General features: G+C 44.7%; 2 protein-coding genes and 3 pseudogenes across 2 annotated transcripts in view; 1 reads left to right on the top strand and 4 right to left on the bottom strand.

The window, feature by feature from the left end:
* LOC148509017 (uncharacterized) overlaps positions 1 to 2553 on the top strand; it is a 9233-nt gene extending 6680 nt beyond the window's left edge. The window contains exons 6-7 of the mRNA XM_088443723.1: positions 1489 to 1704; positions 2515 to 2553. Of these exons, the coding sequence (XP_088299849.1) occupies positions 1489 to 1704; positions 2515 to 2553 (255 nt within the window). The remainder of the gene's footprint in view (positions 1 to 1488; positions 1705 to 2514) is intronic.
* Positions 2554 to 49583: 47030 nt separating this feature from the next.
* ZNF366 (zinc finger protein 366) lies at positions 49584 to 107948 on the bottom strand. The gene is given in 6 exon segments (XM_088443695.1): positions 49584 to 49604; positions 49606 to 50012; positions 53419 to 53593; positions 60893 to 61084; positions 62693 to 64010; positions 107861 to 107948. Coding segments are annotated over 5 exon segments (2106 nt in total). The 5' UTR covers positions 64004 to 64010; positions 107861 to 107948.
* A 7749-nt stretch (positions 107949 to 115697) lies between these two features.
* Positions 115698 to 117568, bottom strand: LOC148509015 (uncharacterized; annotated as a pseudogene).
* Positions 117569 to 119503: 1935 nt separating this feature from the next.
* On the bottom strand, positions 119504 to 121374 carry LOC148509014 (uncharacterized; annotated as a pseudogene).
* Positions 121375 to 123309: 1935 nt separating this feature from the next.
* LOC148509013 (uncharacterized) lies at positions 123310 to 125180 on the bottom strand (annotated as a pseudogene).
* Between the last annotated feature and the right edge of the window lie 18999 nt (positions 125181 to 144179).

Here is a 144179-nt window from a genome sequence, read left to right as displayed (position 1 = left end):
TTGTCCAATAACACCATCGGCCACCTATTAAATAACATCTTACCAATTAAATAAACATCATTGGTGATATTAGTGGTTTCAATTCATTGCATTTCACAATTGAATTTTATTGTAACCTTATTTTATGGTATTCTTGTTACATAACATTATTCTTAGATCTCATAAGGTTTATATTAGGGTAGTACCAGTAGAGAGATGATAAGACCGTTAGAACTTGAGGTCTTCACCCTTAGCAAGCTTCCTTTCCCTTACAGCAAGACGTGCTTAAGCCCTGGGTATCGTACCGTCTACATTTCCCATCCCACAAACACACTAATATATAGTAGGTTTTTGGACTGTGGGAGGAAGACGAGGCACCTGGAGGAAATCACACACACATGGGGAGAACATATAAACCACACACATATAGAGACCTTGTCAAAATATAACCCATGACCCCAGCGCTGTGAGGCAGTTGTGCTAACCACTGAATATTCATGAGAAGGTAATTGCTAATTTACCAGTAACAAGTAACATCACAGAGACATACAGTAAGGCACTGTTTCCTGGTGACTACACAGACTGTATTAGCATTAATATGGACTGTGTACAGGCCCGGCACTGCCATTAAGCAGCTTTAGGCAGCTGCCTAGGGCGCCAGCACCTGAGGGGATGGCACTGAGGCTGCCAGCACAATAATAAGGATGTCTCTGATGTAATTTTACTGAACACTGGTGACAACCACAATTAGCAAAAGCCATGTCTGGTGCAGCCAGCAGCAGCAGTGCCCATCACCTCCCTCTTCCCTCAGTCTCTGGGACCAGTCATTTTCTCCCTTCTCCGCCCCCTCCCTCTCAGACTCCACCCAGTTCAGCTCCTGTGCCTAAGTGAACCCAGGAATACGAAGAGACCACAACCTCCTGCAATTAAAAGATGCTCCAAACAGCACTGCATTTACCGGTGCTGGTGGCCCCACCCCCTCCACGTGACCGTAATGTTACAAGAAGAACACAAATCGGAAAAAGAGTTGATGTCCATCCCAAATCGGGATATGTAAATCGTCCCGACACAGGGTGATCATACACCCTGTTATATTGCTTATTTACATATCCCGATTTGGGATGGACATTAACGCTTTTTCCGATTTGTGTTCCTCTTGTAACATTACTGATTTTGGGTCTTGCCTTTTGGGTTGTCGACATCTCTTTGGTTGTTCACCAAGGTAATGTCAGTAATGGCGGCCACTCTGCAACTTCAGGGGATTCGGATAATATCTAGACAAACTTCGCATTGCAGCCCCGTCAGTGGATACTCTGCTGGAGCACCTCAACCTGACAATTCAGATCCCTCAGTCCCACAGGTGGCTCCTCAATTAGCGCAAAACCAGCCTAGTGCCTTCTCAGCAATGTTTCAGGAGGTCTTCTTTGAATTCTAGTCCTGAGGGTTTTTCTCCCAGAGTATAACACTGTTTCCCTTTTCAATGTGCTACAATCTCTTCGCCATTTATAGGGAATGTTAGTACATTTCTGCATGAGGGTTATAGGCAAAATGATCTCTACATTCAAAGTGGTGGAGTTTGCCCAGTTCCATTCTAGGAGCTTCCAATCGGAAATTCTGACCAAGTGGAACAGATTTCACATTCAGATCAAGTCCCAGTTGAGGTTATTGTCTCCAGAGACTCGTCACTTGCTCCTCTGGTGGCTTCAGACCTCTCACTTGGACAAGGTATGTCTATTTCTTATTTGGGAGTGGACTCTACTCACTACGAATGCCAGCCTCCAGGGTTAGGGAGCAGTCACTCTGGAGATAACCTTCCAGGGCCATTGGATAAACCAGGAATCCCAACTTTCCATCAATATCTTGGAACTGCGGGCAATTTTCAGGGCCTTGTGTTAAACAAGAAATCTTTTCCAAGGCCTTCCGGTCAAACTCCGCTCAGACAAAGCCAGGGCCATCACCTACATAAATCATCAAGGAGACACAAGGAGCCTTCGAGTCATACAAGATGTAAGCAGAATCCTCTGATGGGCAGAACCATTCTCCCAACTCTGTCTACATTCTGGCGGTCAAAGATTGGGAGGCAGACTATCTCAACCATAAAGATGTACAACAGCTCATGAACTGTTGGGTTCACCCCTCCATAGACATGTGTGCATCCCATCTGAATCCCAAGCTGCCCCGCTACTGTTCCAGGATTTGAGACCAGAGTGCTTTTCTACTGGATGCACTGTCAGTCCCCTGGACCTTACCATTAATTTATCTCTTTACTCCAATGTCCCTACTGCCTTGGGTCATCTGCGAGCTGAAACTAGAGGACAAGATCATCGTCCTGGTTTCATATTGGCTATTGAGGGCATAGTATGCCGTTCTCAGACGCCTGTTGGTGGCTTTCCCCAAGGTTGGATCTTCTCTCGCAAGGCACTTTTCTACACCAGGATCTTCATTGACTGGCTTTGATGAGATGGCTGTTGAGATAGCCCTCCTGAAGGCCATGGGTTTCTCGAATGCTGTGGTCTGTTTTATGCTTTGTACTAGGAAACCCAGGGCATGACTAAGATGGAGGCCGTGGGATAGAGCGGGATGCCCTGGGGGTGGAATCTGCTATGCTCACCAGCCACTACAATTGGGGAATGAGGAGGAACACCCAGTGCCCATCTCCAGCACTCCATGGACAGGCAGACTGCTGGCTGCTACAGACTCTATTCACCATACAGTCTCCCTGCGTCTCTCCATCCCCAGGACCCCTTGTGCCTCTCCATATCCAGGTCCCCCTGCATCTCTCTAGGCACTGTGTCTCTCCAACCCCAGCCACCGTGTGTCTCAAACTCACTCTCCCCAGCTTGCATCTGTCAGCTCGACACCCCCAGACCCAGTGTGCTTCTCTTAGCCCCACTCCCCCAGACCCAGTGTGCGTTTCTCAGTCCCACTTTCCCAGACCCAGTGTGCATCTCTCAGTCCCATTCCCCCAGACCCAGTGTGCATCTCAGCCCCATTCCCCCCAGACCAAGTGTGCGTTGCTCAGCCCCATTCCTCCAGACCCAGTGTGCGTCTTCCAGTCCCATTCCCCCAGACCCAGTGTGCACCTCAGCCCCATTGCTCCAGACACAGTGTGTGTCTCTCAGTCCCATTCCCCCAGACCCATTGTGTGTCTCGAGCCTCATTGCGCAAGGATGCAGTGTGCATCTCTCTACCTCATTCAACCCTGATCCAGTGCGCGTTTCTCAGTCCCAGTGCATCTCTCTGCCACATGCCCCAGAGCAGGGCCAAAACTAGGATTTTTGTTACCTGGGGCAAGATAGTAATTTGTGCCCCCCTGGTAATTCCCCCATAGCAATGCCGCCTTCAGCAGTGCACCTATAGTAATGCCCATATAGTTATGCCACTATAGTAGTGCCCCTGTAGAAGTGCCCATATGGTAATACCCCTGTAGAAGTGCCCATATAGTAATGCCCCTGTAGTGTCCATATGGTAATGCCTCCATAGTAATGCCCCTAGCCTGTAGTAGTGCCCATATAGTAATGAACCTGTAGTAGTGCCCATATGGTAATGCCCCATAGTAATACCCCTGTAATAGTGCCCATATGGTAATGCCCCTGTAGTGCCACTTACACAAACAAAAAAAAAAGCAATACTTACCTTAAACCCTGCTCCTACGTCCACAGCCATCCGATCCACCCGGCTGCTCCTTGGAACTATGGGAGAGACGTCAGGTATGTGTTGTTTTTTTTGTGTGTCTTTGTTCAATATATGTCAGGGGCACTGGCACTGCATTGGAGGGGAGGGCACTACTGGGGGCACTGCATAGGGGGGACTACTACTAGGGGCACTGTATAAGAGGCACTACTGGGGGTACTGCAGAGGGGGCAGTTATGGGACATAATTGATTGAGGATGGGGGCAACTATCTGACATAATTAATGGAGAAGGAGGGACAGTTATGGGGCATAATATAATTGTAGGAGGATGGGGGCCATTCTGGACCTCATTAATATTGTAGGAGGGGCAGTTATGGGACATAATTGTGGGAGGAGGGGGCAGAGTCTAAATATTGCAGTATAGCTTAGTGGCCCCCAGGCTTCGTTGAATATTTTATGTGGCCCACCCTGTCTTAAAGGTTGAAGACCCCTGGGCTAGTGTATAATTAATGTCTCTGCATTGTTTGTCTCTGGAATGCTCCCTGTACCGCATATTGGTCCCTGAAATGTTCTCTACATGAGCGTAACCACCATAGGTGCAAGGGGTGCAGCTGCTATTGGGCCCAGAGGTTAGGGGGCCCCATTTTCCTTGTCAACATTACATGTGTTATATAAATTTTTCACCATTCGGCCCTAACAAACTTTTGTCATGGGGCCCTTAAATACCTTGTTACGCTTTTGATATCTGTTAGTGCAACAACTAATCTAACACTTGCTGCATACAGAGAGGGAGGGGGCAGATCATAGGCATAACTGTGGTGGGTGCAGGGGATGCCATTGCAATGGGGCCCAGAGGCTCAGGGTGCCCATTATACAGGTCATATAGTTGTCTATCAAGTTCCTGGAATTGCCCGCCAAGCAATTGGTCCATTGCCCAGCCTGGTGGTGTAACAAGTGCCCTGGCCACTGTGACAGAGGAGGCTCCAGGCAGATCATTCATTATATGGGTCCCCGCCAACCGCACCAACCCCAGATGACCACCATGTGGGGGCCTACATTGTTTAACAATTGCCCTGTGGTATCTGTATCTGCAATTACTTCATAGTGGTTAGTACCACGTGCGGGATCAACCACCAATGCCTTGAATTAATGTTGTCAGTGTATGTATGAGTACATATGTTGGGGCTGCATTTCATTATTTAGTTTGCAGAAGCCAGTGACCAGGCTCAAGTAATTGCAGCTTATTGGATGAGCACATTTACACAGACCAATTACTTTTTAATTGGACTTGTACTAAGTATGCGGGTGGTGTTAGGATCACATATGCTATACTATCTAGTGTGCGGCTAGCACACATCACAGTTAATAAACATCTGCAGATGTTACTGGCTGGGTATACAAGGATTCTGCCAGCATCGCAGTTTCGAGTGCTGCATCAGAAGACGCAACATTGGATCACCATTGCAGTCATCAGTCGTGATGGCCGCAGTCATCACCCATCTGAGTAAGCCTAGGCTTATCAGAATGGTTGACAGAACTCCTCTGCCGGGGCCAGGAATCCCACAAAACAGAGGCAGCACGCCTCTATTGAAAGGAAGCCCATCGCCGCCACCCCTCCCTGCCCCAAACAGCTGCAGACTGTCACTTACCTGGACTACTGTGACTGTTGGTGCACATTGAGGCCCTTTATATAGGTTTGTTTAGAAATGGAAACATTTCTCCTTAAATATAATGTTACAGCGCTGTTAAGTAGAATGAACACTGGGCCTGATCCAGTACGCTATGCCAAGGTTTTCGCAATTGAGCAATAATCAACAATCTGCACTTGCATCTGAGTCACATGGAGCACGCATCAAGGTACATCACCGTCATCGCTCGCAGCAGCTATTTATTAGCAGTGTGATTGACAGATTGGGGGGTGGTATTGGGGAATGGCGGCAAAGAACAAAGGCGTGCTACAACCATTTTGGGGGGGTGTCACACCCTGTGTCTGCAATCCTGTTCGCAAGAAAATTGTCTCCAGCTTCTCAGTTCTGGTACCCTTTCTGCGCGACTGTTGGGTTATTCAGAAGACCGAAAATCGAATAATCTATGACCTTCGTACACAGATCTACGTCTTTGTATGCAGATGTTTGTATTTGCAAAGCCACCGGTGGGTTTCTCAATACAATCCTCAGCTTCTACGACATTTGCATACATTTGCACAGCAACTGCGTAAACAGATGCAGCAGCTGCGGCATTAGTATCCGGCCCATAGTCCCTTTAATAACTTTTTCCAAGTATTGTGCAGCCCGTGAAGATGCTTATGGGTTGTACTATAATGCTGCTTGATGTCAAGTAGAATCATTGCCCATAACACATATACTAAGTGTGTGTATAAGTAATAACTGGAATTCTCTTATAAAATTTTACAATCTTTGTGACAACTTTCCCTCTGAATTCAGGTAATCTACTTTGCTAAGTAGCTTCTCGGCTTGATCTCTCAAATGAGATTGATTCTGGTGAACTACATGTACCAGCCTCTGTCTCTCTCTGCAACACTTGTCTTTAAGATATCTCTCTACTGTCTTTCAAGGTGTCTATTGTGCGCCTTTGCTGCACTTTCTATGTTACTTTGCCTGTGCCAGTGTGGCTTCTCCGCTCTATAGAGGCTCAGCTCCAATCTGCCATTGTCTGGGCAAAATGCCCTGATTTGTGGGTCCGTGGAGAAGGGGTGGGGCTAAATTACGCATTTTTACATCATTTTAGCCCTGTTCTTTCCATAGGACCGGCGATTCTCATTTTTATCTCCCCCATTCTGCCCACTTCACTAGGAAGAGGGAGCGGGATGCTGGAGATCTGGCCACTCTTTCGGGAGTGTGGGGGGATACCCGTAAAATCGGGAGCCGTATGCATGATCACTTTAGCAAAGGACCGCTCTTCTGATGAGAGCTGTCCTCTGTGGTGTTGGGACTTTCGGGTTTATGAGCCGGGAGTCCCTCTGCGCATGAGTAAGCTGCAGGGGACCCTGGATCCCTCTCAGGATAATTTCCAGGTAAAAAACCCATAGGCTGCTATTAGGCAATGACATCTATAGATGCACCTATTTCCTTTGAAAAAAAATCAGTTTTATTGGAAGAAACACATCAGGAGGTTTTGCTTGGGACATTTACAGCCTATTCAACTTTATACTATGTTGCAGAGAACCCGTGGATACTGCTTTTCTAAAGCTGCTGTTGGGAGACACAAATCAGTGTATTGCTGCCGCAAATCCAGGAGGACGCTGGTCTTTTATTTGTCAGTGCAAGCGGAGTGTGATCTTGGCCCCGTTGGTGCGGGAGTGATGGCCGGAGGCGAGTGGTGACTCCTTGCACCGGAGCTTATATAGCATGTTGCAAGCCAGCTCTGCTAGCACCTACATTGAATAACAGCACCTGGAAAAACTAGTGGTGAGTGACCACTTTGGAGTATACAGCAGGCTACCAGCCAACTCCGTGGGTCCTGACTTTTATATCCGGGATATGGATGAACTACTTCTGTAAGAGCTAATATTACAAAAGGATGATTTTTATTGCTATAAAATTATATTTTTAATTGATGCAGTTGCATTTCAATACATTATTATTGATTATAAATTGTGTTTTTACACCACTATAACGCTGTGTAGTTGTTGACATCTATAGATGGCGTTGCCTATCAGGTCCAATGTTCGGAAAGCTTTACTTTCCGGAGCCTGGTGCATATGGAAAATGCAGTCAAACGGGGGTTTGACCGCATTTTTAGTTTTGATGCATCACGCCGACAGTGAAAAGAATCAAGAACAGAGCTACCTCTTTAGGATAACTTTGGACTCTCGACTGAGAAAATGATCATTCTCAAAGGCAAAAGCTTTGATGTTATTGATATCTGGGAAGATATGTTACACTGCCAGTGATTGGGGCCTGATTTACTACCGAACGCAACTGCGATTATGCACGCAATTGGCCGATTGTTTTGCCTTATGCGATCGCAATGGATTAGCATACTATTGCAGTGAGCCTGCATGTGTAATCGCTATTGCAATCGCAGTTGCGATCCATCCATCATGCCCTTGGAACACCGCAAAATAAAACTTCTGCATTTGAGGCAACACTGCCACCTGGTGGCTGTAAGTGAGAAATACACAGGTCAACATTTATCTAGCACCTTCTAAAACATAATAGCTAGAATAGGATTGCTTGCTATGGGCAACATCTCCACTTCTAAAAACCTACAGTTTAGTAAATATACCCATTATACTCAAACTGTGATTTGTCAGGTAAGTGGCAGATTTTACATAGGGGCTGCAAGGCTATAGCCCCCCAGTAAAACCCACCACTACTCCCCTAGTAAGTCTCTAGTCCAGATTCAATGCACTGGCAGCAGCAGGCTTCACATTGGTAGTGCTTTCTGCTAGTTGCACACTGGACTGTCAGTCCCAAGGGGGGGGGGGGAGTTTTCTCCCCGGCACTGCCAGTCTGTACTGCCACCCTTTGTTTGGAAAATAGAAATAGGATAAGTTTCTTCACATGAAAATGCCAGCGCTCCCTTTAGGAGATATGGGGATATGGTTACCGTAGCAAAAAAACACTTTAGATAGAAAGTCACATAGATATCATATAAATGTAAATTTCCCAAAACAGTGAAAACTGGTTTCTTTAAAGTTCCTTCTATCAATTGTTTACAATATCTTCTCCTTCCTTGGACATTTGGTACAACAAATCATGACATTCTGCCATGTGAGGATATGACAACCTACTATCAGGTGCTGTTATATGCTGAAGGAATTTTTTAAGAAGTGATCCTGATAACTAGGAAAAGTTCAAACTGAAGGATCTAAGAAACCAGTTTACACTGTTTACAAAGGAATTTTAAAGAAACCAGTTATTACTGTATTGGGAAATTGACATTTATATGATATCTATGTGACTATCTATCTAAAGTGTTTTTTTGCTACGGTAACCATATCCCCATATCTCCTAAAGGGAGCGCTGGCATTTTCATTTGCTTTCTATATTGTATACCGGGTGACGTGTGTAGGTCACCAGATTTATACCAGCTGCATTTTTTAGTGTTTGGATCGCAGGAGGTTATTTATTTATCTTTTAAGTTTCTTCACATAACTGTATTGCCTTTATTCAGTTGTCATGTTTTTATACTTTAACCCAGGGTTGCCAACTGCTAGCTCCCTCCTTCCGGGAGGGAGCTGTTGAGCTTCATCAGCGGAGGGGGCATGGCTGGGTAAATGATGCAAAAAATGGGGACGGGGCATGGGCGTGACAGTGCAATCACGCCATCGCGGCCCCGCCCCCTCTTCACAATGCGGAGAATAATGACATTGTGAAGCAGAGTGCGGGGCCACTATGATGCGATTCAGTGCGAATCACATCACCGGCCCCTCCGCTGCTAGGGTTTATATGGTAATAACGGGGGGGACTAGATGGGTCGTCGGGGACTGGGTGGCTTTCCTGTCTTTCCGGGATCGGGAGGGTAGGCAAGTATGCTTTAACCTCAGAAAATACAGTAGGGAGGATGCACAAGAGAGGCCCCTTTCTCGGAGAGTACCCATATTAAATGGAAGAAACAAGCACACGTTATTAAATATATAAATGGGTCATCATCTTTTTTCAGGACAATAACACAGAACATTTAGAGAAGGCTTGAAGGCAGTAATAAGAGGGACTATAATTAAATACGGATGTGGTATTTCGACATCAGAATGTCAACCAGCTCTGAATGTCGCCATGAACGTAAGATCAACAACCTATAGGTCGACATACAATTAGGTCAACATGGTTAAAATGATGATACATTTAGAATTACAACATTTAACATGCTAAAACTAGATTGTTGATGTGGGGTTTTTTTTACCTTTGCACAACTACAGCTACTTATTCAAATGCAGAAAATCTGGTGCCTGTGCCCACTTTACTACCCTATTTCATGCCCAAAACCTTGTTGGGCAAGGGCAATTGCAAGTGGGTCACATGTAAGTGACCACCTGGTGTGGATTCCAAGTGTCAAATTTGTTGCCCAAGGCTATTTAACCCTTGCACAACTACAGCTACTTAGTCAAATATATAAATTGGTGCTTGTTACCACTTTACAACCCTATTTCATGCCCAAAATCTTGATGGGCAAGGCCAACTGCAAGTGGGTCATATGTATTTGACCCCCCTCTGTGGATTCCAAGTGTCAAATTTGTTACCTAAGGCTATTTAACCCTTGCTCAACTAAACTACTTATTCAATTGTATAAATTGGTGCCTGTGCCCACTTTACCAACTTATTCAATGCCCAAAATCTTGTTGGGCAAGGCCAATTGTGTGGATTTTAGTTGTCAAATTTATGGCCCAGGGCTACATAACCCTTGCACAACTACAGCTACTTATTCAAATGTAGAAAATCTGGTCCCTCTGCCCACTTTACACCGTATTTCATGCCCAAAATCTTTGTGGGCCAAGCAAAATACAATTGAATTTTGTGTAATAGACATTCTATTTTGTTTATACAATGTAATCCTAAGGATACAATTTGATTTAATTGTTTTAATATAACATGTTCTAAATAAGAAGCTGGAAAATGAATAAGAAGTGACTAAGAAGCTACGGTAACTTCCGCCTCGTCTCCTAAGGGCTATTTCAGACACGGTTTTGTATGGACGGAAAGGAGAGTCAGGATGTTTTCTGTGGATCAGTCACTTTCACAAGTAACAGTTCTGTGCTGTGTGTAATGTTCTTTAAAACTGAAGACTGGAGGGGTAGAAGGACAACGCGCACGCCTACTCTCCCGGAAGTTGCGGGAGGGTCCCGATTTTCTGGTAGCTCCCGGAAGAGTAGGCAGATCTCCCGCATCCAGTCCACTTCCCAGTGATGTGGGCAGGATGGGGAGATTTTATGGGGGATTTGAGGGGGTGAGACTAAAATGACAGGAGTTGCATTGTTTAGCCCCGCCCCTCCTCGCAGACCCACAAATTACCGTTTTCTGTAGGGACGGGTCTTAATGACGTCTACAGTCCGGTGCCGACCCCCGAAGCTGTCATCCGCATCTCCTCTCCCGGCTTCTCCCAGGGAAGAGTGTTGAAAAGTCAGTAAGTACAACTAAATACTGTATGCATAAAATCATGTACTTCACTATCTTACATTGACGGCACAGCAGCTGTCCTTGTCACTGGTTATTCGCGGCTGTAATACGACGACCGTCCCTTATTCGTCTTGTCTGAAAGCATGTACTGTATGTATTTCTCTGTTAGACTACGAATACTCTACAAAAAAAAATCTGATGGACAAAACTGTTGTGCCTGAAATAGCCCTAACTGCCAAGTAAAAGGTCATGTTTGAAAAATGTTAGGAGCTGGTTGGCTGGCACTTTATCTCCATCCAAGGCTTAGTAAATAGACCCCTAAGATTTTATTTTAACATTGGTGTGCAGTAGGCCAGCGGTAACTATTGTTATGTTTCACTGCCTGATGCTGCAGATGAAAGGTTAAAGTGATATGCAGGTGTTGAAGCTGGATAATTGGCTGAGACAGAATCAGTTTAAAAATTAGATTGGAACAATGCCATCTTGCGAATGGACACAAGACACCATTTTAGAAAATGAGATCTGCACGACACCATCTTGCGAATGGCCGCCCAGCGCCATTTTAGAGAAACTCACACTTAAGTACATACGGCGATGCTATTATTAGCATCATGCAATTGCATATTTCACCATACCCCATACACACATTAAAAAAATACGCACATTAGCGAATGCATAATACCCCGCGTACGGACGCTGTTTATTAGCTTCATGCGTACGCATCTTCCCTGAGTTAAAAGCCCTCACTACATAAATCTAACTAGCGTCTTTTCCCAAACCCCAAATACTTACACATTGCACACTCACATAAAAGGTTCCATAGTTTCAAAGTGTAATATTCAAGGTTTATTCATTTCTTACTAATGTTGTGAAATAAAAGACTATTTTCATATCTAAGGTTTAGTACATGATAAGCAAACCGTGTTTGGTGTTGTACTGATCTACTCTGTCTCAACAGCTTTCCGGTATCAACGGTGAGAAGATCGCAACATGCGTCCGCAACTTATGGACTGTAGAGAGTTAAAACACTAAAATGTACTTTGTAATGTTAGCAGTTTAGATTTGCATGCGGCGGGAAAATGGAGACAAAAGGCTGTCAGAGGCTGACCTGTGTCCATTTGAATCAACCTGTTAAATGTCCTGTAACAGAAGCACCGTGACTGGGAACCAATGGAATCATGCCAAACTTGCCTATTGTGTTGCTTATCCCTGTAAGGGTATAAATGTGTATACAGACTCCAATCTGGAGTCTTCTTGCTTATGCTGTTGACGTAGGTTTCTTGCTGATGCCTGTATCTGGTCCCAGAGCGCGTGCGTATGTATAACTGTACCTTGGGTTTGTATGATTTCTTTGTGCTAAATTGTCTTTAGATCACAGAGTGTAACCTACTGTTTTTATGTTGAATAATAACCTTTGTGCATTGGAAACACATTTAAAAGTCTGAAGGCATTTATTTACTGTATGACTGCGTACGCAAATAACGACAATTCTAGAAGGTATAGGCAGGATTTAGAAGGTATAGGCAGGAGCGTATAGAGGTTTAAATCCAGTATCCTTATAGGTGTGTGACCAATGTACACATACTGTATGTGCATAGCAATTCAACCCATCGGGGAAAGCAATCCTGTTCTGCTTCACTGGACCCTATAGATGGGTATCGCGAGCGCTGTCCTGGGCTGGCATAGCTTTTTCGCTATTGATGGCCATCAACCATTGATGATTAAACACTGATGGTCTTGCCATTGATAGCATAGAGCCACTGAATGTTTGTTTTTTCCTCCTATGTGCCAGGAGACAGAGCCTAACTCTGCCACCTGACATGACCCACAAAACCCTGTCCCCACAATCTTGATTGGCTCACTGCCCGTCAGGTGCAAGGATAACCTTTGTTCGATGAAAGCATCAATGGTTCCCAGCCGATGATTTCATTGTCACACCATCGAGATCAACCACCAATGATACCATCAATGGTTAATCCACTGATGGCCATTCCTATTTTTCGCTGCTTGTTAATTTGCTTTATACTGCCATCCCCATAAAGTTCTGTTTGGAGGGTGGTGAGCTGTGTAAAACAGGGAGGGATTCCAATCCTGGACCTATTTTGAAATCTCGGAATCCAATACCGAGATTCTTAAGAAAGAAGATAAGGAAGGTATCAGTGCTGCACCTCACTGCATAATTAATAGTCCTATACAGCACAGTTAGTGTAATAGTAAGAATTACTGCCTCGCATCACTGAGGTCCTTGTATTCCATTCCCACCATGGCCCTAACTGTGTTAGGTACAGTACTGTCTGCTGAGAGTAAGCCTGGGTACACATTAGACAATATATCGTCTGATAGTATGCAGTCAGGAAGCCGACGGTTGAAAAGCCGATCACCGGCTTCCCGACTGTGCAATCCCGATAGGGGACAAATGATAGGCGTCAAAATCCCAACGCCTATCATTATCCCTACGCTGGGAGCCCGACGCCTGGCATACCGAATGAAGGCAAGCCGGGCAGAGGGCGCGGACAGCCGCCTGGGTGAGGGTTAGGTTAGGGGCTCCCGAGGTTACTTAGGGATAGGCACACCCCCGGGAGGGTTAGGCTAGTTGAATGGGGGATTAGGGTTAGGCACCGCCCCTGGGAGGGTTAGGTTTAGGCTGTGGGTACGGGGGGGGTTAGGTTTAGGCCCTTACAGGTGGGTTAGGGTAATGGCACTGGGGGGGAGGTTAGGGTTAAGCAGCCCTAAGGGAGGGTTAGGGTTAGGGGGGAAGAGGGTTAGGTATAGTTAGTGTACTTCGGGATCGGGATTTTCATTGATGCCGGTCTTCCGTTGTCAGGATTTGAACTGCCGGCCATAGGTCCAGCAGTCATTCATACCGATTCCCTTCTGATATATCGTTCGGCACAGATCAGAAAGATGTATCGGGCACATCATCTAAAGCAGGGGTGGGCAATAAGCGACCCTCCAGTTGTTGTCATCTGGGGGGCCGCTTATTTCCCACTCCTAGTCTAATGTATACCCATGATTGCACACGCCCGCGGGTCGTCAGTGACAATGTCACATCTGATGTTCAGCACATTAGATGTGACCACCCGATGGCATGCATTCTAAATGCGGCCATAAACGATATATAATTAAGTGTGTATGGATAACCAACATATCATTACATTGGTCGTCCCATCGGCCGGGAACCACATTGTTTTGATGTGTACCCAGCCTAACTGTGACGCTGCACCTATCCAGCAGGCTAGGTTGTGCACAGGTCACATGCACATGTAACCCTGGTTAGGGTTACGAAGATATATATAATTCATCTGGTAATTCATATATTGCAACCAAAGGAAATATGTTATTTAAAGTTAGTAAATAATATATATATTTTATTGCAATTCATGTATATTCAATGAAATGTGTGATGTAGGTGGACATTGAATTTTGTGTTATGTATAGTAGTGCTTGTGTACACTTTTCAGAGATGGCAACACAGGCTGCTGATGGAATGTGCCAGAAATGGCACGAGCCTACACTGAGGAAACCCTGCTACCATAGGCAGATATGTAGGGGTTAGCGCGAGCGCTAGGCGGGAAGGACAGGAATTGCGGCCAGAGTAGAGGTCGCGTGCCTCTGAGTCCAGCAGGATATAAGGACAGCCGGCAGTAGCTGCTGGCCAGTCTGCTGATCCCTCCCTCCAATGCCTGCTCTCCTGTGACCCGGGCAGCCAGTGAGCGGCGATGAGCTGCCAGGCGCAGGGGGGCAGAGGCGGAGAGGGAGCTGCCGCAGTAGGAGACCAGTGTGCAGGGGTACTCTCCCTATCTGAGAGGCAGTGGCCAGAGTGGCAGAGCAGAGCTACTCATATATCGCTGTCGGTCCGTGTTCAGGGAGAGGGGGAGTGGCCGGTGACCATGCGAGGCGGAGCAGCACAGGGAGAGCCGAAGTGATGAAGAAGCTGTCTGGTTGCTGTGTGGTGAGCAGAGGCTGTAAGGGGGCAGAGTCGCGGCACATCCCGGCAGCTGAAAGGCAGGATTGGGGGCGTGCCAACCGTGTAATAAGTAGAGATGAGCGGTTCGGATTCTGTGGAATCCGAACCGCTCCGAACATTGGGGATCCGAGTCCACCCGAACCCTGTTCGGGTGTTCACCGCCTGACTCGGATCCCCGTTCGGGGCCGAACGGTGGCCGCCTGATGTCGGATTCTCACTAGAGAATCCGACATCAGGTCTCCTCGCGTGTAGGGCAGAGCGCAGTGATAGCGCTCTGCCCTACACAGACACAGACACACAGCCGCCAGCGGCAGCTGTGTGTTTGTTACAGCAGCCAATGAGAGTCACACAGACTCTCATTGGCTGCTGCACGGAGGGAGCCGGCTGGAGCTCACACATGAGCTCCGTCTTCCGGCTCCCTCCTCAGCGTGTGACAGAGCGGACGGCGCGGGAGCGGGGAATCAGGTGTGTTATTTTTTTTATTTTTTTACTTGTCAAAGGTCCGGGGGCGCTACTGGGGGGGGTCTGCACTACTGGGGGGGTCTGCTACTGGGGGGGGCTATACTACTGGGGGGGCCATACTACAGAGGGGCCTGCTACTGGGGGGGGGCTATACTACTGGGGGGGTCTGCACTACTGGGGGGGGTCTGCTACTGGGGGGGGGCAATACTACTGGGGGGGCCATACTACAGAGGGGCCTGCTACTGGGGGGGGCTATACTACTGGGGGGGGTCTGCTACTGGGGGGGCCATACTACTGGGGGGGATCTGCACTATTGGGGGGCCATACTACAGAGGGGCCTGCTACTGGGGGGGGGGCTATACTACTGGGGGGGTCTGCACTACTGGGGGGGTCTGCTACTAGGCGGGGCTATACTACTGGGGGGGCTATACTACAGAGGGGCCTGCTACTGGGGGGGGCTATACTACTGGGGGGGTCTGCTACTGGGGGGGCCATACTACTGAGGGGCCTGCTACTGGGGGGGCTTACTACTACTGGGGGGGCTGCTACTGGGGCAGCCTACTACAGGGGGGGCCATACTACAGGGGGGGCCCATACTACAGGGGGGCTACTACTGGGGCAGCCTACTACTGGGGGGGCCTGCTACTGGGGCAGCCTACTACTGGGGGAGCCATACTACTGGGGGGGCATACTACTGGGTGGCATGCTAATGGGGGGCATACTACTGGGGGGGGCTGCTAATGGGGGGCATACTACTGGGGGGGGCCTGCTAATGGGGGGCATACTACTGGGGGGCATTCTACTGGGGGCACTGCATAGTGGACCCTACTACTAAGGGGACTGCATAGGGGGCACCACTGCTGGGGGACATTGTGTAAGGGACACCGCTACTGTGGGCATTGTGTAAAAGGGTCACGACTGTGGGCATTGTGTAAAAGGGGCACTACTGTGTGTCGTAACATAAATAAGAGACACTACTTTATGGTGTAATGTGAATCAGGCCCTATGTGCGGTGTAATGCTAATAAGATTGTGCACTGTGACTCCTAGGGCCGTAGCCCACTTTGTAAACAAGTACTGTGACTCTGCTGGCCGTACCCCACTGGGTGTGTGCACTACTTTTCATTTCTGCCACTGCTGTGTGGCAATGTGTCATAGATGTGCTTTATACTGTGGTGTCGTTGTGCCGCTGCTTTGTCGCTTAGTAACCAGTCAGCTCACTGCAACCTTTGGCCAATAATGTTGAAAACAATATTATAAGCTGTGATATGGTCTAAATTGACTGGAAATTAATGTTATTGAGGTTAATAATACTCTAGGAAGAAAAAAAAGACCAATTTATGTGATTTTAGCTTTTTTTGTAAATTTTTGTAAAAAAATCCAAATCCAAATCCAAAGCCAGTCACCGCAGTTTGGCAAATCCAAATCCAAATCCAAAGCCGGACGACGAATTAGAACCAAATCCAAATCCGGCAAAAATGGTCCGGCGCACATCCCTAGTAATAAGCAGTACAGTCAGCGGCAGTTCACTACAGGACAGCCCAGCAGCAGCAGTCATACAGAGGGCATGATAGGAAGCTGAGAGAGAGCGAGGTACCTGGTGGACAAGCTAGCAATGGCAGCAGCACCCTGCTAACAGTGAGTATCATGCAAAACACTCACATAGCCATGACCACAGTATCGGGCATAGTTGCCTGCCTACCGACAGCTCCGGTGTAATGAGCTGGGGAAGGGGAGTGACAGTAGGAGTGCCCGAACGGCAGCCAATCAGAGGGGACTGATAGTCGGTAGAGTGAAGAGATCTCCTAAAATTCAGTGCAATCAATACTAACTGCCATAAGAAGCACTGTAATATAGTACTTGCTCTCCGTATGTGTACAAACTACTGGTCAGTTATTAAAATTACCAAAGGCTTCGTCCAGAGAGACATCTTCATTATATTTCTTGCTGACAAACTCTATAAGACATGCAACACCCTTATCTAGTGGCCAGTTGGAGTAATTGCTACCTTTTAACACAGCCCAGTCGGAACCATCAGGATCCATACTTAATATATAGCTATATATTGATTGGAGATACAGGACTTGTGAACGTTCAACTAGAACACCGATTTAAAGTTAGTAAAACTATATATGCATATATAAATACAGCTGTAGTAGTTATGTGTTCTTCTGGTTCCAGTGCTTTGAACTCTATAAATTGTAATATGTTCATATTTGACATAATATAGTTACAGGTGTAAGGAATAATTTAGTAAAACGGAGAATAATCATCATATTAGTATAGGTATATCTAAAGTAGCTGTAATTCTCGGTTATTAGTAACTATATATTAACAATAAATGTTAATTCGTTATTACACTAAAGGCTCTATTTACTACAATCCGCATTTGTAATGCAGATTGTAGTGTGATATTAACGACTGAATCTGCTTAACATTTAACTAGCATCTTCTAGAAGATAGTAGCTAGAATCTGATTGGTTGCTATGGGCAACATCACTTTTAAAACTCACTCCTAAAAACTCTCACTTTAGTAAATTTACCCCTAGCAGTTGAGCTGGGCTATTGCTCACTTAGGTAGGGTTGGCCATCGGTACCACACCCACTGATGGTTGCCATCGATAGGTGTTTTAGCAGGAACCATCGATGTTATAAACTATGCTATCATCTACCATCGATGGTTCCCGCTATGAATTAGCCGAGCATGCACAGAAGAGTGCCAGCAAAAGTTTCCTTTGCGCATGTGCGGAGTGGCTCCCCCTGCGGCTGTCTCTGGCTGTTGCTGTGTGTGCCAGTGATGGTGCGGCTGTGCAATGCTGAGGAGAGGAGGACGGTCACTCATAGGTGACAAAAGGACGGCCGGCCTTTGGCTCAGATTGGCTGCTGGAAAAAACCTATCCCATCTGTAGCCACTGCATGGGCCCCTGCCCGGAGCTGCTCTGCTGCAGCATCAACAGAACATGACATCAGCGACTGTGTATTAAAGGGGCAATTCCCTTCTCCTCCCCCTTCCCCGGATCCTCCACTGACCTGGTTGCTTCTGGCACACTGGCAGCAAGCCAGGCATGGAAAGACAGTGACGGCATTATGAATATAGTGCCAGCCTCAAGCCAATCACAGCTTGCAGACCGGCAGCCAGTCAGGAGCGGCCGCTCCTGATTGGCTGCCATTCCTCAAGCTCCTGTTGGCTCGCGGCCGGCACCATATTCATAATGCCACTGCTGTCATTCCATGCCTGGCTGCCGATGCTCCATCTGGCGGCCGGGCCCCCCTCTCTGTACGGGCCCATGATTCATGTCCCTGTGGTTCCCCCTGATGGCGGCCCTGGTCCTACATAAACAGAATAGGAGAAATCTTTTAATGTTCCTTTGCATGGTGGAAGCTTTGGATATTCGGCAGGAGACCATAGAAAGGGACATAATTCTACAGTTTAGTAGAGAGAGTGATAGAGATTTCCAGAATGCTTTCCTTTCCATCTCCAAATATCTAACAGAGGATTATGGTTTTATTGGAAAGACCTACTGTACCAGTGTTCTGTCATGTTATTTTGCCCCGCAAACACACCTTATACATTCTCCATTGGAAGGAAAGTAGCACCTCAGCACTGCACCTCCAGGTAGTCCAGCGAGTGGCATACATGGATAAATTGCTAATAGCAAAGTTTGCAACTACAGGAGCTCATGTATGTGTAATACTGAAAGCAGATTCCTGATTATCAGCTCACTCTGCTCATTAGTCATCAATGCATCATTTCTATAGCATTATTGGAGACTTATGATACAGAAAAGATCAGGTTTCTCATAGCAACCAAAAGGAGTGTGGTAGTCTGCCCACCAGCTGTTGCTAGGTGGCAATCTCCTGAAGAACAAACTGTGCTTTACAGAAATCTATGATCGGCAAACTTTGGGCCTGATTCAGAGATTTAAGCAATGCTGATATTTATGCAGATCGAGCGATTGTTTGCCATTGTGCATGCGTAGCGATCGCATTGCGATTATACACGGAGTAATTAATCGCAAGGTGAGTGACAGGTTGAGATCTTTAGATGGCGAGAGCATTGCGTTCCCCATTGTTGGCAACAGGGACCTGGCAGTAGCCCTTCCGGCTTCAGCAAAGCTTTCCCGGCACTGTCGGGTCCCTGCCGGCTTAATCAGTCATGCACATGCACAGACTGACCGCCGCATATGCGCATGACAGAGTAGACTGCCAGCAGGTGAGCGGAGGATCCTGCAATGAGGATGTCGCTGTACCTTGCTGGAGGGGTAAGTAATGATGAATACCATATGTATCATTGCAATACTAAACGAAATATGCCGCTGGTATTAAGGTTCCTTAATAAATGGAGCCCTGAATCTGCTTCCAGTCTCATTTTCCTGTCCTGTTGCTCAGCTACCTCAGCTTCCCCATTCTGCCTTAGGCTCCACTGGCTCCCTATCCAATTCAGAATTATTATTATTATCCTTTATTTCTATGGCACCCCAAGCGGTCCGCAGCAACTTGCAAAGTACATAAAACAGAAACAGCATGAAAAAAAACAATAAAAAGTGACTTGCAGTACAAAACATTACAGAACATGGGCACGTTTTCTGTTGTGCTGTTGTTGACAGTGGGGAGGTTATGATCATATCATTGATGGAATGAAAATGAGGAAAGAGGGCCCTGCTCGTGAGAGCTTACAGTCTAAAGGGGAGTGGCAGCCAGACAGGGGTGACATGGAGGGGAGAGACAGGGAGCCAGAAGCATGGAGCAGTGGGTTAGGATGAGAGCTGCAAGGCTTTGATAAATAAGTGGGTCTAGAGAGCCCATTTGAAGTTTTATCGAGAGATGGAGAGTCTGATAGGATTAGGAAGAGGGAGAGAGTTCAGTGGTAGGGAGCAGCATGGGGAACACCTTGGAGGTGGGAGGGGAAGAAAGTAATCAGTTGGCAAAAGAGGCAGCATTAATTTGTGGAACAAAGTGGGCGGACAGGAGTGTGAAAGGAGATGACGTCAGAGATGTAAATAGACGATTGGGTGAGGACTTTGTCAGTGTGAGTAGTTTAAATTGGGTTCTGAAGGGGAAGGGCAGTCAGTGTAGGGTTTGTAGGATAGGGGAGGCAGACGTAGTGTATTTGGAGAGGAGGATGAGTCAGGTAGCAGCATTGAGGACAGATTGGAGTGGAGAGCGTTGGAAGTGCAGCATTATAAAAAGCAGTGTCCCTGTGGTACCAAATCAGCAACTTTGCAATGACCCTAAATTATAATTATAAAATAAAAGGAATCGACCACTGTATTTTTTATTTATGGACTTAACAGTGTATTTTGATAATAGAATTGTCTGCTTAGCTTAAAATATTAGATCAGTGCCGTAGCAGGATGCCTCGGCTCCCACCCTGGGCGCACATGAAGTCATGACACAACATTGGGGATTAGAAAGATAGATGCAGGGGCGCTTCCTGCGCCTTTCTATGCAGCTGGCACCTCTCCAGGCACCTGCAAGGTAGAAAAGGGCGGCGGGCTTCATCTCCAGGGTGTCATTGGGGCAGCAACCGTCCTGTCTCCTGGCCTTCACCTGTCACACACAACTCGTTATGGCCCTGCATTAGATACACTCTAGTAGTGTGTGTTAAATAGTTATCTATGTATTACCGATCTGTGTTCTCATGGAAAGTACAGAACTCTGGGTCTTTTACATCTAATTAAACAGAAAACTGACCACAAAGGTGGACATGTCCTTAAAGGAGTAGCCTACATTTGTACAACCCCATTTAATATAGAGTTTAGGGTAGTAAATAATAGGGTCCTTTTATAGGTGTGCACTAAAGACCACCATTTTACATAGTACGTATGTCACGCTTGACTCCGGGGAATCCCACTACTAAGGGGATGAAAGCTGAGGTCCCGGGTTGAGGAAGGAAGCGAAGGCGAGGGGCCTGAATGTAAGTTCTCCTCATCCACAAGTATCGGATGTTGACGAGACCTGACCAAAGGCGCGGAGTCTAACCAGCCGGAAGGTGTTCACCAGTGCAGGGCCGTAGCTAGGGTAGTGCGGCCGGCGCCATCGCACAGGGCACAAAAGGTCAGGGGGCGCTGTTTGGGTCTGTCAAATTTCTGTTTATTTTCATTCTTGCTTGTAGCTTCCTCTCATTTCATCCCCAGCATCTCCTGGCCTCTCCTATCTCTTCCCTGGCCCTTCCCCATGAAGCCATGGCCCTTTTTTGGGTGCATTATGTCCCTTTGTAAAATGGGGAGCGCCAATGCTATTTCTGGCACAGGGCACCAAAATGTCTAATTACGGCTCTGCACCAGTGACCCCTCCAATCAGGATATGGGTTTAGCTGCTCCCGGCAAGCAGGTCGCGTCCCTTTGGTCAGGTATCCGATACGAGTGGGAAATGGAGAGAGGTATACCGCTATGGCCCAGAGGAAGTACTTTGGAGAAGTACTAATATGTATTCTATACCTTTCGGTACAGAGTTGGCACAACGGGGATTGCTTCCAGTAGTGGCACAGAATGACAGGCGGGAAGGTCCACTGAGGAGTAGTATACTCTGCTGGCACTGGAGGAGGGTGGTGGTTGCGCTGATTGCACAGAGTGTGGATACTGGTGCACCGTTGGTACAGAAGGTGATTCAGTGGTTGTACTCGGTTGGTATATACAGAGTACATTATGTGCGAATCCAGATGCATCGGAGAGTGGTTCCGAAGTTGTACCCAGTTGTGTGTACTGAGGGCCTGATTTAAAGCCGCCCGCTAGATGCGATCGCTCGCACGATGTGTATGCAAATTGCGTAGGTAGTGCTACCACACAGCAATGCATTAGCGCGCCCACATAGTGTATGCAGACACCCACCAGCCTGTTTTAAGACGCCCACTTGGATACGTCATGTCCAGGAAGTGTATGCAACCATCGGTACATCGTGAAACATCGGATGCTATCGCAGAGCTTGTGGCTGACCACTGCGAGCACTTCAGTGTAAAAACAAGCCAGGTGACGTGTACTATGATGCTGTCTTTTAATTATGCACACCTCTAAAACGCTGTTGAGATGCTCAGGCATGCCTGCGTTTGTACCTCCACTCCCCCATTTTTAATGGGCAACCCCTGTTAGCACTTACAAACGGCTCCTGAGTATACAACGTGCAAATTTAGACGCACCGGAGCATGGTTCGGTAATTGTACTCAGTTGTGTGTATTGAGTACACAACGTGCAAATCCAGACGCACCGGAGGATGGTTCGGTAGTTGTACTCAGTTGTGTGTACTGAGTACACAATGTGCGAATCCAGACGCACCTTAGGATGGTTCAGTAGTTGTACTCAGTTGTGTGTACCGAGTACACAACGTGCAAATCCAGATGCACCGGAGGATGGTATCGAGATGATATTTGGAAATAACTCGAGAGTGAGGAACAGGAACCTGGAATGGAATGATAACAAGCATACACCAGTAGTGATGACGTTGCACAGGCAACTTCCTGGTGTCCAGAGCCCAATTATATACCCTAAGGTAGCAGTTCATTGGAGATCAGCGTCAGCTGGCCGAGACTACGCTATGATTGGTTGAAGGAACAGTCAGAAGAGAAAGACTAACATGGCGGTGCCCATGACGGCAACCTCGGAAACCAAGACACGGAGCCAAACATGCAAGTCCAAGAGCACCTAAGGCACAATCCTCAGCACGTCACCCGCCGCAGCACCTGACATCTGACCGCACGAGAAGTCAGGGGAAGCCGGTGCTGGGGTGAATAATGGCCGATCCTAGGCCGGACCCTGACAGCATATAATACTTAATGTATAGAACTTATACATTACACAAAATTGGTGTTCTTTACCGCACTCCTACAAAAGAACACATTGTGCCTTGTCTTCTTTCCTGCAATTCAACATATTAAACCTATCTTATATTAAGCAATAGGACATTTATCAAGCATGGAATTCCAGTCCTGTGCAGAATGTAAAGAAAAATAAAAAGGCATATTTTGTTGGCTTGTTTAAGGTTACAATATAGGGCATATTAGGTTACAACATAGGGCATATTCATCAATATGCCCCTAACAATCCCTTTATTTAGGTATGCGACTCACCTCATTGCTGTGTTGGACACTAAATTACCGGAGCAATTCAAGACTGTTCTGAATAGTAGCTGTCCCATGATCCCTAATACCTACAGTTACATTACTAATTAGTAGCAGCATAAGTTTACACTGCCTGGTCTGACCATAGGTGCGCATAGGTGACCTGATTTCAGGCACACACACAATGAGAGCGCCAGTATGAGTGGAAGGATGGCATGGGTTCCCCATGTTAAATTCTGAAAACGTTCACTTTTCTTAGATAGATTGATGAATGATGTGTATGGGAACTGCTGAAAGTATCGGGCTACCAGGTAAGCAGGAGATATCCATGCATTACCTGTGTAATGAATTACATATTACAAATTAAAAATGTAAATGAGTATTTTCAATGACATTAAGGGATGATGATTGGGCCTCAAAAGCATAACCAGAGCATTGTCTGAAGTGACTGCCCGCATATAGCAAAGCGTTGCAGAATTACAAGGTAAAGCCTTGCTAATTAGATCATTGGTGAAGAACATGGTTGATTGCCAGGATGTTGGTGGATGTGAATGGAAATGTTGTTACTATATAAGAGAAAGAACTTAGTAGCAGAGAAACACCATTTTTTTCCCATTACTGGGCGTATATTACACACTTGATTCCTTTTAATTTCACCTTAAACATTGAGCAGCAAGCAGCTGGTGTGGTGTGTATTGTCTATTATGAACAGTTTATGAACACTAACCTCTACGTACACTCTCTCGCTCTTCCTGTTTTCTTCTTCATTATCTGCAAACAATTGTTATCAATTCCAGTGAGAAGTTCTACTTTCCCCATTTCAGTTCCTCCTTCGCCTTTTGTTTTTTTTCACTCCTAGCTGAATTTCTTCTTTCTCTGTGCTGTGCGGTTAGCTTAGCAGTGGTCTGGAGATATTCTCTAATGTTTTCACATGCATTTTATCACTCTATAACTATTGTGGTAAACTTCTGCTGATTATAAACTACAACCTTCAATCTAAATTATAACAATGCATTATAGGGCCTGATTCACAGATGGCTGCAGTAGCACAGCCCCTGCGTCTTTGTACGGGCTTGATGGAGGGGCCCGGGTCCGTGCCCCCCCTCCTTAACTGTCAGCGGCAGCCTGTATCTACTCAGCCCAGCATATGCTTCTGTGTGCTGAGCGGGGGTGGAAGAAGGGAGGGTATTGCCATGGACCAGCAGCAGCAATCTCTTCTGACTGAGCAGGGAGGGAGGGATTGGGGAGTGATCACACTGAGGGGCCTATTCATCAACACTAAAATAGCAGTTTTAAGGATATTTTCCTTAATTACCGTTATTTTAGTATTTATGAAGACACTTAACACAGGAGATATCACTCATATCTCCTGGTTTAGTCAGCCTGTGTTAATTTCTATTCATAGGCTATTCATCAAATTCAAATTCCGAAAAATTATGTATTTTCAGAATTTGATGGTGTTACTATACGCCGCTGTCAGGTGGCGTATAGCGGGTTACACTTACCTGCTTTCAGTTGGGCAGGTCCTCCACCGGCTCCCTCCGTCGCTCTGGTCCCCTCCTAGGCTCCGCCTGCTGCTCTGTGTTCTGCCAGCATTGTGGCTGTGAAAACAAAATAAAGTTAAAAAAATAAATAAAAAATCTTCAGCTTCCTCTGCCTGGCCGTGCTGTCTGCTGCAGACCAGGGCCAGGCGGGAGGTCTGGATCCGCAGCTACAGCCGGCTAGGTAAGTGAAGGGGGGTAGAGGGAGTGGTGGACACAGATTTATCGCAGGTGTAATCTGTGCTGTGCATACGCCGCTTCTGTGAACGGAACGGCGCATGCGCAGTACTGATTACAGCTGCATGTACAGTATAGGCAGGGAAAGTATCTATTTCCCAAAAAGCTGTCATCGCAGAAATGACAGCTTTTCGGAATAGATACTTATGGGGAGGAGGTAATTAGGTAGAACTCCATGCGAGTTCTAAACTTAATTACGTTCAGATAATTTTTAGTTATAATGAATAGGCCCTTGAGACTGATGTACAATAGTACAAAAATAGTTAAATTACTTTAAAACAACACACATTTCATTAAATAATGTTTCAGCCAATATGTTCCTAAAAAGACCTCTTCTGTTTTTGCATCGATCATTATAAGATTACTAGGAACATTAACACACATCTCCATTTTCCAAAAGAAGAGGACCAGAAACATTTTTACTAGGACTGATATAAAAATGTCATCATTGCTCCTGTAGTATGGAAATATATTCACAATTAATGCAGGGGAAAAGAGGGTGAAATAAGTAAATGTGTAAATGGTAATAAGTGGTTCACAAAACCACAGCTCAGACCCAGGAGTGGTGCACCATAATACATATGGTTTCAGGGTGCCAGTAGGATGCCATTATTATGTTTATGTATACCACTTTATCACTTGCCAAGGTAATACTTGCATTATTGGACTGGTCAGTAACGGACGGTTATTGGTGGCAGGGCCATAACTAGGGTAGTGAGACCAGTGCCATGGCACAGGGCACAGCAGGGCAGGGGGCGCTGTTTGGGCCTGTCACTTTTCCTGTTTATTATTACTCTCACTTGTAGCTTCCTCTTCTTTTATCCCCAGCATCTCCTGGCCCTTCCCCATGAAGACATGGCCCTTTGTCAGGTGCACTCTCTTATATCCCTATTTAAAAAATGGGGAGGGGGGGCCCAATGCTCTCTCTGGCACAGGGCATCAAAAAATCTAGTTATGGTTCTGATTGGTGGTAACAGAACCTCAAGACAAAATGGTGAAACCAAGTTGGGAGATTAAGCCCAACCTGTCACAGCGGAGGAGTAATGGGATACAAAGAACAGGTTACTTGTCGGGAAGTTATATTCCTCTCCCTTTAGTGTATTGGATAGTACTGGAAAGTAGGAAAGAGAAGAGGTAAGGTGGGGATTCTTTATCCAATATGAATTTATTCTAAAGCTTCCATTGATATTGTAGATGTACGTAAATATTCTATGATTATGGACAAGCAAAGGGGTGATAGATGTTTTTGAATTTACATTTAATCTTGATCAAATTTAAAACTGTATAGGAAAGTTTGGCAGCTTAAAACCTGCAAAGCAAAAGGGGGTGGGTTGGGGGGATTCAAACATAAATATCCATGTAAAGGTGGTCTGTGTAATATGGTATTTGTAGTGCTGCTATGTGTGCAGGGGAGTCTGCTAGTAAAGCAGCTTTGTTTACGGCCATGTAGCTGACCCATCATGTTTACTTTCTAGGACCCCATTTGGTCAGACAATCACTGTTTCAAATGCAAAAATAACTTACGTTCAGTTTATTTAATGCATTTTGCCAAAACATACAAATTTATTGGTACCCAGGGGCAGGGTCATAGCTAGGGTAGTGCGGCCGGTGCCATCGCACAGGGAACCACAAGTCAAGGGGCACTGTTTGGGCCTGTCAAATTTCTGTTTATTATCATTCTCACTTGTAGTTTCCTCTTATTTCATCCTCAGCATCTCCTGGTCTCTCCTATCTCTTCCCTGGGCCTTCCCCGTGAGGCCATTCCCCTTTTTTGGGTGCATTATGTCCCTTTGAAAAATGAGGGGGCGCCAATGCTCTTTCTGGCACAGCGCACCAAAAAGTCTAGTTACGGCTCTGCCCAGGGGGTGGCACTATGATTAGGCAGCTGCCTTAGGCGCCCAGAACTTGGGAGGCACCATAGAGGCATTCTACTGAAAGAGACATTCTCATTCTACTTTATGTTTCTGCAGAGTTTATAAGCCACCGACATCGCACAGCGTATTGCTCACGTGGGCCTGGCCATTCAGTCAGTCTAGTCTGATGTCTAATGCAGTCCTGGCAGCCGGTAGATGCTATATCCAAGTGGACTAAGTGGGACATGGTCGTGTGACCAAGTGGGCTCCTTTAGCATTTAAAATAAAGTCCCTGGTCTGTCTGTCTATCTGTCTGTCTGTTCGGGCTAATCTCTTAACGGATTTTGAGGGGGTTTTCACTGTTCTATACAGCATTGGTCGAAGGTTTAGATGTATCAACCGTTTATCTGTGAAAAAAGGGAGCTGAGCAGTGACAATTTTAGTGAAGCAAATCACAGGAAAAAAATCTTGCACCAAGCTACTGTATAGGAGCTGGCCATGGAACTGAAACAGCAAGAGAGCATCTGAAACTAAAGCAAGTTACAGAAATAAACTATTGTGCTGTGTGAGTGACTGACTGCTGCCGATGGCTGTGCCCTGATTGTCTCTCTGAGAAGCAGGGGGTTGTGGTGAGATGCAGGGGACTGTTGTGACATGGCGTAGGTTGTTATGAGATGCAAGGGTCTTTGGTGAGATGAAATTGCTCTCGTGCAAAAGCGGGACGGGTCGCTGGTTACAGCATATGCAAAGCGGGAGATGCATCAAACCTTCTAAAGAGGACTAGTGAAGAAGTTGACCATGGGAACTAATCAGCTTGTAGCTAACATTTACCTAGTACATTCTATAAAATGATAGTTACAATCTGATTGGTTGCTATAGGTGTATTCACTTGTCTTCTTTAGAAGGTGTGATACATTTCCCCCTTTGCATGTAGAGGGGAAACAAAATCTCCCATTAGATAGATGGTAATTTTGCTCTGTATGCTAACTCCATGTCTGTCCTTCCCCCACCAGCTCTTTGCTGTGCACTAACACTTCTCACTGGTCCAGCATGCTAATTACCAAAGCCAATTAGCATGCTGTACTAGCCAATTGGTGGTTTGGACAAGTGGACATATTTTTTTTTCTATAACAATGAATAGAACAATGAATAGAGGTTAAATGTTCTCTTTAGAAAGCACAAAGGGATCTATGCATAAAGATAGTGAAGTGGATCACGGTATATTTCAAGACAGTTCGTTGCGATATATTTTGTAGTTACAGAGTGATTCAATAATACTGGATGCTGCAGAAGGACTGCACTCTATAAATAGTCACATGGCCACGAGACCATAGCCGCGGATAGTGCAGGCAGTGTCCAAGATACAACATCTTTTGAGGCAGCTGCAATGGGCTCACATGTGATTGGACGCAGCATAGTGAAGGAGGCAGAGAGGAAGTAAAGGAGATTCTTCTCTCCCAACGAGCCTGATTAGGCCTTCCTGAGATTACAATTTCTTTTTGCGAAATGAAACAGAAATCAGAGCTTTCCGTCCATCTATGAATCGCTCTCCCTATATGGGGTAGCAGGGCTGGATCGAGGCACGTTCGACCAGTACGGTCGAACAGGGGCGCCACCCCTCCCAACCATCCCAATTTCAGCGAGACAGTCCCGTTTTTCAGGCAATGCCCCGCTGTTCCAAGCACATGCCGAAGTGTGCTGCTGGTGGTCGGGAGGTTGGGCACCCACCCAGAGAAGAACTCTTGGCATCCATTCTGTGCAGGGAGAGGGCTGGGGACAGCCCAGCTACTGAAGGAGTGCTGGGCTTGCTCCCAGCCTGATGTTAAATGGGAGGCATGCAATACAGAAACACCCCAAATAGTGTCATTTAGGGGCATGGCCCATGGTAATTAGGCCACACTCCCTTTTCATACACACGCGGCAAATGTGGTGTCGGAGTCCTTGTCTGCACAGGGTGCGGCTCCTCCTCGAGCCGGCCCTGTGGGGAAGCGATTGTAAGACTAATCAGGAGCACCGCTGGAGAAGAAATTTTAGACTTCCCCACAGTAACCCCTTCTCTGGATAGGACGAAGAGGTGAAATGCCCTGTTATCAAAGGTGGACCGTGAAGAGGGCTTTTTTTTTTTTACTTTTTTATGAATAGAGCCCAAAGAGTCTTCAAACATGTTAGAAGTATTACACAAATCATTTACCTCTACACATGATACAAGTAAACCCACAGTGTTTGGTTCAGTGTCTTTCACTCAAATGCAACTCTCTATGTCATATGAGCCACAGGACCCACTTCTTCTGAAACTGTGCCCTGACACAAGCTAGTAAACGAGAAGTGTTCCTGGCATGTGATATTCTCTGTGTGGATTCTCAGCAGCTACCATCTGAAAACAAAATATGGTTGTATAATCAATTGTTGCTTAATTAACAATTAATAAGAAGGCAAAGAGAATGCACAACTTGTCACAGCATACACAGGGGCATTTAAGAAGTTCCTTCCATGCAGCCACTTGCGTCACTCACCAGCAGTAGAAATATGTCACCTCGCCAGCCAAATAATTCCCCTCACCCCAAAATTAATATGGTTGGTATAGATAGAGGTTGATAGAAGGGAGAGTTGGGGGGTACAGATGCCCCAAATCCTCTTTAGACCAGAAAAGTTATGAAGTTGCATTGGCATATCTAACACTGCACAAGCATTACTATGTCCTGGTATCAGGCAAATGTGCAGGATGCCTGTATGATTTTTTTTTATGTTGCTTTATATAATAATAACAATAATAATAATAATAATAATTGTATTTATATAGCACTTTTTTCCCACAGGACTCAAAGTCGCTTTACAGACATCAGAAAACATGGTACATTGATCAAGGATTAGGTATTGCAGAAAATAGAAAACCACACGGAGATAATTAAAAACAACCAGAACCTAAAGAGCACAATAAGCATATTGCAGGGTTGGTGCAGAAATTTAGCGAAATAACTTCCATGGGTTATATATTTCACCAACAAAAGGTACCAGATAAGGGAGCCATCTTGGGCGCACTACGTAGGATTACCCTGGGTGGAATAGGTTATGCCTAGAAGAGATGACACAAAATGAGTGGTTGCAGCGTCCTAATGTTAGGAGTAGGGTCCCACTATAATAATATAAATAAATACATGGCCTACAATATTAGTACATGAGCGGAAAGTAAAAATAAATTCCTCTCTGCAAAACTCAGATTTGAATGCAATTTAAATCTAAGCACAAACCTAAAATGTATTTTGCTACCTACCTATACAGAGTTTGCCCCAAATGTTAGATACAAGTGACTCTGCAAAGGTAGCTAAATGCGTTTTACAGGAACACATTTGGCATTAGACACAATTTATGTCCAACTAAATAGCTCCCCGTCCGTGCAGCAATGTTCTATTTAGAAGAAAAATAATTAAAAAAATTAGTGTTCCAGTGACCAGCGCGACAGACACAAAGTGTAAGGTCACAAATTCTATTCATTGGAATGACTTGGACCCAGTAACCAGAGGAGCAGTCCTCAATGGATATACTAATGGCTCAGCCGCCATCTTGTGCACACAGACGCCCACTGCCGGCGTCTTACAACTGCTGCTCATGTACATAAGTGAAAACTTAGAGAATATTGGGCACACATAATACTTGCCTACTCTCCCCAAATGGTCAGGAGCCTTCCGAAAATTGGGTGTCACTCCCGGCCCCCCAGAAGAGTGGGCAAGTCTGCCGGCCGGCGCCAGTGCTGACCGTTCTCACCTTGCATAGGTGGCCAGTCCGGGGAGAAATGATGATGCAATTCGCTCTGAATCGCGTCATGGTGACCCCACCCCTGGCTACACAGGAGAGGCAGCCAGATTGTCGGCAAGCCTGGCATACAGTCGGACCATCGGACCTCTGAGCAATCCTATGCTGTCTCAGAGTGGATCTCCTAAGACACCGGGTCTCTCTAGCTGAGAACGAATTTGCAGTGGCTGACTAGGGAACTCCCAGAAGACAATCCCGACACTCCTGCTTTTTTCTAGCCGCCCCGTTTACTTCCCCAAACACTGACTACCTGTCACTAACTTTGCAGATAAATGCTCTCTGCGTCCACAATCCCTAATCATTTGCTGTGCGTGCGCAGTACAGTTTGGGCGTATGTGCAGTGCCAAAATTACTCTACTGCGTCCAACATCGAAATTGTGGCATCTCTGAATCAGGCCCAGTGTTATTCTGGATGGATACTGAGTTAACAGATAAACGCTGATTTTATTGCTTCTTGTTAGTGTTGTTCTATGTTGTTTTAATAAAAGGATCCAATTGTTATAGGGGTAATACACCAGGGGATTATTCTATTTCAGATCCCTCACTGGATATAACTGTGACAAGTACAGAGATAATAAGGTTTATATCCTGGGATATTTTAAATATCATAAAGAACTCTAGATAAGCTTTCACTGATGAAAGTATGTGCAAATTTGCCGTTCTGACATGTATGGCTTACATGGGTATAACCCCTGGCTGTGACATTACACTCTGGCTAGTTTGAGCCCGATGCTGGTTTTAAAAATAATGGGAACCTCACGTAATTTTTTCACCATATTTTTAAAACCAAGACCAGCTCACAGAGCCCAGTGCTGGTTCATAAAATTTGGGGGACCCCTACAAATTTTGCCATATGTGTTCTTAGAACCATGACTGGCTCATGGAGTACGGGGCTGGTTATGCTTTTGGGGGGAACCCCACGTCATTTTTTTTCTTATTTTTAAACTTTATTTTATTAATTAGTGGGAGAAACATACACGGATCACACTGATCTGTGTATGTTTCTGCAAGACACGTTGCTCAGGAGGGGGTCTATTTAAAACTTCTATTTTTTAACCGAGTTAGCTTTGATTACACCGGTGATTGGCAAATTCCTGTGTTGTATTCCTATCTATGGAAAGTACTGCCATGTTTAGACGATGGTGTAATCTTTTCTATTTGTGCTTATGGGTGCATTTTAACTTCCCATTCGACCATGTTCACCTTTGAAAATACAGAAAATATACCCATTTTTGGCATAGTAAATTTCTGTGATTGAAAAAATTACTGCAATCTCGGACCAACATGGAGCTTATTAAATTTACACCCTAGCCTCAATACGCCATGTGGTCCCGTGCAACTCGGCATGCTCTGAGTGTCATTTTCGTCTGGCAATTGGATGAAACAATAAAACAAACCACTTCAGAAGAGTGGACCTGATTCAGACCCACTCGCAAGCGGCCACTCGCTCGTTCACGACCGATATTTCCAATCTGCGCATGCGTATGCATCCTAAGGCACGTGCGTGAACTACTGTGAGTGGTCTGGAAGGGCTCGCTCGCCCAGCATAGACAGCCCATCTGGATGAGTGACAGGAGAGGCCCTTTGTGGGTGGTAACAGGGGCAGGGCACTACTAATGGGGGAGTGGAGGTGCGAACACAGGGGTGCCTGAGTGTTGCAACGGCGTTTCAGAGGCGTGCATAATTAAAAAGCAGCATCAAAGTTCACGTCACTTGGTGGAATTTCACACTGAAGTGCTCGCAGTGCTTGCGGCAGGGTATAGTCAACCTCAAGCGCTGCGATCACATTCGATGGTGCTCGATGTATCATTGTTTTTAGGAACTTCCAAGAGATGATGTACGCAGGTGGACGTCTTAAGAATGGCTGGTGGGCGTCTGCATACACAAAGACTTACATATTCGCCATTCAATTGGGTTCCCTTCTGCCCATGTGTGACCCAGCATTGTTCGTTCACACAGGCGCACCTATAGAAATCCTATATAACCTCTAACATACTTAATAATTTACATTAGGGAGTTCTTTATTCATTATAATTAGGGGTGTGCACCGGCCACTTTTCGTGTTTTGGTTTTGGATCTGGATTTTTTTTTCGTGTTTGGATCTGGATTGGTTTTGCCAAAACCACCCTTCCGTGTTTTGGGTTCTGGGTTCTGTGCTTTGGATCTGTATTTTTTGGGAAAAAAGCATAAAAATTGCTAAAATCACAGAATTTTTTATTTTTTTTGTTCCTACGCTATTATTAACCTCAATAACATTCCTTTCCATTAATTTCCAGTCTCTTCTGAACACCTCACACCTCACAATATTTTTTTAGGCAAAAAGGTTGCACCGAGGTAGCTGGATGACTATGCTAAGCGACACAAGTGGGCGGCACAAACACGTGGCCCATCTAGGAGTGACACTGCAGTGGCAGACAGCATGGTAGTTTGAAAATATAGGCCCCAAACAGTACATACTGCAAAGAAAAAAAAGAGATGCAAGATGGAATTGTCCTTGGGCCCTCGCACCCACCCTTATGTTGAATAAACAGGACATGCACACTTTAACAAACCAATCATTTCAGTGCCAGGGTCTGCCACACGTCTGTGGCTGAAATGATTGGTTCGTTTGGGCCCCCACAAAACAAGCTGGCAATTAATCTGTCCCTGCACAAACTGGCTCTACAAAGGCAAGATGCCATCCTCATCCTCCTCATCCACCGATTCCTCACCCTCTTCAGTGTTGTCCTCATCCTCACAGAGTATTAATTTGTCTCTGCTGGAATCCACCACCACAGGTCAATCTATACTTTCTGGAGACTGGTCTTCATGGAAGAATTGATAATTCATTTTGTTGAACATCATCTCCTCCACATTTTATGGAAGCAACCTCCTACACCTTTCGCTGACAAGGTTCCCGGCTGCACGGAGTACACACTGGAGGAAGGGCAACTCCAAATTGCCTCTTTTTCCTGCCAGAACTGGTACGTACTGTCTGACATGCTTATTTGGATGCTGTCACCGATGTAATCCTCAATCATTCTGTCGATGGTGACAGTAGACATGTCAAAAATTGTTGCCAGGTCCTTCAGTCCGGACCAGATGTCCAAACTTGGTCCTGTCTGCCCTGCATCACCACCAGCGGGTTGCTTACGATACCTAAGTTGTTTCCTGGCAGCCCCAGTTGCAGGAGAAAATGAAGAAGGAGCTGTTGATGTGTCACGTTCCGCTTCAGCTGACTGTGTTTTCACCAGCAGGTCTTTGCACCTCTGCAGACTTGTGTCCGCCGGAAAGAGAGATACCACGTAGGCTTTAAACCTAGTATCGAGAATGGTGGCCAAACTGTAGTGGTCTGATTTCAACAAATTGACCACCCTTGAATCCTGGCAAACCAAATGAAGGGCTTCATCCACAAGTCCCACATAAAGAGCGGAATCGCTCCCTCTTAGCTCCTCCTTCACTTTCTCCAGCTGCTTTTGCAAAAGCCTGATGAGGGAATGACCTGGCAGTGTCTGAACTGACTTCACATGTGGCAAGTTCGAAGGGCTGGAGAACCTTGCACAAAACGGAAATCATTCTCCACTGCGCTTGAGTCAGGTGCATACCCCTTCCTTTGCTTATGTCATAGGTGGATGTATAGGCTTGAATGGCCTTTTGCTGCTCCTTCATCCTCTGAAGCATATAGAGGGTTGAGTTCCACCACTTCACAACCTCTTGCTTTAGGTGATGGCAGGGCAGGTTCAAGAGTGTTTGCTGGCACTCCAGTCTTCAGCACGCAGTCGCTGAATGGCAAAAGTGTTTAGAAATTTTTCGGGCCACCCACGCCCTTGTCGTTTTTCAGAAAATTCTGCACCACCAAATGTATTGTGTGAGCAAAACATGGGACGTGCTGGAATTTGCCCAGATGTAATGCCCGCACAATATTGGTGGCGTTGTCAGATATCACAAATCCCCAGGAGAGTTTAAGTGGGGTAAGCCATTGGGCGATGATTTCCCTCAGTTTCTCTAAGAGGTTGTCGGCGGTGTACCTCTTACTGAAACTGGTGATACACAGCGTAGCCTGCTTTGGAACTAGCTGGCGTTTCTGAGATGCTGCTACTGGTGACGCTGCTGTCGTTGCTGCGTAAGGTGATACATCTACCCATTGGGCTGCCACAGTCATATAGTCCATAGTCTGCCCTGTTCCACTTGTCCACATGTCCGTGGTTAAGTGGACATTGGGTACAACCGCATTTTTTAAGACACTGAGGACACTTTTTCTGACGTCTCTGCACATTCTCGGTATCGCCTGCCTAGTGAAGTGGAATCTAGACGGGATTTTGTACCTGGGACACACTACCTCCATCAATTGTCTAAGTCCCACTGCACTAATGGCGGATTCCGGCCGCACGTCTAACACCAACATAACTGTCAAGGCCTCAGTTATTCGCTTTGCAACAGGATGACCGCTGTCGTACTTCATCCTCCTCACTAAGGACTGTTGGAGGGTCAATTGCTTAGTAAAAGTAGTAGTGGTGTTCCTACTTCCTCTCTGGGATAATGAACAACTCCCGGGAGCAACAGCAGCAGCGGCAGCAGTAGGCGTAGCAATGAAGGATCCTCCAGAAAAATCCCAGATAGGAGAGTCAGTCATGCCAGTGACATGGTCTGCAGGACTAGTTCCGATCCTGACTGAGGAGAAAATTGACGAGGAGGGAGTTGACGGTGTGGTTTGCAGGCGCTTGGATACAGCAGGACAAAAGGATTTAGGTATCTTTGGGCTGCTTCCGGTCTTCTGAACTCGACAGTAACTTTTTCTGAACACGCTGCAGGTGACGTATAAGGGAGGAGGTTCCTAGGTGGTTAACATCCCTACCCCTACTTATTCCACCTTTACAGACGGTACATATGGCAAGACAGTTGTTGTCCAGATTTGGATAGAAATCTTTCCAGACCAAAGAGGAGGAATGTTTGGTCTTCTGCCCAGGCATGACTGTGATGGGCTTTTTCATCACACGGACAACTGTCTCCCCGGTGCCTGATTAAACAAACCACCTCACCATCAGAATCCTCCTCGTCAACTTCCTCCTCAACGTCAGCTACACCAATATCCTCATCCTGTTGTACTTCAACAGTAACGTCTTCAATTTGAATATCAGCAACTGGACTGTGGGTGCTCCTACCAGCACTTGCAGAGGGTGTGCAAATGGTGGAAGGAGTCACCTCTTCCCGTCCAGTGTTGGGAAGGTCAGGCATCGCAACCGTCGCCACACTTGGACTCTCCATGGGGATTTGTGATATCTTCTTAGAATTAAGCTGTGCTTTTGCCAGCTTAACGCATTTCATTTTTCTAGCGGGAGGAGGAGGGCTTCCATCATCATGTGAAGCTGAACCACTAGTCATGAACATAGGGAAGGACCTTAGCCGTACCTTGCCACTCCGTGTCGTAAATGGTATATTGATAAGTTTACGTTTCTCCTCAGGCGATTTAAATTTATTTTTTAAGGTAATTTTCTTGAACTTTGGCAATTGGGATTTTATATGCCCTCTACTCTGACATTGGGCATCGGCCTTGGCAGATGACGTTGATGGCATTTCATTGTCTATATCATGACTAGTGGCAGCAGCTTCAGCACTAGGAGGAAGTGGTTCTTGGTCTTTCCCTATTTTATCCTCAAAATTTTTGTCCTCCATTTATGTGACATTGATACGTGCTGCTAACGCGCACACAAACACAGAAAAAGAAAAAAAAGAAAATGTTTTCATTTTTTGGGGCACTTTGGGGGTTTACACCACCCTTCAACAGACCAGTCGGCCCTTGACTTTTGACACAGGCGCACTCTTGGCCCTGCTACTTTGTTGATGCACGTCGGCTAAGGCGCACACAAACACAGAAAAGAGAAACCGAAAGATTACATAAGAAAAGAGGTGCTTTAAACCTCTAGGATGGGGGCCGGCATGTATGCAAATTACTAGTTGGAGTTAGCCTATGGCAAGCAGGGGTGGGTTTTTAATAGGGACATTATATAAGGGGCTAGAAGTGTGGGCCAAAGCCTCTTTGTTTCCTGATTTCACCAGGACAGGGAAGTGCATTTTGTCAGTTGTCATTTTTCCTTAATAAAACTCTCTTACTGATATCCTTCTCATTCTCCTTCTCTCCTCCTGTTCTTTATTGTTTTTAGTCATTCTTTTTATTTACTTACTTCATATCATTGCTTTTTCCTTTCCTTTTTGTCCTGAATCACTGTCCCATCACCGGTTTATTGTTCTGCTGGGGGGTGGGGTGGCTATGCCCTGTCTAGTAATCAGCCTCCCCAGACCCTGGTCCCTGACTCCACAGTGCCCCCATGTTATTAGGGGCTGCAGGAGTGGTTCCCCTATTGATAGTTCTATCCCCCCTCAGGCTGCAGCTTTGTGGAAGGTGTGCCAGTGCGTAGGAGGGGTGCTCCCCCTTAGGCCTTAATGCCCCTGGTCAATGTCATCTTTGTGGCTGCAGTGGCCAGCACCATAGGCAAACTCAGAAGTCTATGGTTGCCTTTCCTGAACCCCCCCCCCCAGCCCACACCGTGATGACCACAATAGAAAAAGCATATAATACTAAAGTTGCATGTTTTTTAGGATCCCCTTAATGTCACAATGAAATAACTAGCACTACAGTCCCTGTTGATCTTTTAAAATGTGTCAGCCAGTAGTAAGAAATGAAAAAGCCAGTAATGAATATAGTTGTGCACCAAGTAGGAAATCTGGAAAACATGCACTATTCGGGGTGCACTGATATAGACCATCTATAGAATAAATTATTAATACTAAATAATACACCATCCAGTACATAAGGAGACCAATCTGTATGTCTATGTCCAGGGCAGTGCACGGTTTCTTTTTCTGCCCTCCCCCAGATTCCCCAACTTGCTCAGATGATGGAATGGAGCCCACATATTAAATAAAAAGATTCAGCTCAGATAGGATGGCTCTACTTCTACATATAATTGCTTACTGTGTTTGCTGGACCTGTATATGCCAGAATTATTTAATTCAGTACATTCGTATGATGTATATTATTTATAGCCATACATGCCTACCCTCCCGATTCTCGCGGGAGACTCATGATTTTTCGGGTAACCCCACGCACCCCTGGAAGGGTAGGCATTTCTCCCGCATTCTGCCCACTTCCTAGTGAAGTGGGCAGAATGAGGAGAATACCCACGGCGATTGCAGGTCTCCGTGTAGGGGGCGGGGCTTAAAGCGTGATTCTACATGGATCACGTCATTTGGCTCCGCCACCTATGCAAATTCTAGCCAATTGCGAAAAATTTTCCCACGAGGGGGCGGGGCTTAATTACACAAATCGTCCCCCTCCTGCTTCTCTTACCCGGGCTTCTCCCGGGAAGAGATTTACAAAGGTAGGCAACTCTGATTATAGCTGGTATAAGTGCTAATTATGCCCTCTTACTGGTAGAAAACAGGTGCAGCAAACACTGGCAGTTTTATGCTGGGCATTGAGGTCCCATTGGGGGAATAGAATGCTTTAGTGATGCGCTATCTGACAGTAAGGGGTAGCTGCTTTGACACTGCCTTATTTATGTATAGCACCTAGGAGCTTTTATCTCCTTTGAATCATTATCCGTCAATAGAGGAGATTGTATTATATACTGTATTCTGAGCATTTAACGTAAAAATTGACAGAATACATGTGCTACTGTGAATTTCTAAAGGGTGCACAGCTTGTTATTGCAATCACTGCCCCAAGCAGCTGTCACTGGAGTGGGAACACCTATGGGAAGCTCCCTTCTCAGCTATGCTCCTACTTTGCAAATATACATTGCACCTATATTAATGTGAGTATTACTAACCATGTTCTGTCTGCCACCATTATTATTATTCCAGGTCTCCTAATAATTAAAAAATATATATATATATCCGTAACTTATTTAGGGTATAGTGTAAACTAACCGAGATAAAATTAACAGGCGGCCATCATATTATGTAGCACCCCCATGAATTCCAGAACTCTGGATGGTGCCCTCTGTCCATTTCATGCTCCTCTGGAACCACTCTCGCTACTCCCCTGGTTGGAACACCCGCACAGGGTGCATTGTCTCCCGTAGTTGTGGCGCTCCCCCCTCTGACCCAGCTCCTGCTATTTCTGCTCTCCATACTCAGTCACTCGGGCCAGCGTTTTTTGACCCCTGTCCTAGCATCCAAGTCTTCCACGCCTGGGTCATCAATTGATCAGTCATCAGCAGTTGCTGCTTCCCCATTGCCTTCTCATGTTCAGACGGGGGGGCATGGGTGAGGAGGCCTATCGCTCCTACCATAATTGGCAGGCGATTTTACTTTATATTTGCAGCGTGCTACCGTGTTACCCGCCCTCGGGAACATTGAATGTCATTAATTGAATATCTGCAAAAAAAAAGGAGGCCTCACCCTGAAAAGGCTTGCTTCCGTGCCGAAACTGGTACCGCCCCAGCTGTCGGTGGCGGATCTCTTTTAGACTGCATCCCCTATATGCCTCGGTCGTATGTGGTGCTGGCTACTGCTATATCCCTATAGGGAAGTGGCTGAGTACTCCTGCAGTAACACTCAGCTCCAATTTTACTGATGCTGCTGTTGCAACTGGCTTTTCGAGCTTACCTCAGTGGTTTGTGGTGCGCTTCACTTTGGCCGTTGACGTGGGTTGTTTAGGGGTTCACTAAGAACATGCTGTTGCTTGAGCTGTTCCCCATTGTGGTTGCTCTAGAACTCTTTGGGGACCGCTTGGGTAACGTGAGTATGATTTTATTGCGACAACCTGGGCACGTTGCAGGCGCTTGACCTCAGAGTTCGTCCTCTCTTCCAATTGTTCGTTTGCTAACATGAATTGTTCTGTGTTGCCTGCTGCTTAATGTCCAATTTGTGTCCAGACATGTGCCTATTATACAGATTGGGATTGCGCTGTTGCCGTTCAAGGAATTAGCCCCTCAGGCCACTCCGGCAGGAAGGAACACAAAGTATGATTAGTAGTGATTCTGGGCACCTATGGCACTTGGATATTGCTGCAGATAAAATGTCAAAAAAGTACCACCCCAAGATACTCAAAATATATGTAGCAAAAATATTACTGTGACATTTCAAGTGCGCACGGTGCCAAATTAAGAATTATGGAATACTTCCCAATTATGCTAATATTGGGGTCCCATATATGTCAGTCGGTCCCAGTCGATGGTACTTTCATTTACATGTAAAACATAAATATCATGTAGACATAGTGCATTAAAGTAATCAATTTATTGAACAATAAAAAATGAATGCACAACTGGTGCAACTTCCGTAGTGCACCACATAAACTAATACCCCTTTCAAACCCAAAATTCCGGTCTGACCCGGAGTTGGATCCTATCTGGATCAGACCCGGAATTTAGCCGGCGCCGACTCGGGATATTCCCATTTGCCATTCACACCGGAGTCGAGTCTGCATAGACTCGGCTTTCCCGGCGTGAAAGTGGATACTTGGAGATGACGTCATCTCCAAGCTCCACTGAAGCCGGACCAATCGGCCGGCTAGCAGCGTACTCCAGGTCATTGTGACCCGGAGTGCGCTGTTCTCACAGCAGAGTTTCACGGGCTACGCCCGTGTTAAGCTCTGCTGTTTACCTGGGTTGGATTGCCGGGTCACTCGACCCGGCGATCCAACCCTCTCCCCTTTTACACCAGGGAGCTGCCCGGGTTAACCCTGCAATAACCCGGGTTTTAGCTCCGGTGTAAAAGGGGTATTATTCATAAGCGCAATACACAATACGCCAGATATGTTATAATATGTGCATATATGCATACACAATATAAAATCCAAAGGCCACTGCCCCTTGTTTTCAGTAAAAATTGGGGAAGTGCATCTCTAGCAGGTGACCAATGTCCTTATGTTTGCCAGATCATCAGGCCGGCATTTAGGAATTAGCTTGATGGCCATTGCCCCCCAGGACTTTGCGCTGTTATCAGGCAGGTTGGCTGGAATGGAAGTGTTTTTTCTGGTTTCGGTGGCTCAGGCATGTAAGAGCTTGCAGAGAGTCATGCTGACATTTATTTGGGATCTGTATTTGTAAGGGCGCTCGCTCGCTGTGGTACGACATTTTTTAGCAGGCGTGTCTATTTTCTCTGCGTTATATGACATGCCCGGCCCCTTCAGGTCCTTCATAATTTCAGGGGCCTGCAGGGGTTGGTCCAGGTCAACCCCTAAAGTGGTTGACTGCAGGTGTCCCATTGATATGTCCATGTTGCTTTACTTGGTGGCTGTGGTCCCTTCAGTTTGTTTTTCATTTTTCAACTTTGAATGCTTGCTGTTTCAATTAGGTTTTTGCCATGTAGCGTTTTGGGTCTGCAAATTAGTTGTCGCCTTTAAGAGGGCTGACCCACCACTCACGATTGCAGATGTAATTTGTATGCCCGGAAGCTATGCTAGGCCTTATACAGTGTTCCAGAACGGACCAGGCTGGTAGATGGTGCTGGCTTTCACTTCAACCATATCCCATTCCTGCAGTATGTCCAGTGGTGCTGGCGTGCACCTTTGAGCAGATGCATGGCGATGGGATGGGGCATGGTTGATGCATAAGGATGTATCCCCGGTTACGAAATACCAGTTTTGTCATGTTTTTGCAGCGTTGTTTAGCTTTTTCAGAGCTCGAGCTGGGCGAGTTCAGTAATCACTCATTTAGAATAGCATATGGACAGTACTCCACTTATGAAGTGCCAGTTTGGTTGTTTTTTTTTTTTTTAAGCAATGTGTGTCAGGTTTAGGCCTCTCAGGACTTTGGAACACAATCTTTCAAGATCGGTGCTGCACCCTCAGCGGCAGCTGTACATTTCTCGGCGTCAGAAATTAAGGCCCTGGGACATTGGAAATTGGCCAGCTACAAAAGTTACATTAGAACAAGTCGTTAAAGTGGCACATGTATAATGTTATGTCGCAGTATGACAGTGTTATGTTTATGGTCATGTGTATTGTCCACTGTTCAATTTTGTCTACTGTCTGGTCTTGTCTCTTCTGTTACCCTGTCCATCCTACTCGGGATTAGCTACTCGCCATTGCTGGCAATGGGGGTCTTGAGGGATTTTGCAATTTTTACCTTAACTGACAGACTAATTCGGCTATTTTTAATTAATTAATTAGGCTCTAGTCTATCCCTCAGCAGGTTTTTATCTTACCTCTTGCCGAGTTCACCTGTTTTTTCCCGATTCCTCCCCACCCTTTCTTTCCCTTTGTGTCTTTTTGTATGTCTTAGCCACTTCAGTTAGTGAAGTTGGCAATCAATAGTACATTTTTCTTTTAGGCAGATACTAACTAATTTAACATCAGATCCTCACTAATTCACCATAAATTTTATTGTTTTGTGACATTCATAGCCCATTTAGGAGGTATTGCAAGTTGATATAATTAATGATTTAAAAAATAAATAAATAAATAAAAGAACACAAGGGTGCTGTCGGCCTGGCCCTCGTGTGAACTCATTTGGTATTTTATTGTACCTCGCCAACCTCGCCAAATGTGGCATGGGTTTAGGAATTTTCTTGCTATAGGCAAGGCTCGGTTAAAACTTAATTTTTGCAGTAGCTAAGTTGGTGGTGGACAATGATGTCCGTGTCATTCCCCATAAGCGTATTCAATTTAATTTCAGTTGGCTGTATAGGGCTGACGGGGTCCTTTTAACAGAGGAGGGTTTATCATTGTTGTGGAGGATCTATTTAAGGAGTTGGTGGTTATTGGGGTAGTCCTTTGTATGCTGGTGGTGCGGCGGTTCTATAAGCAGAACCTTGCTGTGGCAGGAAAGAACGGCAGGTCACCAGTCCGGGTGCAATCATGAGTTAAGGGCACTCCCTTCGTTGACTGGTAGTTGGCTGTACCAACCTAACAGGGGGCAGTGTCATCATCTAAACGGGTGGGTAGTCAAGATAGGGGGTGAGCGTTACCTTTTGTTGATGATATGGTTTACATGGTTATGTGTATGCACTCTGGGCGATCTACGCCTGCTATGCCTTTTGTTGTTTGTGTGTGGGCATTGCATTTTTGGCTGATTTCTGGCCTTCCTTTCTTTGCCACCATACATCCAATAAATCGCCATCAAGTTATCTGCCAAATCGACGTCTCAGTGTCTTTATTTTATTTTATTTGCATAAGTGGTTTGCACACATGACACACCTCATCCGATAGAAGGTTTAGAGAGACCAAAAGATTACATAAGAAAAGAGGTGCTTTAAACCTCTAGGATGGGGGCCGGCATGTGTGCAAATTACTAGTTGGAGTTAGCCTATGGCAAGCAGGGGCGGGTTTTTAATAGGGACATTATATAAGGGGCTAGAAGTGTGGGCCAAAGCCTCTTTGTTTCCAGATTCCCCACCCTCCCTCCCCTGTTAAATTTGGCATTTTGTTGTGGATTTGTTTTTGTGTGGCCGGAAAGAACGGCAGGTCACCAGTCCGGGTGCAATTATGAGTTAAGAGCGCTCCCTTCGTTGACTGGTAGTTGGCTGTACTAACCTAACGGGGGGCAGTGTCATCACCTAAACGGGTGGGTAGTCATGGTGGAGGGTGAGTGTTACCTCTTGTTGATGATATGGTTTACATGTTATGTGTATGCACTCTGGGCGATCTACGCCTGCTATGCCTTTTGTTGTTTGTGTGTGGGCATTGCAGATTTGGCCACCATACATCCTTAAATAAATAATAAATAATAAATTATTATTGCTCCAATAAATCGCCATCAAGTTAAATAAATCGCCATCAAGTTATCTGCCAAATCCACGTCTCAGTGTCTTTATTTTATTTTATTTGCATAAGTGGTTTGCACAAATGACACACCTCATCCGATAGGTTTAAGAAATTGTTAAAAAAATTTTGGCCACTTTGGGGGTTACACCACCATTCTACAGACCAGCCGGCCCTTGACTTATGACACAGGCACACGCTTGGCACTGCTACTTTGTTGATGCACGTGCGGCTAACGCGCTCACAAACACAGAAAAAGAAAAAAAAGAAAATGTTTTCATTTTTATGGGCACTTTTGGGGTTACACCACCTTTCAACAGACCAGCCGGCCCTTGACATATGACACAGGCACACGCCTGATGCACATGCAGCTAACGCGCACACAAACACAGAAAAAATATAATATATTTTTTTGCACTTGGGGGGAGCACCCCTGATGGACAGAGCATCCCCTAGACAACACTACAGCACCCCTTTAGGACTACAGTGACACAGGAGCCACTCTAGCCCCCCCCCCCTATTCTGTCTGCACACAGCTCCTATGGACACCACAGCCTTTATGGGACAAGAGCACTGCACAACATAGCCCAGCCAACCCCTATGGACAACAGCAGCACCAGCACATCAACCCCCACCCTCCCTCTTCACTGTCCACAGCCGGAGTGAAAAATGGTGCCAACGCAGGGACCTTTTACAGAATCCAAAACTCGCGAGAATCCGATAGCACGAGGATGACGTTTTGCCTCGTTCCGGGAACCGAGTCTAGCGGGAAAACCCGAGACGGACTCGGTTCCCGGCTCAGATCGGGGGGCTGGGGGGGGTTCGTTTTTTTTTAAATCCGAACCCACTCATGCCTAATTATGATCAGTGTTGGGTTTTTTTTGTGAACTCACCAAAAGCTTCTTTTTGATACAAAACGTATAGTAGCTCCCATATTCTGGACAAGTCTAATCAAGTCATCAGGTACTGATTTTCTTCATTTCTGAAATGCTTTCTGGGACTAAATATAAAGATAGGTACACACTATAAATGATAGTGCCGATCAGCTGATAAATTTATGATCGCCCCAATAATTGCATAGTGTGTGTGCAGGAGCATTAGCTGATAAACAACTTCAAATGGTCGGATCGGGAGGTAGCATCTTATGAGCTTCTTATAACAGTGGCAGAACTTGAGAGGGATGGACCCAGGTACAAAAATATGCTTTGGCCCCCCCACAAAATGTGGGTAGTAACTTGTGCGGTGTGGTTGGGGGTAATAGAATGGGGTGTTGGAAAGATGGCTGGGGGTATCAGAAAATAAGGTGCTGAAGCAGGAGGCACGGTTGGGGTGTCAGTGATCCGAAGAGTCAGATTAAATAGAAGCTAAAAAAAATCCTGTCAATAAACCTGTCTATAAAAATGTCACCCCCACCATGGGCGTAACCAGGGCCGAAACTAGGATTTTTGTCACCCGGGGCAAGACAGTAATTTGGTGCCCCCCCTGGTAATTCCCCCATAGTAATGCCCCCTGCAGCAGTGCCACTATAGTAATGTCCCCTTCAGCAGTGCATCTATAGTAATGCCCCTGTAGTAGTGTCCCTATACTAGTACCCATATGGTAATGCCCCATAGTAATGACCCTGTAGTAGTGCCCATATAGTAATGCCCCTGTAGTAGTACCCATATAGTAATGCCCCAATAGTAGTGCCCATATGGTAATGCCCCTGTAGTGCCCATATGGTAATGCCTCCATAGTAATGCCCCTATAGTGCCCATATGGTAATGCCCTTGTAGTGCCCATATAGTAATGCTCCTGTAGTGGCCATATGGTAATACCCCCTAGTAATACCCCTGTAGTGCCCATATAGTAATGCCCATGTAGTGCCCATATGGTAATGCCCCTGTAGTGCCCATATAGTAATGCCCCTGTAGTGACCATATGGTAATGCCCCTGTAGTGCCGCTTACATTAAAAAACAAACAATACTTACCTTAAACCCCGCTCCTGCGTCTGCCGCCGTCCGGTCCGCCCGGCTGCTCCTCGGAACTATGGGAAAGACGTCATGACATCTCTCCCATAGTGCCCGGGCCGTGGGGAGAGCCGGAAGCTGGAGTTCAGGAGAGAACTCCAGCCTCCGGCTACTGCGATGTTGCAGGGAAGGAGCCGGGTGCCCGCTGGTAATAAAATCTCAGCGGGCGTCCGGCTTGGAGCCTCCTTGCGGCGCCGTGCTGGAGGACACTGGTGGCGGGTGCAGTGCACCTCCAGCTCCCCCCCCCCTAGCTGCGGTCCTGGCGTAACTACCATAGATGCAAAAGGTGCAGCTCCTATGGTGCCCAGAGCTGAGGGCGCCCATCTTCCTTGTCAAAGTTACATGTGTTATATACATTTTTCACCATTGGGTGATACATAGTGGTCCTTACAAACTTTTGCTATGGGGCCTTCAAATCCCTAGTTACACCCCTGAGCCTCACTGTCTCCATCCTAGTACCTGTCACATGACTCCTGCAGGCTACGCTACCTACCAACTTTTCTCCCATCTCTGGTGTCTGAGGTAAATGAAGGGGCAGCTCGCAAAGCAACGGGAGAGGTGAGTCACGTGACTACCTCAGGTGGGTTGGAACAGCAGAGAAGGCCGGCTCAGGATGCATTGACAGTGACGTCACCAACGCCACTCCCCACCGTGGTAATCCTGGACAGTGCTGGCCACAACAGCATCAGGCTGGGCTCCCCCCACCCAGGTGGCACAGCTGTCAGCCAACCAGCCAAGGCTTTGCTGGTAGTACCACCACTGGCTCATAAGATGCGACCGATCTCATAGAAGAATGTACATACTGACCTAAAAAATAGCTCAGTGTGTACAGAGGGCCTGATTCGGACCCGCTCGCAAGCGCAGGACGCTCGCAATGGGTCGATAGTGCCGAAGTGCGCATGCGCACGACGGAGGGAGCTCCGTCGTGCGCATGTGTGAGACCCGAATAACGACGGCCAAGCCGTCGTTATGGGTCTCGCACCAAAGGGGGCGTGCTGTCGATGGTGAGTGACAGCACGCCCCCTTTGGTGGTTGTGCCGGAGGCATGGCTGCCAGACGGAGGCGTTCCCATGGGAACGCCTACCGTCTGAGTCCGGCCCCACTGACATCAGTAGTGATGTCAGTGGGAGTGTTTTTGGCTCTGATAGAGCCAAAAGCACTCCAGGGCTTGCGGCAGCGAGATCCTACCGCAGGGTCTCGTCTTGACCATCGCGACTATCATCATGGACCCTCGCTATAGCTGTGGGTGGTAACCCACAGCTATGCGAGCGTCCATGAGGCCGCTCCAAGTTTAGGGATGAGGGCCCTGATTCAGAGCGAGCGCTCTGGTCAGAGCGTTCGGCTCTGAATCAGGCCCAGAGTTCACACTGATCAGATAATAACTACGAGGATCGGAGCGTTAATCTGATCTGCAGATATATTTGCACAGTGTGTACCCAGCTTAAGAATTTAAAAATGAAACGAAAAAAAAATAAATTGCCGGTATTGCTTACCTGTGACTACAGATGTTTTCCTAACGAACATTGAAGCGTACTTGCTGATTATGCAGAAAGAGTTCCTTCAAAACGGTGAATCCTTTTTACAGAACACACAATTATCCAGATACTGTACTGTTACAGAACCCTCAATGGAGATTTTTCTTTCATGTGTATAATACATAGGAGCTCATTCAGGCCCGCTCGCTGGCCAAAAGGGGCCGGATATTTAAATTAATCGCTCGCACTGCATTGCGTAAGGACGCCCACTGTGTGTTAGCGAGCAACGGTAAAGTGTGCTCGCAAGTGTCTGAAGACGCCCCCTTGCCTCTCGCAACACACATCATCGCTGGGAAATGTATGATTAATCGGGACCATCGCGAGCCATCGGTGCAGCTCGCAGCCCTTGGGGTTGCCTTTCCCCGCCACAAGCACTGTGATCAGTGCGGGCTGAAATACATGCAGGTGACGTGTACAATGACGCTACTTTGCTAATTATGCACGCCCTTTAAACTGCGTTTTGGGAGACTGACACGCCTGCGTTCGCAACACCACTCCCCTGTTCACAAGCACCTTCCCCTGTTACCACCCAAAAACGGCACTATCTGTCACTCAATGCAGCAACCTGATAGTGACTTACGAGCTACCAAAATCAGATCGCAATGAATGGCTTGCGCATTGCGAATTATACGCATGCGCAGATGGGCGAAAAATGCCCACAGCGAGTGATTGCGCCTTAGCGAGCGGGTCTGAATCAGGTCCATAGAGTGATATCACTTTTCTATTACAACAGCATTATGCTAGGCATATTACGCATTCTAAACAGTTTAGATGAAATAAAAACAAACAGTAGTGGTAACCTCTTGGCGCTCAAATCAGTATATGCTGTAAAATTATAAAAAACATTTTAATTCATAATCCTTGTTAACAAGGATTTCGAGTTAAAATGGTTTTTATAATTTTACATTTTTACCTTTTTTTATGCATTATGATGAATTGTCTATATATTCTTTTATTGATCATTTTTTTTGTCTCTTTTGAGGTATTATACATCGAATATCATGCATATGGAAAACAAAGTGGACGATTTAAAATTTCCAGTGGTAAAGAATTTTAAATATTCTGATATGGACACATGGTAGAAATATCCCCAGCTGCGGCATTCATGTAGGAGCCGGGGGTTATGGAGCGCACACTTCCGGTTACATACAGGGCCATGTGGATAGCGCAAACCGGAAGTTAAGAAGCACGCACTTCAGGACCATGTGGGTGTTACATCTTCCCCGCCGCCGGCATCTTTATGAAAACCGGAAGTCACGAGGCGCGCACTTCCGGCGACATGCGGGACCACGTGGAGGCCAAACAGGAAGTGAACGTCCGCGAACTTCTTGTCTTCAACCCGTGCCCATTTAGTAGGGGTATATCAGGAAGACTACAAGCACTCACATATCCATACTTGACAAAGAGCTCAGGAGAAGCTCGAAACACCTTGGCCGTTCTATGCATGCTGCATCTAACTTTATTGGGACAACCTTTTCCTTTTGGGACTAAGGGTCTCATTCAGACACGCTCGCGAGCGCTGTACGCTCGCAAGCGGGTCGATGGTGCCCAAGTGCGCATGCGCACAACGGAGGGAGCTCCGTCGTGCGCATGCGCGAGACCCAGCGAGCGATGGGGAAGCCGTCGCACTGGGTCTCGCACCAAAGGGGGCGTGCTGTCGATGGTGAGTGACAGCACACCCCCTTTGGGGGCGAGCCGGGGGCGTGGCTGCCAGATGGAGGCGTTCCCATGGGAACGCCTACCGTCTGGGTCCGGCCCCACTGACATCACTAGTGATGTCAGTGATGTCAGTCACTAGTGATGTCAGTGGGAGTGATTTTGGCTCTGATAGAGCCAAAATCACTCCAGGGCTTGCGGCCACGAGACCCTACCACAGGGTCTCGTCGCAAGCCCGATGGTCGCGATGGTCTTGACCATCGCAATCATCATCATGGACGCTCGCATAAGCTGTGGGTGGTAACCCACAGCTATGCGAGCGTCCAAGAGGCCGCTCCAACTTTAGGTAGCCCGGCCCTGATTCAGAGCGAGCGCTCTGGTTAGAGCGTCCAGCTCTGAATCAGGCCCTAAGACTCTTTGGAGCCTATACAGGGTAGTCTGGAGTTACCCTGTATATCAGATCCTGTGGCTCCATCCCCCCAATCGGGTAGGACTCTCATCGATTTGTGCTCAATTTGTGATCTAGCACTTTATTTTGCACACATTTTTTACATGTTTCTGTCTTATTATGCCTCTTTTTATTCTGTCATTATATGTAAATAAAATGATTTTAATCAGCATATACTGAGGCTTATACATTTTATTGTGATTTGAGCGCCAAGAGGTTACCACTACTGTTTGTTTTTACTTTATGTTCTACTTGGGAGTTTGGGAACTCTCTATAGTGGTTGACCTCTCAGTGGTTTCTATCACTACGTATTTTGCGCTCTCAGGGGTTTCTATCACTTTTATACCGTTTAGATTAAATGTCCTGTAAAACATTAGACATATTTAGGTGATTAATATAGGTCTATGCAAATTGATTTTTTCTATGGTTTATTGTTGCAATTAATGAAAGCAGATGGATTGAAATCTAACCGACTACAAGTCTAGGTTGAGCGATAACAATACATGCCAAATTACATAATAGCATTAGATTTCATGTGACATAATATTAGCCTTTATTTACTGGGGTGTGATATTATGCTGTCAACCTCATTTTACATATTTAGGGATGTTGTCTGTGGTATAATAATGATTTCAGTCCTCAGACATCTCATTTTAAGTTTGTGTTTCTGTTCTTGTAATATAAGTAATGAGGAACAGATGGACCAAAACTTCCCCCTTGATCGCTCAGGTTTGTCTCTTCTCCTTCCTCTTTGTGTTGGTGACTTATTCCTTCTCTATCTCTTTCTCTGTGTAGAATATCTTGCTTTTCCTTGATACGTGTCTTCTTCAAACCACTTGGATGCTCCTCTGACTCATAATTAAAGTCTTTCTCATATATTCCCAGAGTGCTGCACCGGTCTTCTTCCTCTTCTTGGGAAGAACTACCCTTAGCGCTCTCACCGTCTGAATGACAAGACGTTTCTTTAACTCTTCTCTTTCTAGATAGGTCAAAAGGTTCTTTCTGCTCTGCACTGCAAAGAACAATCGAGTGGGAAAGATCTGTCCTTGCCCTGCCCAACCCTGGAAAGTGGAAACAGAATGAAAATGTGTTAATGTGCACTATAGCTCTGACTTTTCCTGTGTTATAAACTCATTTTTATGTTACCTCCAATATTTATTCAATAGTGATATAAAGTAAGCTGCCACAACCCTCACAATGCTGCATATCGCTATATAATTTAGGTTTTTTTAAACCTCTAATTTATCTCGATTCATATTATACCTATCCCATATGTATATCATAGCTATTTATCTGTAGTCACACACAGTCTGATCCAGCTGCTTTGCTTGAGATACCAGCAACAAGGATAATATCAAATTTGGGCACACAAGTTTTTAAATTTAGATGAGATCCAGGGGCGTAGCGAGGGTGGTTCCAGTAGAGCACATGCTCCAGATGCCTGCTCCGCCCAGGGGGCAGGACAGGAGATCAGAAAACAGCCAGGGTGCGGGTCATCTTCTGAACCTGACCTGAAGCACATAGAGAGATCAGTAATTCCGGAGAGGGATCAAGGTGTCGGCGGAGCAATGCTTGCGGCTTTGCCCAAACCACACCCCCAGTATGGAGGCACTGATCTCTCTAATCTTTGTGAAAGTGAGGAGGGGACATAGGAGAAGAGTGAGGGGGAAGCACTGTGTATGTGTTTGAAGATCTGTGTGGGGGGGATCTGACTGAGTGGGGAGAGCTGTGCGTGTTTGAGGGGGGCTGAATGAGGGGGGGTCTCAGTAAGTGGGATGAGCTGTGTGTTTGGGGATGTTTTGTGTGAGGAGGGGGGATCTGAGTGGTTGGAGAATCTGTGTTTGAGGGGATAGAGTATTGTGTGAACAGGGAGCAGAGTGAGGGGGCAGAGAGCTGCTTGGGTGGATCTCAGTGAGTGGGAAAAGCTGTGTGTGTGGGGGACTAAGTGAGGGGGGAGCACTCTGTGTGTTTGACGGGAGGAGAGCTGAGTGAGGAAAAAGAGCTGTGCGTGTGAGGGCAGAGATATGATTGAGGGTGGGAGAGCTGTGTGAGGAATTTATATACTGTATGTATTTATATATACATTAATATGGGGCCGAGGTGGTATTTTGCCTAGGGCCCTATAAGGTCTTAATGCGGCTCTGGGACTGAGCAGAAGGGAGGAAGGATGGAGCAACAGGCAATAACAAAGAGGGAGTAGGCAGTTCCCTCCCATTGTCATCCCGGCTTCTCCTCTTTGCCTCCACTGAGCTGGGTCCCACTTCCCACCCTGGTCCTGACGTCAGCCGGCCCGCGTTGCACAGACTGAGAATTAGTCATACAGGAGGAGAGAACATGGAGGCTGTGTCCGTGCTGCTGAGGGGAGGCCTGAACCAGGTGCTGCTACTGAGAGCCCAGGTCACAACACCCATCACTGGGAGGAGCCAGAGCAGTGAGTCTAGTGAGGTCACGCCTGACTGCTCTGATGCCACATGCCTAAAAGGGGTACTACTGTGGTATAAGGTGTATAAGAGGCACTACTGTGGCATAATGTGTATAAGCGACACTACTGTGGCATAACATGAATAAGGGACACTACTGTGTGGCATAATGTGAGTAAAGGGCACTACTGTGTGGCATAATGTGCACTGTGTGCATTACTGTGTAGCATAATGTGAATAAGGGGCACTATTGTGTGATATAACATGAATAATAGGTGGTGTAACATGAAAAAAAAGACACTACTGTGTAGTGTAATGTGATTTGGGGGCATTATTGTGTAGCATGTGAATTTTGGGCACTATGTGCAGTGGGGGCATTATATTATAGTACATATAATGTAACATTGATTATATTAATGTTAGATTACTGTATATTTTATTAGTGGAATTACTTTAGTGAGTTGGAATATATCTATCCCTCTATGCCCCAGTTTGAATCTGCCCCTAATGTTTATTTTTATTTCCCCTGTCACTTTCCTGCTACATGCTGGACACGCCCCCTACCTGCCACACTTGGGGGGGCACACACATGATCCGGGCACCATGGCTAACGGTACACCGCTGATTAAATCTGACAGATCCGCCTTAAAAGCCAAATCCCTCTGGCGGTAATAACTCTGGGGACACCCTAGGTACGCACCGCCCCCCCTCCTCCCGCCACCTAATAGAAATCGTACACCTTCTCAGACACTGAATCCCCACCCACCGTGTGTCATCTTAACAGGCAGAAGGTGGAAGCAGCATTCATTGACCGCAGAGTGGGAGTGCGGTGTTTGGCTATGACTAAATCAATGGATTTATGGGCCTGGCTCAGAGATGTACACTAATGTCACCACAGCTGATCCCATACACAGCTGCTATGCAAAAATATGCAAATGTTCCAGCCGCCGAGGAATGTATTCAGACGCCCACCGGCAGCTTTGCAAATACAAGCATCTATGTACAAATATGCCACATTAGACACAGATCATTTGATTGTTGCAGTCCTGAGTAACCCTTTGATCTGGTAGAATGGCTGTGGGAATTGAGACGCCAGAGCTATATTTCTTGGGTACTGGATCACATACGCAGGCTGCGGCATGCCCACGAAAATGGTTGCAACACACCTGTGTTCTTTGCCGCCACTCTACGTTATCTCCCCCAAACTCTCCCTGATGGTCAAGTACACCGCGAGAAAATACTCGCTATGAGCGACTATGGAAATGCACCTTGATACATGCGCAGTGCAACTCAGACGCGTGCGCAGTGTGACTTATATGCAGGCGCAGTTTGCCGATTATCGCTCAGCTGTGATAACATCAGCACAGCGTAGAACTCTGATTCAGGCCCTTAGCATTCATTCAGTGAGAATAACAAGCCACATGTAGGGTCATTGTTATAGTATTTCTGACAGCCATGCTCTCTAACTATTAGTATGCACCAAGAATAGTACTTCCAGGTGTATCCTGTGCTTAGTGGGTATAGTTAGTTCATTAGTGTATAATACACAATTTTTCCAAGTAAAGAATTGTGATGCCACATCCAAAGCTGCATGAAGAACAGTGTCCATAGGAGAGCACAGACCACAATTTCTCAGTGTCTTTTTTTTTTGTTAAATGAACCCCAGAGTTATACTCACTGTGGTCTTAGACAGGATGTAGTCAGCATCCCGGCGGTCGGGTTGCTGGTGGTGAGAATCCCGGCTCCAGAGGTCCCGACCGATGACATCCCGATGGTAAGTATTATGCTTGGTGTTAGAGTTAGGGTAGGGATTAGGGTTAGGCACTAGGCAGGGGATTATTGTTAGGCTGTGGGAAAGGTGGGTTAGGGGGAGGTTAGGGTACTTACCTGCAGGCATCTGGATTCTAACTGTCGGGATGCCACTGTCAGTATTCTGACCACCAGCTTCCGGACTGCCGGGATCCCGTACCAGACCCTCTTAGACCATTAAGTTGAGATCAATGAGCCAGCATATAAACACAAGATGATAATTGCTATGTATTTTTACCTCGAGAGTGGTATCTTCTTTCAGTAACACCATGTTTAACCTTCATATGCCGGGTAAGGTTTCCCTTTAGTGTAAATTTGCTGGGGCAGTACAGACACTTGAAGGGTTTGCTGTCTGAATGGAGGTGCATGTGGCCCATTAAATTGTGCATTCGATTAAACGCCTTCCCACACAGCTGTAAGACATTACAGGAATAAATATAAGTACTACAAAAATTAGACTAATATTCACATTCAAATCTATATTAATAAAAATGACCAGCCCATATGTCAGAGTAGAAACAGCGACTAGAGGAGTCCCTGTATCTGATCACATGACAGTAGAAGTGGTGGCTAGAGGAGTCCCTGTATCTGATCACATGACAGTAGAAGCGGTGGCTAGAGGAGTCCCTGTATCTGATCACAAGACAGTAGAAGCGGTGACTAGAGGAGTCCCTGTATCTGATCACATGATAGTAGAAGCGGTGGCTAGAGGAGTCCCTGTATCTGATCACATGACAGTAGAAGCAGTGGCTAGAGGAGTCCCTGTATCTGATCACATGATAGTAGAAGCGGTGACTAGAGGAGTCCCTGTATCTGATCACATGACAGTAGAAGCGGTGACTAGAGGAGTCCCTGTATCTGATCACATGACAGTAGAAGCGGTGACTAGAGGAGTCCCTGTATCTGATCACATGACAGTAGAAGCGGTGACTAGAGGAGTCCCTGTATCTGATCACATGACAGTAGAAGCGGTGACTAGAGGAGTCCCTGTATCTGATCACATGACAGTAGAAGCAGTGGCTAGAGGGGTCCCTGTATCTGATCACATGACAGTAGAAGCAGTGGCTAGAGGAGTCCCTGTATCTGATCACATGATAGTAGAAGCAGTGGCTAGAGGAGTCCCTGTATCTGATCACATGACAGTAGAAGTGGTGACTAGAGGAGTCCCTGTATCTGATCACATGACAGTAGAAGCGGTGGCTAGAGGAGTCCCTGTATCTGATCACATGACAGTAGAAGCGGTGACGAGAGGAGTCCCTGTATCTGATCACATGACAATAGAAGCGGTGACTAGAGGAGTCCCTGTATCTGATCACATGACAGTAGAAGCGGTGACTAGAGGAGTCCCTGTATCTGATCACATGACAGTAGAAGCGGTGGCTAGAGGAGTCCCTGTATCTGATCACATGACAGTAGAAGCAGTGACTAGAGGAGTCCCTGTATCTGATCACATGACAGTAGAAGCGGTGACGAGAAAATTCACTATGGAGCCTATTCATCATCCGATGATGAAGTATTCACCTCGCTGTGGGGGATACTTAACACCGGAGCAATTCATCATTGCTTTGGTGTGGGGACAGCTGCTCCGAAAAACAGCTATCCCTGCGATTACAGATACAGAAGTAGCAGCGTTACTTCCCTAGGGAGTCAGTGAGGTGGCGGAGGAGGGATCCACTTGGATCCCTCTTCACATCCCTGGAACACCTTCCCTTAGGAAGGAACGGGGCTACAAGAACATGGTGTTTGTTCTCGCAGGCAAACTCCGAAAACGTTGTTTTCAGAGTTTTGCGAATATCAGGTGATCCTATCGGACCTCTGATGATGAATGTCCCTGTAACCTACATATGCGGAAACTAGCGTTTCTGCATGGTTAACAGGCCATTTAAGTAATGATGAATAGGCCCCTATATCTGATTGTCTAGGATTGCAGAGTGGTGGTGATGAGTTCTCTACAATACCACTGGGAGCTGCATAATAGTGTCTGGGATAATAATGTGTGTGTTTTCTTGCACAACTACCTGTATGGTTTTGTACTAAATAAGTTGGAAACATTATTTTATTTGGGTGACGAGCAGGAGCGTATCTATAATGGGTGCAGGGTGTGTGGTGTGGGCCCCTAGGCCCAGGGGGGCCCTCACTGCACACCCTGTACCCATATAGTTTTTATACTTACCTGTCCATTGTCTCCGCTCTGCAGCGCCGGGACGGGAAATCACTGGGAACATGGCAGCAGCTATTTTCCCGGAGACTCACGCATGCGCAGTACTGCTGTCCAGGGGAATATGGCATGGGCGCCATTTTCCCAGAGATCCGTGCATGCGCAGTACATTCTGACACTAAGCAAGAATCTACTCTACTGCATCCGCCGTGGTACCGCTAGAGAGAGGAGGGGGCCCGCACTGAGTCTGCACATGGGCCCCCTCCTCTTTTAAACCGCCCCTGGTGATGGGATATAGTTTATTATCATTGGTGTATCACACTTGTATGAAACAGAAGACCTTGGACATTATGGGGCGGATTCAGCTGGCCGCACTAGGACTGTGTGCACAGAACTAGATGTGGATATTCGCCTGTATGCAGAGTTACGCGCATCTATACGGCCGCACCGCTCTTTTGCGTATGCTTGTGGTAGTGATTGTGATCATTATCAGTGCACACGTACACCAGCCCTATACCTGGTGCAGGAGATCCATCTGAAATCAGACGGAGCTCTGCTTATGCACCACTCCATGTACCCCGCATTTCAACGCCTTCAGAACATTAACTACTTGGGAATTCCCAGTTGCACCCAGTTACATCCATTCACCTGCAAGTGACGCTGCAACTGAGGTGCGCACAATTCTGAATTACTCGGCTCCAGAGCATGCGCAGTGCTAAAGATTGCAAAATCCGTTAACAGACTTATTTTCATTAACCCTGCATCAGCCCCTATGCCCTTTGCCAAGTCTTTAAGGAAAAAAAAATAATTTAAATTGGCTACGATAAATAATTTTAACATATACCGTTAATCCAAGTAAATCAAGGTACAGAATTGACAAATAAGGAATCCAAGTTAAATACGACTACCAAAAAATATAGATCTGTATTTGGACCAGGGGCAAAGCTCTGTGTAACATCCAATGGAAAAGAAACCAGTGACAAGAATCACAAAGCTGCCAGGAATGTTATATAATTAATAATAATAATAATAGCCAGTATACACCTAGTACTAGTACAAAGTGTTTCTTTTTGTTTTTCACATTCAGTCTGAGTACTAAGCAACGCAAACCTGCAGCCTGCAGAGAGATACAAAGACTTCTGCTGTGCTGTCTTCCCCTATAAGAAGGGTGTCATTTCCTTATGAGAGGCAGAGAGAGAAAATCAGAATGAGAATGACTAGAAACTGTCCAAAAGGAGCGTGAGAAAACAGGAAGACTTGACAAGTACAAGAGAAAGCAAAATGAAATCTATTTGCAAGCTATTCCCAAAGGGGCATGTCAGCCATTGTTATGAAGGCATTTCAGTTAGTTATATCCTTCCTTCTCTTGAGGAGGAGCTGTACGCCAGAATGCCGCTATCTGGTCATTGCCTTAATCCCTGCTGTACATGGGCCAAATAAAAAAAAAAAATGAAGTTACCAAGATCCCTTTGAGTTCTTTGCCATGTTGGCAGGGGGTGCGTCAAAGACAAAACACAGTTCATTTGTTCTCTCTCCATCATTGAAGATGAAAGCAGCCCGCACAGAGTCGGACAGATTAAGCGTTAACATATCACCAGAGGAGTAATGTGGGAGCCAGGGCTTGTTTATGTCCTTTTTCTGTTTCCTTACAATCATTAATATTCCCAACACACCTCAGGGAACAGTAGGGGGCGGTGGTTTACGGCACATATCTACTTATGAGAAGTAACCAATATAAACATATGCTAAATATCATAATCGTGACTCTTATTGAGTACTTGACCCAGAACATGTAATTCATACATATATACGGTCATATTTCTGAAAGTAATTTTGTGCAAAATCCCCCCGAAAGCAGACATTTGCTGCGGATACTGGACACCAGATATATTTGCTGTGGTTCCTTCATTTCCGATTGCAAAAGCAGCCTCCATAGGCTGGGAGCTGATAAATTGTCCCTGATAGGTAATGCCATCATCAGATAGTGTTAGCCCATAGTGGGCTATGGGCTACTGTACTTCGGATCCCTCCCTGCTGCCCTGTACTGATGCATGTTCAGCCCGATAGCTAGGCATGCGGATACGGCTCGCTGGCTCCATACCTGGAAGTAAGGTGATAACTGTAGCTAGCGCATTGCTTCCAACTCTTTGCCAGGACAGGCTCTTATTGGTGCCTGTGTCTCAGCAAGACAGGATTGCTGAATCCAAGGGAAAATGATTTCCAAATGTAGTCAATATCTTCTCATCACAACTGTATTAAAAATGGAGATTGTGATATATAGCCCTATAGGCTGTGTGTGCGTGTCTGAGTGGTTACACAAGCTATGAGACCATACTCTAAGGGGCAGATTCAATTACCTGCTGTGTTTACCGCGTGAGTAAAGCTTCGGGTTATTTAGCATTTTTACCACGTGGTGAACATGTGGGTAATGCCCAGTAATCCATAGTTTCCGTGTTAAACTGCAGAGGGAGCATTTACCACAGATTATTTCCTTGCAGCTCCTGAGGCTGCAAGAAAATTTTTGCGTTAAGTGTACCCTCTGAGGCTTAATGTAAGGCAGGGGTGGGGAACCTTTTTTCTGCCGAAGGCCATTTTGATATATATATAACATTATTTGTGGGCCTGGTGCAGGCCATGCCCCCTCCGTGTGATGTCACATGGGGGCGGGCCACAATTGCGAGTGATTACAGCAATGCCTGGAGCATCCTGAGTATGCTTCGGGGAGCTGTAAGGGCAGTGGTGTGACCGTCTAAAGTATCCTAAGGATGCTCCAGGTGGCACTACTGCATAGATTCTGGCCTCAGGGTGCCATTATAGGCACAGAAAAAAGAAGATTCCCTCCAGCACACTGCAGCAATATTAGCAAAAATACTTGAATCCTACATGATAATAGAATTCAGAGGTATTGGTTGCATACATTCGCAAATATATGATTAAGCGCCGGGCCAGCGTCAAGACTCCTCTATACCGGTGTCCCTAACAATAAGGGGTTCACGTCCGAGATGCAGAGCAGCCCAAAAGAACCCAGCCAAGGACCACTCCCAAAGCATCACACGAAAAGGGAAGAAAGGTGATAGAGAAGTGTAAAGTATAGATGTGTTAAGATAATCAATAAGTGTTAATATAATGCCCTTTACAAGCACCTGTGCTATATCATTAAGCTGATGTGAGCGACCACCATACTTGCTTTTTGAAGGTTCTGAGAGGCATGAAAGGAGCCAGCATTGGGAGGATATGCTGGTCTGTATAGTGCCATTTGGAGGTTTTTGGGGTACCTCCTAGGTGAGTCAGCTCTCAGTTTATACATGTGCTGTTATCATGCAGTACATTAATTGTAATTATATGACCCAGAGTGGGTGCTACTATTTTGTAGCAATAATTATTTTGGGGTGAGCGTTTGGGTGTGGGGCCCCCGGAGTGGCTCTGGCTGGGCCTTTTTCAGGGCATCACCACTTAATTCACATAGATATATTTTCATCACCTTTCCATTTGTTTGTTTATTATTTATGTCATTTTAATTCTTTATTATTATATTAACACTTATTGATTATCTTGACACATCTATACTTTACACTTCACTATCACTTTTCTTCCATTTTTTGTGTGATGCCCTGGGAGTGGTCCTTGGCTGGGTTCTTTTGGCTGCTCTGCGCCTCGGACGTGAACCCCTTAATGTTAGGGACGCCGGTATAGAGGAGCCTTGACCCTGGCCCGGCACTTAATCATATATTTGCAAATGTATGCAACCAATATCTCTGAATTTCTATTATCATGTAGGATTCAAGTATTTTTGCTAATATTGCTGCAGTGTGCTGGAGGGAATCTTCTTTTTTCTGTGGTTCAGTATAAACCCCGCCCTTTACAAGCACCTGAGCAATATCATTAAGCTGATGTGAGCGAACACCATACTTACTTTTTGCCATTATAGGCACCCTGCTATCTAGATGAGGCTAGCAGAAAAAAGCTCAGAGGGCCAGAACAAATGATTCCGGGGGTCTTATACGGCCCCTGGGCCTGAGGTTCCCCATCCCTAATGTAAGGGGATGTGGCTTTTAATTGAATTGCTCAAGGCGGAGCAATTTGCAGCGGAAAAACCCACATATCGAATTGGATCTGCCCCTAAATGTAACAATATCTAATTTATCAAACCATTAGCACAGCCCCTCCTGTGCCCACAGCTGCATCATAGGTTCCAGTTGCAGTGTTAAGGCACCCCTACTGTACATCAGTAATCAGAAAACGACAATTGAACATTTAAAGTTTTATTGCCCGATTTTAGGATTTCCCAATCTAGCAATCTGCGCCCATACATTACAGATCTTTTTCAGTGATTTGCAGATTATTTTCAGCAAATACAGATCTGCCAATCTTGAAAGGCTCCATCATTTTACTAGTAACGGTCTGTGAAATCCAACATGTTGGACAAAATGATTTATCAATTCCAATCACTTTTTGGTTGAAATCTGCAATCTGTGAAGCCCATACATTGCAGATTTTTTTACATAAATCGTAGGATTGCCACAATCGATTGCTGATGTATGGGGGCTTTACGTTTCGGTGTGCATTGTATCAGTACGAAATAATGTCATTTATTAATCCCTGCATCTGGCTCACTGAGAGATTTGCAATTGCTACAGGATTCTCACATCACACCTCATTAGTGCCAACACCTACATTCATCATGTTTAAGGTATCTGTTCTCATCACTGGGCAATGTATTAGTACTGAGGACTCCTTTGCTACGGTTAATCTGCTGCTAAACTTTGGCCTCATAGACAGTACAGCTATCACCAACCCTTAACATCGTCTTGTGACCTCAGCTACTTCCAATTCGGATTTTGGGTTTTGTTCCCGATTACCCTTCCATTTCCAGTCCCACACCTCCACTAGCCTGTTCGGCTAATCTTCTGCATAGCTCCTGGGTCAAACAGGACATAGTTTCCAGATAATTTATTATATACCTGTGCTTGAGTCCTACTCCTGTAACAAGAAACATTTTATATTGCTCAGGCCAACATAGATCACTCTCAGGTAGGACTTGCTCTATCAAACCAGGATTCCAATTCTATTGCAGTGGGCCAATCATGATTTAAAGGTATTATTCTGCGACTTGCACCTTGAACCAGATTAGGGGAGGTTAAGAGGGGTCTACATACAACAGGTGTGCTTGTAATGCTTATGTTTTCTTTGCAGTGTCATTGTAGGGAAAGTGCGGGTTTTTAGAAGTGGAGATGTTGCCCATACAAAACTAATCAGATTCTACTTAACATTTATCTAGCACCTTATAAAAGATAATAGCTATAATCTGATTGGTTGCTATGGGCAACATCTCCACTTCTAAAAACCTGCACTTTAGTAAACATACACCCAGACTCTGGAAACTAGGAGTGTCCCTATGGTGGCTGCTATAAGGGGATGGGCATGGGAAACCAAGTTGTCTAAAGCAGACAAGCATTTTAAGGTACAAAATATAAAAAAATTAATAAAAGAGCAAAGTGCTAAGTGATCACTAAAGTACTGTAACTTAAAGTTTAATGTTAAGAAGTTTTCTCACCTTGCACTTGAAAGGTTTAATGTCAGAATGGACGATCATGTGTGCCTTGAGAGTCTGTTTCTGAACAAAGCTTTTGAAGCACAGATGACACTGGTAGGCTCGGATGTTTGTGTGGATCAGGATGTGCCTCTTCATGTTGGCCAAAAGAGTGAATTCTCTACCACAAATCCTACACTTGTGTTCCTTCACACCCTTAATGCATAAGTAACAGAAAGAAGATGTTTTACATGTACATTTCTATATACAAGCACACATGAGATTCATTGATATTATTCAGATTCTAATTAAAATCATTAATATCTTCAGATTTCTCCTATAATATGATTATTATGTTCAACTCAATATGTTCAACCCAAATGGGGACACGGCATGAGTACAGAGTTGGGAGTTACACAATTCCCATGCTATGATGTCTTGTATCTATTTTTTAGTAAATTCACTTATTTCTAAAATTCTGGCATCTCACAATGGAAGGCCTTGGGCGGTTTTAGGTGTATGTGGCTGAATGCAGGATGGACATACTCATGTTCCTCATATTGCACACACATATTTAAAAATTGGATTCTGCTTTGCAAGAGGGCCATTGGGTGAGGGCCTCTGACGCACTTTTCCATAGAAAAACTATCACTCTATACAGGTGATCTGCAAAATGTGAAACTTTTAATTAACAGAGTTGTAATATTCCATTACATGGCTCTATATAAATGTGGGAAAGGAGGAGAAGAATGCTTGGCCATTCTCCACATGCTACCATTACGCTCTTCTGGTGCATAGGTACCAAAGCCTCGTCTGGGCTATAAGTTGTGGAAAGTTCAAATGGTTCTTCATAGAACATTTTCTGAGCACTGCGCATGATTAGAAGTTAGAGTGGCAAACAAGGACTTCCTTATTTTTGGTCCTCATGTATCCACCTCTGCAATGGAGGTAGTTACAACACTGGTAATAAATACCTGATGCCTCCTTACTTTCATGACATAAATTGGAACCGCAATCCCACAAAAAGGATGTACAGAATCCTGGTATGTACTGTGAGATACAAACTGTGCCCTTCCATTAATGTCTCAAGTAAAGTACAAGATAAAGCTACAATTATGCATACAGTAGGTACCTCTAGGCATAATACTACCCCTCATAAAAACCTAACAGAGGATATTTTATGCCAAGGCAACATTCATTCCTTGCAACCATCTTTGCATACCTTATTGTTTTATTTTTATTTTTTTAGGCATATGGCCATCCAGTTGTTAATGATCTATAGGCCAAGAATGTTCATACAATAGTTTTAATGGAATATATAGCCACCTCCTAAACTAAGTCTAATAGAGGATGCTGGAAATTGAAGCTCAACAACAGCGGGGAGCCAAACATTGGCTAGACCCGAACCCTTCTGCTTCCAAAGCTGCCAAGGAAATTGAGCATACATAAAAACCTTATTGTACAGCAGTAGATGTGGTATTCCAGGGTTTACTCTAAACTATATTATAAATAGTGTATTCAAAAATAAACATTTTATTTGGACACACCTGATATTATTACCCATTTACAAGCTATGGGAGAGGTGTAAAGTGATGGTATCCTACACATTTATATGTTACATATTTTCCTTATAAATAGTTATTATTATATAGAAAGTCCACACTGCACATAACATATAGTAGTATTTACTTACTATATAACTCACTATATTTTAAATTTGTCATCATTCCCAAGCAAAAGTTGAGGCCAATGTAACTATATGTGTAATTTGCATGATAATGTAAGAAGACCTCCGCCTGGGATACAGTAGTGTTTGTTACTGACCTTATGTGTCAGGGAATGCTGCTTAAGATGATGCGACTGTACAAATTCCATGCCACACTCGGAACAGATATAGGGCCGGATATCCTTGTGCTTCATCATGTGATTTTGCAGTTGGCTTGGATACTGAAATGTCTTATTGCATTCACTGCAGTTGTATTGTATAGGGCCCCTATGGGCCGTCAAATGTCTTTTAAGCTGTGCCAGTGTTGGGAAGTCAAGTCCGCACTCCACGCAGATATTCTCTCGCCCGCTCTCATGCTTTGTCTCATGGACTTTCAGTTCACTTGGATAGGCAAACCCCCTGCCACATATCCTACAGCTATATGGCTTCACATCGCTGTGCTGCATCATATGTCGCTTTAAGTGACTGGTTTGGGTAAAAGCTTTGTTGCAAACTTGGCACTTGTGTGGCCTGGTGCCCTGGTGAGTTAGCATATGGGTGTGCAAATGACTCTGCTGCTTAAACAACTTGCCGCACCTCACACAAGCATGTGGCTTGATGCCACTGTGTCCTAATATATGGGTCACCAAGTTATATTTGGACGTGTAGGACTTTTCACACATCGGACATTTCCAACGTTTCTGGTGGCCCACCTCCACATAGAATCTCTCGTCAATCTGAATATTGACGTCAACTCTCTCCACCTTCTGTTTGTTGTCCTCACTCTCATGGATTTGAGTTTTACTGATGGTTTCATCTTCTGGTCGGCCTGTGTCAGAGGCATGATGTATGTGTAATCTTTGGGAGGGCACTTGGAAAGGTAAAATCATGTCAGGGTAGCTTTTATGAAACAATGGGTAAGAAGGGTGTAGATATATAGAGCCAGTGGGCCACACTACATTTGTCCTTACAGGTTCTTGTTTTACAGGACTGACCCAAAAATGGTCCATTGACCTGTAGTATGGAATGCCGATGTTAGCCAAATCAAGCATCTTGGCATTGTAACTTGGCAGGGAAGGTAAGTGATAAACCAACGGTAGATGGGAGGGATAAAAATGGTCGTCTTCATCTGTCTGCATTTGGTCTTTAGGATCTGCAAGGTCAACATCATGAGGCATCTTAGAAGGCAAATTCTTTCTTTTGCGTGATCCGCTTTCTAGTGCATCGTGGAAGTTGTGCAGGCTGTCTTCTGGGTGCCCATACTGGTAATGTGTAAAGTGGGGAGAGTAGCCTTCATGGAAGGGAGGCAATCTACTGCATTTCAAAATAGAAGGCATTGCTTGTCTGCAATGTGGCAGCACTGGCGGTTTCTTCATGTCAGCATTGAAAAATGAAGTATAATCTTTAGAGAAATGGATGCTTTTCTGCATTGTCCCGCTGAAAGAGAAAATATGGAAAACATAACACAAAGAAGATAATTACAATGAGGTAGGAACTGTAATACTTATAAAAAATATTTTTATTCAACTAAAAATCACATATAATAATATCACATTTTATGTGTAATAGATCTAATAATTATTCACTCATCTGAAGCATAAGAACTTTAATTAATCTGTATAAACTAATTTTCCTTTAATAGGAAACATACGGTCGACCAAATGATAAACTTTCTGCAATTACAGCTAGTTTAAATTGTATAACTAAAGGCCTCCATATATCAGCAATCAATTGTGGTAATTCTGCAATTTGCAGATGATTGTATAAAAAAAAATCTGCAATGTGTTGGCTTCACAGATCGCAGATTGCAACCAAAAAGTGATTGGAATTGTTAAATCAGATTGTCCAACATGTTGGATTTCACAGATTGATTGGGGTGTAGCTTGCTAGTGTATGGAGATGATCAGCAGATTTGCAGACTGTTACTAGTAAAAGGATGGACCTTTCAAGATTGGCAGATCTGTGTTTGCTGAAAAAGATCTGTAATGTATGGGCGCAGATTGCTAGATTGGGAAATCCTAAAATCGGGCAATATATCTTCAAATTCATCCGACCCGGGTCCCATTTACAGCATGGGGACTTCCTGGTTTCTCAGCGCTTGGAGATGATGTCATCTCCAAGTGCCGGGAGAAGTGTTCCACTGTACCCATGTGCAGTGTGAACGACGTCGATCTGGGGATAACCTGGATCGGCGCTTTAGTGGGAAAGGGGTATGTCCGGGGTCTGACCCATTTTGGAACTGTGGGTCTGATTCAGAGCCAGATGCTCTGAACGAGCGCTCGCTCTGAATCAAGGCCGTTTTTTTTTTTTTGTGTGCGGCCTCCTGGCCACTCGCATAGCTGTGGGTGACCACAGCGACCATCGGGCTTGCGACGAAACCCTTGTGGTAGGGTCTCGTGGCCGCAAACCCCAGAGAGCTTCGGGCTCTGATGTCAGTGGGGCCGCCCCCAAACGGCAGGCGTTCCTTCGGGAACGCCTCCGTTTGGCCAGCCACCACCCCCTACCCTCCTACCAAACGGGGCAAGCTGTCAATCACCATCGACAGCGCGCCCCCTTTGGTGCGAGACCCGGAGCGACGGAGCACCCGCCGCTAGCCGGGTCTCGCGCATGCACACGACGGAGCCGGCTCCGTCGTGCGCATGCCCAGTGGGCAAACATCGACCCGGTTGCGAGCGCTCAGCGCTTGCGACCGGGTCTGAATCAGGCCCTGTGTTCCAAATCTTGGGTCAGACCCTGGACTTAGGTGGATAAGCAGTATTAGTGTGCAGACTGAGTAGTACATAGGGCCTGGTTCAGTACGGATCGCATTTCCGATTGCAGCTGTGTTTCCGTAAGGAACACAGCGGTGAACATATGCTAATGCTTGCCAATGCTCAGCCGACATAAAGACAGCCACTTCTGCTTTCTCACATCCCCAGTTAGGACATAAAGGAAATTGCGTCTGTATACCAAAAACTGGCTGATGTCCATCGGAAATTATTTTAGAAGTGTACGATTGGCTGTAATAAAAGTATTGTGGGCACTTAAATTGCGTCGGTTGGCGGTAATTTGCGTATGTGAAAAAGTGTTAAAAAATTATAGAAAGCTATTTTTTTCCAGGATATTACTGTTCCACATAAATTTGGGGTACGTTAAATGGGTACAAGTATACATTTGTGTTGTAAAAGTGCACTTTTAAAAACCATTAAAAAAGCACCTGCTGCGGCTACGTGCAATGTTCAAAACACTTCATGCATCCATATAGCCCCCCGCAATACCAGACCCAATACATTAAACCCATTTGCATTGATTTTTTTTTTTTCATCCAAAATTTGACCAATCGTTTTTCATCCAAATTACGCATTTCCTGAAAATGTTTTGGAGTAATTTATCATTACAGGGGTATCCAAAGGGTTCTGAGAGAAATCTCCACAATTTTAGGCAAAAAATAGGGATTTTGCATTTTTTCACCTGCTCTGAGATGGTGAAAACTTTTCGCCTGTTTCTCACTATTCCATTTTCACGGGTGCAATAAATTGGTGCGAAATCGTGGGTTCGAAAACGATATTATCGCGGGTGCGATCATTTTTTGTGAAAATCCCACTTATCGCCCCTAACTGAATCCGTCCCATAGTATTCATTATTTGTTATGGGTGACATTTTTGCTAAACATGCCTGCTGCAACAGGTTGTGCCAATTACTGTTTTTATGTAACTATATTTTGTATGTACTATATTGCTGAATAATACTGTATGTACCATTTGAGAGTTTTAGTTTTGGATTGCATGCTAACAGGTCAAAATTATGTAATACAGATCCAAAAACAAAACACATGAGGGTGATTTTGCAAAACTAAAACCAAAACACGAAGATGAATCTGTATCCAAAACCAAAACACGGGGGTCGGTGCAAATCTCTAGTTTCCACATGTTTTAAGTAACTGGCATACTCGTTATCAGGGGCCAGCCTAGTATTCAGTAAGTACCATCAAGAAGAATCTTCAGGTGGCGCTGCTTCTCTGAGCCCCGGTCCTTCCTATGGGAAGGAGGTCCAGGGATGTAAAGAGAATCCGAGGGGTCCTTCCGCTGCTGCAGAGCACGAACTTTGGCTGTGAGCATTACTGACCTGAGGTCACACACATGCGCAGCTGGTCAGACAGGCAGCGATAGGTATCAATTCTATTTCTGTAGCAGTGACACTGATAGCGGGAACAGCTTCTTTTCAGAGCAGCTGTCCCCGCACTGGAGCATGAATCTAATCTCCTAATGGGATTTATTAATTCCTTTTATGTACCTGAATGTGTAAGAAATGTCCTCTATTATTCTTTCTTCTTATAAGCTGTACATACAGTATTATGTGTCGAAGTCAAATAATTGAGTATGATCGTTTGCAATTATTATCTGATGATCTAGTCGTCTGTTGTCTGATAAAGGGTAAATCGGACGCTATTTTGCGTCGGCGCAATCCAATGCGTACAACTGCGAACCCACCACACACTTACACTGATTCACATAATGCACACACATGGACTTGTATGATTACACATAGATGCTCGTATGTGTAACCACATGCCTACACACAGACGCCCACGTTCGTCCTCACATACATACGAACATTGCCTACATCAATGCACTGACGCACATATGCGAACGCATATGTATATAATGGTTCCTATTTACAATAAGTTAATAAAGAGAGTTATTAAAGGTCTTTTTAACAACTAATTATGATAATATGTACTTTAATAAGATCTAAGGTTTAGAACATAGTAGACATGTCATGTTTGGTATTAGATTAAATCACTGTTCATTTGCAGATCTCCGGTTCTATCGGCAAGGAGATCGCATCATGCGTCCGCAAGTTACGAACTATAGAGAGTTATTGGTTAGCATGTTAACATTTTGTATGTAGTGTCTGTAGCCAGTTTAACCAGTTCTTCAGCGGGAAACTACACAAAGCAACTGTTGGAGAACTAGGACATACCCCTGATGACACCGTATGAACTAACCAATGACCAGAATGACCAGAAGCAAGGACCAATGGAATCATGCCAACTTGTCCCTATTGTTCTATATGTGACCTGTAAGGTATATAGGCTAGTGCTCTGGACACCATAAGGGAGTCATTTTTCCTTTTTTGATGACCGCAGGCTTCAGGATTGATGAGTGAGAACTGGATACAGAGCGCTAGCGTATGTTTCGGCTGTACCTTGTATTTTACTTTCTTTTTTGCGCTAATTGTTTAGATCACAGCGCGTTATACTTTTTTTCTTGTAAAATATTACTTTTTGTGCTTTGGAACCACAATTGGATTTGGAAAGCAATTATTTCAATTTAGCAACTTGCAGCGCTAAATAGCGACTAAGGGGTATCCATATATGTTTCTTAAATATTTGTATTTCATGGTCAGTTTTGGCTTAAGACCATGGGCTATATTTGTAGACCTTCTTTGGACCTTCTCTATTTTAATATCATCATTCTGAAGATGGGAAATCTGATTAAAACTCAGAACCAAAAATCAAGACCTCAGTTTGCCTACAGTACAGTATGTACCAAATATTCTCCTTGTCTTACTTGCTGCTGAGTTAAACGATTTACTTATAGATTCACAGAGCCAGGCCCTTCTTTTCCACCCATTCCACCTTATAGATTCTCATTATTTCTCGCAACAGTCTGAAATTGCAGTTTGCTATGTACTTTCCATTTCTCATGCAATAAAAATATCAATATAATTACTCTTCCCGAAATGTTGTGATATTAAAGATCTTTGAGTTATCAGAAAACAGTCAACTGCCTCCCATACCACACAGGGGTGGGCAAAAAGTGGCCCTCCAGCTGCTGTTAAACTACACATCCCAGCATGCCCTGCAAAAGTTTCAGCATGGCCAAATAGCAAAACTGTGGCAGGACATGCTGAGATGTTAGTTCTACAACAGCAGAAAGGCAGCTTATTGCCCACCCCTGTAGGATCAGCTTTCAATTCAGTCACATGCATAAATTGCCTTATTGGATGAGATCTGGGTGATTGGACCCTCATACTTAGTGGGCCTGAGTTACTTCACATGATAGGCTTTTGTAAGTGCAGTGGGAAGATGACCACACACAAAGGTCATAGATGGTAAGACCTAGCAAATAATAAAATGCTTGCTAATATAACATTCTTCTGCCTATTGTTCAGCAAGGGTTTATACATAGGCTAAATCAGCAGTCCTTAATCTTTGGTACTAGTAACCCATCAGTTTTTTCCCGTACGTTCGGGGGTACTTGAACATGTTCTGTAATGGAAGGGCTGAACAGCTAAGTGTTGATTAGGCACATAGGGCAAGCAGTGTCTTAGGGATCTCTAGTCCCATCACAGCTGATATCAAACTTAAAAAGTTTGGCCTGTGTCCCTGTGAAAGAAAGCAGATGTGGAATATAGTTTTATATTTCAGAAATTGTTATATGTGATAAATATAAATGATCAGTACATTTAAATCCTGTTTATGGTACATTTTTCACTTTTATATATGGTGGCGCCTAAACATTTTATCTAATAGCAATTACATTCTTTAGAAGTGCTGGGGGTTAAATTGGTATGTAGTTATGAGACTGGCTGCCGCGATGCCGCCGGTCTCAATCCCGACAAGCCATCTTAATCCCGACACCGGAATGCTGAAGAACGTTTGCCCGAACGAGGTAAGTCCGGGGCACCCTTCGCGTTAGCCGCAGGGGGGGAGGGTTAGGTTTAGGGAGCATAGCGGAGCTAGGGTTAGGTTTTGGGGGGAGGTTAGAGTTAGGCATCCCTAGGGGGGAGGGGTAGGGTTAGGCACCACTGGGGGGGTTAGGGTCAAGCACTAAGGGGGGAGGGTTAGGTTTAGGCACAAAGGGGGCAGGATTAGGTTTAGGCAGTAATGGGGAGGGTTAGAGTGCGGGGTGGGGTGGGTTAGGGTTTGGATACAAGAAGGGAGGGTTAGGGTTAGGGGAGAAGGGGGGTGGGTAACACGGGGTGTAGAAATGAGGACTCAAGACAGGCAGGTACTTGGTAAAGCAGTGTCTTTAATAGCAGCAGACATTGCACTTTAGCACACATAGGATTAGGCCTGAACACACAGGCATAAAACACAAATAAAGAACTCAAACTAAATGTCCCAGCACTCCCAGTCCTTTGTTGGTCAGTCTGCTGCAATGGCCTGCAGCCACAACCTGCCATGCTCTCTTAGCACAGCCAATCATCAGTTCCAGGCACTACAAGACTTTGGCCTACTAAACTGGACACTATTCAGCATCAGTGCAAATAGCATCAGGCAGATGAGAGTTTTAAACTCTTCCTGTTCTCCAATGATTATTCCAGCTGGTTGTGCAACTGTGAAAACCTGGAATTCCATACTTCCACTGGTACTGCAGAATGCACAGACTTCACTCCAGCCTCCCTTGGATGGAGCGGACCCCACAGGAATGTGGGCAATTCAGGAGAGAGAAAACCCTTCTCACCACAATATATATATAAAGTATGTATGTGTGCATATATATATATATATATATATATATATATAAATAATACACACCCATAAACATCTATAAATACATATTATACTTTAATCACCCAACATTAAATCCTTCCGATGCCCCTACCCTCTGGTGCAAATAAAAGAAACACAAATGGATGAATTCAAAGACAATGAAGATTACAAAGCTAATTAGAAAGTTCTGACCCGCAAAGTAGAGAGAACAGAGGAGGAGGTCATGAAGGGCAAGGAAAATAAGTTTATCAGGGATAAACAGGACTATGAATCCAAAAAAATAAAAAATTGGAGCAGGTTCCACAAACCAACGACTATACAGTCAAGACCTGCAAGCAAAGACAACAATCAATGGCAAACAATATCATACAGGAAAAAACCTACTTACCAGAATGAACAATGGGAAACAGATTCCCCACGGTTCAAAAATCCAGGGAACAGATTTATTAACCTACAGACGTTGAACTCAAATAGTCACACAGACCATTTTTTTATCTCCAGACCATATGCCCCAAAACCCAAAAAAATGTTCTTAAAAGAAACAACAAGATTAGCATCACCAATGAAAAGAAGAGAAAGAAAAGAAGAGGAAAATGAGGCGGTAGGAGGGAGAAGCTACAAAAGGAGAAACCTCCAATGAACCCAAAAGAGAAAGGCATCTTCAACTTATCTAAACATGAACTAACACAACTGGAAATATCACTATTGAGCAAAGGTCTGAATTTTGCCCCAACAAGGAAAATAAATAAATTCCAAACATTCATAGATTTGAATAAATTTGTGAGAAACTTGACATTGAAAAGGCACTTTCTGAGGAAAGATGATGCAATAATTAATAACTACAATGAAAGAGAATCCAAATCTGGCCTCAAACTAAAATCAAAGTTCTACCCACTTGAATCTAAAGGCAGCTATAGTAATATATTTTATGACCTAGTCAAAAAAGATGTATGTGAGGAGTACCCACAACCTATAAAAACATAGAACCTGACGAATAGGGAAAAAGAAGCACTCAAAAAACTGGAAGGAAACCAAGATATCATCTTAAAACATGCTGACACAGGGGAGGGACTACTCAGATAAAACTTTATTCGGAAAGATTCAGGTCTAAAGATTACCCAGAGAAACTATTAAGTGAGGCCGCCTATAGAACTACTAACTTGGAAAGAGCAAAACTCCTGGAATACAAGGATAAGAAGAAACAAGAGAATGAGGTGACACCTTTCATTACGACATACAATGGCCACGAGAAAAAAATTAAAACTGCCCTCACAAAACATTGGAACACCCTGTCAATGGATCCAGTAAAGGCCATTCTGCCTCCAAGACCTCCGGTTGTGTTCAAGAAAGCTCGTAGTCTTAAGGAGATTTTGGCACCAAGTATGAGGGAAATAATTTTTACCGAGGTGTTTAGGTTGTTACAAAGGTAGAAAATATAACATTTAGAAATATGTACACCCACAAAGAAGGGTATTTCGAATTCCAAAGGAACTAAGGATTGCAAAATCAAACAGAATATGAATTGCAATTGCAATTCAACATCAATAATATACCTACTTGAGTGTTCATGCGGGATTAAGTATGTCGGTAAGACAAAAAGACTTCTGAAACTAAGAATCCAGGAGCATATTAGAAACATTAAGATTAAGATAGAGGGACATGCGGTCTCAAAACATTTCATATCACATCACAATTCAGATCCAGAGGAATTAACCTTCAAAACAATTGAACAAGTAACAATTGGAGAGAGAGGAGGAGACCTTGCCAAGAGATTATCACAACACAAGATGTATTGGTTCTTCGAGTTAAGAACTATGGTCCCAGAAGGATTCAATGACAGCTATGAGATAGCACCATTCCGGTAAATATGCCAGGCACTCATGGGCAATGAATCATCTACCTAGGTAAGTATACTTACATAGATATCTACAGCCATACCTACTTGTCAACGCTCAATCTTATCTTGGAAACTAAGAGTTATTGGGCTCGGATAGTACTTGGATGGGAAACCTCCTAGGCAGTTCGAGTGCTGTAGTTGGATCTTTGGAGGTATACAGTAGCCTTGCTTAAAAGACGAAGATCAATATAAAGAAACAGAACCAGAGGAAATAAAAGAAGTGGCATCTGGACCATCCTTTATCAATTATCAATTATTGTTAGACTCATTCACTTCACAGAATAGATTCTCTGAGTAATTGGAGCTATAACGGAAAGATCCATGTGAAACAATCCCCTTCTTTTAACAAATTGATGAGAAGGAAATAACAATCACCTATAGAACAATACAATCAGAATCCCTGGAAATATTCGTTCCTATTAAAGAAGTCTTAGGGCCATTCTATACGTCCAATTCATTACCCAAACTCACATTTAGGAGACGGCTATGAAGATATTGATATATCAAAGCATTGTATCTTGTGTATACTACTATTCATAACACATCAGAGGGTATATGGTTTAAATAGGCATAAGCCCTGAACAGTAATATACTGTATATTATGTTTGCAGATGATCTGCAGTGATCTGCTAGATTTAATAATTAAGTTTTTTTTTTTTTACACCCCCTTTTTTTTCTTCTTTTTTTTCTTTTTCTTTACCAGTGCTCTCTCTACTATTTACTAGTATTTTGCCAGTAAGGATTGTTTATAGTTATATAAATACAGACTATCATCTTGTTAGAAAACACATTGTATGTCTATATATGTATTGGAATATAAGTTTGCAGTATGCTACTTAAGCGGGATTTAAATTAAGTCATATACTGTTGACCTAACCCACTACAAGGAACTTCTTTTTGGCAAGTGTCTCACTATATCAGAAAATAAGATATACTAATGACCATCAAAAAATATATTTCAGAATCACTCTCCTAGATAACCCTAAATATGGCGACTACCAGTGCAGTGACACGTGGGAATCATGATGGCATCATCGTGATACAAAAACGTCAAGTACGCAGAACTAAGTGGGAAGCTTGAAGAAGATGCCAGGAGAAGGGCATAAGTGACGTGACATACATGTTCCACAACAAGGCATGGGCGGAAGTGGCGTAGCGGGAGCTCCGGAGAAGACTGGCGAAAATGATATGCCCAGCCATCCAGGAGGGCATTGTGGGGCAGAAGCAACATGGACTGCAAGCACCAGAGAAGCCGCTTAACAGAAGTGACGCGCCCTGCAACCAGCCACATGGTATAGGAAGCAAGGTTGGAATCGGTCTCCATGGACAATCTAGTAACATGGGAATCATGGACAGAAGTGCCGATAACTAAGGGCGGAAGTCCCCGTTATCCGCATCACATGTATAAAACCTATGAAACATTACTAATTATATTGTTCTAAACACATCTAGGTAGATCAATTAATAATAAAGAGGCCGTATATGCATTTTTATTAGAATTTTTTTTTTCAAGTCTGGGAGACACCGCTCACAGGAAGTGAGGTCATCAATTAGTGCTAATTGATCCCAATTAGTGGGGTATATATAGTCATGAGATCCCTAATAGAGCCACATTATCCTTGAGAAAGTCTGTGAGACTGACAAAATGCATTGGGAGCTCCAGAATCCTCCCTTACTTGAACTTACCCAAAGATAGTCAACTAAGATAAGCACTTGGCACTTTGCTGTTTATTTATAACCTATATACTTTTTAAATAGAACTATGATATGCTTTTCTTAAATATAGATCCTTTGTAATATATGTTTTTTTATCTCTATTTTACAATGTTTTTTATGTATTTATAGAACATTTATTGTCATTAGCTAATAAAAATTGTATCATTTTTTATATATAATATTTGTCTTCCTGTTCTATGATACTAATAAGCTAGTATCATCCAGATTGTGTTTGATCCTAAAATATGCATCTTATGTGCATGGACAGAAATTTATGTTTTAAATAACCTTTTTGCACTATTGCACTGACACTTTAGCACACTGTCCAATTTTTTGTAGCATTCCTTAGATCTACATTTATTACTTACATGACATATCCTAGATACAAGTAGCTAGTGATCCATTTCACAGCTACACTTTTGTATTAATTAAAATATTTTGTATATATAATTTATGGTTGCACAGATTGCACTGACACTTTCATTACACTACCTTATATCCAGCTCCCATTCCCTCTCTTTTTTATTGATTTTATCTTTGTCTATATTCCATTAGATGAATGCACACTTCTAGATTGATACCCACTCTTGTATGATTTTATTTATTTTCTACCTTATAAGCACTATTTGTCGCTGTACACCAAGTTCACTTTTAAAACATTCCCGAGCATAACAGCAGACTACCACTGTTGTTTTCTTCTCCTTGAGATAGCTGACACCTATAACCAGGTAGGAAAGTGCGATTAGATATTGTATATCGCGCTTATTTATCTTCTACTTTTCCATAATATATATATATATATATATATATATATATATATATATATATACACATAAACATCTACAAAAGGTGTGAAATAAACTAACAACGCGGGGAATTGTTCTGGTAACTAGATGGGTGTCAGAAGCAGCCAGGTGCATTTATTAATCAATAACTGGCAAATGGGGGAAAATAAAATAATTTGTTGACAGAAGGATATCATTGGTAATTAGAAAATTGTTTTAACAATATTCAAAACTATAATATTTCAAATACGTTGGGGGTGATTTACTTACCCTTTAAGGCAATTGCAATGGTAATGCTTTATTGGAATTGTGACAATTGTACTAGTGCAGCAAAACTAGTTGTCATCCAATGCTACAAATTGAATTTCAATTGATAGGAGCAAGTTTGACATGATGGTTCTGCTAAGTGGAGCTGTCGTTCTCATACAGACGTCATGGGCAGTGTTTCCATCTCAAAGAACTTAATGTTACTTTCATTTCCTGACGCTCATCTCAGATTTCCTGGATTTCTAATCAGCTTTGCCAGCTCTCATTAAACAAGAACTTGCTGCCAGAATGGAATATGTCAGTTCTTTTCATTTGTCTTGATTTGCTAAAATAGATTCTGCCTAGAAAGACAATCCTGACTTGCCACATTGAAATGTAGGGATATTAGCCTCTTTTGGGAACTACCCTGTTATGGGATCAATAGGGATCACACAACCTGGCATCTGGTCAGGAGAGTAAAGGCCGATGACAGTTTTATATTCAGTACTGTAGTTTCAGGTTTGTGATTTAATTAAGAGTCAGTTTTCCTTTGACGCCTCACGTAATAATGTTCTGCAGACATCACAAGTTTTTATTTTTTACCTTCACACTATATGAAGCTCACTGCATTTAACATGTTAAACTATGTCATATGCGAGCTACATGGGTTTAATTACACCCCACCCATAAATATCTGTTCATGCCTATTTCAAATTGCCATACTAAACCTTGCTAACAGCTATCAGATCTGTATTGTGTCTGCGGCTTCTCTTGATACCTGTTGCAAATCTTAGTGATGCAATATATTGATAATAATAATAATAATAATAATAATAATAATAATAATAATAATAATATTATTATTATATATTTAGAAGGTGTCATACAAATCTGCAGTGTTACAGATGTGCATATCACAGTGATAAACAGCAAGTAATATACTGGACATTTAAAAAAAAATAGTTGTTATTCTGTATATAACACAACAAAGAGTGCCATAGATCTTATAATCAAATGTTGAGGAGATAGTATTGTTTAAGAGAGTAGTTTGCAGGGCCTGAGCATGACGATTTGGATGTTATAAAGTCTGTGTGTATTTAAGTACTGAAGGACATACGAACGCTGTTACATAGAAGATGTTTGTTATGTTGCAGAGCAGTCGAGTCAGAGGAATATGTTTCATAACTGAAAAAAAATAAATTTTTTGACCACATGACTCCAATTAGATGACTTTAAAGCAGGCTGTGCCATTAGCCGGCTAGCTGAAACCTTTTGGTATAAACTCATATGCCTAAAATAAATTGGCAAACCATTTAACTGCTTTTAAGGAAAAAAAAAAAAAAAAAAAACACTTTTTAATAATGAACATATAAGCATCAAAACCATCAAACATAAATCATGCAACTAATTTATTTGCATTATTATATTTTATTTAATAAGCAAATTACTTTTGTATATTTACTCTTATCTTTACAAACACCAGTTTGTTTAATCTAGCCCAGTGGTTCCCAAACTGTGCGCAGCGGCACCCTGGGGTGCCTCGGGACACTTGCAGGGGTGCCTCAGGTTGGTGGTCCAGCACCAAATCAAATTATTTATGGTCAATGTAATGTAAAAATGTGGACAAACAGAAGCACAAACCTGTCCACCACCACATAACTGAACTAATGATGACAGGTAAGCACAATTTACACCTTGCTACTTTACTACATTTTATTCTGAATTTCTCAATAGCAAACTTTTGGCTTAGGGGTGCCGTAAAAACAATGCTGATACTCTAGAGCACCATGGTTCAAAAATGTTTGGGAGCCACTAATCTAGCCATTGCCTGAGGAAGCGGTAAGTTGCACCCGGAAACGTTGCAAGAGTCCTTAAAGTGAGAATAGCATGGTTTATTTTTTATTTTATGGTTTATTTGTATAAGTGTTCTTTAAAGTGTGTGTTATTTTTTTGGTTGTTGATTCACTGTTCTTACATATCTTTTAATGCTTCAGCAAAATTTTTACTTTTATATTATACATTTTTACTAAAAGGTTTTATTGGCAAATATTATTCATATTATGAGAATGAAGAGATTAACACTCTCTACCTGTTGTTGTAACTTGTTTGCATTATATACTGGGAGTGAAGGATTGAACACCCCAGTTACTGTATAAAGTGACACTAAATTCTAAATAAAATATTTTTTTACTATTGGCAGATCTATTATTTGATATCGCATGAAAATGAATAATTAGTGGATTGCCTATTTTTAGGCAATATATAGGATTACCCTGAAATTAGAGACCTCAATCACTTAGGTTTTGCGCATTTTTTGGGTACAGTATATCATATATATATCATATTCATTTTGGTTTGTCCCTAATCCAGCGCCAGAGATAAACAAATCTTATTGCTGCATACCCTGGATCTATTTGAGGAAGTTCTTATTCTCAAGATTTGCAGGACACATATCCCATTTAAAACATCATGGTACATACTTTAGAGCAGTGATTCCCAACCACGGTCCTCAAGGCACCCTAACAGTCCTGGTTTTAGTGATATCCATGTTTCAGCACAGGTGGTTAAATCAAAATAACTGAAGTATTAATTGAGTCACCTGTGCTCAAGTGTGGCTATCCTTAAAACATGGACCGTTAGTGTGCCTTGAGGACCGTGGTTGGGAACCCCTGCTTTAGAGACACGAGTCAGGAACACTACTACGCCAATATGCTGCCCCCACTTAAAAAACACATCAAACTCTCCTATGATTTAAAGGGGAAGTGTATATGGGGTCTATTTACTAAGCCTTGGATGGCGATAAACTGAACGGAGATAAAGGGGGTCATTTAGACCCGGTCGTTAGCGCTCGGACCAGGTCGATGGCCCCCCACAGAGCATGCGCACGACGTGCGCATGCGTGAGACCCGCTATGACCGGCGCTGTCTCGATCCAAAGGGGGCGAGCTGTCGATGTTGATTGACAGCTTGCCCCGTTTGGAAGGCGGGCTGGCGGGGTGGCAGCCCAAACGAGGGCGTTCCCATGGGAACACCTACCGTTTGGGGGCGGCCCCACTGACATCACTAGTGATGTCAGTGGAGAGCTTCCGGCTCAGGCAGAGCCGAAAGCTCTCCAGGGCTTACGAAAAAGGAGACCCTACCCTGGGGTCTCATCATAAGCCCCGATGGCCGCGATGGTCTTGACCATCGCGACCATCACCTTAGGCGGTCATAAAGCTGTGGGTGTTAACCCACAGCCTTACCACCGCAAAGGAGGACGTCTTGAAAATTCAAGAGGTCCTCCCCTCATTCAGACCGACCGCACGCTCTGTGCGACCGGCTCTGAATGAGGTCCAAAGTCCCAACCAATCAGCTCATAACTGCTATGTCACAGGCTGTATTTGAAAAGTGACAGATAGGAGCTGATTGGTTGTGAGTTTATCTCCTTTCACTTTATCTCCATCCAAGGCTTAGTAAATAGACCCCTTGGTACTGTATACATCACTATCTATATCTGTTACATTTTTGTCTCAAAGTTAATTTTCCAACATTTTTATTTTTAAGCATATGTTTACTTGATGATCTGTGCAGTATTCGGACTTTTCCTGTTTGAAATAAATAATTTTCAAAGATATTCGCCACCCTTTTTTAAGTAGGAAAATATTGCATGAGACAAAAATGGGATTTGCTCCTTCTCTTCCAGCAGCTGTCAATCTCAGTGGGACTTGCGGTTCCTCTGCTTGCGTGTATCCTCCCCCAGTGTCTGATGTGAGGCCATTCCTGATCGGGCAGCCCGGTGGAGGCAGCGATCCCTCGTTGGTTGGCTGCAGGTGATCCAGACACACATTGCAGCTTTTTCTGCATTGAATATGCGCAGTTGAAAAGTCACACATGCACAGTAACCGCCCTGTGTTCATAGGGGGTTGGGTATGAAATTAAATACCGGCAGTCTGGATGCCTGCTGTCAAAATAGCATCAGCGGCATCCCGATGCTCAGTATCCCGATAGGGGTTGGGTAAGTATACTAGCCCTCCCCCCTTCTCCCCCTAACCCCAACCCCCCCTTCTTGCACGCTAACCCTCCCCACCCCATACCCTAATCCACCCCATTAGTGCCAAACCCTAACCCCCCTCCCCCTAAAGCCTGATGCCCCCATGGTGCCTAAACATGACCCCCCCACGGCTAACAGCTAAGGCGCCCCACTATACTTATGACTGTGATGGCGGCTGTCGGGATTCCGCCTATGTGTAGTCCCGGTTCGGGATTCCGACGCCAGGATTTTAACAGTCGGCATCCCGTCCGCCGACAAACTGACTACATCCCTTCATAGGTGGAAATAAAGTGATCGCTCGCACAATCATTTTACTTTTTGGTGATCACCAGGACCAGCTTTGATTGGAGCCCATGTCCTGGCAATTTAAATTAATACATTTAAGTAGAAAAATAACACTTTTTGCCACGATATGCTGCAATAAGAATATTTTATGTAGGGGCGAGCGGGTTCGGATTTCAGAAATCCGAACCCCCCCGATCCGAGGCCGATCCGAGTCAGGCTCGACTTTTCCCGCCTGACTCAGATCTGAAATCGAGGCAAAACGTCATCATCCCGCCTTCCGGGTCTCGCGGGTTTTGGATCCTATATAAGGTACCCCCGTCGGCGCCTTTTTCTCACTCGGCTGTGGACAGTGAAGAGGGAGGGTGGGAGTTAGGGCTGGGCTGGGCTGGGCTGTGTAGTGTAGTGTAGTGTAGTGCAGTGCAGTGCAGTGTTGTGCTGTGCTGTGCTGTGCTGTGCTGCTGTTGTCCATAGGGGCTGTATCCACTCCTCCAAAGTCCATAGGGGCTGGCTGGACTGTGTTGTGCAGTCAGTTGTCCATAGGGGCTGTGTCATAAGTAAAGGGCCGGCTGGCTTGACCGTTAAAGGGTGCTGTAACCCCCAAAGTGCACTCCAAACAAAATAAAAAATATTTTCTGTGTTTGTGAATTGTGTGCACTGTGGCTGCACGTTCATCAACAAAGGAGCAGCGCCAAGCGTGCGCCTGTGTCCCATTAGTAAAGGGCCGGCCGGCTTGTCCGTTAAAGGGTGCTGTAACCCCCAAAGTACACTCCAAACAAAATAAAAAAATATTTTCTGTGTTTGTGAATTGTGTGCACTGTGGCTGCACGTGCATCAACAAAGGAGCAGCGCCAAGCGTGCGCCTGTGTCCCATAAGTAAAGATGCGGCTTGCTCATTTCTTAAAGGGTGGTGTAACCCACAAAGTGCACTACTCTCCAGCCAAAATAAAAAAATATTTTCTGTGTTTGTGTGCGCCTTAGCCGCACGTATATATCAAATCAATATAATATAAATGGAGGACCAAACTTTCTCCGATAAAAATAAAATAGGGAAAGATCAAGAACCATTTCCTCCTAGTGCTGAAGCTGCTGCCACTAGTCATAACATAGACGATAACATGCCATCAACATCGTCTGCCAAGGCCGATGCCCAATGTCATAGTAGAGGGCACATACAATCCCAAATGACAAAGTTCAGGAAAATGACCTTAAAAAAAACATTTAAATCATCTGAAGAGAAACGTAAACTTGCCAATATGCCATTTATGACACGGAGTGGCAAGGAACGGCTAAGGTCTTTCCCTATGTTCATGACTAGTGGTTCAGCTTCACATGACGATGGAAGCCCTCCTCCCTCTAAAAGAATCAAACGAATTAAGCTGGCAAAAGCACAGCGAAGAACTGTGCGTTCTAAGAAGATATCACAAATCCCCAAGGAGAGTCCAAGTGTGGTGGCGGTTGCGATGCCTGACCTTCCCAGCACTGGACGGGAAGAGGTGGCTCTTTCCACCATTTGCACGCCCCCTGCAAGTGCTGAAAGGAGCACCCACAGTCCACTTGCTGATATGCAAATTGAAGATGTCACTGTTGAAGTACAACAGGATGAGGATACTGGTGTAACTGGCGCTGAGGAGGAGGTTGGCGAGGAGGATTCTGATGGTGATGTGGTTTGTTTAAATCAGGCTCCGGGGGAGACAGCTGTTGTCCGTGGGATGAAAAAGCCCATCACGGTCATGCCTGGGCAGAAGACCAAACATTCCACCTCTTTGGTCTGGCAATATTTCTATCCAAATCCGGACAACAACTGTCTTGCCATATGTACCATATGTAAAGGTGAAATAAGTAGGGGTAGGGACGTTAACCACCTAGGAACATCCTCCCTTATACGGCACCTGCAGCGCGTTCATAAAAAGTTACTGTCAAGTTCAGAAACTTTGGCTAAGACCATAAGCAGTCCAGGGACACCTAAATCACTTTTTCCTGTTTTATCCAAGGAATTGGTGGATGAGGAGGATGAGGGCGACATCTTGCCTCCGTAGAGCCAGTTTGTGCAGGGACACATTAATTGCCAGCTTGTTTTGTGGGGCCCAAACGAACCAATCATTTCTGCCACAGTCATGTGGCAGACCCTGGCGCTGAAATGATTGGTTTGTTAAAGTGTGCATGTCCTATTTATACAACCATAAGGGTGGGTTGGAGGGCCCAAGGACAATTCCATCTTGCACCTCTTTTTTTTCTTTGCAGTATGTACTGTTTGGGGCCTAGTTTTTCAAACTGCCATCCTGTCTGCCATTGCAGTGTCACTCCTAGATGGGCCACGTGTTTGTGCCGCCCACTCGTGTCGCTTAGCATAGTCATCCAGCTACCTCGGTGCAACCTTTTGGCCATAAAAACAATATTGTGAGGTGTTCAGAATAGACTGGAAATGAGTGGAAATTAAGGTTATTGAGGTTAATAATTGAATAGGAGCATAAAAACCCACAAATTCTGTGATTTTAGCTGTTTTTATGCTTTTTTAAAAAAAATACAGATCCAAAACACAAAACCCAGAACCCAAAACGCGGAAGGGTGGTTTTGGCAAAACCAATCCAGATCCAAAACACAAAGAAAGATCCAGATCCAAAACCAAAACACGAAAAGTAGCCGGTGCACACCCCTAATTTTATATTCAGGAGCTGACCGCAGATTATAATAAATATGCCCACAGTCCTATCTTCTTTTTGCCAATCACCTGGATGCCTGGTCTCTCTGCATCTGGTAATAATAAATAGGGAGAATCCCTAAAAACTGTGAAAACTCCCATTTTTACAGGATCTAGGTATCTCCTCTCTGGCACAAATAGGCCTCTCATACTGTTAACTAAAGTAGATATTGGCACCTTGTAGGAAAAAGAACAAGTTACACTAAAGAGTCCCAGCCTCAGAACCTTTATAAATCATTGGAAATGGCTGGGGCTGAAAAGCTGAAGAAAGATATAGGAAGTGTGAACAGCAAACAAGCCTATTAGATGATGTGTCCTGCTTCCTGCTTATTGCTTTCTTTTCTCAGTTCTCCTTGAGAAACCACATGAAACTATTAAATGTCACAGAGAATAAATGAGGAGCTGGCATAGGGTGAACAAGTTTCCCTGCACTGTAGTTACAACAGCTGACTACGTTGGACAATTTGGGGTTTTTCAGTTGTGCACCCCCGTACTCAGTTCTCATGTGCATAGCTGCCAACATTTATTACTAATCTCCAGGGACACATTGCCTATAAGCCATACTTGCCTACTTTTGAAAAAGCATTTCAGGGAGATTGTGAAAGCAGCACCTATGAGCGCGGCGTCAAAGTGGGCGTGTACTGCTACATCTGAGAGGCGTGTCATAAAATGGATTTATATCCAAATGTAAATGAGCCCCAAAGCAGTTAGTAAGATCTATTTATTGATGAAAACACATTAAAACTTTTCAGAAAATGCATGTAGCCCTAAGGATCATTGTGCCTTATAACCAATGCAGGGAAATTATATTAATGATCCCATTTAAATGTATATATCTCTGTTTTTTTTGTATATAACAGCTACATAATAGGGGTAAGGTGCAATCAGGGATATTGCTAGACTCTTCAGGGAGACAGGGAGATTGCTGCTATTTCAGGGAGTCTCCCTGACAATGAGGGAGAGTTGGCAAGTATGCTATAAGCAGGTGCAATAAAACACATTGTGGGTTGTGCAGTCTACAGTATGTGGAATTTTATGCACTACAATAACCATCATGACATTTTTTTAAGTAATCCTGAATGATTTACATATAAAACCCAGAGAATCAGAACAGATTGAGAGAACTGCACCCATTATAAATAATAAAGGAAGTTCAAAAATAGGGATATATTTCTGGGACAAAAAAATCCAGTAATACAAATTAGAGACAGATGGTATATCTGCAAGTTAGGGAACATTTTATAGAGGTGCACAGAGGAGGGTGTTCTTGGTGTCTATATCTAGAAAAAATATCATAGAGTACATCACGGAAATCAGGTCACTGTGCTCTGTGTGTGTGGCTTGGAGCTGCTGTTTCTGGAGGTGTCCTTCCTTTCTTATATAGTATTATCAATTGGGGGAAGATACAGAGCTGCAGCGTGGTAATAAGTAGGTGTGTACAATGATGGGGACAGTATATAGCAAGTGTTGTGGTTGTGTGGATGAAATGAATGAATGCCAAAATGTCAGTGGGTAAATAATATTTATTGATCCCAGGCAGCATTTAAGTCACAGTCCTCTGATTCAGGTAGTTTCCTTCATATACCTTGTATATCTGTCATGGACAGGTATACTCCCACTTATACTGAGGACCCTCAGTGATGTAAGGAGTAGGGTAGTTCTTTAGGAACCCCCTTCATATAGCTCGGGCTATATTCCTCCGGTGTGACTAGTGATCACATTTGCGGTGACTAGTGTAACTTTTGCACTACTGGGGTGACTGGTGGTCACTGGTCCGTCATCTGGAAGTCTTTGGAGTGTCCTGGTATGAATACCGGTGTGTGGAAACAGAATCTGCGGTGGCATCCCGCCATGTGTGATCCCACTTACCGGTAAGTGATATGTGGGTGGTCCTCCTTTGTGTCTGCTGGTTGCTGGGCTTCTGGGTGCAAGCAGCGCCGCACGTGTATCCAGATTAGCACAGCTTCTGGGTCTGACATCACATCTTACAAGGAGGAGATCATGGAGCCTATTTACTAAGCCTTGGATAGAGATAAAGTGAATGGAGATAAGGTAACAGCCAATCAGCTCCTAACTGTCATTTTTTAAACGCAGCCTGTGACATGACAGTTAGGAGCTGATTGGCTGGTACCTTATCTCTGTTCACTTTATCTCCATCCAAGGCTTAGTAAATAGACCCCCATGTCTTGTGGGACCTTAGCTAAATCTTGCAATATGTGAGTGACTGTATCTCTCTCCAGCCGGAGAGAGGATAAGTTGTTTGTTCTGTGTGGCAGAGCGTCCACCCGTCAGTCCAATGTGTTTCAGCAATCCTGCCTTAAAGGTATAAGAAACAGCACCAAACACAGTGATGTCATCCTTGAAAAAGACAAGATTGCTGATACACAGTCCCTCATTCAGAGGCGCTCGCAAAAAGCGAGTGCTCGTTCTGAATGTGGGCAGCCGCTTCTCTTTTGAAGTGCGGCCTCCTGGTTGCTAGCTAAGCTGTGGGTTACCACCCACAGCTTTAGCGACCGACCAGGTTGATGGTCAAGACCATTGCGACCATCGGGGCTTGCAACGAGACCTTGAGGTTGGGTCTCGGCAACCGCAAGCCCCAGGGAGCTTCGTGCTCTGATCGAGCAGGAAGCTCCCCACTGACATCACTGCTGATGTCAGTGCGGCTGCCCACAAAACGGCATGCGTTCCTTAAGGAACGCCTCCATTTGTGAAACCACCCCACCGCCACGCCTACAAAACGGGGCGAGCTGTCGATCACCATCGACAGCCGCCCCTTTTGTAGTGAGCTTCGGAGCGAGAGAATTTCTCTCTCGCTCCAGGGCTTGCGCACAGTGCTCAGTGCTTGCGAGTGGGTCTGAATGAGGTCCACAGTCCGGAATAAGAGCACTATGACTCACAAGCTGCCTGTAATCAATAATTTGATTATTTAGCCACTGACATTTAGGGCCTGATTCAGAGCCACTCGTAAGCGGCAGCTCGTTCGCTCCGAGCGATGTTTGCTCAACTGCGCATGCGTACGGATCGTTATACGCATGCGCGAACCAGTCAGTGCGGCCGAAATTCATGTGCTCGCAAAATAGCGAATGCCTGATAATTTGAGTGACAGGATGAGGCGTATGTGGGTGGTAACAGGGGAAGGTGCTTGAAAACGGGGAGTGGAGATCCGATCGCAGGCGTGCTTAAAGGTCAAAACGGGCGTTTTATGGGTGTGCATATTTAAATCAGCAGCGTCATTGACCACGTCACTGGGTTATTTTTTAGCCAGAACTGCTCGCAAAATTGTGGTAGAAAAAACCAACCACAAGAATAGCGTGCAGCTCATACCCTGTTCGATGTACTCGATTAATCTAATAAATAGCGGACATGACGTAGGATGCGAGCGGCCAGGGGGCGTAGTTTCCCAAAAAACGACCGCAAGTTTTGTTCGCTCTTTCAGACCTAGAGGTGTGAACAGACCGCAAACAGCGAACGGTTCATTTGAATAGCCACCCCTATTTTCTGGATGAGCGAGCGCAAATAGCGACCGGCTCTGAATCAGGCCCTTAGTCCACAGAACAACAACACTTAAGGTGCGTACACACACAACGATGTTAGTAATGAACGTTTTTCGCTGAACGATTTTTGTTCAGTTTTTCCCTTGCAAAAGTGAACGAAAATCATTTAACAAAGTAGTTGGTTTTACTTTACTTAATAAACGATTTTCTGTGTGTTGAAGGAAAAATGTTGACTGAACTACAAACTGCAAACTACAATCGACAAACGTGAACACGCATGAACGATAATCACTCATCGTTTTAACTCAGAAAGTAAACGATTTTTTTAACGATTGAACAATAAACGATATCGTTATAGTTAATCGTTCAAAAAATAGTTGTGTGTATGCACCTTAAGGGGTAGATTTACTAAAGTGAGAGTTTTTAGAAGTGAGTTTTAAAAGTGATATTGCCCATAACAACCAATCAGAGTCTACTTAACATTTAACTAGCACATGCTAGTAGAAGCTAGAATCTGATTGGTTGCTATTGGCAACATCACTTTTAAAACGCACTTCTAAACACTCTCACTTTAGTAAATTTACCCCTTACTATATACCTTCCCCATCATTACACACACCTAACCATTTCCAAACTGCAGTGCTGTATCTTTCCCAATTGATAATCATACAGTACATGACATTTCATTTTTGGATTAAGAAAAGTAATACAAAATAACTGTTCTCAGCAGGACCCTACAGCACCAGTAGTAGAACAGTACTTGTACAAGCAAATTGCAGCTTCTTTGAAGGGGTTGAACTCCCTCTCAGTCAGTCACATCATTAAATGCCATTGGCCAGGAGAGACAGGCATTCCTGGCTGAAGAGAGTGTCCGGTTACTGGATGTAAGGTGGTCACGTGATGCTCCAATAGCATGACACCCACTTCGGCCAGGAACATTTGTCTGGTCATGGCAAAAAGGGAATTATAGGACCATTACTGCTTTCTACATATCACATAATATGATTTGTAGGGACTCTTTCAAATAATGTTATAGACAATGTTCTCGCATATGGGAAAGTAAACTAGAATCAGTGTTGAGTGTGGTATATGATGCTGACATTCAGAATGTTGACACTGACATAATGTCGACATTGCCAGAATGATGACTGCATACTGTGGTGCAACCTGGGGGCACTAACCACAATAGGTTATTGATGGTAGAGGTTTATAGATCAATATACAGTAGAGCTTAGTGAAACAATATAGGTACCTGCCCTGAATTGCGTTGTCAATATGGTGCAAGTCGTATATCAAGGTTGGCAAAATAATATGGTGAAACAATTACACAATTCACTAAAAATTATTTCCTGCTACCTCGTCAAAGACATCTGTAGCAGCACTTTCCATGGCAATGTGCACTGTTGTCATGCTGGTCCCAGCCTACAGCACCAGCTACATTGCTCCTGGGGGGTGATAGGGAAGTGTGTGATGCATACTAGTGCTATATGTCAGCACTGGGTCTGGGTGATGATTGCAAAGTCCACAACAGTCTATCTATTCCAGTTGTTATTTATTAAACATATTATTATTATTATTATTATTATTATTATTATTATTATTATTATTATTAGAATACAGTTTAATTTCTGAGTCTGTGGCTTACACAGTTTATAACTTTTACAGACACGGGGAAATGGAGAAGGCCTTTTAAGTAAAAGCAATAGGTTACTTCTTGGGGTCACACTGATGGGTACCTTTTAGGTCGCAGCAGTTTATCTGACAGGCCACTATGAGTTGGAGATGACAATCCGGGACACTGGATGGGATGATGTAGAATTCATAAACAGTCTGGTGCACAAACAGCTTGTTCTTTCATCCATTCTCTCCCACTCAAGCCCCAGTTCTTCCTTACACTGCTTTCCAGTACATTAGTTTACACCAAAGAAAAATAATGTGCAGATCCCACTGTGCCAACTGGGAAGGTGCAGTGCAAACTCCATACTCAACAGGGGCATTGAAAGGGAATAGTCTTCTTCAGGCCAAGCTTATTATTTATTGCCATTAACCATAAAAACGAAAGCATCAGTAGATTCCAGTCAAGTTGTCAGGTGAGCGGATGTGAATAGAACATACTGTATAATACTGTCATCCAGTCATGTATCATACTTTTCGAGCCAGTGGCGGATCCAGACTTATCTTTAAGGGGGGGTGGCTTACTGTTTAGTCCTGACTCCTCCTCTCTCCAGTCCCCCCCCCCAATGTAAACAACTGGAGCGAGGATGAGCTCGGGAAAATATGACAGCAACTCCCATTAGTTGCAGCATTAGGCTCAATCCCCAGGGGTGGGCATGGCATTTGAGGATATGAGATATCAGGGAGTGTGGAGCCCCTATAGCTGTGAGCCCAGTACAGGAGCCCCCACTCCAGCAGTCATTAGTCCATGCATTCAATGTGCCACTTACCCCTCAGCCCCAGCAGCAGCAGCCAAATGCCCCAGCAGCAGCAGCCAGATGCCCCAGCAGCCTGCACTCATCCACAGGGTGAAGTGACCGTTGCCATATGTGTGGTGTAGTCCGCACCCTGCCCGCCCGCCGCTGTCTCTAGTGTCCATCCTGCAGCCACACATGTTCCTCCCTCTCCATTGACGGAGCCGTCTCCGGGTAACCTGAGGACGCCGCCTCCCTCTGTGCCTGGCCGCTCCCCTTCCGGCACTCTGTGCACACTACAGCTCGGGGGGGAGGTGCGGCATCAGGATGGGGCCCTGCCAGCCAATAGGGTAAGTGGGGAGGAGGAGGGACCTGTGAGACGCTACAGCAGGGAGCTGAGCCCGGAGCCGCGGTACACAGTTAACAGGAGAGAGAGTCTGTAAGAAAAGCTGCCACGTTTTCCTTTTACTTTGTGAAAATAAACTTACTGCACTGTACCCTCAATTACCTTATTGTTTATTACTTGAATTTTGGGGTCTCTCTCAGGACACCTTCCTCTATGCTGATGGGAGCCATAAATGTATAGGATCCTCACTACTAAGGGTATTGGCACTGCTGCTGCTCTTGTCATTGCTATAGTGTAATGTGTCAACATAGGGGTCATCAAGTGACCTATTCACAGATCTGTCCTGTGGTGTAGTGAACCTGATAGAAGCATGGATCCCAACAGTGTAGAGGTGGCAGTGACGATGGAGGAATCCCGTAATCAGTGACGTGCGGTGAAGTAAATGGCTGGGGAGGCACTGGCTAGTATCAGAGCCAGAATTACACATACATATATGAACCCGAGGTTTCATGTGGGCATTATACAAAGGTGCAGCAGTATATAGTGCACTCTTTACTTTTGACTATAAAAATTATTAGAGTAATACAAAGAAGATATTTATAATATTTTCATTACATTTTTCTTATAATTTTCATAGTAAAAACTGTAGAATATACTGATGTATGACAGGAAAGGCTCTGCCTGAGCTGCATTACCTGACCGCACATCACTTCCCATAATTGAGGTAGGTGAAGGAAGAGGCTGGTGGATAACTTTTCATAATATATACTGTAAAGGTAGAATCTGCCTTTAATTTTTAATGCTGCAGAAATGTTGATCAGAATTCAAACATTATACAAGTCATCAATAAATATGTGTAAATCATCTTAAGTATTATTTTAAGGAGTAGTATTGATTAGTTGTTTATTGCATTCTTCTTAGGGGCCTATTCATCATCTTATTTTTTACAAAAGCAGGTTAAAATTAACATTGTACACCCACGGGGGGATACATCTGACACCCGCTGGGGTGAGGCATCTGACACCCGCAGGGGGAGACATCGGACTCCCGCGAGGGGGAGGCATCAGACTCCCGCGAAGGTGGGGCCGGATTGGACACCCGTGGGGGGGACTTGAACTGGCACTGGAGGTGGGAGGGGAGCCGGATCGTACACCGGAGGCCGTGGGGGGAGGAGGTGGTGAGACACAGCGGGGAAATAGATAGTGAGGGAGGAGGGTAAAGACATGCAGCACTTAGGAATTCCTTATGGATCCCTCAGCTACATGGGGAAAAGTATCACTTTCCGAAAAGCTGACTATGCAAAAAGAGCAGCTTTTTGGAAATGTTACTTTTGTAAGAGGCTTGATGAATGCCTCCAAAAACTTTTTAAACTCATAGTGATAATTATTTCATGATGAATAGGCCCCTTATAGAGTACACACTGCTCTGCCCCTGCCCATTTTCCATTTTGTAAACAAGCCCTCCATTGTTGTGCAATAAATCTACCTTGTTATATCCATGGCTGTAAAGTGCTAAGGTAAATATTTGTTGTCACTGGCAACTAAAGGACCTCTTGACAGCCCTTTAGTACCCTCAGGTACTGCAGGATTGGCTGCAAAACACTCCCAGGACAGCTGTGACCTGATTGGCTCCCACCAGACACCTGACCAAAATCAAACATGGCAGCGCCCAGTAGTTTCCAGCGCGATAGCACTGTCAGTTTCACCTGCTCACACCTCCCTCCAGATGAGCCCCCTTAGTCTGTGGGGACCCCCTGTGCCCAGTGCCGCTCTCCAGGACCCTGCTCCACTGCCGGAGGGACCCTGCCAGAGCGCCCGGCGAGGTAAGAGTCGCGATCCTGGCAGCCTGACAGCCCGAATCGTGACATTTCTCCTTAAAAATGTATTTCTAAAAACATTTTTGCAATATGGTCAGGACTGTACGGGAACGTAGACGGCTGCAATTTATCAGTATGTGTATTATGACAATAGCTAAATATATTGCTTAGTCTTTCTCCTCTGTTCTACACCAAGGTTCTACCTGGATGTTATGAAGCCTAAAATGTACAACACTAACAACCAGATATTGAGCAACTGAGTGTAATTTGCAAGAGGTCATGCACTGGCCAATCACAGACCCTCCAACATGACCCGTTCCACCAGGTACAAAATGCTCTTCTCCTGGACTTCCCACCTAATTTATGATTGCAGCCACCTGTGTTGAAAAACCCTTCTCATCAATCAACTAGTTCAACACAGGTGACAGCAATCATACATTAGGTGGGAAGTCAAGGAGCAGAGCATTGTACCTGGTGTAACGGGTCATGTTGGAGGGTAGACAATCATCCAAAGTCATCTGAAGGTGGAGACAAGGGTGGTTGCTTCATATTTCATTAGTAGGGTACAGTAGGTTAAAACATCACTAAACTTCTGTTATAAAAATTTTAGGAATGGGAAACTGTTCCTCACCTCAAAAATATCTATTTCTATGAGTGTTAATAAGACAGATCACTGGGAATTAAGGCATTATATTAATCAGAAAGCCATTAAAAGTTAATTGAGTGTAGTGCCCTAAGATTGCAACTATCATCAACACACTCCAGCACTATACAATCTTACACTGACAAAATATCTATCTATTTATCTAACAATCTATCTATCTAGTGTGTGGGTGTGTGTGTGTGAGTGAGTGTGGTAGTGTGTGTGCATATATATATATATATATATTAGGGGTGTGCACCGGCCACTTTTCGTGTTTTGTGTTTTGGTTTTGGATCTGGATCTTTCTTCGTGTTTTGGATCTGGATTGGTTTTGCCAAAACCACCCTTCCGTGTTTTGGGTTCTGGGTTTTGTGTTTTGGATCTGTATTTTTTTTTTAAAAAGCATAAAAACAGCTAAAATCACAGAATTTGTTGGTTTCTCTGCTCCTATGCTATTATTAACCTCAATAACCTTAATTTCCACTCATTTCCAGTCTATTCTGAACACCTCACACCTCACAATAGTGTTTTCATGTCCAAAAGGTTGCACCGAGGTAGCTGGATGACTATGCTAAGCGACACGAGTGGGCGGCACAAACACGTGACCCATCTAGGAGTGACACTGCAGTGGCAGACAGGATGGCAGTTAGAAAAACTAGGCCCCAAACTGTACATAATGCAAAGAAAAAAAAGAAGTGCAAGATGGAATTGTCCTTGGGCCCTCCCACCCACCCTTATGTTGTATAAACAGGACATGCACACTTTAACAAATCAATCATTTCAGCGCCAGGGTCTGCCACACAACTGTGGCTGAAATGATTGGTTCGTTTGGGCCCCCACAAAACAAGCTGGAAATTAATGTGTCCCTGCACAAACTGGCTCTACGGAGGCAAGATGTCATCCTCATCCTCCTCATCCACCGATTCCTCACCCTCTTCAGTGTGTACATCCTCATCCTCACAAAGTATTAACTCGTCCCCACTTGAATCCACCACCACAGGTCCCTCTGTACCTTCTGGAGGCTGGTCTCCCTGGAAGAGCTGATAATTCATTTTGATGAACATCATCTTCTCCACATTCTGTGGAAGCAACCTCCTACGCCTTTCGCTGACAAGGTTCCCGGCTGCACTAAACACTCTTTCGGAGTACACACTGGAGGGGGGGCAACTCAGGTAAAATAGAGCCAGCTTGTACAGGGGCCTCCAAATTGCCTCTTTTTCCTGCCAGTACAGGTATGGACTGTCTGACATGCCTACTTGGATGCTGTCACCGATGTAATCCTCCACCATTCTGTCAATGGTGACAGTATCATATGCAGTGACAGTAGACATGTCAGAAATTGTTGCCAGGTCCTTCAGTCCAGACCAGATGTCCAAACTTGGTCCTGCCTGCCCTGCATCACCGCCAGCGGGTTGCTTAGGATACCTAAGTTTTTTCCTGGCAGCCCCAGTTGCGGGAGAAAATGAAGAAGGAGCCGTTGACGTGTCACGTTCCGCTTCAGCTGACAGTGTGTTCACCAGCAGGTCTTTGCACCTCTGCAGGCTTGTGTCGGCCGGAAAGAGAGACACCACATAGGCTTTAAACCTAGGATCAAGCACGGTGGCCAAAATGTAGTGGTCTGATTTCAACAGATTGACCACCCTGGAATCCTGGCAAAGCGAATGAAGGGCTTCATCCACAAGTCCCACATGCCGAGCGGAATCGCTCCGTCTTAGCTCCTCCTTCACTTTCTCCAGCTGCTTCTGCAAAAGCCTGATGAGGGGAATGACCTGACTCAAGCTGGCTGTGTCTGAACTGACTTCACGTGTGGCAAGTTCGAAGGGCTGGAGAACCTTGCACAACACGGAAATCATTCTCCACTGCGCTTGAGTCAGGTGCATACCCCCTCCTTTGCCTATGTCATAGGTGGATGTATAGGCTTGTATGGCCTTTTGCTGCTCCTCCATCCTCTGAAGCATATAGAGGGTTGAGTTCCACCGCGTCACAACCTCTTGCTTCAGGTGATGGCGGGGCAGGTTCAAGAGTGTTTGCTGGCGCTCCAGTCTTCGGCACGCAGTCGCTGAATGGCGAAAGTGGCCAGAAATTTTTCGGGCCACCCAAAGCGTCTCCTGCACGCCCCTGTCGCTTTTCAGAAAATTCTGCACCACCAAGTTTATTGTGTGAGCAAAACATGGGACGTGCTGGAATTTGCCCAGATGTAATGCCCGCACAATATTGGTGGCGTTGTCAGATATCACAAATCCCCAGGAGAGTCTAAGTGGGGTAAGCCACTGGGCGATGATTTCCCTCAGTTTCTCTAAGAGGTTGTCGGCGGTGTGCCTCTTACTGAAACCGGTGATACACAGCATAGCCTGCCTTGTAACGAGCTGGCGTTTCTGAGATGCTGCTACTGGTGACGCTGCTGCTGTTGCTGCGTAAGGTGATACATCTACCCAGTGGGCTGTCACAGTCATATAGTCCTTAGTCTGCCCTGTTCCACTTGTCCACATGTCCGTGGTTAAGTGGACATTGTGTACAACGGCATTTTTCAGGACACTGAGGACACTTTTTCTGACGTTTCTGTACAGTCTCGGTATCGCCTGCCTAGTGAAGTGGAATCTAGACGGGATTTGGAACCGGGGACACACTACCTCCATCAATTGTCTAAATCCCACTGCACTAATGGCGGATACCGGACGCACGTCTAACACCAACATAGCAGTCAAGGCCTCAGTTATACGTTTTGCTTCAGGATGACTGCTGTCGTACTTCATCCTCCTCGCTAAGGACTGTTGGAGGGTCAATTGTTTAGTAAAAGTAGTGGTGTTCCTACTTCCTCTCTGGGATGATGAACGACTCCCAGCAGCAGCAACAGCAGCAGCGGCAGCAGTAGGCGTAGCAATGCAGGATCCTCCAGAGGAATCCCGGATAGGAGAGTCAGTCATGCCAGTGACATGGCCTGCAGGACTACTTCCGATCCTGACTAAGGAGGAAATTGACGAGGAGGGAGTTGATGGTGTGGTTTGCAGGCGCTTGGATACAACAGGACAACGGGATTTAGGTGTCCCTGGACTGCTTACGGTCTTAGCCAAAGTTTCTGAACTTGACAGTAACTTTTTATGAACGCGCTGCAGGTGCCGTATAAGGGAGGATGTTCCTAGGTGGTTGACGTCCCTACCCCTACTTATTTCACCTTTACATATGGTACATATGGCAAGACAGTTGTTGTCCGGATTTGGATAGAAATATTGCCAGACCAAAGAGGTGGAATGTTTGGTCTTCTGCCCAGGCATGACCGTGATGGGCTTTTTCATCCCACGGACAACAACTGTCTCCCCCGGAGCCTGATTTAAACAAACCACATCACCATCAGAATCCTCCTCGCCAACTTCCTCCTCAGCGCCAGCTACACCAGTATCCTCATCCTGTTGTACTTCAACAGTGACATCTTCAATTTGCATATCAGCAAGTGGACTGTGGGTGCTCCTTTCAGCACTTGCAGGGGGCGTGCAAATGGTGGAAAGAGCCACCTCTTCCCGTCCAGTGCTGGGAAGGTCAGGCATCGCAACCACCACCACACTTGGACTCTCCTTGGGGATTTGTGATATCTTCTTAGAAAGCACAGTTCTTCGCTGTGCTTTTGCCAGCTTAACTCTTTTGATTTTTTTAGTGGGAGGAGGGCTTCCATCGTCATGTGAAGCTGAACCACTAGTCATGAACATACTAGGGATCGACCTTAGCCGTTCCTTGCCACTCCGTGTCGTAAATGGCATATTGGCAAGTTTACGTTTCTCTTCAGCTGATTTAAATGTCTTTTTCAAGGTCATTTTCCTGAACTTTGCCATTTGGGATTGTATGTGCCCTCTACTATGACATTGGGCATCGGCCTTGGCAGACGACGTTGATGGCATGTTATCGTCTATGTCATGACTAGTGGCAGCAGCTTCAGCACTAGGAGGAAGTGGTTCTTGATCTTTCTCTATTTTATTTTTATCGGAGAAAGTTTGGTCCTCCATTTATGTTATATCGATTTGATATATACGTGCGGCTAAACACAGAAAATAATTTTTTTTTTGGTTTGGACTGGAGTGTACTTTGTGGGTTACAGCACCCTTTAACGGTCAAGCCAGCCGGCCCTTTACTTATGACACAGGCGCACTCTTGGCACTACTTTGTTGATGCACGTGCGGCTACTGCGCACACAATTCACAAACACAGAAAATAATTTTTTTTTGGTTTGGACTGGAGTGTACTTTCGGGGGTTACAGCACCCTTAACGGTCAAGCCAGCCGGCCCTTTACTTATGACACAGGCGCACGCTTGGCACTACTTTGTTGATGCACGTGCGGCTACTGCGCACACAATTCACAAACACAGAAAATAATTTTTTTTTGGTTTGGACTGGAGTGTACTTTCGGGGGTTACAGCACCCTTTAACGGTCAAGCCAGCCGGCCCTTTACTTATGACACAGGCGCACGCTTGGCACTACTTTGTTGATGCACGTGCGGCTACTGCGCACACAATTCACAAACACAGAAAATAATTTTTTTTTGGTTTGGACTGGAGTGTACTTTCGGGGGTTACAGCACCCTTTAACGGTCAAGCCAGCCGGCCCTTTACTTATGACACAGGCGCACGCTTGGCACTACTTTGTTGATGCACGTGCGGCTACTGCGCACACAATTCACAAACACAGAAAATAATTTTTTTTTTGGTTTGGACTGGAGTGTACTTTGGGGGTTACAGCACCCTTTAATGGTCAAGCCAGCCGGCCCTTTACTTATGACACAGGCGCACGCTTGGCACTACTTTGTTGATGCACGTGCGGCTACTGCGCACACAATTCACAAACACAGAAAATAATTTTTTTTTGGTTTGGACTGGAGTGTACTTTTGGGGGTTACAGCACCCTTTAACGGTCAAGCCAGCCGGCCCTTTACTTATGACACAGGCGCACGCTTGGCACTACTTTGTTGATGCACGTGCGGCTACTGCGCACACAATTCACAAACACAGAAAATAATTTTTTTTTGGTTTGGACTGGAGTGTACTTTCGGGGGTTACAGCACCCTTTAACGGTCAAGCCAGCCGGCCCTTTACTTATGACACAGGCGCACGCTTGGCACTACTTTGTTGATGCACGTGCGGCTACTGCGCACACAATTCACAAACACAGAAAATAATTTTTTTTTGGTTTGGACTGGAGTGTACTTTCGGGGGTTACAGCACCCTTTAACGGTCAAGCCAGCCGGCCCTTTACTTATGACACAGGCGCACGCTTGGCACTACTTTGTTGATGCACGTGCGGCTACTGCGCACACAATTCACAAACACAGAAAATAATTTTTTTTTGGTTTGGACTGGAGTGTACTTTCGGGGGTTACAGCACCCTTTAACGGTCAAGCCAGCCGGCCCTTTACTTATGACACAGGCGCACGCTTGGCACTACTTTGTTGATGCACGTGCGGCTACTGCGCACACAATTCACAAACACAGAAAATAATTTTTTTTTTGGTTTGGACTGGAGTGTACTTTGGGGGTTACAGCACCCTTTAATGGTCAAGCCAGCCGGCCCTTTACTTATGACACAGGCGCACGCTTGGCACTACTTTGTTGATGCACGTGCGGCTACTGCGCACACAATTCACAAACACAGAAAATAATTTTTTTTTTGGTTTGGACTGGAGTGTACTTTCGGGGGTTACAGCACCCTTAACGGTCAAGCCAGCCGGCCCTTTACTTATGACACAGGCGCACGCTTGGCACTACTTTGTTGATGCACGTGCGGCTACTGCGCACACAATTCACAAACACAGAAAATAATTTTTTTTTGGTTTGGACTGGAGTGTACTTTCGGGGGTTACAGCACCCTTTAACGGTCCAGCCAGCCGGCCCTTTATTTATGACACAGGCGCACGCTTGGCACTACTTTGTTGATGCACGTGCGGCTACTGCGCACACAATTCACAAACACAGAAAATAATTTTTTTTTTGGTTTGGACTGGAGTGTACTTTCGGGGGTTACAGCACCCTTAACGGTCAAGCCAGCCGGCCCTTTACTTATGACACAGGTGCACGCTTGGCACTACTTTGTTGATGCACGTGCGGCTACTGCGCACACAATTCACAAACACAGAAAATAATTTTTTTTTTGGTTTGGACTGGAGTGTACTTTCGGGGGTTACAGCACCCTTAACGGTCAAGCCAGCCGGCCCTTTACTTATGACACAGGCGCACGCTTGGCACTACTTTGTTGATGCACGTGCGGCTACTGCGCACACAATTCACAAACACAGAAAATATTTTTTTTTTTGGTTTGGACTGGAGTGTACTTTCGGGGGTTACAGCACCCTTAACAGTCAAGCCAGCCGGCCCTTTACTTATGACACAGGCGCACGCTTGGCACTACTTTGTTGATGCACGTGCGGCTACTGCGCACACAATTCACAAACACAGAAAATAATTTTTTTTTGGTTTGGACTGGAGTGTACTTTCGGGGGTTACAGCACCCTTTAACGGTCAAGCCAGCCGGCCCTTTACTTATGACACAGGCGCACGCTTGGCACTACTTTGTTGATGCACGTGCGGCTACTGCGCACACAATTCACAAACACAGAAAATATATTATTTTTTTAGCACTTGGGGGGAGCACCCCTGATGGACAGAGCACCCCCTGGACAACACTACAGCACTCCTTTAGGACTGGGACACTGCACAGGACTTTGGAGTGGACACAGCCCCTATGGAGAACTGACTGCACAACACAGTCCAGCCAGCCCCTATGGACTTTGAAGTAGGGGTGTGCACCGGCCACTTTTCGTGTTTTGTGTTTTGGTTTTGGATCTGGATCTTTCTTCGTGTTTTGGATCTGGATTGGTTTTGCCAAAACCACCCTTCCGTGTTTTGGGTTCTGGGTTTTGTGTTTTGGATCTGTATTTTTTTTTTAAAAAGCATAAAAACAGCTAAAATCACAGAATTTGTTGGTTTCTCTGCTCCTATGCTATTATTAACCTCAATAACCTTAATTTCCACTCATTTCCAGTCTATTCTGAACACCTCACACCTCACAATAGTGTTTTCATGTCCAAAAGGTTGCACCGAGGTAGCTGGATGACTATGCTAAGCGACACGAGTGGGCGGCACAAACACGTGACCCATCTAGGAGTGACACTGCAGTGGCAGACAGGATGGCAGTTAGAAAAACTAGGCCCCAAACTGTACATAATGCAAAGAAAAAAAAGAAGTGCAAGATGGAATTGTCCTTGGGCCCTCCCACCCACCCTTATGTTGTATAAACAGGACATGCACACTTTAACAAATCAATCATTTCAGCGCCAGGGTCTGCCACACAACTGTGGCTGAAATGATTGGTTCGTTTGGGCCCCCACAAAACAAGCTGGAAATTAATGTGTCCCTGCACAAACTGGCTCTACGGAGGCAAGATGTCATCCTCATCCTCCTCATCCACCGATTCCTCACCCTCTTCAGTGTGTACATCCTCATCCTCACAAAGTATTAACTCGTCCCCACTTGAATCCACCACCACAGGTCCCTCTGTACCTTCTGGAGGCTGGTCTCCCTGGAAGAGCTGATAATTCATTTTGATGAACATCATCTTCTCCACATTCTGTGGAAGCAACCTCCTACGCCTTTCGCTGACAAGGTTCCCGGCTGCACTAAACACTCTTTCGGAGTACACACTGGAGGGGGGGCAACTCAGGTAAAATAGAGCCAGCTTGTACAGGGGCCTCCAAATTGCCTCTTTTTCCTGCCAGTACAGGTATGGACTGTCTGACATGCCTACTTGGATGCTGTCACCGATGTAATCCTCCACCATTCTGTCAATGGTGACAGTATCATATGCAGTGACAGTAGACATGTCAGAAATTGTTGCCAGGTCCTTCAGTCCAGACCAGATGTCCAAACTTGGTCCTGCCTGCCCTGCATCACCGCCAGCGGGTTGCTTAGGATACCTAAGTTTTTTCCTGGCAGCCCCAGTTGCGGGAGAAAATGAAGAAGGAGCCGTTGACGTGTCACGTTCCGCTTCAGCTGACAGTGTGTTCACCAGCAGGTCTTTGCACCTCTGCAGGCTTGTGTCGGCCGGAAAGAGAGACACCACATAGGCTTTAAACCTAGGATCAAGCACGGTGGCCAAAATGTAGTGGTCTGATTTCAACAGATTGACCACCCTGGAATCCTGGCAAAGCGAATGAAGGGCTTCATCCACAAGTCCCACATGCCGAGCGGAATCGCTCCGTCTTAGCTCCTCCTTCACTTTCTCCAGCTGCTTCTGCAAAAGCCTGATGAGGGGAATGACCTGACTCAAGCTGGCTGTGTCTGAACTGACTTCACGTGTGGCAAGTTCGAAGGGCTGGAGAACCTTGCACAACACGGAAATCATTCTCCACTGCGCTTGAGTCAGGTGCATACCCCCTCCTTTGCCTATGTCATAGGTGGATGTATAGGCTTGTATGGCCTTTTGCTGCTCCTCCATCCTCTGAAGCATATAGAGGGTTGAGTTCCACCGCGTCACAACCTCTTGCTTCAGGTGATGGTGGGGCAGGTTCAAGAGTGTTTGCTGGCGCTCCAGTCTTCGGCACGCAGTCGCTGAATGGCGAAAGTGGCCAGAAATTTTTCGGGCCACCCAAAGCGTCTCCTGCACGCCCCTGTCGCTTTTCAGAAAATTCTGCACCACCAAGTTTATTGTGTGAGCAAAACATGGGACGTGCTGGAATTTGCCCAGATGTAATGCCCGCACAATATTGGTGGCGTTGTCAGATATCACAAATCCCCAGGAGAGTCTAAGTGGGGTAAGCCACTGGGCGATGATTTCCCTCAGTTTCTCTAAGAGGTTGTCGGCGGTGTGCCTCTTACTGAAACCGGTGATACACAGCGTAGCCTGCCTTGTAACGAGCTGGCGTTTCTGAGATGCTGCTACTGGTGACGCTGCTGCTGTTGCTGCGTAAGGTGATACATCTACCCAGTGGGCTGTCACAGTCATATAGTCCTTAGTCTGCCCTGTTCCACTTGTCCACATGTCCGTGGTTAAGTGGACATTGTGTACAACGGCATTTTTCAGGACACTGAGGACACTTTTTCTGACGTTTCTGTACAGTCTCGGTATCGCCTGCCTAGTGAAGTGGAATCTAGACGGGATTTGGAACCGGGGACACACTACCTCCATCAATTGTCTAAATCCCACTGCACTAATGGCGGATACCGGACGCACGTCTAACACCAACATAGCAGTCAAGGCCTCAGTTATACGTTTTGCTTCAGGATGACTGCTGTCGTACTTCATCCTCCTCGCTAAGGACTGTTGGAGGGTCAATTGTTTAGTAAAAGTAGTGGTGTTCCTACTTCCTCTCTGGGATGATGAACGACTCCCAGCAGCAGCAACAGCAGCAGCGGCAGCAGTAGGCGTAGCAATGCAGGATCCTCCAGAGGAATCCCGGATAGGAGAGTCAGTCATGCCAGTGACATGGCCTGCAGGACTACTTCCGATCCTGACTAAGGAGGAAATTGACGAGGAGGGAGTTGATGGTGTGGTTTGCAGGCGCTTGGATACAACAGGACAACGGGATTTAGGTGTCCCTGGACTGCTTACGGTCTTAGCCAAAGTTTCTGAACTTGACAGTAACTTTTTATGAACGCGCTGCAGGTGCCGTATAAGGGAGGATGTTCCTAGGTGGTTGACATCCCTACCCCTACTTATTTCACCTTTACATATGGTACATATGGCAAGACAGTTGTTGTCCGGATTTGGATAGAAATATTGCCAGACCAAAGAGGTGGAATGTTTGGTCTTCTGCCCAGGCATGACCGTGATGGGCTTTTTCATCCCACGGACAACAACTGTCTCCCCCGGAGCCTGATTTAAACAAACCACATCACCATCAGAATCCTCCTCGCCAACTTCCTCCTCAGCGCCAGCTACACCAGTATCCTCATCCTGTTGTACTTCAACAGTGACATCTTCAATTTGCATATCAGCAAGTGGACTGTGGGTGCTCCTTTCAGCACTTGCAGGGGGCGTGCAAATGGTGGAAAGAGCCACCTCTTCCCGTCCAGTGCTGGGAAGGTCAGGCATCGCAACCACCACCACACTTGGACTCTCCTTGGGGATTTGTGATATCTTCTTAGAAAGCACAGTTCTTCGCTGTGCTTTTGCCAGCTTAACTCTTTTGATTTTTTTAGTGGGAGGAGGGCTTCCATCGTCATGTGAAGCTGAACCACTAGTCATGAACATACTAGGGATCGACCTTAGCCGTTCCTTGCCACTCCGTGTCGTAAATGGCATATTGGCAAGTTTACGTTTCTCTTCAGCTGATTTAAATGTCTTTTTCAAGGTCATTTTCCTGAACTTTGCCATTTGGGATTGTATGTGCCCTCTACTATGACATTGGGCATCGGCCTTGGCAGACGACGTTGATGGCATGTTATCGTCTATGTCATGACTAGTGGCAGCAGCTTCAGCACTAGGAGGAAGTGGTTCTTGATCTTTCTCTATTTTATTTTTATCGGAGAAAGTTTGGTCCTCCATTTATGTTATATCGATTTGATATATACGTGCGGCTAAACACAGAAAATAATTTTTTTTTTGGTTTGGACTGGAGTGTACTTTGTGGGTTACAGCACCCTTTAACGGTCAAGCCAGCCGGCCCTTTACTTATGACACAGGCGCACTCTTGGCACTACTTTGTTGATGCACGTGCGGCTACTGCGCACACAATTCACAAACACAGAAAATAATTTTTTTTTGGTTTGGACTGGAGTGTACTTTCGGGGGTTACAGCACCCTTAACGGTCAAGCCAGCCGGCCCTTTACTTATGACACAGGCGCACGCTTGGCACTACTTTGTTGATGCACGTGCGGCTACTGCGCACACAATTCACAAACACAGAAAATAATTTTTTTTTGGTTTGGACTGGAGTGTACTTTCGGGGGTTACAGCACCCTTTAACGGTCAAGCCAGCCGGCCCTTTACTTATGACACAGGCGCACGCTTGGCACTACTTTGTTGATGCACGTGCGGCTACTGCGCACACAATTCACAAACACAGAAAATAATTTTTTTTTGGTTTGGACTGGAGTGTACTTTCGGGGGTTACAGCACCCTTTAACGGTCAAGCCAGCCGGCCCTTTACTTATGACACAGGCGCACGCTTGGCACTACTTTGTTGATGCACGTGCGGCTACTGCGCACACAATTCACAAACACAGAAAATAATTTTTTTTTTGGTTTGGACTGGAGTGTACTTTGGGGGTTACAGCACCCTTTAATGGTCAAGCCAGCCGGCCCTTTACTTATGACACAGGCGCACGCTTGGCACTACTTTGTTGATGCACGTGCGGCTACTGCGCACACAATTCACAAACACAGAAAATAATTTTTTTTTGGTTTGGACTGGAGTGTACTTTCGGGGGTTACAGCACCCTTTAACGGTCAAGCCAGCCGGCCCTTTACTTATGACACAGGCGCACGCTTGGCACTACTTTGTTGATGCACGTGCGGCTACTGCGCACACAATTCACAAACACAGAAAATAATTTTTTTTTGGTTTGGACTGGAGTGTACTTTCGGGGGTTACAGCACCCTTTAACGGTCAAGCCAGCCGGCCCTTTACTTATGACACAGGCGCACGCTTGGCACTACTTTGTTGATGCACGTGCGGCTACTGCGCACACAATTCACAAACACAGAAAATAATTTTTTTTTGGTTTGGACTGGAGTGTACTTTCGGGGGTTACAGCACCCTTTAACGGTCAAGCCAGCCGGCCCTTTACTTATGACACAGGCGCACGCTTGGCACTACTTTGTTGATGCACGTGCGGCTACTGCGCACACAATTCACAAACACAGAAAATAATTTTTTTTTTGGTTTGGACTGGAGTGTACTTTGGGGGTTACAGCACCCTTTAATGGTCAAGCCAGCCGGCCCTTTACTTATGACACAGGCGCACGCTTGGCACTACTTTGTTGATGCACGTGCGGCTACTGCGCACACAATTCACAAACACAGAAAATAATTTTTTTTTTGGTTTGGACTGGAGTGTACTTTCGGGGGTTACAGCACCCTTAACGGTCAAGCCAGCCGGCCCTTTACTTATGACACAGGCGCACGCTTGGCACTACTTTGTTGATGCACGTGCGGCTACTGCGCACACAATTCACAAACACAGAAAATAATTTTTTTTTGGTTTGGACTGGAGTGTACTTTCGGGGGTTACAGCACCCTTTAACGGTCCAGCCAGCCGGCCCTTTATTTATGACACAGGCGCACGCTTGGCACTACTTTGTTGATGCACGTGCGGCTACTGCGCACACAATTCACAAACACAGAAAATAATTTTTTTTTTGGTTTGGACTGGAGTGTACTTTCGGGGGTTACAGCACCCTTAACGGTCAAGCCAGCCGGCCCTTTACTTATGACACAGGTGCACGCTTGGCACTACTTTGTTGATGCACGTGCGGCTACTGCGCACACAATTCACAAACACAGAAAATATTTTTTTTTTTGGTTTGGACTGGAGTGTACTTTCGGGGGTTACAGCACCCTTAACGGTCAAGCCAGCCGGCCCTTTACTTATGACACAGGCGCACGCTTGGCACTACTTTGTTGATGCACGTGCGGCTACTGCGCACACAATTCACAAACACAGAAAATAATTTTTTTTTTGGTTTGGACTGGAGTGTACTTTCGGGGGTTACAGCACCCTTAACAGTCAAGCCAGCCGGCCCTTTACTTATGACACAGGCGCACGCTTGGCACTACTTTGTTGATGCACGTGCGGCTACTGCGCACACAATTCACAAACACAGAAAATAATTTTTTTTTGGTTTGGACTGGAGTGTACTTTCGGGGGTTACAGCACCCTTTAACGGTCAAGCCAGCCGGCCCTTTACTTATGACACAGGCGCACGCTTGGCACTACTTTGTTGATGCACGTGCGGCTACTGCGCACACAATTCACAAACACAGAAAATATATTATTTTTTTAGCACTTGGGGGGAGCACCCCTGATGGACAGAGCACCCCCTGGACAACACTACAGCACTCCTTTAGGACTGGGACACTGCACAGGACTTTGGAGTGGACACAGCCCCTATGGAGAACTGACTGCACAACACAGTCCAGCCAGCCCCTATGGACTTTGAAGTAGTGGACACAGCCCCTATTAACAACAGCAGCACAACACAGCCAGCCCCTATGGACTTTGAAGTAGTGGACAACAGCAGCACTACACTACACTACACTACACAGCCCTAACTCCCACCCTCCCTCTTCACTGTCCACAGCCGAGTGAGAAAATGGCGCCGACGCGGGTACCTTATATAGGATCCAAAACCCGCGAGACTCGGAAGGCGGGATGATGACGTTTTGCCTCGATTTCAGATCCGAGTCAGGCGGGAAAAGTCGAGCCTGACTCGGATCGGACTCGGATCGGGGGGGCTCGGGGGGGTTCGGATTTCAGAAATCCGAACCCGCTCACCCCTACTTTGAAGTAGTGGACACAGCCCCTATTAACAACAGCAGCACAACACAGCCAGCCCCTATGGACTTTGAAGTAGTGGACAACAGCAGCACTACACTACACTACACTACACAGCCCTAACTCCCACCCTCCCTCTTCACTGTCCACAGCCGAGTGAGAAAATGGCGCCGACGCGGGTACCTTATATAGGATCCAAAACCCGCGAGACTCGGAAGGCGGGATGATGACGTTTTGCCTCGATTTCAGATCCGAGTCAGGCGGGAAAAGTCGAGCCTGACTCGGATCGGACTCGGATCGGGGGGGCTCGGGGGGGTTCGGATTTCAGAAATCCGAACCCGCTCACCCCTAATATATATATATATATAATATATATGTGTGTATCAGTCATTACTGTCCAAGGTTGTTAAAATGTTAAAAGTTCTAAGGAGAGTTTGGGGTTATAAATTCACCCTATCAGGTCTGCTGGTTACCCATATCCTCTAACCCTCCCCCTTGTGCCTAACCCTAACCCCTAACCCTCCCCCTAACCCCACTACTTACCTTTGGGATGCCGGAGGTCGGGGTGCCAGCACCAGAATTCCGACAAGTGTCGGAATTCCGATGTCGGTATTGTAAGCGCTGGCATCCCACTTTCCAGGATTATCACCGCATCCCATTATAAATACTTACTGACATATAATAAAGCTTAATGAAGAGCAGGGTGTCCTTTTATCTGTGTGTTAATAGTTCATATCTAGTGGTGATAAAGTGTCTTATGGTGCTAAAAATTGCCTTTGTAAATACAACAATTAGCATTTGGTGAGTGAAATATCCTTCAATGTAATTATATAAGATAACAGCCTGAGCTAACTCATCGGTGTGCAATTATTCCTGTCATTTCTACATACAAATCTGTATTTTATATTCACATATTCAGAATATAATATTTAATCCATGTTGTCTTCTGGTCAGATATTAGAGATAACGAGATTCAAAAATAAAAAACACATAATTTGAATATAAAATGCTCCCTCTGTACAACACCCCTTTAATGACACAACCCTCACATAACGGCAGGTGCACTCTTTAAAATGTGCGTTTCACCTTCTTCTGTACAATGCTACTCACGCTATAATGTTTTGTCCTGTGGTTTAAGCTGTAAATATGAAGTGGGAGCACCGGATATATATAATTTGCTAAGAGACAAAGGTTTGTATAATGAACATTACAGACTCCCAGAATCCTGTAATTCATGTGCAAACTGTCATTAGATAACATGAGCAGAAAATAAAATGGTCTTGGAGGAAAGATGCAGCCATAAAATTGTTATAGTCTTTAGTTTAGTGCTGATCTGAACTTTCTAACTGGTCACTGCTGATCATCATAACATGTCACCTTATCAATAAGCACTTATAAGAGGGAATGGATTTTATTAAACACTGGTTTTACATATTTCTACTTTACTTACTGGTAAATCTCTTGTCATCTTCAATATTCAATAATGTATATAATAAAGTATTTTAATAAAGATATATTAGAACTGAAATACTATATATTTGTGCAGCTTGTGGAATTTTCTACTGTCGTTTTAAATGTGTATGTGTGTATAGACTGTAGGCAGACAGACATATAGATAAAATAATGGGTGATATTAACACCATGGCACCTTGCTAATGAAAATGTATTTTAGGATTACAGTGAGTTTTGTGTTGCTTGGTTTGGTTTAAGAACTGGAGTGTGACAAGCAGCCTTAGGTGTGGGCTATAAGTATCCCTCCAGCTGTTGTAGAACTACACTTCCCAGTATGCCCTGCCACAGTTTAGCTATGTGGCCATGCTAAAACTGTTGCAGAGCATGCTGGTATATGTAGTTCATCAGCAGCTGGAGGGCCGCTAATTGCCCACTTTCTAGTTTAATTTTAGATAAATTGAGTTTGAATTTTAGTTTTTCTTTACCTTGTAACACGAAGCACTAAGTGTAAGCAGCCATGTCTCACAATCACAAGTGACAATATATTAGTTAGAAGTGTCTGAGTACTTTCTATGACGCTAAAGCTAGCAATGAAAATGGTAACATTAAAGCGAGACCCTCATCCTCTAATTTATATTACATATATATATATATATATATACATACTGCATATATATATATATATATATATATATATATATATATATAAACTAATTAATTATGACCATGACAGTGGATTGACGCAATGCACTAATATAAAAATATATGCTCTATTTATATATATAATATATATATATATATGTATATGACCTTTGTTTCAAACGATTTGTCAGTTTAGTATAAACATGACATACTGTGCCTCTTACATGTAGGGCCTGGCTCAGCATTGTGCGCTGTGTGGATGCTACATGATGGACGCACCGAGACAGGTTAGCACGACAAAATACGTGGCCGAGCTGCGTGCACCTCTAAATCAGGCCCTTTAAATTCAACTCCAGATTACCCAATTAATCCCTGCACGGGACGATTGACAATGATAACGATATCGTTGTTCGATCTCCCAGGTGGGCTGGATGATTGATATCGATCATCCAGCACACCATGTACCTACCAACGACTATAACGACCTGCGATCAATGATCGAGCGTCCCTAAAGTAATTTACTCGATATCGAGCAAGTTGACCTGTATGCACGGGCGATGGTCGATATCGATATCGACCATACGTGCCCGCACATCGCAGGTCATTGGTGGGCTGGAAGGGTGCTAAAAATGAACGATTTAAACGATAACAATATAGTTCAAATCGCTCCGTGTATACGCCCCATAAGGCTGCTTAAAATCTCAGTGATTTAGGATATAGTTATACAGCTAATCTGTCACTATAACCAGTTAGAGCTTGGAATACTTATATTTATTGCCTTTAAACAAATACATTTGTATTTATTTTGTTGGATCATAGTATGAAAAAGAACATTTCAGAGAAACTTTTATCTTGAACTACTATAATCTTATGTAGAAATGTTTTCACTTGTATCTCAATCCCATTAGTAAACCCATTGGAGAATAAAAGCCAATTACTAACAAGAAGATTACAATTTTACGGCAACTGCATATCCATGTGATTAGATTACCATGGTAAAGGTGAACCACATAGTACAGTGTATAGGGACTTTTGTGTACATTTTCCTCCCTGTTGGGTTTAGTTAATGAAAGCGATTTTGCAAAACGGCAGATAGATTTTTGGTAGTTTTTGTAGCAGGATTTAAAACCGCAATTAATAACAAAAACTCTGCTGTTTTTTCCTATAAAACAAATCGCTACTTTAAATCCCACTGCAGAAATTACAGACAATCCTTTTGACTTTGTACAATCACACCACCCCCAATGTCCACACAGGACCCTGAAGTTCGCTGTCACAGACCTAGGGGATGAGCAGTCATTGTGCAATGTCATTACTATCTGTCTCACAGCTCACTCCCCTATCTGCATGCTACGTGCTATGTAAGTGAATGCAAATTTACATTGATATAGACAGGTGGTGCTCTATTGTAATTGTGGCAGCTGAAATAATTGCATGCATGTCTTTACCACCTATTCCTATCAATAATCAGTTTCAATAGATAGTTAGATCATGGGTGCATACATCATAGAATAACAGAGAAGTGAAAACATGTACAGTATATACAAGAAACTTTTTGAATCAACAAATGATAGTTTTATTATGTGATGAGCAATTTATTTCTGTAGCGGATGAGTGTATATATATATATATATATATATATATATATACACATATATGTGTGTGTCTATATATATATACAGCAGATGAGTATATATATATATACATATATATTTATTTATATATATATGTGTGTGTGTGTGCATATATAAGTATATATATATATATATATATATATATATATATGTGAATATATATATATATGTATAATATATATACATATTAATGTCACTTATCACCTTCATGTCATTAAGTGTGAGCTGGAAATCTACTTACTGATCATTGAGGAGGGAGGGCTGTGTCTCCTCTCTGTAAGTCTCCTAATGCCCTTTTATGAATCTCGTGTCCTTTCGCTATCTCTGTCTGTGAGTTATAGTTCAGAGTTTAGTGGGGACAGCGCATTAAAGTAACTCAAGAAAGAGAACAGGAACAATCATTTGGTTCTCCTTTTTTTTAGATGAGTACCTTTGGAAAGAAGGAAGGAAGGGAGGGGAGAGGAAGTCAACAACCCTATGCTTTCCTGCAAAAAAATAAGGAAACAGAAGATACACATCTTTTTCTTCTAAAAAAAATTTTTGGCAGAAGAAGAGAACTGCGGAGGAATTCCACTGACATTCCAGGGCTGGGGAAGAAGAGCACAGAAGATCTGTAGTTACAATTATGTGGTGAGAATCTTCTAAACAAGTGTGAGCTTCAATTCAGTACCAGTGTAACCACACCTGGAAGACCTCAACTGCCCCAGTCCAATGGCACATACGTTATAGGTCTTTGCAAATTCTTAATAGTCATTGAAATGTTTATAACATAAAGATCACTGTGGAGCAATATAAAGATGTAGAGCCAAGAAATAATTGTTAAAATATGTAATATTTATGTACATTAGTTATTTTTAGAATTGTTAAGTTAATTAGAAATAGAAAAATCATGAGGTAGGTATATGGCCCTTCCAAGACATGGAATATACATTTATATGGAACTTTGTAAAAGTATAGGATAACGTTTTTTTCAACATCATAAATTTAATGTAAATGCAGCATTTTAATGGCTGACTGATTTCATAGATTTTCACATATCAAGACCTAGGGGTATATTTATGGGTTTTCAGAAGTGGAGATGTTGCCCATAGCAACCAATCAGGTTCTAGCCATTATCTTCTAGAAGGTGCTAGATAATTGTTAAGTAAAAGCTGATTGGTTGCTATTGGCAAAATCTCCACTTCTAAAAACCTGCACTTTTGTAAATATACTCCTTATTCTTCAGGCTGGTTAGCAGGATATAGGGGTACATTTACCAAGCATTGGGTTTGAAGTCCCGTTGGGATTGTGTCCTGATGATTTTCTTAAACCAAATATGCAGCAAACCAAACTGAAAAATGCCATCCTGATTTTCTAATATTAAGATAATAGAATCCTCATATAATAATAATAAGACTCTACCACTGAAATGAATGGAAGCAGTGCTCTGACCAATCTGAGTGTCCCCATTCATTTTAGTTTAGTGGCAGTGTCTTCTAGTGACGAACTCCATATGGAAGATGTATTGTGTCGTTCTACATGTTTTTGGGGATTTTCTTTATTGCCAATTGCAAGTACCAGTATGCATACTTTGGGCTAAGGAGAACCTTTTCAAATGGATTTGTAAGGAAACATTTGGTAAAAGAGGAGTCTTGGGGTGTTTTTATTTATTAAAGGATTTTACAATTTGGTGTGTGTGTCCTGTGTTTATTGTAATATTGTAATATTTTATTTACAGATCTATTACAGGCGTCATTGGGGCCTGTCTGCTAGGTCATTGTGTCCTGACGATTTGTGGTTCTTCAAGGCATACCTTAAAATTGGGCCTGACTGGGCTAGCTGAGACTTTAGTGCACCCGCTGGGTAGAATACTTCCCACATCACCTCAGGGGAGTAATTGTCTAACCCTCATGCTATCAGCACAGGGCTGTTTATCCCTAAAGTGTATGTGATTTTTTTTTTTGTGGGCACCACTTTCATAGGGATTCCAGCCCTGTGCTGATTGGTCCATGGCTGTTTGGAACTATGGCGGAGACCCCGCTACCGCAGTAGGTCTTTAAACTTAGTACTGGTAGTGGACATTTCATGGGGTCCCACAGTCTATGTTCAGAAAGTTATACTACCAGTCTAGGCTTGGTGCTGGGTGACAATTTGGGGGGGACCATGCAACGCTTTTTATTATAATTTTTTTTGCAAATGTAAGCATTAAAAAAAATGCCTGTACAGATCCTCGGAATCTATGCAGAGCACTTGTAAATCACAGCGAGATTGCAGCAGGATAAGTCTTTAGTAACCATGTCAGTTTCTGCTTTGAATGTCAAAAACAGTATCCTGTAAATGCTTTGTTTTTGGCTTAGAATCCACTGTCAAGGTCCTGCAGAACCAACTTTTAATTTCTCCCATAGCCTTTTAGGGGTAAATTTACTAAGAATCAAGTTTGGGAGAGTTTGCATTCTCTGGAGAGTGTGGGCATGTTTGTCCACTCGCAAATTTACTAATGACAAACTTGGGAGAGAAATCTCCTTTGCTACTGGAAAATACTGGAGAGTTAGCAACCTCTCTTCACTTCACCACCGGCTAAACTCAAGTAACTTTTCACTAGTGAAGATAGGATTCAGGAATTTACCAAGAGGAGAGTTTATAAACTCTCATGAGAACGGACAACACTCCTGTAAAATTTGTGAATCAATTCACCTGCCTGTGAACTGCGAGTCTGGCAGAAACATACACAGTTCAGTGTGATTTGTGTATATTTCTGTCTGTATATAGTAAAAAAAGGGTTAAATTTAAAAAAAAATTGTGAATCAATTCACCTGCCTGTGAGCTGCGACTTTGGCAGAAACATACACAGTTCAGTGTGATCTATGTATATTTCTGCCTGTATATAGTAAAAAAAAGGGTTAAATTAAAAAAAAAAAATGACGTAGGGTCCCTCACCAAAAGCATAACCAGCCCCGGACTGCTTAGCCAGTCCTGGTTCCTAAAATTATGGGGAACAGAACGAGTAGGGTTCCACCGTAATTTAGGAACCAGCACCTGGCTGCAGGGCCAGTGCTGGTTTTAAATATAGGCAGAAAAAAATGCGTAGGGATCCCATATATTTAAAACCAGCACTAGACACAAATCGGCTTTGAGGGATTTCACAGGTAGTACACCATGTGAAGTTCGGTGCAGATGTCTGTAATATGTTATGTGTTTGTGCTTACCACTACATAACTGAAGTATTTGAACTTCTAACATTGAATTAAATTACTGACAATATTTCCGTTGCTTCTTGTATAGCCAATGATTGAGCTCTACAGTTTTTAGTTTTATATGTTTAGTCTGTAATTTTTTTTTATGGATAAATAAAAGTTAATTTTTATACTACAGACGAGTGCCCCCATAAAAAGAGAGTTTCTATTCTTCAAATTCTGTTTAAACATTTTACTCTCAGGGTGTGATTTTCAGTGATATACAGTATCAACATACCAATGGATTCTTCTGTAATAGTGGGTAATCTACGACTCAAATTGTACCACAATATTGTGATTTCATCTGTCTTACCAGTGCTTAGGTTCTCCCTTGCTCCTCTTCCCTTACTATTAGTACTTTTCAGGACTCTCATTAGTATCAGGGCTGGATTAACAATGGAGCGGATGGAGCTACAGCTCCAGGCCTCCCATTGAAAATAGGCCCACAGGATACAAGGACTGCAGTGCAGACAGGAAAAAAAAAAGAATTTTTTTTTCCTGTCACCACCGACAGCCCAGCTGACTCACTTATCGGCTCACTCACCTCCCAGTTCACTCACTTACTGGCCGCCCGAAGCTGAGCCCATTGTCACCCCCAACCCCTCCTCTCGGCTGCTCAACCTAAGCCCCGCCCACTACAGCCTGCCGAAGCCCCACCCCTATGTGCCTTAAGCTCCGCCTCCTGTACGTCCTACTGCAGAGCTGTGTCCTGTGACTGTGCACCAGACCAATCACCTAGTTCAGGAGGAAAGGCACTTCAGCCCAGCATGTCACATTCCACAGGTCAGTGTAATGTTTGGCCCCTGTGTACAATTTATGCATGTTTTGTATATATATTTATTTACATGGCTATATATATGTGTGTGTTAAATTAGGTGGGTACAGGAGCATATAATGTATAAATAAATATGTATATGTATATACATATATATATATACAGTATGTGTATGTATATATACATACATACATACGTACAGTATGTGTATACATATACATATATATATATATATATATACACACACACAAACACACACACACACAGTAGGTGCTTGTTCAATCCTAGGAAAGACAGAGGGGGCACTCCGGGACTTGAGTGCACAATGTATTTACTTGAAAATGACCGACGTTTCAGAGCCAACCATGATAAAAGAGTTGGGTGGGCTCTGAAACATCGGTAATTTTCAAGTAAATACTTTGTGCATTCAAGTCCCGGAGTGCCCCCTCTTCTTTCCTAGGATTGAACAAGCACCTACTGTATGAATATTCCTTGGGAGGGCACCTGGGCACCCTGCCTTTAGTTTGGACTGTGAGTCCCGATTGATTTTGTGTGATATACTGTATATATAATATATATATATATAACACACACATTGGTAAATAGAGAGGGTACAGGAGCTTGAGGCACACTTATGGGGACTAAAGTGGTTGTGGTATTATATGTCGACATTCATCATGTAGACAGTGATGGAATGCCGACATATCATCCCTGTTGGCCCACTAACATGCTCCTGATGGCTGTAGCAGCTCCAGCGCGGCTTCCGGGTCCCAGCAGTCATGACCTCTGCTGCTCCTGCCTTCCGATGAGTATTACCCCATCCCTAAACCTAATCCCTACCCCTCCCTGTAGTGCCTAACCCACTCCTCCCCCTGCAGCCTAACCCTAACCTTCCCCTAGTACCTAACGCCCTGGCACAGCCTAACCCTAATCCCTACCTCTAACCCTCCCTATAAGGCCTAACCTTAGCCATGCCCCCCCCCCAATCTAACTGTAACCTCCCCTAATGCCTAACCCTCCGTGCAGTGTCTAAACCTATCCTCCTCCCCCGCAGCCTAGCCTTAACCTTCCCCTAGGTCAGGGATGGGGAACCTCAGGTCTGGGGGCCGTATAAGGCCCGCGGAGTCATTTGGTCTGGCCCTCTGAACTTTTCTCTGCTAGTCTCATCTGGCTACCAGGGTGCCTAGAATAGCACCCTGCAGCCAGAATCGATGCACCAGTGCCGCCATGAGCCCTTACAGCTCCCTGGAAAATCCTTAGGATGCCCCGGGCATAGCTGTAATCGCCAGGGATTGTGGCCCCGCCTCATGTAATGTCACATGGAGGGAGCGTGGCCTGCACCTGGCCCGCGAATAATGTTATAAAATGGCCCTTGGAAGAGAAAAGGTTCCCCTGCCCTAGAACCTAACCGGAATCGGTATGAAATACCGCTGGCCACATGGACGGCGGTTCGATTCCCAGCAGCGCCTGGCCGACAAAAGCAGAGTTCCCGTCAGCAGAAGCCCGACAGCGCTGGAAATTCTGATCATCGCTAAGGTAAGTATAAACTAACCCAACCCTAACCCTCCTTAGGCGTGCCTAACCCTAATCCCCCCTCTAAGTGCCTAACCCTAACCCCCCCTTCCTCGCTGCCTAAACCTAAGTCCCCCGGGGGGGTGCCTAACCCTAACCCTCCCTCTCCCTAGCCTAACCCTAACCCTCCCCCCCCATGGCTGTCCGCTCGCGGCGCCCGGCATCCCTTCGATCGGGATGCCAGGCGCCTGTCTCCCGGCATCGGGGAAATGACAGGCGTCTAGATTTAGACGCCCGGCATTTCACCCTCGCCAGGATATGACAGTCGGGAAACCGGCTGTCGGTATTAAGGCAGCCGGTTTTCCGATTGTATACCGGCCTAACCCCCCCCCCACACACACACACAGTCATTTTTAAATTAACTTTAATGTCAACATAATGAATATTGACATTATGACTGTCGGCTTGTATAAAACACACTAGAATACATTTAAGTAATCAACGTCTCAGAACTTGTATTCATTATTTCGTCAGGATTAGCAAAATGACAAATACAAGTTCTGAAACATTGCTTACATAAACGGGTCAGTGTGTTTTATACAAGCCGTCCAGAGTGTCACACACACAAACAGCTGGCTCCAGAGCGCCCTGTGCCGGCACTGCCCCTTAACCACATGACGTCATGCTGTCGTGTAGAGGGGCCTGGGCCACCGGCACCTGGAAGTGCAACACTGCCCAGAGCATCCGGAGGAGGCTGCAAAGACAGCAGGTGTGACACCCCGCCAGGTAGGGTAGAGTTGTTAAGTGAGGTTCAAGTATCTTACTAGAAGGAATAGATGGTTGGTCACTCTCTGTATTAGCTCTTACGAGGGTTATCTTCACAGCAGAGGAGGAGTTTGATTCTTCACCCAATGAATTATGCCAGTTAGTGTCAAATAAGACTCTATTTATTGACAGTATTAACTCATTAGCACAGTTGAAGTAATGTTAGGGATATAGTTACAATACATTTAATAAAATAAATACATGCAAAAGGTATTTCTGGATAAGTAACATACACATAACAATGTAGCAAGGTTTATTATACTGGAACTCGGCAAGATCCAAAGTTTTCTTCAATTACCACCTGTTGGATCTATGTGATCCTGAGGACACAAAACTGGTTTGACAATACCAATGCAGGTTACCTTAACCAAACTTTACCACATTACTAAATACCATTTAGTTATAATTGAAACCACCTAAACGGCTTATCTAGACCGAACCACTAGTAGGTTGGAGGGAACAGGAACAACGTAAAAGGCATTTTTGCATAAAACCCTTTAGGACTACTATAAACTTAATTTAGTCAATACTTTCTCTAGTACAATTCCCCCCGCTGGATCTGTAGAGGTGGTGCACATACTGTACGTTGCAGATCTGATTCTCAGATAGTGTGATCAGGGGAAGTGGCTATTATTAGTTGTCCCTGCAGAGGGCCTCGAAAATCCCAAAACTGCTGGCTCTGTTTGTGGCAAAGAAATTATTCTTAAAACAGTCTTTACTATCTCTTTTCTGCCACCACAAGACACTGTGAAAGTTGCACTTGGCGTATCACTGTACTTTGAGGACTGAGAACTATTCAGTGACTTTAGCGAGCCTCTCAGTACAGTATTATTGGCTGCTTTGCGCTACTAATGGTGTCCTAGGAACAGATGTAACTATCCTGTTTATACAGAGACACTATGGCTTGGGGAGAGGAGCTAGTCTCTGCTGTGAGCGCTGGCTGTTACTGTGTAGCAGTTGGGAGGTAGTGCTATAATGCAGGGCTGTGATTGGTGTGACTACAGACCTCTCCAGGCGTCACCTTTGTCCAGAAATGAGGATCAGCTAATAAGATCACCGCCCTCCTTCACCGGGCTCCCTGCTCACTTCCCTGCACGCATTGTAGGAGGGAGAGTCTGCCTCAAAGCCGGCCTCCAGATAGTAGGGAATCCATCTTCCAGTCTCCACCTCCAGCCACAAGCACTGTACATCACTGCCGGATCACAGGCACACCGCAAGGAGCTTTAGCAGCCAGTTGTAATATGCAGCGCTACCGATTCCTGATGTTACTCTGGTGTCCGCAGAGACCCCGGTGAGCATTGCTGTGCGAGTCCTTCCTTCCTCACCATCCTCTCAGGGCTCCCTGTAACCAACGTAACTGTCTTACTCCGCCCCCTACAGCTGGTTCCAGCAGCTTCTGTGTCATGTGACCTGCTGCTGACACACAGCATATTACCTGCACCAGTACATATAGGTATATGGGTAACTGCCCCCGGTCTCTGGTGGGGCATAAATTTATCAGTCAGTTACAATATGGTTTATATTGATTAGTCTTTGCCACATACACAGCGCACACTGTATTTATATATTCTATATACAGTATTTACATATAGGACACAACATGCATGAGTACACCAAGGTCTGGGGTACCACATTCCTCCCCACTAAAACATGCGTGTCCTCACGCATTAATAGTACATATTCGAATATTCGCTTAACAATTTTTGATTAATAATTTAAATCTAATATTTACAAGCACAATACTTATTCTCAGGCTAATGTCTATACTGTATATGCGGGGCATCTTTATTCCTCTTTCCTGACTTTCTAAATGCCTGTTGCAAAATTGAGACTATGTCATTAGAGTCCACCGTTGTGTTCTCACAATCTGGGCGATGCCACTCTGGAAAAAGATACGACACAGCTCTTTAGCTGCACTATGGGATTCTGCTGGAACGTTAGATTTGGACTTCGATATAGCTAACTCTGGGCAATTGGGTGTAAGGGGTTCCAATCTGTCTGCTGTGGCCATGTGGATCACTTCTTCATTGTCTCTTTCCCTGTCAGCGGCACTTGAATTTGCCTTATTAAGGTAGGCTGTACTGGAATCGATGTCTTCCATTCTAGACTTACGCTCACGTACTGGCTCTGAGGGAAGTGGTCGCTGGACTATGTCTTTCCGGCTCTGCTGCACTGTTTCTCTTTCCGCTTCTTCATGCTCCTGTCTATATTCGTGGTATTGGTAATTTTGTTGGTAATTACATGAAGAACATCTTCACTGTGAATGGTGCCAATAATGCTTGCGATATGCTGCATATCTGCTGCCTTGAACTGGGACACCACCAGGACCAGTTACATTAGCTGCCTGTAGACCTTTCTCCCCATTCACCACGTCAAACTGGACTCTCTCTCCTTCTCCCAAGCTGCGGAGGTACTTTCTCGGGTTGTTCTTTTGAATGGTTGTATAGTGGACAAATACATCATTTTTGGTGTCTTCACGTTTTATGAACCCATAGCCACGTCGCACATGGAACCATATGACTTTGCCCAAAACTCCTCTTGCGATGGTTGATGTAACTTCACCTGCAGGTGGTGTGCTCACAATTTGCATTCGATTCAATAATATTGAGCCTGGACTCACATCTCTGGGTTGCCCATCTGTCCCTCCTGAGAGCACTTCTGGGTTTAAAGGCTCTCTCTGGATGCAATAGCATTCAATGTGGTCACATGGGTTACATCTTCTACAGATGGGTCGTCCTTGCGAATTAAAGTGATCGTGCTCTCTCTTCCCATTCCTCTGAGGAGGTTCTGTCCAGTCATTGGGGGACCTCCTTCTTTCTGTTTGCCAGGTAATTTCTCTTGGTTCAGTCACATGTTTGATAAAATTCTTAATTTCCTTATACATTTTCACCATTCCCTGGGTCAATTCTTCTATTTGTCCTTTTAATGTTTGTAAGGGGTCAGGGGCTGATGCTTGAGAACTTTGGGAAGTCATTTCTTTAATTCTAGAGGGACTTCCCATATTGGAGTCTCCATTCACCTCCTGAAAAGCTGGCATCTCAGGGAAAGTCACTTGGTTAATCTGATAAGAACCTACCACCTTAATGGCTGCCTCCTTAAAATCCAGAAAAGAACTCCTAGAAAGCTGCAGTCTTAATAGACGTAGCTGTGTCTTGATGGTTTCCCCATTACATCCTTCGATGAATTGATTTATTAATGTTTTATCAACGTTTCTCACTTCAGAAGTGTCCACAGCCTGTATCCTCTGCAAGGCCTCTTGGAGACTTAAAGCATAGCTTCGTAGAGATTCTCCTGGTTGTTGTTTCCTTACATAAAATTTAATTTTCAGCTCGGACATAGTATTGATGTCAAATGTTTTACTTAACCTCTGTAGAATTTGGTCAATGTTTTGTCGTTCTTCCCTTGGCCAGGAGGTTACCTCTCGTAAAGCTGATCCTTTTAATTGACCAATGAGGATCTCCACCTGCTGTCCTTTTGTCAGTGGGTATAAACGGAACATACTTTTCATTTTATTCTTGAACTCCCTGAAGGCATTGCTATCAGAATCTTGAACATCCCCAATATACGATGGGAGCCATGGGGCCCCAAAGTAGTACGGTAGCATTATGGAATTTAATTGAGACATGATGGGACTCTGATGGACTGAGTCTCCCGAAGAATACTGATGCTGTGACATCTCGCCTATTAGTAAACCTTCTTCAGTTCAGATCCTGAATCCTGTTCGTTGTGACGCCAAATGTGACACCCCGCCAGGTAGGGTAGAGTTGTTAAGTGAGGTTCAGGTATCTTACTAGAAGGAATAGATGGTTGGTCACTCTCTGTATTAGCTCTTACGAGGGTTATCTTCACAGCAGAGGAGGAGTTTGATTCTTCACCCAATGAATTATGCCAGTTAGTGTCAAACAAGACTCTATTTATTGACAGTATTAACTCATTAGCACAGTTGAAGTAATGTTAGGGATATAGTTACAATACATTTCATAAAATAAATACATGCAAAAGGTATTTCTGGATAAGTAACATACACATAACAATGTAGCAAGGTTTATTATACTGGAACTCAGCAAGATCCAAAGTTTTCTTCAATTACCACCTGTTGGATCTATGTGATCCTGAGGACACAAAACTGGTTTGACAATACCAATGCAGGTTACCTTAACCAAACTTTACCACATTACTAAATACCATTTAGTTATAATTGAAACCACCTAAACGGCTTATCTAGACCGAACCACTAGTAGGTTGGAGGGAACAGGAACAACGTAAAAGGCATTTTTGCATAAAACCCTTTAGGACTACTATAAACTTAATTTAGTCAATACTTTCTCTAGTACAATTCCCCCCGCTGGATCTGTAGAGGTGGTGCACATACTGTACGTTGCAGATCTGATTCTCAGATAGTGTGATCAGGGGAAGTGGCTATTATTAGTTGTCCCTGCAGAGGGCCTCGAAAATCCCAAAACTGCTGGCTCTGTTTGTGGCAAAGAAATTATTCTTAAAACAGTCTTTACTATCTCTTTTCTGCCACCACAAGACACTGTGAAAATTGCACTTGGCGTATCACTGTACTTTGAGGACTGAGAACTATTCAGTGACTTTAGCGAGCCTCTCAGTACAGTATTATTGGCTGCTTTGCGCTACTAATGGTGTCCTAGGAACAGATGTAACTATCCTGTTTATACAGAGACACTATGGCTTGGGGAGAGGAGCTAGTCTCTGCTGTGAGCGCTGGCTGTTACTGTGTAGCAGTTGGGAGGTAGTGCTATAATGCAGGGCTGTGATTGGTGTGACTACAGACCTCTCCAGGCGTCACCTTTGTCCAGAAATGAGGATCAGCTAATAAGATCACCGCCCTCCTTCATATCAGCTCTGACACCGGGCTCCCTGCTCACTTCTCTGCACGCATTGTAGGAGGGAGAGTCTGCCTCAAAGCCGGCCTCCAGATAGTAGGGAATCCATCTTCCAGTCTCCACCTCCAGCCACAAGCACTGTACATCACTGCCGGATCACAGGCACACCGCAAGGAGCTTTAGCAGCCAGTTGTAATATGCAGCGCTACCGATTCCTGATGTTACTCTGGTGTCCGCAGAGACCCCGGTGAGCATTGCTGTGCGAGTCCTTCCTTCCTCACCATCCTCTCAGGGCTCCCTGTAACCGACGTAACTGTCTTACTCCGCCCCCTACAGCTGGTTCCAGCAGCTTCTGTGTCATGTGACCTGCTGCTGACACACAGCATATTACCTGCACCAGTACATATAGGTATATGGGTAACTGCCCCCGGTCTCTGGTGGGGCATAAATTTATCAGTCAGTTACAATATGGTTTATATTGATTAGTCTTTGCCACATACACAGCGCACACTGTATTTATATATTCTATATACAGTATTTACATATAGGACACAACATGCATGAGTACACCAAGGTCTGGGGTACCACATTCCTCCCCACTAAAACATGCGTGTCCTCACGCATTAATAGTACATATTCGAATATTCGCTTAACAATTTTTGATTAATAATTTAAATCTAATATTTACAAGCACAATACTTATTCTCAGGCTAATGTCTATACTGTATATGCGGGGCATCTTTATTCCTCTTTCCTGACTTTCTAAATGCCTGTTGCAAAATTGAGACTATGTCATTAGAGTCCACCGTTGTGTTCTCACAATCTGGGCGATGCCACTCTGGAAAAAGATACGACACAGCTCTTTAGCTGCACTATGGGATTCTGCTGGAACGTTAGATTTGGACTTCGATATAGCTAACTCTGGGCAATTGGGTGTAAGGGGTTCCAATCTGTCTGCTGTGGCCATGTGGATCACTTCTTCATTGTCTCTTTCCCTGTCAGCGGCACTTGAATTTGCCTTATTAAGGTAGGCTGTACTGGAATCGATGTCTTCCATTCTAGACTTACGCTCACGTACTGGCTCTGAGGGAAGTGGTCGCTGGACTATGTCTTTCCGGCTCTGCTGCACTGTTTCTCTTTCCGCTTCTTCATGCTCCTGTCTATATTCGTGGTATTGGTAATTTTGTTGGTAATTACATGAAGAACATCTTCACTGTGAATGGTGCCAATAATGCTTGCGATATGCTGCATATCTGCTGCCTTGAACTGGGACACCACCAGGACCAGTTACATTAGCTGCCTGTAGACCTTTCTCCCCATTCACCACGTCAAACTGGACTCTCTCTCCTTCTCCCAAGCTGCGGAGGTACTTTCTCGGGTTGTTCTTTTGAATGGTTGTATAGTGGACAAATACATCATTTTTGGTGTCTTCACGTTTTATGAACCCATAGCCACGTCGCACATGGAACCATATGACTTTGCCCAAAACTCCTCTTGCGATGGTTGATGTAACTTCACCTGCAGGTGGTGTGCTCACAATTTGCATTCGATTCAATAATATTGAGCCTGGACTCACATCTCTGGGTTGCCCATCTGTCCCTCCTGAGAGCACTTCTGGGTTTAAAGGCTCTCTCTGGATGCAATAGCATTCAATGTGGTCACATGGGTTACATCTTCTACAGATGGGTCGTCCTTGCGAATTAAAGTGATCGTGCTCTCTCTTCCCATTCCTCTGAGGAGGTTCTGTCCAGTCATTGGGGGACCTCCTTCTTTCTGTTTGCCAGGTAATTTCTCTTGGTTCAGTCACATGTTTGATAAAATTCTTAATTTCCTTATACATTTTCACCATTCCCTGGGTCAATTCTTCTATTTGTCCTTTTAATGTTTGTAAGGGGTCAGGGGCTGATGCTTGAGAACTTTGGGAAGTCATTTCTTTAATTCTAGAGGGACTTCCCATATTGGAGTCTCCATTCACCTCCTGAAAAGCTGGCATCTCAGGGAAAGTCACTTGGTTAATCTGATAAGAACCTACCACCTTAATGGCTGCCTCCTTAAAATCCAGAAAAGAACTCCTAGAAAGCTGCAGTCTTAATAGACGTAGCTGTGTCTTGATGGTTTCCCCATTACATCCTTCGATGAATTGATTTATTAATGTTTTATCAACGTTTCTCACTTCAGAAGTGTCCACAGCCTGTATCCTCTGCAAGGCCTCTTGGAGACTTAAAGCATAGCTTCGTAGAGATTCTCCTGGTTGTTGTTTCCTTACATAAAATTTAATTTTCAGCTCGGACATAGTATTGATGTCAAATGTTTTACTTAACCTCTGTAGAATTTGGTCAATGTTTTGTCGTTCTTCCCTTGGCCAGGAGGTTACCTCTCGTAAAGCTGATCCTTTTAATTGACCAATGAGGATCTCCACCTGCTGTCCTTTTGTCAGTGGGTATAAACGGAACATACTTTTCATTTTATTCTTGAACTCCCTGAAGGCATTGCTATCAGAATCTTGAACATCCCCAATATACGATGGGAGCCATGGGGCCCCAAAGTAGTACGGTAGCATTATGGAATTTAATTGAGACATGATGGGACTCTGATGGACTGAGTCTCCCGAAGAATACTGATGCTGTGACATCTCGCCTATTAGTAAACCTTCTTCAGTTCAGATCCTGAATCCTGTTCGTTGTGACGCCAAATGTGACACCCCGCCAGGTAGGGTAGAGTTGTTAAGTGAGGTTCAGGTATCTTACTAGAAGGAATAGATGGTTGGTCACTCTCTGTATTAGCTCTTACGAGGGTTATCTTCACAGCAGAGGAGGAGTTTGATTCTTCACCCAATGAATTATGCCAGTTAGTGTCAAACAAGACTCTATTTATTGACAGTATTAACTCATTAGCACAGTTGAAGTAATGTTAGGGATATAGTTACAATACATTTCATAAAATAAATACATGCAAAAGGTATTTCTGGATAAGTAACATACACATAACAATGTAGCAAGGTTTATTATACTGGAACTCAGCAAGATCCAAAGTTTTCTTCAATTACCACCTGTTGGATCTATGTGATCCTGAGGACACAAAACTGGTTTGACAATACCAATGCAGGTTACCTTAACCAAACTTTACCACATTACTAAATACCATTTAGTTATAATTGAAACCACCTAAACGGCTTATCTAGACCGAACCACTAGTAGGTTGGAGGGAACAGGAACAACGTAAAAGGCATTTTTGCATAAAACCCTTTAGGACTACTATAAACTTAATTTAGTCAATACTTTCTCTAGTACAATTCCCCCCGCTGGATCTGTAGAGGTGGTGCACATACTGTACGTTGCAGATCTGATTCTCAGATAGTGTGATCAGGGGAAGTGGCTATTATTAGTTGTCCCTGCAGAGGGCCTCGAAAATCCCAAAACTGCTGGCTCTGTTTGTGGCAAAGAAATTATTCTTAAAACAGTCTTTACTATCTCTTTTCTGCCACCACAAGACACTGTGAAAATTGCACTTGGCGTATCACTGTACTTTGAGGACTGAGAACTATTCAGTGACTTTAGCGAGCCTCTCAGTACAGTATTATTGGCTGCTTTGCGCTACTAATGGTGTCCTAGGAACAGATGTAACTATCCTGTTTATACAGAGACACTATGGCTTGGGGAGAGGAGCTAGTCTCTGCTGTGAGCGCTGGCTGTTACTGTGTAGCAGTTGGGAGGTAGTGCTATAATGCAGGGCTGTGATTGGTGTGACTACAGACCTCTCCAGGCGTCACCTTTGTCCAGAAATGAGGATCAGCTAATAAGATCACCGCCCTCCTTCATATCAGCTCTGACACCGGGCTCCCTGCTCACTTCTCTGCACGCATTGTAGGAGGGAGAGTCTGCCTCAAAGCCGGCCTCCAGATAGTAGGGAATCCATCTTCCAGTCTCCACCTCCAGCCACAAGCACTGTACATCACTGCCGGATCACAGGCACACCGCAAGGAGCTTTAGCAGCCAGTTGTAATATGCAGCGCTACCGATTCCTGATGTTACTCTGGTGTCCGCAGAGACCCCGGTGAGCATTGCTGTGCGAGTCCTTCCTTCCTCACCATCCTCTCAGGGCTCCCTGTAACCGACGTAACTGTCTTACTCCGCCCCCTACAGCTGGTTCCAGCAGCTTCTGTGTCATGTGACCTGCTGCTGACACACAGCATATTACCTGCACCAGTACATATAGGTATATGGGTAACTGCCCCCGGTCTCTGGTGGGGCATAAATTTATCAGTCAGTTACAATATGGTTTATATTGATTAGTCTTTGCCACATACACAGCGCACACTGTATTTATATATTCTATATACAGTATTTACATATAGGACACAACATGCATGAGTACACCAAGGTCTGGGGTACCACATTCCTCCCCACTAAAACATGCGTGTCCTCACGCATTAATAGTACATATTCGAATATTCGCTTAACAATTTTTGATTAATAATTTAAATCTAATATTTACAAGCACAATACTTATTCTCAGGCTAATGTCTATACTGTATATGCGGGGCATCTTTATTCCTCTTTCCTGACTTTCTAAATGCCTGTTGCAAAATTGAGACTATGTCATTAGAGTCCACCGTTGTGTTCTCACAATCTGGGCGATGCCACTCTGGAAAAAGATACGACACAGCTCTTTAGCTGCACTATGGGATTCTGCTGGAACGTTAGATTTGGACTTCGATATAGCTAACTCTGGGCAATTGGGTGTAAGGGGTTCCAATCTGTCTGCTGTGGCCATGTGGATCACTTCTTCATTGTCTCTTTCCCTGTCAGCGGCACTTGAATTTGCCTTATTAAGGTAGGCTGTACTGGAATCGATGTCTTCCATTCTAGACTTACGCTCACGTACTGGCTCTGAGGGAAGTGGTCGCTGGACTATGTCTTTCCGGCTCTGCTGCACTGTTTCTCTTTCCGCTTCTTCATGCTCCTGTCTATATTCGTGGTATTGGTAATTTTGTTGGTAATTACATGAAGAACATCTTCACTGTGAATGGTGCCAATAATGCTTGCGATATGCTGCATATCTGCTGCCTTGAACTGGGACACCACCAGGACCAGTTACATTAGCTGCCTGTAGACCTTTCTCCCCATTCACCACGTCAAACTGGACTCTCTCTCCTTCTCCCAAGCTGCGGAGGTACTTTCTCGGGTTGTTCTTTTGAATGGTTGTATAGTGGACAAATACATCATTTTTGGTGTCTTCACGTTTTATGAACCCATAGCCACGTCGCACATGGAACCATATGACTTTGCCCAAAACTCCTCTTGCGATGGTTGATGTAACTTCACCTGCAGGTGGTGTGCTCACAATTTGCATTCGATTCAATAATATTGAGCCTGGACTCACATCTCTGGGTTGCCCATCTGTCCCTCCTGAGAGCACTTCTGGGTTTAAAGGCTCTCTCTGGATGCAATAGCATTTAATGTGGTCACATGGGTTAAATCTTCTACAGATGGGTCGTCCTTGTGAATTAAAGTGATCGTGCTCTCTCTTCCCATTCCTCTGAGGAGGTTCTGTCCAGTCATTGGGGGACCTCCTTCTTTCTGTTTGCCAGGTAATTTCTCTTGGTTCAGTCACATGTTTGATAAAATTCTTAATTTCCTTATACATTTTCACCATTCCCTGGGTCAATTCTTCTATTTGTCCTTTTAATGTTTGTAAGGGGTCAGGGGCTGATGCTTGAGAACTTTGGGAAGTCATTTCTTTAATTCTAGAGGGACTTCCCATATTGGAGTCTCCATTCACCTCCTGAAAAGCTGGCATCTCAGGGAAAGTCACTTGGTTAATCTGATAAGAACCTACCACCTTAATGGCTGCCTCCTTAAAATCCAGAAAAGAACTCCTAGAAAGCTGCAGTCTTAATAGACGTAGCTGTGTCTTGATGGTTTCCCCATTACATCCTTCGATGAATTGATTTATTAATGTTTTATCAACGTTTCTCACTTCAGAAGTGTCCACAGCCTGTATCCTCTGCAAGGCCTCTTGGAGACTTAAAGCATAGCTTCGTAGAGATTCTCCTGGTTGTTTTTTCCTTGCATAAAATTTCATTTTCAGCTCGGACATAGTATTGATGTCAAATGTTTTACTTAACCTCTGTAGAATTTGGTCAATGTTTTGTCGTTCTTCCCTTGGCCAGGAGGTTACCTCTCGTAAAGCTGATCCTTTTAATTGACCAATGAGGATCTCCACCTGCTGTCCTTTTGTCAGTGGGTATAAACGGAACATACTTTTCATTTTATTCTTGAACTCCCTGAAGGCATTGCTATCAGAATCTTGAACATCCCCAATATACGATGGGAGCCATGGGGCCCCAAAGTAGTACGGTAGCATTATGGAATTTAATTGAGACATGATGGGACTCTGATGGACTGAGTCTCCCGAAGAATACTGATGCTGTGACATCTCGCCTATTAGTAAACCTTCTTCAGTTCAGATCCTGAATCCTGTTCGTTGTGACGCCAAATGTGACACCCCGCCAGGTAGGGTAGAGTTGTTAAGTGAGGTTCAGGTATCTTACTAGAAGGAATAGATGGTTGGTCACTCTCTGTATTAGCTCTTACGAGGGTTATCTTCACAGCAGAGGAGGAGTTTGATTCTTCACCCAATGAATTATGCCAGTTAGTGTCAAACAAGACTCTATTTATTGACAGTATTAACTCATTAGCACAGTTGAAGTAATGTTAGGGATATAGTTACAATACATTTCATAAAATAAATACATGCAAAAGGTATTTCTGGATAAGTAACATACACATAACAATGTAGCAAGGTTTATTATACTGGAACTCGGCAAGATCCAAAGTTTTCTTCAATTACCACCTGTTGGATCTATGTGATCCTGAGGACACAAAACTGGTTTGACAATACCAATGCAGGTTACCTTAACCAAACTTTACCACATCACTAAATACCATTTAGTTATAATTGAAACCACCTAAACGGCTTATCTAGACCGAACCACTAGTAGGTTGGAGGGAACAGGAACAACGTAAAAGGCATTTTTGCATAAAACCCTTTAGGACTACTATAAACTTAATTTAGTCAATACTTTCTCTAGTACAATTCCCCCCGCTGGATCTGTAGAGGTGGTGCACATACTGTACGTTGCAGATCTGATTCTCAGATAGTGTGATCAGGGGAAGTGGCTATTATTAGTTGTCCCTGCAGAGGGCCTCGAAAATCCCAAAACTGCTGGCTCTGTTTGTGGCAAAGAAATTATTCTTAAAACAGTCTTTACTATCTCTTTTCTGCCACCACAAGACACTGTGAAAATTGCACTTGGCGTATCACTGTACTTTGAGGACTGAGAACTATTCAGTGACTTTAGCGAGCCTCTCAGTACAGTATTATTGGCTGCTTTGCGCTACTAATGGTGTCCTAGGAACAGATGTAACTATCCTGTTTATACAGAGACACTATGGCTTGGGGAGAGGAGCTAGTCTCTGCTGTGAGCGCTGGCTGTTACTGTGTAGCAGTTGGGAGGTAGTGCTATAATGCAGGGCTGTGATTGGTGTGACTACAGACCTCTCCAGGCGTCACCTTTGTCCAGAAATGAGGATCTGCTAATAAGATCACCGCCCTCCTTCATATCAGCTCTGACACCGGGCTCCCTGCTCACTTCCCTGCACGCATTGTAGGAGGGAGAGTCTGCCTCAAAGCCGGCCTCCAGATAGTAGGGAATCCATCTTCCAGTCTCCACCTCCAGCCACAAGCACTGTACATCACTGCCAGATCACAGGCACACCGCAAGGAGCTTTAGCAGCCAGTTGTAATATGCAGCGCTACCGATTCCTGATGTTACTCTGGTGTCCGCAGAGACTCTGGTGAGCGTTGCTGCGCGAGTCCTTCCTTCCTCACCATCCTCTCAGGGCTCCCTGTAACCGACGTAACTGTCTTACTCCGCCCCCTACAGCTGGTTCCAGCAGCTTCTGTGTCATGTGACCTGCTGCTGACACACAGCATATTACCTGCACCAGTACATATAGGTATATGGGTAACTGCCCCCGGTCTCTGGTGGGGCATAAATTTATCAGTCAGTTACAATATGGTTTATATTGATTAGTCTTTGCCACATACACAGAGCACACTGTATGTACATATTCTATATACAGTATTTACATATAGGACACATGTATGAGTACACCAAGGTCTGGGCTACCACACAGGGTGTCTGTCTGGTCAGTACTGCAGCAGTGATATTGGCTGCAGGGTGCAAGCACCCTGCTAGCCAGTAACAAAGGCCATGGGGTAGCGATGGTGCTGCAAACAGAGCCCTGCACTCTGTCCAGCATCACCGGTCGCATACCTGCGGTTATGGCACTGTATGCAGTCAAAACACACCCACAACACAGGCCACACCCCTATGTAAATCACAGCTACACCACACTAGTCACAACCCCACATCACCAGTCACACTGCTGCAGTGCTGGTCACACCCCCTGCAGCGGCACACAATAGGCCCTTCATAAATTTCAGCTCCAGGCCCATGTGGACATTAATCTGGCACTGATTAGTATTAATATAGTCACCAAGACACTGCTTCAGCTGGCCCCTACAATAGCAATTCTGAAGGAGAAGCTCATTGAGCCTCCACATACAAATAGTAGGTGCGAGATGAGAAATCCTAATCATAAGAGATATTGGTATAGGATCTGAGCATGTAAAGTGTCTGATCTCAGCGTGTTCAATCATAGGCCCATATTCAATTTGAGGTGAAAAGCCGTTTTCGCATGTTTTTGGCAGAAACTTTTCGCCGATGACGTCATTTCGTCAGGCGGAAAAGTATCGCTGTATTCAATTTGAAAGACTTTCCGCCTAGGCAGAAAGTCAATGCAATGTAATAGGCGAAAAAGTTTCAGCAAGCCAAATCGGGGGGTACCCCCATGTCAGAGCATCTTTTGGGGGTGTCAGGCTGATTTCCCCAAATCTGACATGACTTTCCGCTTGTTTGAGTTTCGCTGGGTCCCGTTCTCGCCTACTTTCCAATTGAATACGGCGATACGCGGGCTCGTGTGTGATACTTTTCCGCCTGCAAAACACACGATGTAGGCAAAAAGTCCTGGGAGGCAAAAAAGTATCGCGGGTCCGCTCAAATTGAATACGGCTCATAGTCCTAAAAGCAGATAATCAATCATAGAATAAACATTGTGGGGGTGGGAGAAGAAGGTATAGTACCGATCTGCAGTATGTTGCGGTCTCCAAGTGTCAACTAATTGATGTTCAAGGAGCAGGCAACAAACTTTACCTTGCCATTTGTCAGGGCGGGTGGAGGATGCAGAAGACGAATCTAGGGAGGGATGTAGAAGCCAGTTAAAGTCCCCTCCTGCTATTAAAACACCAGGTTTCAGAGTATGAACCTGCTCAAGTAAGTGATCCAAGAATGCGGGCTGGTGTGAATTCGGGGCATAAATATTAACAAAACTATATCATGCACTTAATCAGTAAACCTGTACCTTCAGTAAGAACATGGAGACGGCGATGAAAAAGAATTGCTAAACCCAAAGTCTTACCCAGACTATTGTTGCTAAAGTATGCTTGTAGATAATCACAATTGCGGAGGGACGGGGCTCTACCTTCTTGAAAGTGAGTTTCCTGGATAAAGGCTATGCCTGCTCTGTATGCCCTGAGTTCCCTGAGAAGTCCTGATCTCTTTTCTGGAATTTTTAATCTCTTAGAGTTTATGGAGATTATCTTAAATTTGTGTCATCATGGAAGACAGGGAGACGGACTTACTATATAACCCATAACGCTGAGGCAGTACTTAATGTCAGCAATATTATATGACGCACTGTGTGTTTCAGAACCCGGTGAGGAGAGGGGAAGGGAAGAACAGGGAAACAGAAAGAAGAAAGAAAAGCAAAGAAAAAGAAAAACAACAATCAAACTAGAAGAACAATAAACAAAATGAGCAAATCAACAAAATAAATACAGCTCCCAATAAACATAGAAAGAATCAAGAAAATTTGTTCCATGATTAGCGAGTATAAAAGCGGTATAGGGGCAATGGGCAGTCAGCGCCAACAACAGAGACAAGTAGTAAACATTAAACAGAACTTATCCAATCTTCACAGATATGTTAATGACAAAGTATAAAACATAAATTATCTAAGGTTATTTATATTAAACATAAATAGTCTAAGAAACAGTATAGTAACAAATGTAGGTGAAACATTCAGTACAATTGTTCAAATAAAGTTAAGCTAGAACCATCTAAAGAGTTGCTAAATTAGCTAGTAGCCTGCAAGAGACCAAAAGGAGCATAAACCAGGATATTACCCAAAACTATAGACTTCTTATAGGTAGCATATATCTTCATACAATAAGTAAATAGACTTGAGAAATAAACACAAGGAGTCTTGAAAAGCATAGATATTCAAGTCAATGACAGCACCTTACTGATAGCGACCATCCAAAAAATAACTGACAATCGGGCCGCTCAGTTCAAATGACTCCATTAAAGTGCAGAAAATGAGGAACGGGACCACAGGAACACAATCATGTGCCATTGGTAAGGCAGCTGACTGCTTCCGTCTGTGTTGACATCTAGAGCTCCTTACAGGCTGAAAGACCCCATCCCGTGAAGTATTTTTCAGAGGTTTGGCACTATAGAGGTTTCATCCCAGTCTGGCAGAATGGGTATGGCTAGATTCAGGACAGAACAGAAGGAGTCAAGGTCAGATGGATCCCAGAACACAGCAGACCTGCCATTATATGTTGACTAAATGCCAAACGGAAAGAGCCATTTATACTTTCTATCACTGGAGTGCAAGACTTCAGTTAAAGGCCTTAGCAGACAGCGCTGTGGAAGAGTGTGCCAAGAGAGGTTTTGGAAGGTCTAAAAACGTTTACTATTAAAATCTACCCCTTCCACAGTACACAGTTTTCACAGGATCTCTTCCTATTGGGTGTGGGAATGCAAACTACAAATGGCATCTCTCGGCTTGTCAGTAGAATCCAGCGTGGTTTAAGAGTTCTATGTGTCCTATCAAATGTAATAAGTGCACAAAGATCACTACCCAATATTTCATTGCAAACCTTAGTCAATGCATCTATCAAACCTTGTCTGGTTACATCTTCAAGGATACCTCGAACACGTAAGTTGTTTTGGTGCCCTCTATTATCCAGATTGTCCAGCTTTTGTTGTAGGAGGAGCATACTGGTAACCTGAGTGTGAACGGTATCCCGTAAATTCTATAAATCATCTGCCATTGACTCTTTAGACTTCTCTAGAAACACCAATCTACAGTAGTTATCAGTTGAGATATGTCTGCCTGTAGAGCCGCTACATCTTTACGGACCATCTCTTGGAGCCAAACTTCAAGTATTTAAAAATCCCATTTTGACAGTAAATCATTTTTTGGGGTAAATATTTAAGAAGTTGCATAACGGCTGAGAGATCAGGAGACTCCATTGGACCTACATCCGTAGATACACCTGTCAGAGGTGAACTAGGTGAAGGTGGTAAGTCCGGCAAGAGAGGTTGAGATGGAGTCGCAGAAGGTGAGGCCGGAGACCTCAGGAATTTGTCATAAAGCAGGATCATGGCAATCTTCGATGCCACGGCTTCTGTCTGCTCAATAGGCTGCAACCTGCAGGGATTCAGGAGGTTTCCCCCAGCTCCTCGGACCTCACTGCCTGGTGTGGACTGGCCTTAGGAAGGCAGGGAGAGAGTATGGGTCACCAGGGAGTATTAAAATTCCGACTTTTAATGCCTCAGTAGGAGTCCAAGCAGTGCAAGTCTGGCTCCATCGACTGCAGGCCACACCCCCCGTCACATCCTTTTTTTATTTAACACACACATTTCAAAATTCTGTCATACCTGGGACTCAAACCTATCACTTCTCACATTGCAGTCAGACACATTACACATGGAGCTATCTGCCCCAAAATTTCTGATGGCAGCCTTGAACATAACCACTGATTCCCGATCCAGGTGTTAGCAGCACACCTCGAGTATCCTTGCTGGCAGGTGCATCACAATGTTTTTAGGTTGGGGGGCAAGATATAATTTCATTTTGGCACTCCTAAATCGCTGAACACCACCTACTTGAAGACAGAGATCAGTATGCCTTTGCTTTTGCTGATTTGGCCTTTGTAAGCAGACATCACTGCTCACTCGCAGGCTCCTTACTCACAGACATAACAAAAACACAGCACTATCACGCAGATCCGGAAACTTATGCAGCAAACGTACGTCCCTGTACAGGCAATTAAATCAATCAGCACCTGGAGAGGACGGTTACCCGTGTACTGCCGATAGTGGTAGTTTGGCATAGGCAATGGAGCTTATCACTACAGTGCACTGAATCTCACTCTAAGACTACAGAGCTAGAGGTCATGCAATGCAAGGTCACTATGAGAATGGCTTGCAGGATCCTACTCGTACCTAATAGGATCGAGCCTAGTGTATGCGCACTTCTATTCCCTGTACTATACACACATCACTGCAAGCATTCTGTAGGTATAAAACAAGAAAATAAGACAAGAATGAAAAACAAATATACATATCAAATGCCGCAAACGTTGCTCCATCTATGTACAGATATGACCATGGACATATAGTGACTACAACATTAGACTCCACCCTAATACAGACATAGGGACTCCCAAACCCTCCAATCCTGCAACTCATGAAACAACTAATAATGCTGTAAGTTTAGCACAATGGGTGCAGTGCACATTGCATCCATGCCACACATGGGTATTATTATTAGACACCACTACACTCACTATACTGGGCTGGTTACACCCAGTGGAGTAGACATGCTCAGCTTCAGCTTATAATGACCAAAAAGCCAACAACAACAAAAATGTTCATAGAAAAAGAAAAAAAAACACAGATATTAGTAGGATATAATTAGCTTCACATTTAAGTTGGTTTTGTTTCGTCTTATTACTATAGGAGGTGTCAATAGTATGTATTGTGATTGGCAAATATGGTTAAAAAGATATGCAAAGTCCTTTTCCCTAAACTTTATCCTCTAGTGCAGAGGTGGCCAACCTGTGGCTCTTCCGTTGTTCTAATGTGGCTCCCCTGCTGGCTCCCCTAACTGACTGATAGGCGAGCAGCTGTTCAGACTAGGCTCGTCCATTATTGCAGCAGTCCGCTCCGCTCCGGAGGCATGTATGGGTAATGTGGTGATGTCACACCACATATAGGATGCGGAGCTCAACTTGTGACTGAACCTGTAGTAAAATCTGCTCCTTTATTTCTATTTAATTAATACTGCCCTTGAGGATATGAGAGTAGTTACCCTTCCCACCTCCTCCCCAAATCTTTACCCTCTTTGTGTCACCCCCTTGTGCCACTACTTCAGTCTTTTCCCTTTTGAATATAAGCTTTCATGAGCAGGACCCTCCTTCCTTTTGGCTACTTTACTAGGAAGAGTCCATCTATGCAGGTTGGAATCCTTTCTGGTAAAAAAAACAAAAAAAACACAGACCTACAATATATGTATATGTAAAATAAATACAAATTCCAAGTCCACTCCTCAAGAGTTAAGTCTCCCACATGCCTCACTGATAAACCTCTGTGCAGTGAGAGTTGGAAGGAGGACCCATGTCCCTCACAGCTCACACTGGCTGCATGATGCCCGGACACATTGTGATTGGTTGCTATGGGCAACAACTCAACTTCTATAAACCCGCACTTTTATAAATATACCCCTAGGAGGCAGGATATTGGAGAGATACATGGTGGATAAGGACATAAGAGGGAAAGAACTAATCAGGCAGGCTGACTAAATAGGTGAGTTTGAGGGAGCGTTTGAATCCATAGAGGTTGGTGGAGAGTTTGTTAGAACAAGGGAATGTTCCACTTGGGCAGTGCTGGAGATGTCTTGGAGGCAGGAGTGAGAGTGGTAATCAGTGCCTGTCACAGACTGGTAGGATAGGGAAAAAGGTGGTAGGGAAGGAGGGAGTGTTGATGTGGATGAGGTTGGAGATTAAGGGACCCATTTATCAATGAATTTTGTCATATGCAACAAGTGATAAAACTTGTTGCGTATGATAAATGGTGCTCAAGCAAATCAGCTCCTATCTGTAATTTTCAAATAGATGACAGTTAGGAGCTGATTGGCTGGAGCGCTATTATCATACACAATGATTTTTAAAACTCGTTGTGTATGATAAAACTCATTAATAAATGAGCCCCATAGGAAAGGAGAGGATAAATGTTATAGGTCCCAAAGCCTGCTCAATGTGAACCTCTGGAACCTGGGCTAGCGAAGGCTTCCGCCAATAACACCTGCCCGTTGTTCCCAAGGATACTTTCACCGGTACTTAGGCAGCCGCCTGGGCTTATAACCCAGGTTAGTAGTGATTCACATGAAGGTACAATGGGATTCAGTGGAGAGAGGAACGACAGGAACAGAAACAGGTTCCGGTAGACTTGAGAGTCGATGGTATGACTCAGTGAATTGATGGTGTGGCTTTAAAACCAATGGTGCGGCTTGGAGCTGGTAGCAGAAGAAAGTACACAATTAATGCGGCCTTGAGAGTTGATGGTGCGGCTTGGAGCTTGTTACAGAGGATAGTACATAATTGATATGGCTTTTGGGAGACAATGGTGCGGCTTGGAGCCGGTAACAGAAGAAAGTACACAATTGATGCGGCTTAGAGAGCCGATGGTGCGACTTGGAGCCGGTAGCAGAAGAAAGTTAACAATTGATGCAGCTTTGAGAGCCAGTACACAAGTTTGAGTACTAGTTCGTGTACTAATAGTGTACTGCGTCCATAAAAGTCGGTACTCGAGTTTGTGTACTAGTTTGTGTACTAATTAGTGTACTCCGGTTTTGATAGCCGGTACACAAGTTTGAGTACTAGTTTGTGTACTGCGGCTTTGAGCCGGTACACAGGTCTGTGTTCTAGGGTACGGCTTTGAGAGCCAGTGGCAGCAGGGAAGCTGCTGGTGTGACTAGGGAGCCGTTGGAGAGGCTGGAGAGCCAGTGGCAGCACGAAAGCTGCTGATGTGGCTAGGGAGCCATTGGAGAAGCTGGAAAGCCAGTGGCAGCAGGGAAGCTGCTGGTGTGGCTCGGGAGCCGTTGGGGAGGCTGGAGAGCCGGTGGCAGCACGGAAGCTGCTGGTGTGGCTAGGGAGCCATTGGAGAAGCTAAGAGCCGGGAGCAAGGTAATACCACTGGAGTACCCTTCCACAAGGTGATACAGAATGCTGACGGTGCGGCTGAGCCGAGAGGACATACAGGAACGCTATAGTCAGCGAGGTGCCAAAAGGCCAGCATGTACAAATTGGAGGACAAACCAATCACGCTATGCTATGGATAACATCTGACCTCCTGAGGCGTGCAGATCGCCTAGCAACTGAGGAAACAGCTCATGAGAAGGTAAGCTGCTAGAGAGAGATAAGTCGTGACCGCGACTTGTAACAGTAATAGGGCCGTATTCAATTAGGCTGCGAAAACGGATGTCATTTTAGCCATTTTCACTTATCCCCATATCCAATTTCAAAGACTTTTCGCAGGTGCGAAAAGTCTTTGTCAAAAACCGGGGATACGTTTTCACTACTGAATAGGTGGCGAAAAAAAGTGCAGAATTGGGGTTTTGGGGTGCAGACTTTAAAAAAGTACCCTGCACCCCTTGGAATGTCCCCTAAAAGTAAACTGTGTCAAAAATATTCTAAAAAGTAGCATAGGACACCCCAAAAAAAGTGGTTTTGTTTTGGGGGCGAAAAAAAAAAGTTGAGGGACAAACTTAAAAACTAGTGAAATAGACTCAGGGGGGTCCCCAAGTATGCGACAGGTGTTTTCTAGAATGCAGTTGGTTGCTGCAGGTGGATTTTCGAAGTATTTTTAAAGTTCACTTTAGGCACTTAAAAATATGCTTGCACCCATTTTCATGTACCTCTGATGGGACTAGTTGTTTTAAAAAAAAATGTTGCTAAATCTAATTCTTCACCACTTATTCAAAGACGCATAGAAGCACCTGCCGACACCGTTTAAAAAACCCAAATACCTTCAGCAGACCAATTTGGGGGTACCCATAGTGATCCCCCATGTCAGACCATCTTTTGAGGGTTGACAGGCTGATTTCCCCAAAAGTGACAGGACTTTTTTATACTTACCTTTTCACCGGATACTGTTTTCAGCGATTCCTAATTGAATACGGGGAAACGCGGCCACGCACCCACTACTTTATCCCCAGGAAAATCTGGGTCGGACTTTTCGCCTCTAATTGAATATGGCCCATAGACTAAGGGGAGGGGGGTCCCCAAGTATGCGGCAGGTGATTTTTAGAATGTGCTTGGTTGCGGCAGGTGGATTTTTAATGATTTTAAAAAAATCACTTTAGGGACTTAAAAATATGCTTGCACCCATTTTCATTTACCCCAAATTTGATGGGACTAGTTATTTTTTTAAAAAAATGAAGCTAAATGCTATTTTTCACCACTTCTTTAAAGACGCATTAAAGCACCTGTCGCAGTCGTTTAAAAACCCCAAATACCCTTTGCAAGCCAATTTTGGGTACCCATAATGATCCCCCATGTCAGACCATCTTTTGGGGGGTGACAGGCTGATTTCCCCAAAAGTGACAGGACTTTTTGATACTTACCTTTTCGCCAGGTCCCGTTTTCGCCGATTCCTAATTGAATATGGGGATACGCGGGCACGCGCCTGATATTTTATCCCCAGGAAAACCTGAGATGATGTCGAAAAGGCAGAGGTCAGTCTTTTCGCCTCAAATTGAATACGGGCCATAGTGTTCTGTAGGTGAAGACGTGGAGTTTAAAGTGGATCCTGTAGGACATAGGGAACCAGTGGAGATATTGACAAAGAGAGGAGGCAGAACCAGAGAGCTGTAAAATAATGATCAGAATAACAGCAGCATTAAGGAGAAATTGAAAATGAGAGAGGTAGTTGAGGAGACTGGGAGAGGAAAGTTGTAATAGTCCAGATCAAAGATGAGGGACTGTACAAGTGTTTTGGTAGCAACGAAAGAGAGGAATGGTCGAATTCTGATGCTGTCCCTGAGATGGAAACAACCGGAGTGGGTGAGTGACTGTGTCAGGAATGCGGTCTGGGATCGGTCGCAACTCACCACTGTGTCGGCGTCCTCGGGCTCTCAGGCGTCCAGACGCCAGGTGTGGAGGTGAGTGGTGGGCTGAGTATTCTGCCCAGGAACTGCTAGGGCTTTCATGCATGTGTCCTGATTCCCGCGGTGGCGGACATGGGCACAGCCATGTTAGTCTGAGAGTCTGAGGCATCTGACTAGTCTCTCCCAATGGCAGTCCTGCGGTATGTCAGCTGATCTCATGATCCAATGACCAATTGCCTAGGGGTATTTAAGTCTGTCCTGCCCAACTTCATTCTCCAGTGATTACCACTGTGTCAGCTTCCTGGCTTCACCATTGTACACTGCGTTTCCCAGGCTGTCTCGAGTTCTCAGTGAGGATCACCTGTGAGCTTTCATTGGACTTCCAGAGCAGTACACACCATTGGGGATGCAGTCAGGAAGCCGACGGTCGAAATGCCGACCGCCGGCTTCCCGACTGTCTAATCCCAGCAGGGGTCTAATGAACGCATCGAAATCCCAACGCCTATCATTATCCCTACGCCGGGAGCCCAACACCTGGCATACCGATCGAAGGTAAGCTGGGTGGCAGGCGCGGACAGCTGTGGGGGGTGGGGGTTAGGTTAGGGGCTCCCGGGGGGGACTTAGGGTTAGGCACCCCCCCGGAAGGGTTAGGCTAGGGTAAAGGGGAGTTAGGGTTAGGCACCCCTGGGGGAAGGTTAGGGTTAGGCACCCCCCCAGGAGGGTTAGTTTGAGGCTGCAGGGAAGGGGGGATTAGGGAAATGCACTTGGGGAGGAGGTTAGGGTTAGGCACTCCTAAGAAAGGGTTAGAGTTAGGGGGGATAGGGTTAGTAATAGTAAAAATACTCACCTGTTGGGATCTTCTGTTGCCTGTCTTCTGGCATCGGGATTTGAACATGAGTCCGGCGGTATTTCATACCGATCCCCACCATTGTACCTAGTATTCCCTGGGCTGTCTCTGGTCCTCAGTGTGGTTATTCCTTTACTCTACAGCCTTCAGTTGTTTATAGTGTGCTACTATGTTTCCTGACTTTTTCCCTAAGTTATAGTGGTGTAAGCTTTCATGCTAATTACTAATTACTCTCAGCTGGACCTCTAGCATTCCTAGTACATGTCTACATTCACAGCTTTCTGCTTCTCTATACAAATGAGTGTATCTTGCTCAGTTTCCTACTGTGTTTAGCTCCAGGCTCCATGACAGTGACCAGTGCTCCGGACAGTTATCTCCATAAGCATCTAGTTACTAGTATTTTTCTTTCCGTGTACGATTGGTCCTCAGTATTTATTACCATCTCCTACGTTTGGATACTAGTGCCAGTGAAATCCTATCATTATCTCATGCGTCCAGATACCAGCTTTTATTAGCATTCCATGTTATCAGTATTCCAGTGATTATTTGTGTCTTCTGCATCTGATGCCAGTACTAGTGAATTCTCTCATTCATTCCCATAGTGTTCTCAGCTCTCTTCACGGACCACGTTCAATTAACAGCATGTCCACCTGTGTCCTCTAGCTTGTATATACATTCTTCCAATTGTCCCCATTAGCATCAGACACCTGACCAAAGGACTGCGACCTGCCTATTGGGTGCAGCTAAAACCCATATCCCGATTGGAGGGGTCACTGGTGAACACCTCCCGATAGTTTAGACTCCGCGCCTTTGACCAGGTCTTGTCAACATCTGGTGCTAGTGGATGAGGAAGACGTATATACAGGTTCTTCGCCTCCGATACATACCTCATACTAAACCCTTACCTTCTAACTCCATGGCTATGATTATCACTCCTAGTTTCGTGACAGACTGGAAGTGGGGAATGTATGACATAGAGAGAAATGAACAATGATTCCAAGGCAGCACACTTGAGGAACTGAAGAGGTAGTGGTGCTGTCAACGGTGAGTGGCTGAGAAGGATCAGTTGGAGGGATAGGAGGAAAAGCACGAGAGAACCATGCAACTAAGACCGAGTAAGTGAATGAGAATGTGAGGATACAGAAATTCAGGAATGCATGAGTACAGGAAAAGTCCTAATACGCAGAGCAGCAGCAAATAGGCTGGCAAATTCAAATTAGATGGGCCTGTGATGTCAACGGTAATGTAACCACCCAACTTAGCCATGCATTCTCTCTTATATCACACGGCTAACATTCCAACACACATCTGTTCTAAAGAATGTATCATCTAGATGGGCTATATATTTAAGCCTCCGATTCTCCTTGGGTTAATTGCACCAACATTAAGTGTAAGGCCCTGCTCTTTACACTTAGGGGCATATTCAATTGGGCGCACATTTGCTTTTTTCCCTGAGCGCAAGAAATTTCGGACAGGTGCAAAGTTTTTCCTATTCAAGTAGGTGCCGTAATTTCAAATGTCAAGACTTGGTTCAGATCCCTTGAGACACTCCGCCTAATGATCAATTAGAAGTTTTCATTTACCTTAATTATCCCAATATAATTACTGGGGAATGAATATGCCACTTAATTATAGTCATACTTGCCTACCCTCCCGATCTGGTCGGGAGCCTCCTGAAAATCGGGTGCCGCTCCCGACCTCCCCAGAAGGCAGGCAGTCCTCCCGGCTGCCGCCCACCCCTCCTATCCCCCCCGCAATTACCTTTGAACCTGCAGCAGGGGGGGGGGGTGATGCGATTCAACCGCTGAATCGCGTAATTTTGCCCCTGCCCCCTGCTTCACAATGCCTGTAATATCGGCATTGTGTAGCGGGGTCGGGACCAAAATGACGCGATCGCGTGGTCCTGTCCCCTGCCACGCCCAAAAATACTCACAGCCTGGCCGGCCTTGCCTCCTTGAGCTGGTCACGCCCCCCTGTCATGCAGATCTGGCAGCTCCCTCACTGTTTATAGTGCCACTTAAAATTTTCACCTATAGGGGGAGATGTAATAACGGCGACATCGCCGTTGCGGTACATCCCCCCCGACTTCACGTACATACCGCGGTTCATTCCCGCGGTATGTACCAAGGATTTCGCAAAGGACAGCTCTCTATCGATGCAGAAGGCCGCGGGCCGCGGGGGCTCATGGGAGAGATCCGATCGGATCCCTCCCAGCCCCGTGCGTCATGCTAAGAAGCCCATAGGCTTCTATTGGGTAACGCCACCTGCTGGTGGCGTTACCTAGCGACGCGAAGCAGCAGAATGCAGCGCATTCTGCTGCTTAATACATACAGGGAATGCGGTAAAACCCCTGAAAACTGCATTTTCGGGGGTTTTACCGCATTTTGCCGTTAATACATCTCCCCCCAAATCTGATGAGAACCCGCTGCTATCAAAAGCTGAAGCTTTGCAAATATAGCTCCAAGGATTAGTAAATTATTGTACATCTCTTATTCCTGTGACAAACTAATAACCTGACAAATACAGAATTCCCAACATTTTAACACAAAAAAAACCAACTAAATTAACATTTGTGTTTCATTCAACTCTGAGAAAAGATTGAATTTAAAAAGTGGTGCACTAGGGCCCTCTTGTGGTCACTTTGTATATATCAGTTTAAGTATAATACCTAACAGACATTAGGAACTCACTAACAAAGCGCCCTAAGGGGTTGATGTACAGCAAGTGCTACACCAGTTAGCACAGCACCTCTCTAGTAAATTCAAAATGCATATGCCCAGAACAGTGGGTGTAGCCATAGGCACACATGCAGATTTTTCTGTTACTTACATCTACCCATGTATGGAGGGGGCTTTCCAGCATAGTGTATATGACTAGTAGTGCAGTAATTTTTGAAGGTGGTCAGACTGGCACTAGCAAGCCACTTGTCAATTTGCTTTTTTGCGACAGTAGTGCTCTTTTTTTCGTCATTCAGAGATGGATTTTGCTCTTGGCGGTATTTATACCAAATTTTATTTGTTTTATTTTATGAGTACGGTCTACTAGGAGTTGTTTCTGGTCTGTTGGAGAGAATTTGTTTAATTGATGCCTAACAGCAAATGCATTTGTTGCACATAAAATAATAGTTTACAACACGGGCAGAAGTGGGATGTAAGTGTATTGGAGGGTGCCTGGTGGAAGATGGGTATATATGCTACTGTTACTGACCAGAACGCTTCTTGCGCATTATATATGGGCATTTGTAGAATAAATGATGCCCATTTTGTGATCAACCTTGCATCGTCCCCTAAATATGCATGTGAGGATACCAGACTTACTGTATATATTGTTCTCTTTGCCACTAGACTAGCTGGTCCATCTGAGGCAGACTTAAATGCCAGCTGATGGTACCCTCAGTGAGTTCAGTGAGCATCAATAATTTAAAAACCAGGTTGTTTTTGTCATTTAAATTATTGCTGGGCTGAGGAGTTGTACACTAGTGCAGATGCCGCAGCTTTAAATGTGTATGCAACTGCCATCTAAAAATATGCAAATGTCATAGCCGATATATATTGAGATGCCCTGTAAAAATGAATGCAGGGGCAGCTACTGGGGGTACTATATAAGGAGTACTGCATAGGGGGTACCACTAATGGGGGCACTATATAAGGGGCTTACTACTGGGGGCACAAGGGGCACTGCACAGGGGTGACCACTACTGGGGGCACTGTATAAGGGGCACTGCATAGGGGGATCACTACTGGGGGCGCTACTGGAGGCCTGCATAAGGGGATCCTCTCCTGGGGCACAGGGGGGCACTGCATATGGGCACCACGACGGGGGTGTTCCTAATTTTTACTTTACACTAATCCCATATGGACCCGCCTCCTTCCTGGAACACTTGAGGGGGGGTGGCGCCATAGCATGCATGTTCTTCGGGCACCCTGGCTACACGCTACCCCTCTGCCAGGGCCGCCTGCATGCATTTGCCCCCCAGGCCAAAAATTGCCAGCCAGCCCCTGGGGGCGGGATACGCGGACAGAGACAGATGATGGTCGTTCAGTGTGTTTGAACGACCATCATCTGCAGATATATCTGTTCAGTGTGTACCCAGCTTAAGGAGAGCTAGTGGGTTTCCCAACTTAACCCAAAGGGAATAGAAAAACAGCAGAGTATCTCAGGCACTGAGAAGGGAACTTTATAGATCAAAACTTCATTGTGACACTTCCGCTAATAATCAGGCTTAACAATAAAGCATAAAATTCTCACTTAAAATTGCAATGCATTCTACTGCACCTGGTCGCTTCCTGGCAGTGCTGAATGAATTTTGCCTGAGGAAGCCTGATTTTTAACTTGTGATACAAACAGGGGGAGATGTACTAAGCCTTGGAGAGTGATGAAGTGGAGAGTGATAAAGTACCAATTAATCAGCTCCTGTCATTTTTCAAATACAGCCTGTAAACTGCCAGTTAGGAGCTGATTGGTTGGTACTTTATCACTCTCCACTTTATCACTCTCCAAGGCTTAGTGCATCTCCCCCTGTGACAATGGGGTCTATTTACTAAGCCTTGGATGGAAATAAAGTAGATGAAGATAAAGTGCCAACCAACCAGCTTCTTACTGTCATTTTTGCAAACAGCCTGTAAAGTGACAGTTAGGAGCTGATTGGTTGGTACTTTATCTCTTTTCACGTCATCTCCATCCAAGGCTTAGTACATAGACCCCAATATATATATATATATATTTTACTTTTAATTGTATTTTTAATTATTCCTCTCCTCCCCCTCCTTGCCCTTACCACCCCTCCCCTTCTGTCTCACCAACTCTGACATCCTTCTCCCCTGCTTCTGGAGAGGAAGTCATGGCCCTCATCCGGTCCTCCCCTCCTTCCACCTCCCCTCTTGACCCTATCCCTTCCCGTCTCCTCTCCCACCTGTCTCCTTCTGCCTGTTCCCATCTGGCTCACCTCCTTAATCTCTCCCAATCATCTGGCACTGTCCCTTCTGCATTCAAACATGCTCTTGTCTCCCCCATTCTTAAAAAACCTACCCTTGATCCTAACATACTTTCCAACTATCGACCCATCTCTCTTCTCCCTTTTGCTTCCAAACTCCTTGAGCGTATTGTCTACAACCGCCTTACCACCTTTCTTTCCTCCCACTCCCTCCTTGACTCATTTCAATCTGGCTTCCGATCTCTCCTCTCTACTGAAACTGCCCTCACGAAAGTCAGCAACGACCTCCTTGCTGCCAAATCCAAGGGCCACTACTCTCTGCTCATTCTCCTTGACCTCTCTGCTGCATTTCACACTGTAGACCACCCTCTCCTCCTGCAAATCCTTTACTCTCTCGGTCTACGTGACACTGCCCTCTCCTGGCTTTCCTCCTACCTCTCTGATCGTTCTTTCGCTGTGTCCTCTCATGACTCCTCTTCCCCTCCACTTCCACTAAAGGTAGGAGTTCCCCAAGGTTCTGTTCTTGGACCTCTCCTTTTCTCCCTATATACATCCTCTTTAGGTGAACTCATTAACTCCTTTGACCTCCAATATCATCTCTATGCAGATGATACTCAAATTTACCTTTCCACCCCTGAGCTCCTTACCCGTATCTCCAACTGTCTCTCTGCTGTCTCTTCGTGGATGTCCCAGCGCTTTCTTAAACTTAACATGTCTAAGACTGAGCTGATCATCTTCCCACCCTCTTCCACTACATCACTTTCCACAATTTCATTATCTATTGATGGCACAACTATCTCCTCTAGTTCCAAAGTGCGCTGTCTTGGAGTTATCTTAGACTCCTCCCTCTCCTTTAAAACGCACATTCAGCACCTCTCACAGTCCTGCCGTTTTCACCTAAAAAATATCTCCAGGATTAGACCCTTCCTCACCCAGGATGCCACTAAAACCCTCATCCACTCACTGGTCATATCCAGATTGGACTACTGTAACCTTCTCCTAGCTAGCCTCCCAGTCTCTCACCTCTCTCCACTACAATCTGTACTTAATGCTGCTGCTCGGCTCATCTTCCTCTCCAGACGTTCTACATCTGCTTCCCCTCTCCTTCAAGCCCTACACTGGCTCCCCTTCCCCTTCAGATGCCAATTCAAGGTTCTTACATTCATCTACAAAGCCCTCACCAAATCCTCTCCCGCATACATTTCTGACCTTCTCTCCCTTCACACTCCCGCCCGCCCACTTCGCTCAACTAATGCATGCCGCCTCTCTTGCCAACTGATTACTTCCTCCCACTCCCGCATCCGAGATTTTGCCCGTGCTGCTCCCTACCTTTGGAATGCTCTCCCTCTCCCCATCAGACTCTCCACCTCTCTACAAATCTTCAAACGGGCTCTCAAGACCCACTACTTCATCAAGGCCTTCCAGCACTCATCCTAACCCACCTCATGCTCTTTCCTTCCTATCTTCCCCTTCTGTGTCACGCCTGTCTGTCTGCCACTCACCCTAGAATGTAAGCTCTCATGAGCAGGGACCTCTTCCCTCATGTGCTTCTCTTTACATTTTCTTCTACTCTCTACTCCCCATAGGGCACCTAACACGTGACTGCCAACTCCCGGCAGCTTATTGTGAGTGCTTTAATCACTCTTTCAGCAATGTATATAAGTTGTGTCCTTGTCCTGCACTGTAATGTACTGTAAGTTACTTGTTTCTTGTTCACCTATTTGTTCTATGTACTATGTAAGGCTCTGCGGAACACTTGTGGCGCCATATAAATAAAGGATAATAATAATAATAATAATAATAATAATAATCACTGCTGTCTACAATAGTGAAAACGATTTTATTTTACAATTTCAGTTGTCCATGACAATAGTGAGTTGTATTATGATGCCATTATTCTAACTAATAAATTATTTGATTATTGTTCATTTATTTTTGTTGGGTCATCACTTACAATATTTGCCAATTACAGGTCATATTTCATGTTTGGGTAAGAGGGTGTTTGATCACTTAAGTGCTGACACTACCTTTAACCATCCTATGTTGCTTGGCTCCCATTTATGGAGAGTAAGGGTCCTAGTTTTACATAGCGAAAGGGACACAATGAAGTTGTGATCTTTAAAGTTCCCTTCTCAGCACCGGAGATACTCTCCTGTTTTCATATTGAGACACCCATCTGCACCTTTACAAAACCAAATTTTGCACCATCGGTCGCAGATCATTCGATTGCTGTAGTCCTGAGTAAGCCTAAGGTCCTGCAGAATGACTGTAGGAACTGAGACGCCGAAGCCATATTTCTTGCGTATCGGTTTGCAGCACGTCTGCATTCTTTCCCGCCCATCCCCATTACCTCCTTCAAATGCTCCCTGTGGATTCGATCACACTGGGAGTAAGAAGTTGCTGCGAGCAACTATAGTAATGTACCTTGTCAAATGTGCAGTGCGACTTAGGGCCTCATTCAGATCCGGACGCAATGGCGATATTTACGCAGATTGATGAAAGTCGCACTTCTCACATGCACA

This window comes from Taudactylus pleione, unplaced genomic scaffold (assembly GCF_031769625.1).
Source record: "Taudactylus pleione unplaced genomic scaffold, aTauple2 ptg000333l, whole genome shotgun sequence".
In the NCBI taxonomy this organism is placed as follows: domain Eukaryota; kingdom Metazoa; phylum Chordata; class Amphibia; order Anura; family Myobatrachidae; genus Taudactylus; species Taudactylus pleione.
This window is presented reverse-complemented; position numbering and strand designations above follow the sequence as displayed.